The sequence below is a fragment of the Lagenorhynchus albirostris genome, chromosome 8 (assembly GCF_949774975.1).
Source record: "Lagenorhynchus albirostris chromosome 8, mLagAlb1.1, whole genome shotgun sequence".
Taxonomy (NCBI): domain Eukaryota; kingdom Metazoa; phylum Chordata; class Mammalia; order Artiodactyla; family Delphinidae; genus Lagenorhynchus; species Lagenorhynchus albirostris.
The window spans coordinates 48,138,167-48,245,823 of NC_083102.1; the positions used below are offsets into that span (position 1 = coordinate 48,138,167).

At 37.8% G+C, this 107,657-nt stretch overlaps 1 protein-coding gene across 1 annotated transcript; it reads left to right on the plus strand.

Moving 5' to 3' along the window:
- Nucleotides 1–439: 439 nt before the first annotated feature.
- Nucleotides 440–105,448, plus strand: HIBADH (3-hydroxyisobutyrate dehydrogenase). Its single transcript, XM_060156047.1, has 8 exons — nucleotides 440–628; nucleotides 10,249–10,409; nucleotides 21,546–21,655; nucleotides 24,118–24,239; nucleotides 90,792–90,925; nucleotides 92,499–92,575; nucleotides 99,698–99,854; nucleotides 104,507–105,448. Exons 1-8 carry the CDS (start codon nucleotides 538–540, stop codon nucleotides 104,663–104,665), a joined length of 1,011 nt encoding a protein of 336 aa, XP_060012030.1. The 5' UTR covers nucleotides 440–537; the 3' UTR covers nucleotides 104,666–105,448.
- Nucleotides 105,449–107,657: the final 2,209 nt, after the last annotated feature.

Sequence of the window (107,657 nt, forward strand, 5' to 3'; positions counted from 1 at the left end):
GCCCTTGCTTAACTATTGCAGCAGCTGCCGCGAGTCAAAGTTATGCCCTTGACTGCAAGGAAGCAACACATGCAGTTACAACACTCCAAGGGGGCGGTTCTGAGGGTCAGATGCTCCAAGGAGGCGTTCGTGAGTGACAGCCGCCGCCTCCCACAAACCCTTTGTGTTTTGGTAAACAAGGAGACTCCAGCCCTCAGTCTGTAAATGAGGGAGGAACTTGGGGGCGGGGTCAGGGCGCCGGATGTGCTACTCCGAGAAGGCCTCCTATTCGTGGTTCGCAAAGGGCGGAGGATGTGGGAATTCTGATTGGTTTGATTCCCTGTCCGTAAGGGGATTGACGTCCTATGTCCCGCCGGGCCGCGCCTCTCGGGGCCGCGCTCCTCCCCTCGCGGGTAGGTGCCCGCCCCGAGCGGCAGAGCGCGTGCGCATGCGGCCCCACGCCGCAGCCGATCCCGCCCGCCGCACCACGCACCCTAGCAGTCAGTGGGTGAGCTGGGAGCCGCGGAGGTCACCGTGGGGAGGCGGGGCGGGGGCAGCATGGCAGCCTCCTTACGGCTCCGTGGAGCTGCCTCCGGCCTCCGGTACTGGAGCCGCCGGCAGCAACCGGCAGTGGCCAGCCTTGCAGCGGGTAAGGACCTCGCGCCTTCTTCCCCAGTCCCTCCTCCGGCCGCCCGCTTCGCGCTCCCTGATGGCTGAAGAGGTCTTATCACCGGAGGCGCTGCGGTTGGATCGGGGCTTAAAACCCAACATTTTGACTGGTTCCAAGGCCTGGCCTCTTCTGCGGCCCGCGCCACTAGTGCTTCCCCCCATTCTCCCCACCCAGATCTAGATGAATGGGGTTCGGCGTCCTTTTGGGACTTAGGAAGGAATGGGAAGAGCTTGGGGTAGAGAGAGGAGTATTTGGGTCCGAGTCCTGCTTCTTTGGAGTTAGGGCTTTGAGGACAATTGGAGGGCCCAGCCCCAGGGGCTACCCCTTACCCACCCCAGCGACCCCTGGCCTTGCAGCGCTGGCTGGCCTTGCAGCGCCCCGGGTGGGCGCGCTCTCCGGCCGCAGCCCTGATTTTTGTTGTAATCACCTTAATTGTTTCTGATGTTTTTACACAAGTGAAGTCTTACGAATCAGGTGATCAGTCTTTCCAGCAAAGTTTTAAGTCACCCTTGACCAGCCAGGCGGGCTTCCACCGCTTCTCTGTAACTGGGCTACCTGAAGATGACACTTCTGTCAAATTATTAACCAGAATACTTTCAACGTTCTCAAAATTGTGGCCTGAACCTATCCTGCTTCCGTCCCCTCCCACCCCTCATATCATTATAAGTTATGGAAGCTAACCATCGATTTAGGAAGAGGCACTTTTAGACCCACAGAGAACTAATCTTTCATTTTTCAGATGGAAGAACCTAAAGCCCCTTGGATAAGTGAATTAGGATATTACAGCAGGATCTAGAAAGTAGTCCTTGATTCTTTATGATTCCTGCACTTTTCTTCTACAGCAGGATTTCTCTTTAATTGGAAAATAGGTTGATTTGTGGGGAAACTGCCATTGTCTTCCTGTAAAATTTTTAGTTTTGAAAATGCACTATTTAGCACTCTCATACTTGGGAGATTGAAAAAGCCTTGGTATTAATTTTTTCTGATCTTTACTTTAAAAAAAAAGGCTGGGAATTGAGTTCTTAACAGCTTCCCTTCCTCCCCGTCAGTACAAATCTATGCAAAAGAGTGAATTTCCTCTCTGGCTTTAAAAGGGAAAGCTCCATATGATGGGAGAGAACAGATGTCTGATACAGAATCACAGTAATGAGATACAAACTCACAGAAATTGCCAAACTTGAGTGTAACCACTGTTTGAGCTACATGTATTGAACTACAAAAAATGCCTCCTACATTGGAGATACTTAAAAAAAAATCACTCTTCTGCAGTAGTAAACGTAGCACCAGTTTTCACATGAATGCACAGTTCTTTCAGTTTTGATTAGTCAAGGAAGACATACGTGCTGTTTAGTGGTTTTACAAGGTGTTCTAACGGTATTTTAATGAACCCTTGAAGTACCTTTTAGAGTTACAGGAAAGTTCTTAAAATTTATGGAAGAAGAGTCTGAGGCGTGTGACTATAATAAATGCTTCTGTAGACTGGAAAGGCCTACCTTGAAATGCTGGTAGACTACTTTGGCATATAATCTTGTTCTTTGACCCAAATACATTGTAAGAATATAGATTTATGACAAATTAAAAAAATGTTTTTGTGTGTGTGATGATTGTTTAAAATGCCTCAGTAATTGTTTTTACTCTGTGGAATTGTTTTAAACATTTTTGTTAACTTTAATTTACTACAGAAGTGTTAACTTTTTTGATGTTGGAGTCTTAAAAGAAAAATTATGTGCCAGTTTGGAGTCTAGGGACATTAAGAAAAAGAACTGTGTTCAAATGGTAACATTTAGTGATCTGAATTCTGTGGGATGTTTGTCTCCATGGTATGTTTAAGATGTTTATATCATATGGAGGGTAATATTATAAAGATCTATACAGTTATTTACAGTTTGAAAAAAATGACATCTAAAAGTTGCTGGTAATAGCATGTCTTACTTTTAAAATATTTAAAGCATTGAAAAGGAAATAGAAAAATGAGAACTATTAAACTAAACATACATTACTATTTTTTTCATACATTACTATTTCATCACCATTTAATAAAAGTAAGTTTTATGTTTTATCTTAAAAGGTAATTAAATTTAGTTTCAGACTTCTTTGTACAGACAAAAAAAATGACAGATGTTGACCCTCTACAGTCATTTGATTCACTAACAAGTACAAGGAAAAATAATTTGTAACAGATCATCTTAAAGCGACCACCTGACCAAAAGTGGAGTGGGAAAATTAGCCAGCATTATAGACAGAAATGGGAATACAGTTCTTTTTCATTATTGGCTCTTTGTGTGTGTACGAACTCTGCCTTCAAAACAGCATAACTCGTTGTATAAATCAAATATATGCCATTTTTTCCCTCTTTACATTAGCTTCTAGGGTTGCACATGAAACTCTGAAAAGCTGCACATGGTTCTGGGGACCAAAAGTTGACCTTAAACTTGTGAAATTGCATAAGGAGAATACAGTTGACCTTTGAACAAAATGGGTTTGAACTGCATGGGTCAGCTTATGCATGGATTTTTTTCAATAAATTTGTACTACAGTTGGTTTAACTTGCAGATTGGAGCAGGTTGTGCAGGGCCAACTGTAAATTATACTTGGATTTTGTGAGGAGCGTCAGTGCCCCAACCCCACTCATGGTTCAAGGGTCAACTGTATTTCTAAAATAACTTGACCCAAATAATAAAGGCCTTTATAGAGTAAGTCATTACCCTTAGTTTAGTAACTCTTAGCATTAAAGCAAAAAGAATGCTTATGATGTAATATGTGATAAAGTAGGACACAAAGTTGTGTATGCAGTATAGAGTCTCATAATGAAAAAATGCATTCAGAAGACTGGAAGGGCTATACAAAATGCTAACTGATTATTTTTGTGTAGTGAGATTAACTTTTTCCCTTATGACTTTATACTTTTTCGTATTTTTCAGTTTTCTACAATGAATTACTTTGATGAGAGAAAAAAAACTTTTAGAAGTGTAAAATAATTAACCTATTACCAATTTTTGCATTTTGAAACCTAGAGTCGCCTGGTTTTTGGTGGCACTTCATGTTACCAAGATATGGATAACTTTGTCCATGTCCCATTGGAGAAAAGGTCATAATCTGTAAATTTACATCTGTATATTTAGAAACTAACTTTGCCAAATTTTCTGGCTAGTTTCTTCTTCCTCCTGGCTGCCGCTTAAGTAGTGTTACGGAGAGTCACAAGAGTTTGCTGATTAGATACAATCTTTTCTTTAATCTCTAGTTCATTTCCTATTACATACTCTGATTTTTCTAAAAAGATTTTTAAAAAAGATTTTTCTAAATCTTTTACTTAGGGCTGCCAATCTGTGAACAGTCATTTGCAGAGAGATGCAGGTACCATAATTGGTTTAGGTAATTTGGAACTTCACCATAGGTCTGGGAGGAAAGGATATTGGAGAGTCAACCTGCAGCGTTTGCTTAATGGTTGCTGCAATACAAATTACCTTTGATGGATCCACTTTATCACTATCTTTACTCTTGCTTCAGCACTGACTTTTATCCTCATTTGATGAAAGCTCTCTCTAGTTAGTAATTCATTCATACAACACTATTAAACACTCACTGTGTGCCAATTTATTTATTTCATTTATTATAAAAGTAGTCATAAAAGTTATATGCACATGGTAAAAACTCAAAAGATTATAAAATGAAAAGTAAGAGTCTTTTCTCTAACTCTGACCCATCAGTCCAACTTTCTAGCTGGAACTGCTGTTTCTTAAGCATCTTACAGAAACTTAAAAACGTTTAATGCATATGTATTCTTTTTTCTCATATACTGTATGTTATTATATATAATGCTCTGCGTCTTGCTTTTTTTCACTTAATAACATGTCCTGGAGATTTTTTTCCTTATACTTTTAGATAGATATATCACATTCTTTTGAACATTGCATACTATTTCATTGTATTGATTTTCTATGAAATATCAAGTACCTTGTTAATGTATATTTAGTTATTATAAATTAAGTGCCCTGTTAATAATGTGTATTTAGTTATTTATAATGTTTCTGTTGTTACAAACATTCCTATAGTAAACTATATTTTTGTGTTGTTCAGAGTTTATATGTAGTAGAGGTCAGCAAACTGTGGCCCAATAGCTGGGTCCCTGTTTTTGTAAATAAAATTATATTGGAAAACAAGCACAGCCACTTGTTTTTATATTGTATATGGCTGTTTTAAAACTATAGTGGATGAGTTGAATAGTTGTGACAGAGGCCTTGTGGCCCCAAACTGAAATTGTTTACCCCCTCACCCTTTAAGAAAAAGTGTGCTGACCCCTTACGTATAGTATAAATTCCTGCAAATGGAATTACTGGGTCAAAGAGTATGTACATTTTAAATTTAAATTTTATAATAAAATTCAAATGTAGATCCTTTTTTCAAATTGCTCTCTAAAAGGATGACATAAAATACAATTCTACAGTGTATGAGAGTATATGTTTTATCAGTCCTTTTTAACCAGGTGTGAGTTTATCAAAGAAACACATTTGTCCAGCTGATAGGTGAAAATGGTATTACATTGCTTTGTTTTGCATTACTCTAGTTATGACAGAAGTTGAGCAGTTTTTCAAAGTTTTTTTTAATATTTTATGTTAACTGTCATTTTGTGATTTTGGCATACTTTAAAACAATGGATTATTTACATTTTTCTTCCAGATTTTAAAGTTATTTGCATATATAGTAAAGTAGCCCTATTTCTATCGTGTGTTGCAAGTGTTCTTCCTAGTTATTTGTGTTTTGTCATGTTTGTGATTTTTTTTTGACATGTGCTAAGTTTTTCCCCCTTGTTTTATTATGAACAATTTCAAAGTATTGAAAGAATAATGCCATGAACATCTGTGTACTCTTTGCTCAGTGTCAACGGTTGTTAACCAGCCTTTTGCCATATTTGCTTTATTTCTTTCCAAGTATATTCATATCCCACCTGTATCATTTGAAATTAAAATGCAGACACTATGACACTTTAAACCCTAAATGATTCAGTGTGAATCTCCTAAGAAGGACTGTCTCCTACATAACCATATTACCATTACCTAAGACAATTAGCACTTCCCTGGTATCATCCTAATATACAGCTCATATTTAAAATTTCATAATTTTCCTTAGAATGTCATAAGACTTTCACCCCCAACACCCAAATCCAGATCCATTCAAACTTCACACGTTGCATTCGGTTGATATATCACTTTAGTATCTTTAGATTGAGAAATGTTTTCTCTTGTTTGTTTTTTCTGTAAACATGTTGACTCTTTAAAAACAGCTTTATTGTAATATAGTTGACTTACAATAAACTGCACCTGTTTAACATTTACAGTTTGATGAGTTTTGACGTGTATATACCTGTGAAACCATCAAACCATCATCACAATCAAGACAGTGAATGTATGCATTCACCCCTCCCCCATCAGTTTCCTCATGCCTCTCTACCTACTCAAACATCTATAATTGTACAGTTTCACTGGCTAGATAGATTCCTATCTTGACAGTTGTTTTTTGTTTCAGTTCTTTAAAGATGATGCTCTCCTGTTTTCTCACTGGCTTTGTTTCTGACAGGAAATCTGCCTTCATTCTTATCTTTGTTCCTTTGTACATAATGTCTTTTTTCTGCCAGTTGCTTTTGAGCATTTTGATTATGATGTGTCTTGGTATAGTTTTCTTCATGTTTCTTGTGTTGGGGTTCACTGAGCTTGGATGCATGGGGTTTATGGTTTTCATCAAATTTGGAAATTTTTCCCATTAGTTCTTCACATATTTTTCTTGTCCCCACTTTGCTCTCCTCTCATTTGAGGACTCCAATTTCGCTGTGTGTTTGGCTGGTTGAAGCTGTCTCACTGCTCACTAATGTTCTTTTTATTTTTTAAATTCTTTTTTCTGTGTTTTGTTTTGGATAGTTTCTGTTTCTTTGTTTTTAAGGTCACTGTCCTTTTCTTCTGTAATTATATTATAATCCAACCTATTGCTCTGTCCTTTTACTACTGTATTTGAAATATTTTTCATATCTGTCTTTTCTATAGCCACCAGTCTTTATTAACTCTGCCCTTACTGTGAACTGAATGTTTGTAGCCCTCCAAAATTCATGTGTTGAAATCCTAATCCCCAATGTGGTAGTATTAGGAGGTGGGGCCTTTGGGAAGTAATTGGGTTATGAGGGTGGAGCCCTCATGAATGGGATTAGTGTCCTAAAAACAGGAAGGAGAGCTTGTCTTCTCTCTCTGCTCTCCAGAGATACAAGAAAATGGTCATCTGCAAGCCAGGAAGTGAGCGCTCACCAGATACTGGATCTGTTGCCTACTTGATCTTGGTCTTCCCAGCCTCCGGAACTGTAAGAAATAAATGCTTGTTGTTTAAGTCATCATAACAACTATACTATGGTATATTTGTTACAGCAGCTGGAATGGACTAAGACAGACCTAGACAGTCACTTTTATGTTGGTCTTTTTGCCTCCAGGCTCTTCCTTTAGTTCATCCATTGTACACTGCTGCCTCATTTCTGTCCTAAAGCATGGGTTTGGTCAGGTCATTTCTCTTGCCCAAACCTTTCAGTAACTACCTGTCTTAGTCTGTTTGGGCTGCTGTAACAAAATACCATAGACTGGGTGGCTTATAAACAGCAGAGAACTATTTCTCACAGTTCTGGAGGCTGGGAATTCCAAAATAAAGGTGCTGGCATATTTAGTGTCAGGTGAGGGCCCACTTCTTGGTTCAAAGACAGCCACCTTTTCACTGTGTCCTCACATGGTGGAAGGGGATGAGGGAGCTCTCTGCGGCCTCTTTTGTAAAGGCGTTAGTCCCGTTCGTGAGGGTTCTCCCCTCATGATCTAATCACTGCCCAAAGGCCCCACCTCCAAATACCCTCACACTGGGAATTATTTTTTCAACATAGAAATTTTGGGAGGACCAAACAAACATTCAGTCTGGGGTACCACCGCTTGCTTACCAAATACACTCAAATTGTTTACAGCATACTTCCCAGCCTTCCACATTATGGTTGCATTTTTTCTTTCAATCTTAATCTTGCTGTTTTGTTTCTTTGTGCGTCCTGTAGGAAGAGTAGAGGGCACTTAAAAATGAAGAACCTAGAGTCAGATTGGCTGAATATGAATCTTGGCATTACAACCTTATAAAGTCTTAGGCATTTTATTTAAACTAACAAAGTGTCAGGGACCTGAGCTGGAAGATAGGCTTAATGATGGGATGGGATGACAGTGCTATTTATAAAGTACTGAGTATAGTGTCTGGCATGTAGTAAAATTGCCACAAATATTAACTTTTACTGTTATTCATTTTTTTCTTGGCTTTCCTATTTCCTTGCATATACTCATGTGCATACTCATTCCTTTACTATATGGAGCTCCCTTTGTTCCTACTCTGATTCCATTTGAAAGCCTACCCATCCTAGAATACTCAGGTCAAATGCTAGCTTTTTCAAGTTCCCAAACCAGATGAGTTCTTTAGTATCAGCATTATTTTTCATACTTTATCCTTCACTTTCATGTTTTAGTGTCTGTGTACATAGTCGTTCTCTTGTGTTTTAAGCTGGTTGAAAGCAAGGACTGTATGTCATTTGTGTCTTTGATGGCATCTGCCATGGTACATATGATAGTTGCTTCATATTTGTTGAATGTGTGAATGAATTATGGTTCTACCTTGCCATAGTTAAGTGTTTGACTTAGAGTGAGTTGCCTATTAAAATTAACTGCATTTAAATAATATTCCTAGTTTCTAATGTTCTTAAATTATACCTTTTCAAGCTTAACACAGTAGTCAGGCATGCTAGTTGTTAGTATTAGAGTTCTCTTACAAAGTATACTTATCATTCTGCTTAATATCAAAATAAAAATTCAGTGAGGTGTCATTTCACTGTCATTAAACCCCTTGTGAACCAGAAAGTTAGGCACAGGACTCCTATCATACCCAGCATGTGAAACTCAGCACTGGTAAGGTGATGATGCACAGGAATGACACCCTCTTTAACAGAAATGTTAAACAGAGACAGTCATGGAGTTCATAGGAATGAAATGTGCTTCTGACCCAAGAAGGCCTCTATTTCTTAAGCATTAGGGCTTCAAATCATTTGCTTTTAGGAAATCTCATTACATTGAGATTAAGTTGAAGGAGGAGCAGGGATCCATTAGTTGGGAGGATCTGAAAAAATGAAAAAGGGTGACTGTGATTAGTTGGTGCACTACACAGTTTTAAAACTGGAGTCCTTGAAAGAAAAAGGAAAAATAAAGCCGGGAAATGATACGGAAATGGGCAAGTGGAGTTATTTCTCTTTGTTCTCTCACTAGACTGTGAACTTTTGGAGGGCAAGGACCACATCTTGCTTGTGTCATAGTACTTCATGCAGTAAATACTTGAGAGGAGTTCTAAATCTAGAAATAGAGAAATCGTGTCTAATATTATTTTCATGGTGATGCGAAGCCTGTCTGCTCTCTTGCAAAAAGCATTATCTTGAATTGTATGCCCCAGTGTGATTTCAAAAAGCCTTTTGTAAAAAGGAAGAAAATCAAATCAAACAAAATCTGCATACAGCTTTTTTTTTTGCGTGTGTGAATTTATTTTTGGCTGTGTTGGGTCTTTGTTGCTGTGTGCCGGCTTTCTCTAGTTGCGGCAAGCAGGGGCTACTCTTCGTTGCGGTGCGCAGGCTTCTCATTGCGGTAGCTTCTCTTATTGTGGAGCACGGGCTCTAGGCACGTGGGCTTCAGTAGTTGTGGCTTGCGGGTTCTAGATCACAGGCTCAGTAGTTGTGGCTCATGGGCTTAGTTGCTCTGCGGCAGGCATGTGGGATCTTCCCGGACCGGGGCTTGAACCCATGTCCCCTGCATTGGCAGGCGGATTCTTAACCACTGTGCCACCAGGGAAGCCCTGCATATAGCATTTTAAGAACAATTTTCTTTTTCTGTAAATGGAGATGCCTCTTCTCTGAAAGTGCACGGAGTTGTTATCTCAGGGTCCCGAGACTGTTAACCCTGGCCATGGAAAGCTCATGGAAGTGTCCCCCTGCTCTCTCCTAGGACCCCATTTATAAACTGGTGACTTCTGGTTGAAATACATTCTTCTGGGTTTAACATTTTTATTAAGATTGTTTTTTATACCATTGGAGGGGATGGTTTCTATAAATATGGAAATGGGAAGGTAAAACGTTTTCCCATTCTTGGACCTTGTCCAAGATACAGGTTTTATTGAATACTTCCAGTTTTTAATACACATTATTAGAGAAGGTAATATAGATAAGAGAATCTAGGATACTTCACTTAACAGGTAAAGTATATAATAGGTTTAATAAATGATGACATTAAGTTTATTGTTAAAAATAGTAAGGGGATGTTATAGAGATAGAAAGCAGAAGAGAGAATGCTTAAAATTTTATGATTGCTTCCTGGAGAACTATATACTCAGAAGTTAGTCTGCCTATACATTGTTGATATCTTTAAATGATCATTAGTTTAAAACTAATCTTTAAAAAGTTTTTTTTAATAGAAAATATCAAAATCACAATGACTTCTTAATATTGAGTGAATATTTACAATAAAGCATGTTATCTGCTCCTGTTAAAACTAATGTATTGAAATCAGTGTGTTCTAGGTCAATGGCTTCTAAGACTCCAGTTGGATTCATTGGAGTAGGCAACATGGGGAATCCAATGGCAAAAAATCTCATGAAACATGGCTATCCACTCATTATTTATGATGTGTTCCCTGATGCATGCAAAGAGTTTCTAGATGCAGGTGAACAGGTAAGACCTTTTCTTAAGATTTTTAAAAAATTTTTATTTATTTATTATTATTATTTTGGCTGTGTTGGGTCTTTGTTTCTGTGCGAGGGCTTTCTCTAGTTGAGGCGAGCGGGGGCCACCCTTCATCGCGGTGCGCGGGCCTCTCACTATCGCGGCCTCTCTTGTTGCGGAGCACAGGCTCCAGACGCGCAGGCTCAGTAGTTGTGGTTCACGGGCCTGGTTGCTCCGCGGCATGTGGGATCTTCCCAGACCAGGGCTTGAACTTGTGTCCCCTGCATTGGCAGGCAGACTCTCAACCACTGCGCCACCAGGGAAGCCCCCGATTCTTTTAGATTTTGATGTTTAAAAATGTTTTCTAGATTTTGATGTTCCACATTCAAATAAGTGACATCTTCTTAGAAGTATACACAATGGATTTGTAAAGTTAACTTGTTAGTTTTATTTCTCTATATGTAATATTATATATGTGTATATTATATGATATGTAAAATATGTGTACAAACACACACACAAACACACACACACACACATGAGACCGTTTACTAGTAACTGAATTTAGAGTTTTTTTTTCAAGGTATGAAGGAAATTCTTCTTGTACAAGTTGTAGAGTGGTAATTGAGGGCTGAATGTAATCCCAGAACTGGGTGAATACTAAAAAATTCCTGAGAAGTATAGAAAAAGGTTAGAGAACAAATAAATAGTCAACTTCTAGGTAATAGGCTTGAAATAAATACTGAGAAAATGCAATGCATACATAAAGAACAGGTTTAAGCAACTTAGAGGCTACTTGCAGATCTGGATATCCTCCATCTCCTTCTCCATCATGGTTTGTATGCCATCTGGGGGTGGCAGCAGTGTTGTTTGAGGATGTGTGAGTATCATCTTGGAACTTTTCAGGGGAGGGTTGTGGCTGCTTATGCCCATATAGTCTCTGAATATTGACACTGTACCACCAGTGCAGTAGGTTTACTGATGACCTTAAGTAGCTTAGGGACTTAGACTTGTTGGAGAGGTTTGATCAATTCTTTGTTCTAGGAAAGGTGGCTTTACCATCTTCAAGGATGGTAAGGAGTTCCAAGCTGATATTCAGTCTGGGATGGATTGTTTTTCTGAGGAGATGGATATTACTTTTTGGGATAACACATCTATTTGATGTTGGCATTTTACAGTGGTTTATATATTTATTTGTAAGAGTAACAACGGTACTTGGTCTCTAAACAGAGGAAATATCTTCAATTAAATACAGAATTTAATCAAAGTAATAACAGCATATTCTTCTGGCATTTTGGAGAATAATGTTCCCGAAGTTTTCATGTGTGTGTGTGTTTATGAAAGATCACATGAATTTCTCTTCCTCTTTCTACCCCTTCTAGTAATACAGAGGTGGAAATTGAATGGAAACTGATTTACCTTGGACTGGCAAAGCAGAAGCTTAGGGCCTTTCAAATTGTGACCAATGCCATTACTCTTCCCTCTATTCCTGTAGCACTTAACAACTTGCCTATGGAGAACTGAAATGGTCATCATCCCTTTGTGAATCTCTTTTCTGCTGCTTGCCAGATTTCCGGAGCTTTCTGATGCTCTGCCTGAATTGCCTCATATTCTGAAGTTATCCTTTTACCTCCATTTCCTAACAAAATTCTTATTTTTTTAGTGTTGCTAATTTTAGGTAGGTGTGAAGGAAGGCCACCTTAAGAATAAGACTTACACTTGAGTGAAGGAGACATTTACATTTTAAAAGAGAGAGAAAAGAAACTAATATTTAATGAGTACCTCCTACGTGTCAGGTCTTTTACTAAATATTTTGTACATATTATCTAATTTTATCTTTGTAACAGAAGTATTTTCAGGAAACTGATGCTTGGAGAAGTTAAATAACATCCCCAAGGTTGCACAGTGAGTGAATGGCAAGAGCCAGGATCTGAACAAAGGTCTGTCTTTGACTTTGGAGCTTTAGCTCTTTTAATTACATGATGTGTAGTCACTAATTAATGAAATTTATGTATGAGACATTTTTAAGTGTATGTGTGGCATCTTCCTTGATGATTCTGAAATGTAGCTACCTGTTACCTATTTATAAACTAGTCTACTAGAAAATAAAGTGCCTAGATTTCTTTTGGATCAGTTAATGTCAGGCCAGTAATGATTATATACCACACCCTTGTTTAATATGTTGTTTTGCACCAATGAAATTTGTTGGAATTAAATACTAGTTATCTATTATGATGGATTGTATAGTGAGTGGGTATACAGTGGGTTGAATAGTGGCCCCCCCAAAAGATGTCCTACAAAAATCTTAGAAGAAAACATGAAGAAATCTTCATGACCTTGAATTTGGCAAAGGATTCTTAAATATGACACCCAAGATCATGAGCAACAAAATTAAAAATAAAACTTCATCAAAATTGAAAACTTTTGTGCTCCAAAGAAGAAGAGCAAGAAAGTGAAAAGGTAACCCATAGAATGGGATAAAATATTTGCAAATCATATATCTGATAAGGACTTGTATCTAGCATGTATAAAGAAGTCATACAATTCAAACAGAAAGACAAGTGACTCAATTAAATGGACAAAGGATCTGAATAGACATTTCTCCAAAGAAGGTACAAATGACCAATAAACACATGAAAAGATGCCAGTATCATTAGTCATCAGATAAATGCAATCAAAACCACAATGAGATTTCCACACCCACTGGGTTGGCTAGAATTACAAAGGCAGATAACAAGAAGTATGGAGAAATTGAACTATCACACACTGCTGATGAGATTGTAATTCTACTCCTAGGTATATATGAAAGAGAAATGAAAACACATACCCACACAGAAACTTGTATATAAATGGCAGCATTATTCATTACAGCCAAAAGATAGAAACAACCTAAATGTCCCATCAGTGGTAAGCAAAATGTGGTATATCTATACAATGATATATTACTCAGCCATAAAAAGGGATGAAGCACTGACACATGAAAGTCCAGAACAGAGAAATCTGTAGAGACAGAAAGTAAATCAGTGGCTGTTTAGTGCTGGCTGGGAGAAGAGGGTAAAGAGGGAGGCAGGCATAGGGGAGAGATAGCTAATGGATATGGGTTTTTTTTTCTTGAACTGATGAAAAGTTCTAAAATTGTGTTGGTTGCACATATCTGTGAATACACTAAAACCCATCAAATTATATACTTTAGGTGGGCAAATTATATGTTATGTGAATTATATCTCAATAAAGTGATTTTAAAAACAGATAAATGTCCAAGTTCTAACCCCCAGTACTTGTGAAAGTGACCTTATTTGGAAACAGGGTCTTGGCAGATGTAGTTAGGTTTAAGATCTTGAGATGAGGTCATCCTGGATTTCGGGTGGGCCCTAAAGGCAATGATGAGTGTCCTTACAGAGAGCCACAAGGGGAAGGCCGTGGGAAGTCGTAGGCAGTCTTCAGAGTTATACTGTGGCAAGCCAAGGAACACCAGGGTCAGCCAGAAGCTAGTAGAGGCAAAGGAGGATCTTCCTTTGGAGGCAGCATGGTGCTGCCTACACCTCGCTTTCATACTTGTGGCCTCCAGAGCTGTGAGAATACATTTCTGTGTTTTAAGCCACCATGCTTGGGGTAACATTGCGGCAGCCACTGGAAACCAGTACAGCTAGAATCTACAAAATGGGTTTACAACCTGCCCTTTCCACTTAGTATCTGCAATCTCAGGCAAGTTATTTAGTGTCTCTATATCTGTTTCCTCATGTGTAAAATAATAAGGATAATAATAATAACCTTTCTCAGGGAGTTGTTACGAGGATTAAATGAATTCATATATGTAAAGAGCTTAAAATGGTGTTTGGCACAGTAAGGAGTGTGTGTGTTAGCTCTAAGTAAGTTCCCATAAGTCTTGGTTTCACCTCTGCTCTACAGAGCTGTTATTTCCTTTTCTAATGCTTTCTATTCACATGACAATGTCAGAGTCTCTCACTTCTTTGTGAAGAAAAGTTACTTTTTATTGCTTTGATCACTATGGGTTAAGGCTACCTTAGAATCTCTTAGCAAAACGGGATAGGACGTTCATTAATTTACTAATTTGACTGATGTTTCTTGAGTACTTTCTATGTGCTAGGTACTGGGAATATAGCCCAGAACAAAACAGTTACAGTCTTTGCCTTTGGGGACCAACAGGAGGTGTTAGATTATCACAGCACACAAATATGTGATTCCAAATTGTGATGTGGAAAGAAGAAGAGTCTCTTCAGTTTTCAGTAAAATCTGCATTACGTTGGCTGAGAGGGCAGTCAGGGACGTTCTCTGAAGACTAGACATTTAGGTAGATAGCACAAGAATAAGGATTTATCCAGGTGAAGAATGGGGACAAAGGAGCAATTTTCTTTAAAAGTGGAAGCCTCTCCAGGTTTCTAGAGATTTCTACTTTAGGTCGACCGATACAGGTTGAGTACCTTGCATGTGTCTAGCAGTCCACCTAGTGCTGTGGAGAATAAAACAGGTTGAGTTGGATGTGGCAATGTATTAGATGTGTCTCAGGTGGCAAGACTAAATAATAGAAGGGAGTTTTTATTAAAATTGTATTTTGACAGTAATAAAGTGCTGAAGCAGGTTTTGAGGGGAAAAATAATAAGTAACTCTTAAGAGTTGTTTCATTTCTGATAGAGAGCTACATAAATATTGTGCTTAATCTTCGCTCACCTACAAACAGAAATGCTGTAGCCTGAAATGAAAGTCATGGAGACGAGATCTCTTGGATTCCTGGATAGAAATCAGAGGGTTCTAGGAGACAGCCTCAGTTATTAGATTTTCCTGCTTTTCTTCTTCCTTGAGATACATAAGTGGGTGTGGGGAAGGAAGGAGGATGGGTTCTGGGTGGCTGCCTGTCCCAGATTAGTGAAGCGTGAGACTCTCTTAGCTTCTGCCCACAGCTCCCAGCCCTGCCCCGCTCCCAGCACACGGTGGGAAAGTTGCGTGGGCGGTTCACACTGGGGCGGCAAAGCCTGGAAGGCAGAACCCTCTTTTCCCACGTCCCATCTCCCTCACCGCTCTGCTTCCTCTCAGAGTCTTTACTCTAAGAGGTCCTCTGAGTATTGATTACAACAGCAGTGGAGGGCAGGAGAACGTGAAATTGAGATAAATGACAGGAGAAGGGTAAAGGGTATAAAAAAGCTTTGGGCCTGAGGGGAAATATTCTGTCATAATAAAATGAAAACATTTGTTGATAAATGATTTTTATGCCAGCAGCTTAAAAACCGTTTTGGTCATTTGAGCAAGTGTAATTTCCTAAGACCCCTACTTTAAAAGGTAATGTTAATTTGGATGTGTGACTTCTGATGTGTTAAAATGTCAGTAGTACTAATTCATAGCTATATTTAGTTTTAAAATGTTTGATAAAGGAAAAAATGAGTTTCATTTTACTACTAAAAGACAAAGAGAAGACTTGGGATGAAATGGAAAAATATAGGTGAAAACTTTGAAACTTCTTGCCATTGTGCACAATAGTGCAGTGAATGGATTAAGAGTTCAAAAATTCAGAGTATATTTGAGTTGACTCTTACATTTTAAGGACAGGTGTCCCTTCCTTTCCCTGATGTTACTATCTCAAGTGAAGTCGATGAAATGGCAGCCAAAGAAAACAGAATTTTTTTCCCTCAAAGTCTGCAGAAAACATGGCTAGTTGATTTCAAATGTCAACTGTGCTTTCGGTGGGAAATTTGCAGGGAGAGAAAGTACCAAACTAGACATATCTGGATCAAAAAGCAATCAACTAGTTCTAAAGATCTTTGGACATCTCCTTGAAGAAGTGTTTTTTTGTTTTTTTAAAAGCAAAAACTGGGCATTTATTGTTTCATGTAACTGAAGAGTTGGGGAGTGGCCTGAACCCAGGCACAGCCGAATTTTGGGCACAGATGTAATTAGATCCGTTTCTGTCTGCTTCTTGGCTCTGCTTTCCACGGGCTGGCTTCTCCCTCCCCTCAAGGTGCAAGGTCCACCTGCAGCTCCAGGTGAAGTGCTTTAGGGTGTTACCACCCTGGAGGTTTTCCTTCCAGCTGTACCTAGTAGTAAAAAATACTACGTGGGTTATGAAGGAAATAAAAACTTGGACATGTTAAAATGCTTCACGTGCCTGACTGTATTTAATGAACTTATTTATACCTTTACATGTTAACCAATTCTATTAGGGCATTTATAATTGGTTTAATATGTTACCTGTGGTCATTCCCATAAAAAATTTACGGTTTCCTCTCTCCGTATCCCTTTATTATATCTTTATTTCTGTTGGAAACTCGGGTTTAACATACAATGCATCATTTCAACTTCTAGCATCTATTCTAAGAATGTAACCCATGATAATTATCAGGCCTTTGGGTATTAGAAATCATGAATCAATAAATTGTGAATGTAGTGGTTTAAAAGCATAAACCCAGGAGGAACCTGGCTGCCTGAGCTCAGATATCAGCTCCATCATGTGCTGGCCGTGTGACTTTTAGACAGATTATCTAACTTCTTTCTACTTAAATTTTCTCATCTTATAAAATGGCAGTAGTAATAGTACCTTCCTCTTAGCCCTAGAGAACCTGGCACGTAGAAAGTGCTGTTACTACTACCACCACTGTTACTACTGTTATGGTTGTTGCTTTAGTATCTATACCATATTTCTCCCAAATCTTCATTCCCCAACACCACACATATAAATGCACCACTGTGTTGGCTGAGTCACTGAGTCCAGAGTTGTTTGGAATAGAATTGTAGACATATTTTTATTTATTTATTTTTTTTTTTGCGGTACGCGGCCCTCTCACTGCTGTGGCCTCTCCCGTTGCGGAGCACAGGCTCTGGACGCGCAGGCTCAGCGGCCATGGCTCACGGGCCCAGCCGCTCCGCGGCATGTGGGATCCTCCCGGACCGGGGCACGAACCCATGTCCCCTGCATCGGCAGGCGGACTCTCAACCACTGCGCCACCAGGGAAGCCCTAGACATATTTTTAAATGAAAGAATGATGATAAAAATGAAAACCAAATTAGGAGATAAAGTGATTTGACTGCATCCCCGTTTAAGAACATATTCTGCAGAGTCCCTTGTGTCCTCCTCTTATTTTACAGAAGATACCAATTTCTCTTTTTAAGCGGTAGCATCCAGGGCATGTGACTTGTGCTTCGTTTTCATTTTCATTGTGTGGGAATTTCCTTGGAGATGCCTCTGAGTGGTGCCAAAAGTCTTGGGACTTATGCAGCATTTCTGTGTGAGTTTTCTGGTTGAACTAGGCTTAATTGGATTCTCTTGTTTTCTCCCTAAAAACTTGGGAACCATCTTGTTCCTGGGTTATAAGGCTGAACATGTTTGGTTAAGTAATTCTATTGAGATCTAATCTGGCATCCACTCAGGTTTTGTTAGATGAGAACTTTAAAAGTCTCTTGCTGAGTGGGCTTCATCATTGTTGACCACATGTTTCAAGATGTAGGCAAAAACCGTTTTGGTCAGTTTTTTAAGGGTAGTGCAATTTTTTTTTTTTTTTTTTTTTTTGCAGTACGCGGGCCTCTCACTGTTGTGGCCTCTCCCGTTGCGGAGCACAGGCTCCGGACGCGCAGGCTCAGCGACTATGGCTCACGGGCCCAGCCGCTTCGCGGCATGTGGGATCTTCCCGGACCGGGGCATGAACCCGTGTCCCCTGCATCGGCAGGCGGACTCTCATCCACTGCGCCACCAGGGAAGCCCAAGGGTAGTGCAATTTTGAAGCAACAGTATGCATTTCTACTTGGAAAGATTAAAATACACTGAGTGGCAGGTTTAACCAAGGTCATGTTCATCTTGTTTCTTTGCAAGTTTCTCTTACCCATTTGCTTTATGTGGAAGCAATGCTGAGCTTCACTTATGTGACTGTTTCGTCTAGCAGAGACAGCGAGATTTTTCTCTTTATGTAAAACAACTAGGTTAACTGTTGTCTCCTTCCATTGGATATGTAAAAAGGAGGTGCAGTTACTTCAGATTGCTCTGGGCCCTGATGCCCCCATCATTCCTCCCGCCACCCACCCAGCAAAGCAGATTTTGTCTTTAATCTGTCCAGTTGTCTAATCTTTATATTGTACACCTGCCATTGGTGCTTACTAGCATACAGATGAATCTAGTTGCAGAAATTCTTAATGACTGTAGATATTGTGAAGGGAACCAATCTCCTATAAACAAAATTAAAATAATGGAAAAGTAGGGTCACCTTAATTCACAATGGTGTAAGAATGAGGCAGTTGGAATTGTCAAGAGATTTTTCTGGGATGGCCATGACAATCAGAGCAGAGCCATGTTCCAGGGTCAGCCAGGTTAGTGACCGTCCACACATGTGGAGGTGTAGAAGAGTCCTGCTAATGCTTTACATTTGTACTGAGTCATTGCAGATGCTTCCCTGTACCATCAGCCCTTTTTCACAGAGTCTGTGCCTTCCTAGAATTTAAGGTTACTAAATGTGAAAAATTCCCTTGGCTAAGTTTCCTTTCTACTTTGGAGATAGAAACGCTTGAAGATAATCCAAATCACTATTCTTATTTTGTAGTTTCGTAAACTGAAGCCAGAGAGGTTAAGTGATTTGCACAAAAGCACAGATGATTTAGTGGCTGAGCTATAACTAAACCCAGTCTCTGGCTTTCCAAATTAGTGTTCCTTTCCCTGATCCATGCTGTCTTTGCTTATCCATTCAATTAGCAAATGTAACTGAAGGGACTCTAATTAGGTTGGCTCCTAAAGGCTTTTGTGGTGAGTGTCAGACTGGCAATAAGGTTTGTTTTTTTCCTGCCAGCTTTTGAGTCATGGCCAAATTTTGTTAGTCAGTTATTTCAGAGTCTTGAAGTCATCACATGGAAGGCAAGATGATTTGAATAACTGGACACACTTGTCTGTCTAATAAACATGCCTTCTGTAGTGCAAATTAGAGACTGTTATTATAATGTACCAAATTTATATAGTTGTTACGTATGGAGCAGTTGTGGCCAGTACAGTGGTGACATTCCAGCTATCACTATCATTGTGTGTTTTTTTCCAGACCTGTGAGCTTTGACACTACTTTCCTGTATATTTGAGGGGTTAGCAGTACTCTGGCAACCCAGGCATCCCAAGAAGCAGATGCTAGGGATGCAGGGGGCTGATTGGCCACCCCATGCACTTGGCAGTTGCATGAATTGGCACAAGAAGCTTGGAGGTGTGAAGTATTCCTAGATCTGTGAGCTAATTGTTGGTACCCCTGAGGGCATGTCTCAAGGAGCTATCTAGATGGAATTGAATTTCCTTCAGTGGAAGAGACTCTGAATTCCTAAGAGAAAGTCTGAAGTTGACTCTTAGACCTCAGGGCTGGCTTACTACAGTCCCTGAAAGATCAAGAGAGAGGGAGCTGAGATAGAAGGAAAGGCAGCTGAAAGGTATGCCACCATTTTGCATGCCTTTATTACTTCATTTAAATAGGATGAACAGATGGGGCTCTCTATGTAACCCATATTCTTGACACAGTCCAAGAGTAGAGAATTATGACTCCTATAGCTTTTCCTTTTCTTCTCATCTTACTGAGCTGGTTTTTTTCCTAAGGAAACTTGAATTGTTTGCCAGGAAATAGTTGCCTCTTTTCAAATCTCAGTATTTGTTTGAGTGTAAGAAAGGTTTTCGCCTAACTTAAGTATTACTTTGTAATTTGATGGAAAAAAATTTTTTCCAGAATTATTTGTGGCCGATCCCCACTATATATCAAAATATGCATATTGTTGAATGTGCCACTTTGTAGACTCTAAAATGCTGTATTGCCTTTAGATGAGAGAGACTGTCTTTTTTTTTTGTTGTTTTTGGCTTTAGAGTCTGAGGTGTTTAATATTATCACTTAGTACACAAAGTGCCAGGATACTTGATTATCCGAAATTTTAGAATACAACTTATGAAATTATGTTAAAACTGCCTTTATGTAGAATTTGATTTAGAAGCTGATAGTCTCTTACGGAAGAATGAAATGTAATTGCTTCTAGCTCATAATATTTAGATTGCACACTGTGTTTGGTTTCTCATTCTTTCATCAGCTGTACATCAAAGACAGAAAGAAAGTGTTTCGTTTACTTCCACCACATGAAAAGCAGAGGCGTTCCCATTCCTAAGATGCTTATGTGCCAGTTCTCCTATGGAGAAAGTTTTGATTATCCTGATAGTTCCTTGTCTTTTCTTTAAAGAGAGAAAAGGCTTTGGAAAGGAGCTTTCGTGATCATTGGGGTGATAGATTCTTTCTGTTAAAGGAGAGTTTCAGTCAAGAAGTGATCTGGTCTCTTCTGGCCTCTTTGGTTGCTGACCAGCTGGCCAGGTGTATCATGGTGTATATATTCGAGAGAGCAGGGGGTGGGGGAAATGTGAGTGAGGGTATGTACACCCATACTTGTAAACATATGTACAGAGGATGGGCAGAGCAGCTTTCTTGTACAGTATGTTCATGGTCATCATTAAAGCAGAAGTCAGGGTTCTGACTTCTGAGAGAGAGAGCGTACCTTGATGCCTGTTCGTATGTCGTTGTTGTATATATGGTTTCCACAGGAGACCTGACAGCTCATGCTCTCAGACTTCATGGTGGTACTCACATTCAGTGCAGTACATGCTTATGTCCTTGTCTTGACTTTTTATAAAACAGGCTTAATTTTTTTTTTTTCTTGAAAATAGAGGCTGGAAGATAGTGGTAATGGGGGCCTGAGAATTTACTTGTGGATTTTGCTGCCCATGAATTAATTGGTGTATCCTGTAGTTCAGCTACCAAGTCTGATATACGAGAATGTTTTTCTTAGAGCATCTACCAAAAAGTATGCTGTTTAAGAATCCAACTTAGAGGAATCCATGAGAAGTGTGTCCGTTCCCAGGCCTGTTGGGTTTTGCCCTTTTCCCCCTCAACTCACTTCACACTTTTTAAAGTAAACAGTGGATGTGATTCCATAGAAATTGCATCTGTATGTGTGAAGGAATGGACTCTATTTTAGGCAGTAACGGGTTTTTTTGCTCGTTTTTTGTTTTTGTCATTTGAAAACAAGGATTAGTTTTTATTCACTGTCACTATTATGGGCATGCATAAAAAGTGGATCCTACTTGTACTGTAGGAGCTGCTTGCATTTAATTTAAATAATGTGCCGTTGCAATTTTTTTTTTTAAAGGTAGTGTCTTCCCCAGCAGATGTAGCTGAAAAAGCTGACAGAATTATTACAATGTTGCCCACCAGCATCAATGCAATAGAAGCTTATTCTGGAGCAAATGGAATTCTAAAGTATGTATTTCTCAACTGTAGATATGTTCTTGTTATGATAGTTTATGAATTTCACATTTGTTAGAACTATTGTGAAATTACAATTATGTTTGTTAAACCTTCTTGTACTGTATTTTTATGTCTTAAAAGTGAATGGTGTGGTTTCTCTCATTGTAAAGGGTTATTTTTTCACTGAAGTCAAGTATGTGACTTTTGGGAATACATTTTTTTTGCTTTCTGTTTCTTCCCTTTAATCTTGCGTTAAACTTACATTGGTAACCTGTTTAAGAGATTTTTAAAGCTTGCATTTTAAACTGTACAAATGTTACAAGCATAATTTTCTTACGGTTTACAGAAATTCAGGAAGAGATTTCTATGAAAAATGAAACGAAGCATTGGAAAGAACACCATTATTTAAAATTTATTATAAAATAAAAAGTTATTGTATGTCCTTTGGGTTAGTACATCTGTAGTAAGAACTTTGAGAGGGTGGAATTAAAGATTAGCAGTAGCTCTTTAAATAATATATAATTTAGGTCAGAGTTTCCTACCCAGTAACTAGCTTCCCTGGCTTTGAGAACCTTTTGGTTACTTGCTACCTATTGCCAAACCCTTGTGGTTATGTTAGGATGACAGCGGTTGAATTTAGTTTTCTGGTCTTACTGATTCCTGTTCCTAACTTGTTTTGTTGTTGAAGTTCAGCAGAGAGCTAGAGCAAACTGGTAGGCTTTGTAGACACATGAAGGGCTAAAAGAAAGGGTTTAATTTCTTGAAGCTGTAATACATGAAATTTGAGGTTTTGGGAAATTGAATTGCTTTGGAAAACTAGCAAATTTAGAAGCAACAGACACTTGAATATTAGGCAGAAAACTGATAAGATAAATGTTTAGATTTCAGGGAAAGTTGAAAGATTCTCATTTTGGATGGAGCCCTCAGGCCCACAGTGTGTATGTGGTCCTGAGGTGACCTAGCTGTCTCATTACCTAGTCTGTTCCAATTATGGCCCTGTTTTACCTCTGAAGAAAAAGTTACTAAAAACTTTGTGGAGACAAAATCCTACGTTTATTAATATCCTTTACTCGGAATATGGTGGCCAACAACCAGGGCAATTTTGTCTAGGGAGTGCTTTGAAAGATTTTGGCTTTACATTGAAGTGTAATTTGCTTCTCATGGGTAGTTCTTTATTTTCTTTTGGGTCCGGATCATTTCCCCACACCCTGTGCGTGTATAATTTTTGAGACCATTTCCCGTTTGCTTAAAGCTTTAAGATCTTAAAAATATTAATATCACAGAAGACTGGTAAACTTAATTCTTATATTTTAGGGTATGTAAAGTGGAATTCCACATACTGAGGTGATCTATATAACAGAGTGTGCTATTTCTTTTCTATGGAACATACCCAGCCGTTGCATTTGGACCAGATCAATTCATATGTCTAAAATTGTTGTTTAAAGCATTTTGCGTGCTATTTTTTTCTGTAGAAAAAAATTTCTTTTTTATAGTTTTTAGCAATGATTTTCTATTTCCCCTTCAATATTTTTATTTATTCAGTTCTAACTTTCCAATCATGGTTATGATTAAATGTCCTCTGGGTTAGTTTATCTGTAGTAAGAATTTTGGGACGTTTGAATTCAAGGTTAGCCATAGCCCTTTAAATAAATTGTAATTTAGGTCGGTTTCCAAGCCAGTGAAGATAGGCATAGATTATAGACTGTAAGGTATATAGTCTGCACTTATAGTGCAAACAGAACTGTTTTACTTTAAGAATGCCACTTAACTATTGATGTAAAATATGATATATGAAAAGACTGCTTCCCCCTTTTACCAATGTTTGTATATAAATTTACTGTAAAGAACAAAAAGTCTCTGTGAGATTTATAGGTCCATTCCTGTGTTTTCCTTTCTGCCTGTTTGATGTCTTATTTTGTCTTTCCAAAGTTGCAGTTATTAAAGAATATGCCATCCTAAAACAAATGGCTAAATTTTAACTGCTTATGTTTATTCTACCTAGTGGAAATGAAAATGGATATGTGAAATTTGCAATATGGCTTGTTAAAGACAAATAAATTACTTTTTAAAGAGACCCAGCTACTTTACAAACAAAAATTTAAATCCTACTAAATAGCCCTTTTAAAGTTAATAGGTGTTTTAAATTGCTTACATCTTAGCTTACCTATATTATTATGGTTAGTATTTCACCTGAAACCAGAATTTATACCATATAGATTATTAGATTATTTTGGTTTCTTTGAAATAGTTCGAGTTTACTTTGAACTATAATTGATCTGAAAATGAATTTGAGATTTTGAACCAGTTCTAATAATGTTTTTAATATTAAACCAAAGACCTCCTTGATATCTGGTGAATTTTAGCAGATTCTGATATAGGTAGTTGCATGAAATGCTTATTCAGAGTTGTAAACTATATTTTTCAAATTATAAAACTATAGTTTTTAAAAACTATATTTCTGTTCATTTACTTAGAAAAGTGAAGAAAGGCTCACTATTAATAGATTCCAGTACTATTGATCCTATGGTTTCAAAAGAATTGGCCAAAGAAGTTGAGAAAATGGGAGCAGTTTTCATGGATGCCCCTGTTTCTGGTGGTAAGTGGTAGCTAAAATATATGCACATCTATTCTGTTTGTCATAAGTAACAGTTATGATTTTGTGCTACCCAAGATACATCCAGTTATTTTTAGAGCTATTGCAGATTCTCAATTTCCTCATTAAAAATAAAAACAAAGCAAAACTGACTTATGTTATTTAATACTCTTAAAATACAATGCTTTTTCTAAATTCGGATAATAGGATATTACAGCTTTGAGGAGCTATGAATTTTTGGTCCAAATTACTGTGGGTAGGGATAGATTGATTCCTAGAAAATTTTAACTTTTCAGAACAGATTCAAGAAATAATTAGCCTGAATAATCTTGTAACTATTAAAGAAACTGAAGAAGTGGCAAAAAAGAAAAAATAATTTCGTAAGGGAAACATTAGGCCCAGGTGGTTTTACAGGTGAGTGTTACCAGACTTTCAAGGAGCAGATCGTCTCAATTTTTTTTTTTAATTATTTAATTTATTTATTTTTGGCTGCGTGGGGTCTTCGTTGCTGCGTGCGGGCTTTCTCTAGTTGTGGCAAATGGGGGCTACTCTTTGTTGCAGTGTGTGGGCTTCTCATTGCAGTGGCTTGTTGCGGAGCACTGGCTCTAGGCACGCGGGCTTCAGTAGTTGTAGCATGCAGGGTCAGTAGTTGTAGCTCACGGGCTCTAGAGCACAGGCTCAGTAGATGTGGCGCATGGACTTAGTTGCTCCGTGGCATGTGGGATCTCCCCGGACCAGGGCTCGAACCCCATCTCAATTTTATACAAACTTTTCCAGGCAATACAAAAAGAGGAAATGCTTCCCCAACTCACTCTGTAAGATGTGTATAACTCTGATAATTAAACCAGACGGAAACATTATGAAAGAGAAAAACTGTAGGTCTACATCAGTCATGAATATAGAAGTAAAAACTTTATAAAGTATATTAGCAAACTAAATCCAACCGCATATGAAAGAGATCAAACACTACCACCTAGTTTGGTTTATCTCATGTATGTACAGATGGCTTAATATTAGAAGGTCTATAAATAAATAAATTTCACAACATTGACATACTTAGAAATCATCATCATCTCAATCAGAGGACAAGGAGACCCACTAATAAAATTCTAAAAGCTTAATAGTATATAAAATACTAATAGCAGGATCGAATATAATATATATGCACATACACACATATGTATTTGTATACATATACACATACATGCATATGTAATTATAGCAATATAGCAGTATACAATGGAGTAGCAATTTTACTCCTATTATATTAAACTCGATTGTTGGCTTTGGGATTAAAAAATAATAAAATAGGGCTTCCCTGGTAGCTCAGTGGTTGAGAGTCTGCCTGCTGATGCAGGGGACATGGGTTCGTGCCCTGGTCTGGGAGGATCCCACGTGCCGTGGAGCGGCTGGGCCCATGAGCCATGACCGCTGAGCCTGCGCGTCCGGAGCCTGTGCTCCACAATGGGAGAGGCCACAGCAGTGAGAGGCCTGTGTAACCGCAAGAAAAAAAAAAAATATATTATATATATTATATATATTATATATATATAATATATATAATGATTTAAATCAGTTTATTTTTTTCATAAAGAACCTAATGGTCTTGTAAAGGTACCTTATATCCCAAACCACATTTGAGTATAGGTGGAGGTATAAATAATTTTTAGCCCCTATAATGGTTATATTGACTTGGTTAAGTAGGATTTGGGGTGTAAAGGTTTATAATGTGGTATGGATCTTTGATCATAAAATACTAATAAGCAGTTTTAAGCTTGGTGTTGGTATTTTTTTTGTAGAATGGTTTTAATAAAGTGAACAATTCTTCTTTGAGTGGTTCTGTGATTTAATTAAAAAATTGATACATGGTACATATGATCTTGCTGTTGGTTGATCTTTTGCTTCAAGAGTATAGCCTGAAATTATCATTTGATAATGAAGAATACCAACTTGATTTTTTAAGTGTTATTTTAAGTTTTAAAAATAATATAGTCTTCCTTGGGATAAAACTTTGAAATTACTCCTTGTTCTTATCAAGCTGTTTTTAAACCCACTTTTGTAGTTTAAGAATGCAAAAATGTTAATTTGTAATAGTGAATACTTGAATCTGTGCTTATAGACTGGAAGCTTTGTGTAGAGGTGGTTTGTGATAATTTATCGGTTGACACGATCATTATGAGATTAGCCAGTATATAATAGAAGCTTATGTTTGTCTTCTCATAGTTATTATCTTTGTATTTTTAATATGATGGATTAAAAATGTCTCCACTTTTTCAGTTAAAATAAAATAGAGGAAACTTTCTGTAAGTTAGAGTTGACTGGTTTAAAAATCATTATATTTTAACTAAATAAAATTAAGGAAAGGGACCTGGAAAAAGCATAGATACCCAAGTTAGATACCCAAGATGGGACCACAGTTTTATAGAGGTTCTATATTTGTCAGTCTTAAACATGGATTATTTGAGGTAATTTGAATAAAACCTTAAAAAATTTCCCCCATGTTTGTCCATTTTCCCTCACCCCTCATTTGTTCCTTACCTTAGATTTAAAAAAAATGCATTTTTGTGTATTTATATAGAGCTATTACCTACAAATACAGTAGTATTCTAAAAATTAAAATAGGAACATATTATACTCCTTATTCTGTGGTTAGCATTTTAAGGACAAGCTTTTTTTTAACCTAGATGAATTTGAAGTTGCATAGATTTTTGAGATAGTGATTCATTTCTTTAGTCCAGCCCCTTCTTCTGCTTTCTACTAACTTTTATTCTGGGGAATGCAATGAAAAGAATCTTTACTGTATCATTTTACTAGCCCATGGAGTAATACATTGAAGGTTTTCCTCAGGTTTCATTATTGCAGCTTTTTATACATCATCCTTATTACAAATAATATAATTTTATTTAAATTCCATGTGACTTTTTAAAAAAATCAAAAGCAAGTGATGCTTAAACTGCTATCATTATCATCCTGAAACCAATGTGAGTAACTTTTCTACTTGTACAGTTAACACTTTGTAGCATAGATCATGCCTCAGCCCATTTGGTGCTTCCTTTAGAAGCTGTCAAACTGTACATGCTTTTATCAAAGCCCACATTACATTATATTTATAGGCATTGATTCACTTCCTCCTGTAGAATTTAAGCTTTTTGAGTGCAGGGAGTAACACTTTTTTTTTTCCAATTTTTGTTAAATATTGAATTTATATACAAAATATTTATAAAATTATAAAGGTACCAAGTATAAGTATACATCAGGCCCATGTGTACTCTCCTCCCAGTTTAAGAAATAGAGCCTTACTGTTACCTTGTGTGTTTCTTCTGCTCTATTAATACTTAATTTGACTTTTATATTCACCTCTATGGATATTTAAAGAGAGAGAGTAACACCAGATCTGATTTATACAGCCGATTCTAGGGCTAGAGAAGGATTTTTAGTTCTAGAAATGGAAAATTTATGTTGAAGATCAACTAGAAATCTTATAGATGATTCCTGATTATATCCGAGGGGGAACCAGTGGAATTTGGAATTCGATTTGATGGTTCTTTAGTAAATATTCTTTAAGCAAGGAAGAAAGGAAATTGGTTAGTTCCTATAATTCTCCTACCACCTTTAGTTTCATTTTCTGCTGTACTTCTGTTAATAAGTTAAAAGAAGTTTACTTGGATATTAGGGAGAGCCTGGAACTTTAAAAGTAACTCTAAAAATGAAGGTCTTCATTTTTTCTTTAATGAAATGTCTTATACTTAAATTATTGTATTTATATAATTCTTACAAGATTATATCCTGTTTTCTGATTATACATTCTAATCCTATTATGCTGAGAGCACCTTGATTGCTGATTTCATATAATAAACATTTATTGAGTACTTATATACTAGGTATGTTCTAGGTACTAGAGTTAGAGCTTTAAAGATAGTGAACATCTTTTGCCTCATGGAGCTTATGATTTGGTAGGAATAGAGAGAATAAACAAGTAAACAAGAATAATTTCAATGATAAGTACTATGAAGGAAAAAAACAGAGTAAACAGTTAAGGAGACAGAGACTATGGGGAGGGCTCTTTTACATAGAGTGGACAGGATGCCTTCTCTGGGGAAGTGACATTTAAGCAGAGATCTGAATGTGCAGTCAAGGGAAAGTGTTCTCAGTAGATGGAGGTGCTCTGTGAGGGCTCTGAGGCATGGACAAGCTTGGTATGTTTGTGGAACATTTATCTTTGTACCCCTAGGATTTAGCAGGTAGTTTCACTCGGAGTTAGTTAAACTGAATGATCTTTACACTGACTCCCCATATGTCTAATACCGTGCCTTTATTTAACCGTTTGTGGTTCTCAAACTAAAGGTAACCAGGCTCTCTAGTAGCCCATGACACTGGCCTCATAAGTATGATGCCCTAATCTGTTTATCTGTCTTGTGTAAATCACATCTTTATGAAAGTTGTAATCCTTTAATGTGAAATGTTGTTTAGTCACACCAATTTGGACACATGCATTTTTTTTTTAGTATGGAATGGGTCTGCTATCACAATGTTAGTTCCAATTTGATTAGCTCTCTTGTATAATGAATGCTAGACATAAAGCAAATTAAAAACTATTGTTTGAGACTAATGACTACTGTTCAGTCTGCTCCAAGGGCATAACTATAGCACTTAACTGTGCTTGAATAATTGAAGAATAAGCTCACTGATTGCCTAGTATGTCTGTAGGTTTGCATAGAAACCTTGAGTTGAAGAGACTCTGAAGTGGCCCTTGTAGTTAGCCCCAGGCTTTCTGTGCTGGCAAGCCTCATAGATTTGCTAAAATATTGCTCCGGTTAGGGATTAATATCAAAATTAAATAATTGAACTTGTGTGTATGTGTTTGTATAACAGTTCCCTACCAGGAAACCAGATTTAATACTCTACTTACTTGGCTGGGTTAAGTTTTAGTAATTTGTTTGAGATATTCTTAGAATATGGAATAGTAAGCACAAAACCTATTAAGGACTTTCTCTTAGAGAGATAGACTTGCTTGCTAAATTCTTCAATGAAAGTCTCATATAGACTCCATTATTGTTTTTAAAATCAAGTGTGCAAGTCTTGGCCTTGAACTGGAACTGCTCACTGAGCTGGATACCTACTGTTTTTCCACTTGACCTGTACCTAATTTATGGTAAAGGGAGCACGAAAACAAAAATTATTTATATTTTGGCACCTAACACCATTATGGTTAAAGGTCTATTGGTATTTCCATTAAAACATTTTCTTAGAGAGGTTTATAACTTGGCAATTTTACTTGGCTTTGGGCTGAAACATTGCTATTTCTGTCCAAAAGCAGATTCTTTTATCAAATTTCATATAACTGAATTTGCCATAGTTTAGAATGTATGGAGGGGAACGGGCTATCAATAGGTCTTTGATGCTCTCACAAGCTGTTTGATTACACAGTAGTATTGTGTGCAGTATTTATTCTTAGATTTTAGTCTTACATCAGTAACATTTTTTTTTAATGATTTGAAATAAGTTGATTTAACATGATTAAGATAATTCATTTTCATGGGTTCTTCCCTTTAAAGAATTGTACTACTATGATGCTTTTAAAATGATCGATTCTATTATTTATTATAAAATTTAAAAGTACTTTGTGGCATTGACTTCTGTCTCAGAGACTTGGATTATTCTATCTTGAAAAATATTAAAGTGAGCTTCTGCTTGGTCTGATTTGTGGTATTTAAAGCGTTAGTAGCTCAAGTAATTAAAATTTTCTTTAACTTGATTTAATGGACAAATCCATTTCCTCAGAAATGACATAAGATTCATCAGTACCAGTACACCCAGAAATGGGTTAATTATGATATCCACTTACATTTAACCATAATTTTACTTATCACCCTGATCCATTAAGTATCCTTTCTGTCTCTGGAGAATACATTTTGCCTGGGATTTTCTCCAGTTTGCACAAAGTGGTTCAGAAATGTTTGGTAAATAAATTCCAAGGATTTCTTTGAAATTAGTCCCAAAGAAGAGGTGCCCATAAAAACCTCTTTTTACATTCTTTGGCGTGCCTGAGACTCCCTTACAACAGTTGTCAGGGACAAGAGTCCCTGCATAAGGTGTTAATGAGTTCTTAGCATGTTTAGAGAAGACTGCTGACTCACTGCCCAAGATAACATGGTTGAGGCAGCTTTAATAATTTGTCTCCTCAGAAAATAGTAGAAGAGTGGGCTAGAGAAGGCAAAGTGATCACTTCACTCAGTGTTTGTATTATTGCTATCAGTTATTGTTAGTAATATTATTGCTAACAAGAACCTAGTTTATTTCTAAGAATTTACTCTATTGCAGTTTGCGATTCCCTCATCTCCAAATCTGCAGGCCAGATTTTAACTGCATTGCAATTTCCAGTCAAGTAACCGTTACCAGAGTTGCTCTTGCCAGGCTCTGTCCTGTGGTGGAGGGTTCTCCTCACATGGGTCTGTTGGAAAGAGCGTGGATAAGGCAGGGGTCCTGCCTCAAGTAATCCCAGGGTATTTTTAATGTCCTTTAATTGCCATTCAGGATGTAAGTCAGACCAGACACAACTGGGTCTGGTCACATAGTTCAGGACTGCCTAGCAGTATTTATATAAAGGTGAAGTAGATTTAGTAAATAAACCTTCTAAAGCTATTAATTGTATATAATTTATTTTTCATTAACATCTATTGATGCCTAAGCAGTGTGAAATTAGTTCCAGTATCCCTTATGTCTTTATTGTGTTTTGTTTGTGATCCCTGGATAGCTATTGGGGGTGAAGTGGGAGGATGCAGTGGAATTAAGAATTTGACAAGGGCCTTGTCATCGCAATCAAACCATTATCAGACTTACTTGCAGTGTTTTAGATGTCTGATTTTCTTAAAGTTTGATAATGTTAGCAGTTGAAAAGTATGTTAAGTTGAGGTTAGATCCTTCTCTGTATATATTTGCCATACAATTCTGTTTTACTTGGGGTGTTTTAATTGTGAAAAATTTAAGTATACGTGCACACTTCATAGTAGCCATCCTCCCCACGTGGCCAATGAAGGTATGATAGCCGACTCGCCATCTCCCTTCTGCCTTAAGTAATTTAACTTGACCTGAAGGTAGAGGGTTTTTGTTATTGTTTTGTATTTAGCTGAGATTACCTCCAGCGATGGAGAAATGTGGACTTTTTTAGAAGAGTATTAAGAATTTTAAGATTTGTATCTGACATCTTTTTTTATTGAGTTATTGACTATTAGTTGTGGTCATCAGAATGTTTATCCACTGCAGTCTCTAAGGTAACATTGTTCGTAAGGAGTTTTTTTAAAGTGAAATATAATATGAGGCCAGGCATACAAGTGATTTTATCATTAATTATATTTCATTTCCACTAAGTCTTACGTGTGAGGGTAATACTTGGTCTCAAGTAGCCAACATTGTTAATGTACTATGTACATATATTAAAGAGTAGAAAAATAGTCTTGGCAGACACTGAAATAGTTAATTTGCTTTTCCAGCCAAGGTAGGTTTATAAAACTTTCTGAAGATTAAGAAGTGGGAAATAATTTTTCTTTGCATTAATGCCACATTAACCCTTTACCTTAGGCTATAAAAATTTTCTTGCAGCATTTTTTCATTAGATAAGCAGCTAGTGGAAGGATAGTTGATTTATTGTAATTGTCAAATATCTGCAAACACTCAGATAGCTGAAAGAATTATTTTGACATAAAATCCTGAGTAGAGATGAGATTTTTCTCTAAAAGTAAATGATAATTTTGAGAAAGGAATAGGAGCAACAGTATAGTTCTGACTTTGAGATATATCATCTTTAGTAGCAAACTTTTAAAAACAGCATTTAGAAATATTTGATAGTATCTCATGGGCTTTAATTGGGCTGTACTTTTATATTCTTATTAGTACTCGTATAAAATCAACAGCTTTTCATGATTGAGCATTTACATCTTAAATCTTACACACTGCTCTGTTAGGAAACACACCCAGCAACACTGGGTATTTTGAAGTTAATAGGAATAGTCTATATTTTATGCAGAAAAGTTGCTTTATATAATATTCAAGGGCTAGTGGACAAGGGTGAGAGTGGCGGTAGAGGGAGGCAGGGTGGGCGCCTGTCGGGGAGTGAGAAAGCCATTACGCTGTCCTCCATTTTAGCTGGTAGTTTGGATTAAAACTGCAGAATTAAATTTTTTGGAATTGTTACTACCCCAAGTGGGAATATAAACTATATTGAACAAAATTTATTTAGCCTGTTAAAAAGTCAACCTAAAACTCTAGCTAATTAGTTTACATTATGACATCACTTCTAGTTGAGACTCAAACTTCTACTGAGTAAGCGGAGCTCTATCAGGTGAGCTGACTGCTACCCATATGGGGCTTTAAGATAATGATGAGTTTAAATTTCCTCTTAGAGCTAAGTGAGAATAAAACTGGAGGCAGTAAATACTCTGGGCCAAAGCCATTAAATGAAAAAGCTGGGAATTCTCCAGCTCTTGACTTAAATTGTTTGTTTATCAGCTGGCGCCTAGTCTGGAGTCAAGAGCTGGAGATTTCTATCTGTGACAGAACTTTGAAACTCTTGCAGGACACTTTCATTTCAACTTAAGGTAACTTGAGTTTATAGCTTTGGCTTTAAAGATTACTAATGATTTACTCATTTCCTTACCATTTAACCAGAGTGGACTTTTTCCCAGGAAGGGATCTGTGTTTATTTAGGGCCTTTGTCTGCGGAGGGATTAAAAGGCAGCCCACCAGCATTGTGAACTTGATGGTAATAAAAGGTCACCAAAACACACCATAAAAACGTTCTTACCATGGAATTAATTATACAGTGTAATTTTACAAAGCAGTTTGGTTACTCTGTCCCTATACCCCCGATTCTTAAGAATTTCACCTTTTAAAAATTAAAGCTTTCGTACAATTTAGGTTTTTGAAAAAAAATGTTTTGCTTCCTTTATGATATTTAAACACTAAGGAAATTGTCGCATGCAGTTAATTGCTTAAAATTTTTAAAGTTTGAAAATAAAAATTAGCTGTTATTGTTAAACTATGGGATGAATAGCTTGTTTAGGAGGAAGGCAGAGTAGTCAAAAGGGATGGTTGGTGTTTCATAGAACAGCTCAGTTTCTAAAAACCTAAGCCTTGTTAAAAAAATTTTTTTTCTGTGCCACCAGGTGGCATTGCATCCAAACCTGCTTGTGATAAAGGGAGGATTTTAAAATACATTCTTTTTTGTTCAGGAGAGGTCATAATACTTTTTCTAGATTTTGCTTTTAAGTTAGCTTAAAAATACATCTAATATCAAGGTTGATTAAATGTCTCTCTCCAAAGAACTGAAAAAGATTTCTGAAGTCTGCAAGTGTTTGCTTTTAGGTGGTTAATACTGAAATGAAAGTAAATTAAAATGTTGAAACATTTGCAGAGGATTGCCTTTTTTTTTTTTAATTAAATAAAATGAACATTTAACAGTTGGTTACTTTTTTGGTTTTGTTTTACTTGTCTAAACACTCGAGAGAGGATCCTGCCTATAAAACCCTCACAAATGTTGCAGAAACCACCCCAGTGCAGCAAATCACTGCCCTACTCCCCTCAACACCCGCCCCAGCCCTTATAAAAAAAGTGTCAGCAGGTTTCACTGTATGGGAATTTTTAAAAAGAGGGAAAGAGCTCTGAAAGGTGCAAGTTGGTCCTTTTCACAAGCCTAACTATGAGATTCATTAGGCAGTTCATGTTCATGTCTTAAAAGCTGTTTTTGGGAAAGTAAATTCTTGCAGTTTCCTGTACTGGTTTTGAGGAAGTCTTTTGAATCAGCTCATTTTAAGAAAGTGATAATGTAAAAGCAGGAAAAAAAGGCTCATTATAAATTTTAATAAAAAAGATTTTTTCATTAAAATACATATTAATGTTCTATTTTATGAACTCATATATAAGTTAATAAACTCTGTACAGAAAACATTGTTTAATACAAGTATTCAGGTGCTACAGTATTTGTCAGAATAAATAAGGTTCAGTGTACATTCTATTGATTTTTATCCTTTTAAAAAATGTGTTCACTGTACAGAGAGATGTTTAATGCTTAGCTTTGATTAGCTTTGATTATTTATCAAAAAGCTTTATGAAATGTTGCTCATTTTATACTCTCACCTCTTCCTCTGAGGCTTCTTAGTGTGTACAGCCTGATTAAGAAATGTATATGTTTTCAAAGTAAATGTTTGCCCTCCCACCTTGTTGTTCCCGCTTTTGTACACACTCAACCCTCCCCTTCCCTATATTTTGAATAACTCGATTGTAATGTGTGTCGTACTAAAACTAAATACATTCGAACCTTTGGTGTTACAAAGAAAACTTTGTTTTAAAAATCAGGAAAATTTCACATTTGAAAGTAGTCTAGACAAAGGTGCTCGTGACATTTGACACTGAATATTTTACTTTTAAACTTGATACAACAGTCTGCTTCTTAGCTTTGTTGTATGCTGATATTTCTACTTATTTAACATCAAAAAGCTGTAGTGGTTTTTCTTTAAAGATTGTGCCTGTGTTCTGGAATTGCCTCCTGCTGTCCATGAATTGCTTCTTGCCTTTTTTTGTTAGAATTTCTCACCAGGGTTTTTGTGAGCTATGTGGCCAACATTAAGGGGGAAAAAAAGAATTTGATACAGTAGGCTGGATTAGTAAAAATTATACTTACCATTTATAATTATAATTGAGTCAGCTTTTATGTAATAAGAATAAGCACATGCAAATCTCATGTAATAATATGCATATATATTTATAATTGCCTACAGTGACTTTTTCTACTTATTTCTAAAATATTAAATGACTTTTTTTGCTGAAATTCTAGAAATCTACTTTTTTATTAAAAATAATGGGAAAAAATCCTTGCTAGTTAGGGTGTGTGTAATTTAGTAATGAAGCATTAAGATTTTGGCTTCTCTCATTTCAGTTGGAATACTGTTGGTGTAAGTGAGTGTTGCCATGGGAACCTCCACATAGATATAAAAGGCAAGACTGTCTAAGTAGAGGAGGAGGGGCAATGTACTCAGATACCACTGGCCTAAATGATCTATTTTCTGTATGTGCTGGGGGTTTAGGGGGAGCTAGGATAAGAAGGGAAGAGAAAGTAGTGCAGAAAGTAAATATTAAAAGTTAAAATCATGTACTCATACTTTTGGAGTCTCATAGGTGGAAGTATTTTAAAATTTAAATGGATGAAATGTGATTCTTAATTATTTGTATCACTTGCATATGTTGGGGAGTCTTTGCCTACCTTATTTGTAAACTGTGTTGATGGAACATGTTTAACTTACTTGATTTTTAGATAAAATATTTAATTCAGTGAAATTTTTTGGTTGAAAGTTAGGATTTCAGTCTCTGAGATGGCTTTAATTATAAATTTTATTAAAGAGTTTAACATAATTTTTTTCCAGATATCTGAAAAAAAATTTTTTTAAACCATAACTTTGCTGACAAGGAGACAGTTAATGTGGCTTTCAAAGAAAAGCTGGCTTTTAGACTTCATAGTATTTTTAATATTAGATTTTTTTAATTAAAGAAGTTTGTACTTTTCTATAAATATTGGTCAAGGAAACAATGACTTACTGTATTTGCATGTATAATATTGTGTGGTTTTCTAAAATAAAGAATGAAAGTCGCAAAAAGCAAGCATCAAATCCTTTTATATCATTTAGGAGCACATGTGTAGCTGCTGAAAAAGAGGCTGCTGATATTTATGTTATAAAAACCAATGAAATTGTGCCAAACATGAGTTAGTGTGGAAAATGCAACATCATTATCGCAGTTTTATACACTATGGATTCTGGATGTCAGATACATGTGTTAAAAAAAAGAAAAGACATTAACCTGACAAAAACTGTTTAAGCTTTACCTTTTTCGTCTATCCAGAGAAAAAGTAAAGCTGCCAAGGTAATAAAACATCCAGAAGTTTTTAAATTAAAAAGAGTAATTTAAATTTAAAAAAAGGGAGGGGGGAACGGGAGGAGGAAGAGGGGGAAAAGACCGCACACTGCTCCCCAGGCCTGGCTGAATCTGATGTAAATTAACCAGCAGTGGAAGTGTATTGTTTCCAACTCCTCACAAACAATGCTGGCATCTCCTGGGGTGGGTGGGTGTTGGGGTGTTGAGAAATGAACTGGAATGCAAAGAGTTTAGTCATCAGTGGATTCTGTGGCTTAAAAAACAACGGGAATGAGAGTAAAGAAGGAGAAAGTATGTTTCATATAAAATTAATCAAGTGAAACCTTCAAGTGGTGTGAAATAATTCATAACTGAGAGAGAATGCTTAGTCGTCAGTAATCTTCAGTGTGATTTTTTTTTTAAGAGACTGCATGAGGCCCTTACAGTATAAAATATTCAGCAACCAAGATATACCGTGCTCACTTTTAGGTGTACTTTTGACATAGAATGTCAGCCTAGTTGTAGACTTGATTTCTTAACAAAAAGACAAAGAAAAATTTTATTTCTTGAAAAAATAGACGAGAGGGATAAAAAGTCAAGTTTATAAAAAAAATGAGAATGAAAGTAAGGGCAACAGCATCTGTGTTGTTTTTCTGTTTCAGTTTTTGTCTGCTGCTTCCCCTCCCCCCCTTCCTTAGAAAAAACCTGACAATCTTAATGGAGTGGAAAGCATAAAAGTGCACATAGCCTTATCGATAAGTAGATTCAGAATATCTTTAATCACCTTAAAATTCATAATACAGAAATTTTTAGAAGAAGGCAACTAATATTTATTAAGTACCTTTGGTGTGGCAGGCTGTCATGCTAGGTGATTTGTGTATTTTAAACCATTTAATCCTTATAGCAACTTCATGAAATGCAGATTGTCCTCATTTTTTTAGTGTGCAAGTTGAGGCTCATTTAGGAAGGGACGATATGACAACATGGAATTATTATAAGAATTAGCCTGATACATAGCAAAAAAGAAAACATTTTAGGTAGAGGATTTTAAGATATTATGAAAGGAGCAGTACCTTCAAGTTTGGAATTTCTTTGGTTGCTAGAATAACGAAGAAGGCTTTGATTTTTTTTTTTTTTTGTAATTTAAAAACAAAATCAACAGAAATACTTCTTCATGCTCCATTGCTATCACCATTCAGTGACAACCCCGCCCCCCCTCACCTCCCCAGATATAGGAGGAATCATTAACCAACTGAAAGTCAACTTAGGTAATTTAAACCAATTTTGATTTTGGTCTTGTATGCTTGAATCTAGTCAACTACAAGAATAAAAGGGACAAGAAAATGCAAAACCAGAAGTTTTAAACCCTCTAAAATAACCTCCTTGGAATATTAAAAGGAGCCAGAGGGTATCTTTTTAGCTATGGAGTTGAAGTATTGAGTACACAGGACAGTTTCACATGTGTTTACTCTTTTAACTTGTGTTTTAAAATTTTTATTTTCAAAAATAAATTATTTAAATGCACTTTTACAACTTTTTAAATACCCAAAATTGGCCTTTACAAAAATAATGGGTTTCAGTGTTCATGTATACTTTTTTTAGTATGCTTATATTATTCAACATTAAGACTTAACGACTAACAGTGTATCAAAGTTTATTGCTCGATAATAATAAAGTACAGTATTTAGTCTGATTTGACATTATGACTATCATTATGTGTTTTACTGAAAGAATTATAATGTATCGGGAGTTAATGGTTTTTATCTTGTCATATTTTTAACCCCTCTCAATATGCACAGTTCTTCAGTCATATTATTAAAAGAAATCTGTCCCAACAGCTTTTATAGAAGGCCTTTAGGAGTAGTGTTGGGTGTGTGTTTGTCTGTGTCTTTTGATAGTTTTATTCTAAAGTTAACTCTATACCTAATTCAGATTAGTTTAAAAAAAAAAATGAACAAACCCGTACTCCTCATAGCTTAAGTAGAAAACATAGGTTTCATTGAAAGCCATAAGAAAATACGATGTTTATGACATTTTGCTTTGCCATTTTCTCTCTGAATTTTGTAAAGATCAAGTGTGCTGAAGTGCAAAATGCTAGTATATATTTGGAAAACAAACTGAACCTCGCCTAACCTCTTACTTTGCATATGCTAAGAGTGAGAATTTCAAGTGTGATATGTCTGGTTTCATCCTCACAGATTTCTAGCTTCAAGCATGATTGGCAGTAGTTTGGAAAGAAGAGTGATGAGTAGGCCCTTCTTCCCCTTATATTGGTGTGTTAAACAGGGAAAAAAGAAACGACCATTCTTGTTACTATAGCTCAGAACGCTAAAGAAGAGCCTTGTACCAGTTCCCAGGTTATTTTGGAAGCCATATGTGAAGCTTCTTCCTTTTCAGATTGTTCTTATTCTAAGGATTACCCAGTTGTCTCCAGAAATGCATACTAGGTGGATTGCTGTGAAAAGCAAGGATAGAAAAGGCAGAGTAGAGAATACTGGCAAGAAATTTCTGGAAAAAATTTTTTCTTAAGGATATTTTGACTCTGCTCTTTACTGGGCTGAAATTCCAAGGGAATAATGATTATTGCTGGTCAGAAAATTGTCCAACTGGATAGTGATGAAAACTGGAAGTTAGTCAAATGTAACTTTTGTGTGGTTTTTCTCTCTTTTCCTGTTGTTGGTTGTACTGGAAGGGACCTTTAGTGGATCATCTGATTATGGTAAGGTCAAGATTAGCTTTGCCTGACTTCAGTGATGTTATCTTTTCTAACCAAAGCAGCCTGTGATAATGAGATTCTTCATGGAAAAAAAATGAAGAATTCTTGTTGTTTATCTATGCCTCAGTTTTAAGTGGTGATGTGTTTTTTGAAGATAGAGGTTGTGACTTTAAAAGAGTGAACTGTGATATTTCAGGAACTATGCTAATGTGAACATATGACAGTGTTTTCATGAAGGGGAGGTGATACGGAAAAACTGTAGTAATGAGGTAAAGAATAATATGGAACCTAAAGGAACAATACCTATTCTGTTTTGTTGTTGAAGGGAGAGAACTAGGGAATTTGTATATATTATCAATTATATGTAGATGTAAAGTTAACAATAGGAGAAAAACAGCATTGTAATGGTAACTTTGATGTCTACCCCTTATTAAGTATATTTGCAGTACAGTTGAACACCAGAATAAACTTCAAATAAATTCCAAAATAAGGAGTTGTTGACTTTTAATTTGTAGTATGTGTCATGTGGATATGAGAGTCACAACTGGGGAATGAGTTTTGGGAAAACGTACTGTGAAAATGAGCTGTTTGTGGTTTCATGCCCTAACCATTTACTATTTCCCACTTACTTTCCATTGAGAATGATAGATGTGCATCTGTGTGGATGTGCATCTTCATCTGGTTCTTCTCCCCTATCTGGCCAAATAAAGACAATTAAGATATTATTTCCGAATGTCCAAGAAATAAGAGGTTATTTTTCTCTGTTATGTCCTCCACATCTTTTAGTAACTTAAACTCTGAATTTTTTTCCCTTGGCAACAAAAATGAAGGTGATATACCTTCCTTTTACTTATGTCTGAATTTTAAATGTACTTGAATTTTTTTCTATGATGATACCACAATGTACACAATTACAAAGAAAGGAACAAGCATCTATGTATGATTTTTTTTTTTATGTATGATTTTTTCATGCAAACCTTTTTCGAGGAAAAACTTTTCAAAAACCTTCCCAAAAACAAAAAAAAAAAACAAAACCCCTGATCTTTTGAGTCATTGCTATTTAATTTTATTTGCATTATTATCCTTTCTCCTGCTTAATTTTAATCATAATTTAAAAAACTAATTAAAAATGTAAATGATTCAAAATAAAGTTTAGGATGAAAAATTTATCTAATTGCATCTGTTTTTTTCTGTGTTTTCTACTGAAATTTCTTAAACTTCCTTCCTTTTAACCGTGCTTTAAATTAAACCCAAGGAAGGCATTTCGTTAACTTTTTTCCTCTGGACCCCAAACGTTGACTTATTGGTGTATATATACTCATATCTGAACACACATCTTTGATACAGTGTTTGGATTCTGAAGGGCTCCTTAATGATTCCTTCTCAGTAATGATCTAAAATGGATGGGATCAATCTCAGATTCTCTTTAAGGTGTTCTGCATCTAACCTTTGTTTGACAGGGGTGACTATGTTGTATGTCCAGTTTGAGTTGTACCCACTTTGTCTTGGCTATGCTTCTAAGTGGGCATAGTTTTTGCTTTTCTTTTCAATGTTCACTCTACGTAATTATTGAAATGAAATGCTGATAAAGCTTGTGTGGGAAAGAAGTCCTTGTTTCCTGTCTTTGTTGGTGCTTGCGGGTTCCTAATCTCCTAAGAGCCTTGGGATGTAGATTTGTACATCACAACTAGGGGTGGGTAGTTTTTATGGCGAGGAAGAGGGAAAAAGATAGTATTGAAGCAATTCCTGTCTAGGTCTGCAAAGTGCAGATTGCATTTCTCTTTCAGTGGTGTTAGGTTTATGGCCCTTTTTTTGGAAAGTGCTATTAAGTGTTGGGAGACCTTTATCTTTCTCTGTTTTGTTGTAGCAGATGGAGTTGTCCTCTGGTGGTTTTGCTAGGTATGATAAATGTTGTACTAAAACTGCTTGGTGGAAGTTTGATCTGGAAAGATTACTATTTCTTTCAGTTTCCTGAAGAAAATGGAATCAAGAGTATTCAAACCCTTGAGCAAACAAGCCCATCAGCAGATCAACAGTAATAATGTGTACTTCTCATGGATGCTTGTGGCTTTTCCCCCTCCTTTAAAAAAGAAGGTTTAGGAATAAAAGCTAGACATGATGATCAGTTTTGTCTGAAGTAAAATAAGTGGTAAAAATAGTCAAGCCTTTTTTTCTCAGAGCCTACAGGGAGAGATGGCTGTAATGAAGGATTGTTCCTGTTTTATAAAAGAAGAATGAATGCAAAGCAGTTACGCAGTTCTCTTGTGTTCATAGAAAGATTATTCATGGGACAGTGTTGAAGTCTTTATAGCATAGCTATCCTTAGTTTTATGGCTAAAAAGACTTCCTGGTGCTTGTTTCTAATATTGTAAGAGGCATTTATTTCCCTCTTTGGCCACAACTTTTTTAGTTTAATTCTGATTAATTAGACTAGTAGTATTTTTAGATAATTGTGTAGTTCTAGCTTTTATGCAAATCTGTGGTTTATCTACAGTGGAGTTGAAAGATGTTGTCCACCACCTAGCTACTGTATTGAAGTAAATTTTGATTGATTGAATCCTCCTTACGAATAAACTTGTAGCTAAAAACACATAGGAGGTTCTAACCAAATTACCTGGCATTTGAAGACAGTTTCACTGCCAAGGGCACGAGTTAGATCCCTGGTCAGGAACTAAGATCCCGCAAGCTGTGTGGCCCGGCCAAAAAAAAATGAAGACAGTTTATTTCTTTCTTGGGTGATTCGTACTCTAGATTGGCTGTGACACATCTGGGAGTAAAGTTGGAGCCTGAACTGAGTCTGTGGGGGCAATTTGCCAATTTTTATTATCTTCACATTTCAGTTATTTGCATTAATACTTCCTTCCTTACATTAATATAGGAAGTTAAAAATAGATTGTAGTTTTTGATCTGAAACTCCCTCTTCCAGCTCCTTTATCTTTTATGTTCTACCTCTTAACGTATTCATAGCTTCAATAGTCCGGAGCAACATATCAAAGCATAATAGTAAGGGTGTCCACAGTCTTAAGCCCCTCTTCTTGCTGATATTGGGGGAAAGAATAAGAATACTAGGTGGTCTCAGTGGTGTCTGGAGTGCACACAGGTCTCTGACTATGGTTACTGCATCTGAGGTATAGGATGCAAAAGAGTCTGGTTTGGGGGATCCTGGCAGTACTTCCCACCGTGATGTACCTGTTGGAAGATTATTGACTCGCAGCATCATATTTTTCCTTTTACTGAGGTTGCTAGGAGACTCAGAGCTAAGGTACCCAGTAGTAATCATTATTTTCCCCAATGTTCCCTTCTTCCATATGGTTTCCATTCTCACTTGTAGCTTTAGCTTAACACATATTTATTTGGTCCGTACTGTCTGCTGCTAGACACTGGGAATACAATGGTGAACATGAGAGACCTGCTTTCCCTACTCTTAGTGCTTATGATCTATGTGTTTGTGTCATTTTATCAACTATCTCAAAATCTTTTTTGGAAGTAAGGATATGAGTCATAAATATGGACTCAGGGCCATAAGTTTTTCTTATCACTTCTCTCACTCCCTTTTTAAAATCTTCCTCTGTGTACTTTTATTCCTGCCTTTTCTAGTTTTTGCTTATTTTGTTCTTAAGTTATTTATTTATTTTTTAAAGGTAAAATAAAAATGTTTATTTTTCTTATTCTTTTTTTTTACTGAGTTATATAGTTGATGTACAGTATTATATAGGTTACAGGTATACAGTGCAGTGACTCACAATTTTTGAAGGTTATACTCCATTTACAGTTACTATGAAATATTGGCTGTATTTCCTGTGTTGTACAATTTATCCTTATAGTTTATTTTATACATAATAGTTTGTACCTCCTAATCCCCTACCCCTCAGTTTTTTAAAACAAAGTGAAGGCTCTCTCCCGTTTCTTCTCAAAGCTTCTGTATATTGTAATTGAAGACTGTATCTTAATATTTTAAAAATATTTTAGTGCATGTATATGCATATGCACACTTGTTAAAAAAACAAAAATGGGATTCTTTTTTTGCAACTTATTTTTAATTTAATGTAATTTAGTATCTTTTAATATGTAATAGATTTATTTTACACTTTAATTACTACAAAGTATTCTATTATGTGGACAGACTTCTGCTATTACAAAAAAGCTACTCTGAATATTCTTGAACATTGGTCTTTTCCAGTATATGCAAATTTATCAGAGAAATTCTAAGAAATGGAATAGCTAGGTCAAAGAGTATGTGTCTTTTCAGTTTTGCTAGACATTGCCAGTTTTTCCACCAAAGTTTGTACTTCCACCAACAATGTAGGAAAGTATTTATTCACACTCTTGTCAACACTATCTTTACATTTCTTTTTTAATCTGTTTAAAAATGTCATAGTGTGGCCTTGATTTTCTTACTTTCTTCTTTTTTTTAAATTATGAGTTCGTTTGAGCATTTTAAGAATGTTTATTGACCATTTATTTGTTTTTCTTTTTTCCAGTAATTGCTTCTTCCTGTCCTTTAGGCATGTTTTTATTGGATTCATTCCTTCAGCAGCTATTTGTTGAGTACTTAGAGGGTGTGGGGCACTGTGCTAGGCATTGATCTTTTCTAATTGATATGTATGAATGTCAGATGCTCGTTCATTTATTCAGCAAATATTTATTGACCATCTACCATATATTAAGTACTAGTCCAGGCCTGGGAATACATAAATGAGAAAACACACACATGTGTGTGGACACACACATGCTCTTAGGCTATATTTTTAATGAGTGTGAATATGTGTAGGGAGATACATATTCTGCAAATGTCTTCTGCCAGTTTGTCCTTTCTTTATTCATTTTGTTTATAGTACTTTCTGAAATATGGAAGTTTTGAATTTACATGTAGTTGAATTTGTCAGTCTTACCTTTTATGCCTTCTGAGTTTGATGTCCTAGTTCTTTTTCTTTTTCTTTTGTCTTTTCTCTTGGCTGCACTGCACGGCTTGTGGAATCTTAGTTCCCCGACCAGGGATTCAACCCAGGCCCTTGGCAGTGAAAGCGTGGAGTCCTAACCACTTGACCGCCAGGGAATTCCCTATGTCCTATTTAAAAAAGACTTACCCTCTCCAAGATTATAAAAAATTTTTTTTTAATTTCACATTTTTCTTTTAGTTATTTTACGATTTCATTTTTAAAAAATTTAAATCTTTGATTCATTTAGAATTTATTATGGTGGAGGGAATGAGGGTAGAGATCCAAATTACTTTTTTTAATTCACTTAATGAAAAATCCATCTTTCCCTATTAATTTCAAATACTCTTAATTTCATGCACTAAATTCCCATATGTATTTGAGTCTATTCTGAGCTCTCTATACTCTTCTGTTGATACCTTATTGTTGATTCTTTCCTAGGTAGGACATTTTAACTTTCTTTTGCTTTATTTTCCTGTCTAGGAGGTTAGTCTTTCATTAGTCTTTTTTTTCCCCTCTCAGAATTTTCCAGACTACTTTTGCCTGTTTATGGTTCCAGATAGACATGAGAGGCATTTTATCATGTTCCTCCCAAAACATTCTGTTAATATTTTGATTGGGATTGTGCTGAGTTTATGGATGAATTTATGAAAAATTAATATAGTTACGAAACTATTGAAGAGTAAGATTTACACATTATTGATTTCTTCTTTTATGTCTCTTATTAGGATTTTAAAGTTTTCTATTTGTGCACCAAATGTTTCTCATGCAGTTTATTCCAGAGTCGTTTTTTACTTTTCTCCCTGTGTTGTGTCTTCGTCGCTGTGCACGGGCTTTCTCTGGTTGTGGTGAGCGGGGGCTACTCTTCATTGCAGTGTGTGTGCTTCTCGTTGCGGTGGCTTCTCTTGTTGCGGAGCACGGGCTTTAGAGAGCAGTCTCTGTAGTTGTGGCGCACGGGCTTAATTGCTCCACGGCATGTGGGATCTTCCCGGACGGGGGATCAAACCCGTGTCCCCTGCATCGGCAGGTGGATTCTTAACCACTGCACCACCAGGGAAGTCCCTCCAAAGTCTTTTTATCTTTGTTATTGTTGTTGGCAAACATGGAGCCCTTTCTTTTTGTATAATTCTAACTTGTTCATAGATATGAGAAGTATTGATTTCTATATATTAATTTGAATTTCACTTCCCTTTTGAATTCTTTTACTGTTTCTAGTGGTTTTTCAGTTGGTTCTTTTGGGTTTTCCAATTCTAAAATAATAATTTTGCTTCTTTTCCAAATTTCGGATCTCTTATTTCTTTAACTAATTACGGTGGTTAATACTTCCAGAACAGTTTTGAATAACAGTAGTGGTAACAGGTGCCCTTGTCATGTTTCTGACGTTAATGAGAATGCTTTTATGGATTTGATCGTAAATACAGTGGTAGCTTTTGGTTTGAGGGAGATTGAAAAACTTATGTTAGGGAAGTATTCCATCAGTCTTATTTTAATGTGTGCTTTCGTTATTCATTTCCTCAACAGATATTTATTATGTTTCTAGTGTGGGTCAGACACTACCTTGGTACTGGAAAGTAAGCAGTCAGAATAGGCACAGTCCCTGCCCTCACGAAATTTATAATCTAGTTGAGGGGAGTCAGATGTTAGTCATATGATCACAAAAAGCTGTACAGTATTTTTACTCCTGTGGTGCAGTGGGGATACATTGGGCTATAGGAGTATATAAATAGGGAGATTTTCTTGTTGGAGAAAGTAGTCACTGATGTGTGATCTTTGATAAGGGAATGAATTAAGTAGGCACAGGGGAAGAACATTCCAAGCAGAGGGTGGCACATTTGCAGGGAAGCATGGTGTTGGACATTGCTGAAGAGAGAGGAGTTAGGTTGGACTTATCAAGACCTTTTCAGTCATGCTACTCATTTTGTTCTCTATGCTCAGGAGAATGGGAAGCCATTGAAAGTTTTAAGCAGGGAGGCAGCGCGATCGGATTTGGATTTCTAAAGGATCACAATAGCTACAGTGTGGAAAATATTTTAGAGGCAGGGTGAGGGTAAAAGCTGGGAGACTAATTGGGAGGCTATTGCAATAGGCCAGGCACAGGGGGATTGCAGTTTGAACTAGAGTTGTGGTTGTGGAGTTAGAGAAAATGGTAACCTAATTGATTGTTCATTTGGTTGTGTTCCTAAAAGTATCTTAGATTTAGGCATTACAAGAAGTCAGTGTATAAAATTCACCAAGAATAACTCAGGATGGGGGAAGCGAGGCGGAGGTGCAGCTTTTGAATAAAAAATATCCATGTTCATCCCAGTGGTTTGTTTTGTTTCTATCCTTGTCTTCTATTGCTTCTCATCTTTACTCTTTTGTTTCCTGACTTGAAAATCCAGTCTCTTTTCATCAGATTTCTCTCCTTTATTCTTCAGCATTCTTCATCTGGCAAACATTTATTGAGCACCTCATGTGCTGTGTTCTCTGCTGGGTGCTGGGAGAAGAGATGAGTGGGCCCTCAAAGTCATCATAATGTATTAGATGAGGCAGACGCATATTCATAAAACAACACATTGTACTAAATGTAACATAAAACATGCAAAATGAAGTTATTGATCCTTTTTGGCGGGGAGGAGCTCATGGTTGGCTTTTTGGAATAGGTGAGGTCTAAATTACATTTTAAAAGATAAATAGAAATTTGCCAGGGGAGAACAGGCAAAGGGAATATATAGCATGTGCAAGGATACAGAAACTTGAAATAGCACAGTGTTTTTACTGAAATAGGGCAGTTTGATATTTCTGGATTTGGGCGTTTCTGGTTGTAAATGGAGGGGGAATTGGCAAGAGATGAAATGGGCCAGATTGGCAAGACATTCACCGCGAAGGTTCTTCCAGAATCACTGCATTCAGAAAAGCATTTGTGTTGACTGGGGAGTAGAAGAGGCTAGCTGAGAAATTAACATAACAAAATATTTTGTTTTTAGAAGCTCATGATTTCTTTCTTTTTTTTTTTTGCGGTACTCGGTCCTCTCACTGCTGTGGCCTCTCCCGTTTCGGAGCACAGGCTCCGGACGCGCAGGCTCAGCGGCCATGGCTCACGGGCCCAGCCGCTCCGCGGCATGTGGGATCCTCCCGGACCGGGGCACGAACCCATGTCCCCTGCATTGGCAGGCGGACCCCCAACCACTGCGCCACCAGGGAAGCCCCATGATTTCATTTTAAAAAATGTCTTTTTACCTAGTTAACAAGTAAGTTGTTAAACTGAGTTTCAAGAAGGCACATTTCGTTGTATTTTGTAGAAAATATCATCTTTGTAAATGCCTTATGCTGTGTTAACTATAAATGCTTGCAGGTAATAAAACTAAATAATGAGAATGCCTGTGTCGTTGACTGGACGCAGTTAGAACTTGCAGTGGGCTCAGGGATATCTGAGTGAGCTGAGAGGGCTCAGGGCCTGGAGAGACTTGAGGTTTGTGGAGAGTCTTTTTAATGATAATTTTGACTCTACTCAGTTAATCGAATTGCATAATGCCTCTATTCAGAAAAAATGAAAGCTAAGCTTATAAAAAAAATTTAACCTTAGATGAGACCATTTGATACCAAAATATGGTGGTGTTATCATTTAAGTCACTTATGAAAAGGAAAACTAAGGCAGTTCTCTTGCAGTATTAGCACTTTTCCTGAGCTGTTTTCTCCTGTTAACCATTTCTCTATTCCTTGAAAGAGCTCTTCAAGCACTGATACTAGCAGAGTGCTTTACTGAAAGGCTGGAAATATAATTTCACTTAACTGTTTCTCGTAGTATCTTCTAAATGTGATAAGAAAATACTTTTCTAATTCCAGGTGCTAGTATTATGCCCAGACTTTGAAGAAAGTGATATTGCTAGTTTACAGAATTAAGTGAGATCCTTATCTAGGACTCTGAAGGAATTAACAGATACTTTCAGAATGCTCTACAACTGAGGTATAGATAGAGGTAAAGCTCTAAAGGGATCAGATTGGTGGTAGTTAAGTAATAGCAGATGTTCCTTTTAAAATCTTCAAACCAGAGGTCTTTTAAGAATGGTGCTTGTTTTTTGCTGACTTGATTCTGTGGGAAACCTTTATGCTTATGAAAGAATCAAGAAGAAACTATTCAGATGATTGCAGACCAGTATTTTTGCTTTGTAAAGTAGACAGATTTGCATAGAAAGGAAATTCTGATTTACTATAGTGGAGCAGCAGAGTATTTAATAACAGTATGAAAGCGAGTTGGGTATAGTGGAAAGAACACTTATATTAGGAGGAATCTGAAGACAGGTTTAAGTTCCATTGTTTCCACCACCTGTAGTGTAGCTTTGGGAAAATAACTTGACTTCTCTGAGCCTCGGCTTTTCTGGGTATATATAAAAGTGGTGAGAGTATTAATACTGAGTCTATATATGTTATTTATTTTGAGGCTTAAGTGAAATATTGTATGAGATGAAAACACTTATTGGTCCATAAAAATAAAACCAATGAATTTCCAGAGTGAGCACATTCCTTTCTGTAATGACATTTTTAAGGTCTGTGGTTCTTGTGAAAATAAAATAATGGGATTTTTGTCTTTCCCTTTTTTTTTCCTCACCAAAACTCCAACTTCAGGGTCACGTTTACCAGAATGTTCTAATGTAATCAGAGTGGAAGGAAGGATACACGTTACTATTTATTTGGGTATGTTGTATCCCAAATCAGATATCTGACTCCGATTCCCAAAACAGGACTTCTAGAGCTTTGAGAAGAGGGAGCATGGTGTGATGGAAATTTCACGGGATTTGGATTCAGGATTCAAGTTCAGGTTGCTTACTAGATGTCTGGACTTCAAGTTCACACATTTCCAGAAGTGAACCATAAAATCTCTGCCATAGAGAAAACTGCTCAGAGAACATAACTGTTTTCAATTTAATTTATGTGCTGAGGGGTATTTCCCCAGATCACGTTTTTAGGATTGTCTTACACCAGGTGGTTGATTTCTATTTTGCTCTTAGTTTCTACAATAAATTGGAGGTAGTGAAGTTTAGGGTCAGTTTCTCTGCTGCGTACTAGCCATATGACCTTGAGCAAGTTATTTAATATCCCTGTGCCTCGGTTTCTTCGTGTATAAAATGGATGTTATAAATAATACCTACCACATAGGGTTGCTTCTAGAGAAAGGTGCCTGGTCCGTAGTTGCGCTCAATAGTGTTAGTTACTCCTGTTATCATTAAAATCACATTGGAATTATAGATCTTTCACAGATGTTTCTTACATGGAGTTACATCCCGTTAAACCATTGTAAGTTGAAAGTATAATTTGAAATGCATTTAATACAACTAACCTACCCAACATCATGGCTTAGCCTTGCCTACCTTAAATGTCTCCAGAACACTTACATTAGCCTACAATTGGCAAAATCATCTATTTTATAATAAGGTGTTGGATATCTCATGTGATTTATTGAATACTATACCGAAAGTGAAAAACAGTTGTGGTTTGGGTACAGAAGGGTTGTTAGTGTACCTTCGTGATCAAGTGGCTCACTGGGAGCTGTGGCTTGCTGCCCTGCCCAGCACCACAAGAGAGTGTTATACTGCATATCGCTAGCCAGGGAGAAGATAGAAATTCAAAATTTGAAGTATGGTTTCTACTGATTACATATTGCTTTCACACCATCGTAAAGTTGAAAAATATTAAGTCGCACCATACTAAGCTGGGAACTTTCTGTATTAAGGAGAAAAAGGTGAAGTTCTCATTTAGTTAATAAGAATTTGAGCAGAGTAGTTTAAGGGTGAGTCCAAGTTATTGATTTTCTACTTTGTATACAAAGATTTGGGGGAAATGGTTTTATAGAGGAGGAAAAAAATGTCTTTTTTTCTCCTTTTACCCTCCTAGGGTTTCTGGCTGGGGCCCTGTAAATGAGACTGACAAAAGACAGATTAACAAGAGAAAAACATAAGCATTTCTTTATTTATTTGTTTAAAAAAATATTTATTTATTTATTTTGGCCGTGTCGGGTCTTAGTTGTGGCACATGGGATCTGTCATTGAGGTGCGTGGGCTCTTCGTTGCAGTGCGCGGGCTTCTCTCTAGTTGTGGCACACGGGCTTAGTTGCCCCATGGCATGTGGGATCTTGGTTCCCCAGCCAGGGATCGAACCCATGTTCCCTGCATTGGAAGACGGATTCTTAACCACAGGACCACCAGGGAAGTCCCAAACATTTCTTTAATATCAGTTTTGTGAAATAGAGAACCTTCATGAGGAAATGAAGACCTGAAGAAGTGTTTAAACCTGATTGTTTTTATACTAAGTTTGATGAAGAGTGGAAAATCGTAGAGAAACATGATAGGACAAAAGGGTGTGAGTTAAGGATAGTAAACTGGGGTAAATGTAGCAAAGCCTGTTCATTCCGTTTCCTCTGTGTCTCTTTGTCTTTGGAGATAAAGATGCTCCTTTCTTCTGGATGTAGGGAGGGCACCTCTCACGTGAGGGTCTTACAATCTGTTTTAGGGAAAAGGGAAGGTCAGAGAGTCCTTCCTATACCTGCTGTTCTCATATTCCTCCAGTTTAAAATATTCAGTGTATCAGGGTGCCATATTTTGGAATAGTGTGTTCTGAATCCCATCACCACCATAAAAATGAAAACAACTAAAATAAATCTTAGGTTTCTCCTAATCAAAGTATATACATTTTAATGATTTCTAAATGTAACAGAAATATACTTACCCTTTTTTATTAATTTGAATTTATAAGTAGAAATATAGCATGTTGATAAAAACGTTTCATTAGATAAAAATACATTTTCAGTATTACCTTTATTTCCTAATATTGCCATTAACAGTGTTTATTTTTAATGTCATGACTATAGGATAGCTATTTGTTCTTACGAATACAAATGGTTTCTAATTTGCATACATAATATATTTATACTTTTATATACTTCAGTGAAATCATTTGTTTCCCATTTCAATTTTAACTTGTTTAAATTTCTTTTGAAATTTGTCTCTCAGAAGTTAAAAGATAGTTGATTTTTAAAATCATGACAAGTGAAGCATTTGAGAAGCGATTTTTAAGCAATACATTTTTAGGGGTTTAAGGCCAAGCATATAGGCACTGTGCTTTCCCCATTTGATCAAGAACAGGTAAAGCAGTAAAAATAATTAGAGAATATAATATGCTTTTATTTTTTAATATAAATTTTTTTTAAATTTTTTGGCCACGCCACATGGCTTGCGGAATTAGTTTCCCGAGCAGGGATTGAACCCGGGCCCTTGGCAGTGAAAACGAGGAGTCCTAACCACTGGACCACCAGGGAATTCCCTATTATATGCTTTTAGAGTGTTTATTCTTCAGCTATAATTAAGGAAATGTTAGTAATTCCTAGAAGCAAAACTCGAGAATTATGAATTAAATCATCTTATCAGATAACAAGATAGTTTTGAGATATATTTTAAAGTACTATATATTTTATTATATATATTGAAAATAGTGTATATACCGATGTAAAAATACTGTATAACTGATATTAAAAATACTATATCTGTATCAATAGTTACCAAAATATTGCCTTGCATTTATCTTGGACTGTCTTTCCTTATTTCCTTACTAGCTAGAAAATGAAGCAAAAACCCCACCCAAAATCAAAAAAAAAAACCCCAGTAGTAACCCTCCCTCCCTTGTCTTAGGCTTTAAACCTGAAATACGTTTTAAATGTGGCTTGTGCCTGGCCAGCTGTGTCTTCATTCTTTCAGTTTTGCAGTCAACAGTAAATTGTTATTTTCAGAGTAAAGACCCTAAACTTTCTTGTACCAGAAACATTCCTTGGGGACTGAGGTCCAAATATCATTCTGTCACTCTGCAATATCTGTTTTAGCTAAGTTTCTGTTGGTATTTGTACCATTGAATGATTCATAAACAAACATTTACTTAGACCCTCTGCCTCCCAAACTGCTGTACTCAGAGCATAGAAACCACTAGTTTGGAAGTACAACTACTTGATAAACTCATCTTTTTCTCTTACCTTCTCACTTGTTTAAAATGTCTAATTTTATGATGACATTACTTGGGTGAGACTCTCTGAACTATAGCTTTAGCCTGGTGGAATATTTTCTCAGGTGCTTTTTGAAAGGGTTAGAAATAGTTAAATGCCCTTGAATACTCACATCCCAAATAATCTTCAAATTATTGCTTGGTTAAAAAGAGGTGTTAGAAGAGAAAGAAACCCAATTGAAAGGGGAGGTGAAGAGGGTGCAGGCAAAGGAGGGAGGGTGTGCATGTCTCCGGGGTGCCTGGCTGGGGAGGGAGGAATGTAGACAAGGCAGTGAGCCATCAACATGAACTGTACCTGATGAAATTTCTTGTCACTTCTTTCCTTTTTATTTGAAAGTGGATATTAGTAAAAGTACTACTACAGCATTTTTCTCCTAATAATTCTTTTTTTTTTTTTTTGGCCCAGTATAACTTGTTAAACTAGATTTTTCTTTCAGTCATTAAGATTTAAATTTCACATTTCTAGTAGTAAAATCATCCTTGTCAAGTGTAAGGAGGCTATAGCTTTAACACCACTTCATGTCTGATTAGAAGGTTTCCTTTTGTAATTAATTTTCCTCTGAGCTTTTTGTGGAGAACTGTAGCCCACTGCAGAGAGGTTAGAATACCGTGGACTTTGGCTGTTCAGCTTTAATGATACAAGGGAATAGCAAAGCAAGAATAAATGAGGTACTTTCTGGTGAGCAAAAAATGTGAACTGACTGTCAGTGTGAGCTTGGTTCTATGAGCAGTTAGCCAGCAGTAATAGGGCACACTTGAGTAATTGAATTTGCATAATAAGGCTTGCTGAGGAGATCTGACAGGCATAGAGATTTGTCTAGCTAGCGAGCTCCAGATGGACGTGACCACGCAGCAGCTGGGCGGCACGTTGCTCAGCATGGACAGCACCGCCCAGACTGGCAGCTGGACCCTGGCGACTGCAGGGCTGTGGCAGGCCAGCTGGTGGCTTCTGACAGCCAGTGGCCCTGTTAGAGAGCCTTTTCATAATGGCCTGTCAGGGTACGGGACCTGCAGGGACTGGCAGGAGAATGTCACAAGTCACCAGTGAGGGTTGTTAAGCTGAAGAAATCTGTCCCAGGGAAGTAGAGGTGGTCACCGTCGCAGCCGCAAAGCTAACGCCTCCCAGGGCAATTCCCCTCCTTTTCAAAGAGGACAGGCTTTTTTTTTAAACACATTTGCTCTAGACTGCAGTCATTCTGGATTATGTTGTATTCTTAAAACCTTGAAACCAAGGTGGCCACCTTCCTGGGAGCACGTGTTGACTGTCAGTCGAGATGGAAGAGAATATTATTTTTTATGTTTTCCCTCTGTCTTTGCATACTTGCAACAAGGGCATATTTGTTTGGGGGGAAATTGGTGATACTTTAATGATTTATCTTGGATTTATTGCTCATAGGAAAAAACCATATGTTTCAAGAATAAGCTGCAGAGAAAGTGAGTGAACTGGTATGAAGTTAGTTTGTTTAGGCCACCTCCCGCCCATCCCCCCCCCCGCCCCCGGTCCTATGTCCCGGTGGACTGCATTTATGTGGAAGAATTATATAACCACGCATCTTCTCAGATTAGACCAAACATGGAGGAGGGCCAGCTCTGTGCTTGCTATTAATGAAGTTTACATCTGTGTTCTTGAGAATTTTGCCGTCTTATAACACTTCTGCTCTAAAAAATCATGTAACTAGACAATACAACTTTTTTTTAAGGGCAGGAAAACTCTACTTAGAAGCATTTTTCAGTAAAATGAGAAATTTGCTGTTACTAGCCCCAAGTTCATTTACTTTCAGTACAACCGAATTCTAGTGAAACAACACAGTTCATACTGGAGCAACTTGGACTTCATGGCAGTAAAAACAGTCCAGAAGGTTACCATTTTAACCTTCAAATTAGCAAAGATAGAAAAGTCTGTTCTTAGCTAAGACGGGAAATATGTAGCCTCACTGACTGCTATTGGGGATGTAAATTATTTCAGCCAATTCGGAGAACAGTTTGGCTGGATGCATCAAAAGCTTAATAAAAGTATGTAAAGTAATTTATCTAGTTATTCTGCTTTTAAGAATGTATCCCCCTGAATTCAGAATGTATGTAAAGATTTAGCTGTGAGAATGCACGTTTAGTGTTGTTCAGAACACTGGTTCCCGTTGTGCCATCCGTGGACCCCAAGTGGGACCATGAGGTCAAAATTATTTTCGTAGTAATACTAATATTACAGTGCAAAAGGAATGGTGGGTAGAAGTACTGGCCCTCAGCATGAATCGAGACACTGGCATCATGTTCTTCGCTGCCACCTGCATGCAATTTCACATAAGAATGGCCTTGATGAAGCAATACAAATTATTAATTTTGTTAAATCTTGATCTTTGAATACATGTGTTTTTTTAAATATTCCATGTGATAAAATGGAAAGCATACATAAAACGCTTCTGCTATAACAGGTACTGTGATTGTCTTAAGGAAAAGTACTTTTGTGATTGAGTTGCCAGCTGAACTATCTGTTTTTCTGTGGAATATCATTTTTACTTAAAAGAATGACTGATAAGACATTTTACAGAAAAAGAACAAAGTGAGCCTTTTACTTCAAGTATTTGTTGCCAATGATTTTTCAAAGTTTTGGTTTACTATCAAAGAAAAATGTCCACAGTTATCTGAAAAGGTTCTTAAAATACTCCTCCCTTTTTTAACTTCATACCCATATGAAGCCCACTTTTCTTTATATTCATCAACCAAAACAACATATATCTGCTTCTGCATTCAGTCTGGTATGAAAATCCAGCTGTTTTCTAATAAGGCAGATTTAAAGAAATTTGCAAAATTGTAAAACGGTGCTACTCTTCTCACCATTTGCTTTAGAAAGTCTTGTTATTTTTCATAAAAATAGTTAACATGTAATGGCTTTATTGTTGTTTTTAAGTGAATTAAGGAATAAATATTTTAAAATTTTCTCAATTTTAATTTCTAATGTAATAAATACTGATAGATATAATCTACGTAAGCAAAAGCTTTGGGGTCCTCAATAATATTTAAGGCCAGAAAGTTTAAGAATCACTGGTTTAAAATAATGATTACTTGGAAATAACCCAGATGTCCAGTAGGGGAGAATTGATGAGATTACATAATATGAATCAAAGTGTTAAATGTTTGACATGAAAAAATGTTACAGTATTTTGTTAGGTAAGAAAAGCAGGCTATAAAACAATGTATACAATATTCCATTTAAAAATTATTATAAATATATAATATGTTTATTTCGAATGTATTCTGTAACACTCATGTATTAAGCAGTTGAAAGAGGTAGAAAAAGTCTAAAAAAGTTGTAAGAATGTTAGGCTGCATCATGAGATACTGTTTCCTCCTGGCTTTTGATGAAAACATCTTGTTCTTTACTGACCAAGTTACCTAACCTGAAATTTTTTCCCCTTATTATTATTTGTTTTTTACATCTTTATTGGAGTATAATTGCTTTGCAGTGGTGTGTTAGTTTCTGCTTTATAACAAAGTGAATCAGTTACACATATACATATGTTCCCATATCTCTTCCCTCTTGCGTCTCCCTCCCTCCCACCCTCCCTATCCCACCCCTCTAGGTGGACACAAAGCACCGAGCTAATCTCCCTGTGCTATGCGGCTGCTTCCCACTAGTTATCTATTTTACGTTTGGTAGTGTATATATGTCCATGCCACTCTCTCGCTTTGTCCCAGCTTACCCTTCCCCCTCCCCATATACTCAAGTCCATTCTCTAGTAGGTCTGTGTCTTTATTCCTGCATTACCCCTAGGTTCTTCATGACATTTTTTTCCTTAAATTCCATATATATGTGTTAGCATACGGTATTTGTCTTTCTCTTTCTGACTTCACTCTGTATGACAGACTCCAGGTCCATCCACCTCATTACAAATAGCTCAATTTCATTTCTTTTTATGGCTGAGTAATATTCCATTGTATATATGTGCCACATCTTTTTTTCCCTTTATTTTAAAAATCAGGACAATAATAGCTACCTCTCAAGTTTGTTGAAAGAATTAAGTGAGGTAATAATGCCTGGTATATGATAGTTGTCCTATGTATTTACTTCCCTCTAACATTTCTCTCAGCTCTAAAATTCTGTATGCCAGCGGTGTATCGGTGACATTCAGTGGCTAGTAAATCTTCCTTTGAAGTCAAAATAAGGGTCCTTTGAAAACAAGAAGAGCATATCAGGTGACTGTCATTTTTGTGGAAAAAAAATACCTGTGGACCAATAGCTATAATACAAAAAGTAAATAGCATCATACACATGCCTTTTGGTAAAGATGGGTAAGGGAAACTAGTATTTAATGAGCTGCAGTTACGTAAATCCTCAGCCAGGTACTTTTTTGTAAAATAGCCGGGTGCTTTACAGACATTATCACATTTAATCCTCACGACAACTCTGAAGTAAGGACTGTTGTTACCCCCATTTTACTGATGTAGAAATGGTCGAACAAAGAAGTTACAGAACATGTCTTCAGTCGTTTGTGGAGGTGGAGTAAATTCAGACGTATAAGGTTTGTGCTTTGAACCCTATAATATGCTGCCTCTGATAAAAGAGAAATGAAAACCACCGGATGAACACAGCAACAGCTAGCCTAGCTCCTCACTCTGGGAGATTCTGAGGTGGGGAAAACCTGGATTAAGGTTCATAAACTTCAAGATCTCTGGGTCTTAAAGACTTATTCCCCAGTGTTCAATTAAATTAAAATAACATATATAAAACAGTGCCTGGTACGTCATAATCATTCAGTAAATGGAAGTGAATTATTATTGATATAACTCCATGGCCAAGCCAGAATTTGGGTTCCTGGTCATAAAATAGGAAAAGAAAAAAATATCACTTTAAGTTCATAATCCCTTACTTGAAACTCTTGGAACCATGAGTTTTGTTTTAAAATTTTTAGGAAGATAATACTATATACTTAACCATATATTACGTAACATCTCTAGCAGGGCAGGGCCACCCTCTGTAATCAAACATTAATTATTTCTGCAGTGAAATATATGAATATTCACACTAAGCATAATATGTGCCATTAATATGGAGAGATAAATAAAGACTATAAATATATAAATAACCTCACGTCAGTTCAGGTAAAGTTTTGCTGTCAAATGAGTGAAGAAAACACCTTTTGCTTTTAGAGGTTTTGTAGAACAGAGTTGTAGGGATGGGATTGTGGACTCAAAGCATACAATATAATGTTTCAAGGAGAATAAAGAAGCATAGATTTCCTTACCAACTGAGGAACAGTCAAGTGGTTGTTCTGTTCAGAAGAGACCCTACATCTTAAGTCAAAAGCAGTAAGTCTTTTTTGCTCCTAATCTCATATACTAGTTGTATCCAAAGAGAAGAAAACAAACACCACTTCTTTTATCTTCTCTCATATAAATATGCTTCAAGTACAGTATTTCATCTAGAGGATCTGCCTTTATCAAAAAACCACAAGAAACCAAACCCATTTGGATTGGTCTCTTCTTTCCAGATTCTTCTTATAATAGAATCTCGCTCTCACTCTCGCTCTCTCTCTCTCTCTCCCTCTCCCTCTCTCCCTCCGTCTCTCTCTCTCTTTCTCTCCCCCGCTCTCTCCCTCTCTCTCTCCCTCCCCCTCCCCCCTCTCTCCCTCCCCCTCTCCCCCCCATGGTTCCTTGTCTGCACATTCCTTTTGACAGCAGTATAGTATTTCTCTGTATGGATGTACTATAATATATCTTTTTGCTTATTGACTGGCATTTGTTTCCACACTTCTGCTATTCCAAACAGTGCTACAGAGAGTAACTAAGACTTTGTAAGAACAGCATTATTCAAATGTGAAAAGATACCTGCAGAGTGAATTCCTAGCAGAATTGTTCAGCCAAAGGTCAAGTCAAAATTGTCATCTTGAGGAACTTTGACAAATGTCCCTCTGTTGGGGCTCTGCCTGTACTGCCCTTCCCCCCAACCTCCCGCAGGGCATGTGAAGGCTGTTCTCCAGAACACTCACCAATCAGTGAGGTACCAGATTGTTTTATGTTTGCCAAACTGCTAAGTAGAAAATGGTGTCTTGGTGAAGGCTTAATTTGTATTTCTTTTTCTTTCAAAAGAGCTCAAGCATTGTTTCATACGTTTAAGCGCTCTTTGTCTTCTTTTTTGTGAACTGTCCTTGTCTTTGCCCATTTCATTTTTGGTACCTGACTCACATATAAGGAAAAATAGCCTTTCAAGATGTAAATTGTAAGTATTTTCTTTGGTTTATCATTTTAACTTTGCTATGCAGATTTTTTAGTGTAGTAAAATAAATTTTTGTGGCTTCTGGGTTTTGTGTCATAGTTGGAAAGACCTTTTCCACACTGAGATGATTAAAAGGAAGTCTCCCTTAAGAAAATATCTCCCTCTCTTTTTTGGTGAGAATGGAAAAATGATATTCTGTGTCTCAGTCTTTAAGTACTGAAAGACCTGCAAATACTAAATTCTCCTGACCTGTAAAAAAGACTAAGATTATAGGCTATGTTTGGTTATTCCTAAACAGTAGTATTCAAGAAATTTACCTCTTGTAAAAGAAAAAGAATTGAGTAATTTTAAAAGAAGGGAGTTTCAGATGTTGAGAAGACAAGCAATATAGTTACTGGCTGTGCCTGGTGGAACCAAGAACTGAAGCAGAATAGTAAAACAGCCTATTCTTTTTTTTTTTTTTTTTTTTGCCGTACGCGGGCCTCTCACTGTTGTGGCCTCTCCCGTTGCGGAGCACAGGCTCCGGACGTGCAGGCTCAGCGGCCATGGCTCACGGGCCCAGGCGCTTCGCGGCATGTGGGATCTTCCCGGACCAGGGCACGAACCCGTGTCCCCTGCATCGGCAGGTGGACTCTCAACCACTGCGCCACCAGGGAAGCCCCAAACAGCCTATTCTTTATCCCTGTCTTCCTCAAGTCTCACTCCTTTTCCTACTCAGTTTATGTGCCATGATACATGATTTTACGCGATCAGCGCCCTTGCTCCTCTTTCCCTCTGTTGAATTTACCCCATCCCTGGCCAAATCCAACTGTTCTGCCATTCACTTGCCCTTGAGGAGCTGAACATGGTTGGAATAAATGGATACATACCCATGTTGGCCTGGTTTCACTTTTAAATTATTGAGTAATTATCGCTAATCTCAAGTGGGCCCTTAAGGCTGCTTGGCAGGTCTTCATTTCCTTAGTTCATCCACCCTTTCCATTACCTAAACAATTCTTTCATACCTTCTCGTCTCTCTTCAGACTTCTGGGACCCTTCCCCAACGTCAGCTAGTGAGCTTCCTTCTTAACTTTCACTGAGAAAATAGACAATCCTGAAAGAACTTCCACGTGATCCCAGCACCACATCTACTAACCTGCATGCATATTATGCATATATTCTGCCTTCCCTCCTGTCGCAGTGGATGAACCTTGAGGGCTCTATCTAAAGTTTACCTCTGTACTTCTGCTCTGATTTCTACCCCTCTTGCTTTCTCCCCAGTTAAATCAGAATCTCTAGCAGTTGTTCTTTGCAGTTGCAGTTAAGAACTACTCTATTAGAATATAAGCTCCTTGAGAGCAGAGATTTGTTCTGTTCTGTTCAGTGCTTGTAACAGTACATAATCCATAATAGTTACGCACTCAGACTTGTGTTGAATGGATAAATGAGTGAATGAATGAATCTTTCTAGAAAGAAGAAAGATATAAATTATAAGCTCTGAAAAGGACAAAACATACATACCTAATAAATGATCTTTCCCTATGTTTTATAATTAGAAGTTCAGATCTGTTCACCAAAAAATAATTGTTTTAAAGAGTTTTCTACTGAGATCCTACGAATATGCTTATCTGAAATTTTTTCCTAGAATTTTTTTGCAGATAATTCTAGTTATTTGGATATTTTTCGGTTACTGAGAGCTGAGGTTTTTCCGATATCTAAGTGCTCAAGCCTTTTCAAATGGATTTCATTGGTGGCAGTTCCACAAATGAGTGGATCTGTAGAAATCTGCTGCTCAGAAGGCCTGGGTTCAAATGCCTGCTCCATCCTTTTTCTCTCCTGTTGAGGAGGCAGATTCTATTGTGGCCGTAATCTAATTGATTGAATTTCTTTGATTAACATCGGAAGAAGAGTGTTTATTTTCCTGACACCTCTGTTTCATGAAACTCATAGGAAAAACAGCCACACATATTTCAATTTGTTCTATATCTCTTTTCCCTAAATACTAATTTATAGAAATGTGGCTATTCGGACTTCTGTGTATTTTGAAAATGTACATGTGCAATATACATGCGTGTGGTTTAGTACAGAAGTAAGCATTATGGATTTTCATGGCCTGTAACTCAACAGCATGGCACTATGTTACAGAAATAGTCCCTGAGCCCTGTTTACTTACTGATATCAGTCAGATAATATTAGGATAAAGATACTAGCTTGTTTTTTGGCAGTTGAATGTTTATTTGTAAAACAAACATAAAATGGCACTCAGGTAATTTCTATATGTATGCCGTGGTAGATAGCCTAGAACAAATGCCATTAGTGTGGTTAGTCATTTACTTGGGAAGCTATTGCCAGGGTAGACTCAGAGCTACTAGGGACAGAAAGCACATATGTAAACCTGATTGTAAAAATGGAGATACAGAGTAACTCAGCAGTATAATAATGTAAATTAATGAAGAATTACTCCATTTATAGAAATTTGACTCAGATGTTTTAGGAAGGTATCTTTTGTAAATCAAGATGCAAGTATTTACCTCCATTGGTCTTTCCATCAGAATTTTTCCTCCTTCACCTCCTGACTTTTTAAAAGACACAGTAAAAGTAGAATTTGTGAAACATTTCTAAATAATAAGTATACAGATATGCCATTTATATGTGGATCAGTGCTATTTATTTGTTCAGGTTTTTTATTTTATTAGAGTATAGTTGATTTACGACGTTGTGTTTGTTCTGTTTTTCATTTCAATTTGTAGACTCTTCCCTCCATACTTTGTTCTTTTGTTTTGTTTTATTTTGTTTTTTGTGGTACGCGGGCCTCTCACTGTTGTGGCCTCTCCCGTTGCGGAGCACAGGCTCCGGACGCGCAGGCTTAGTGGCCATGGCTCACAGGCCCAGCCACTCCGTGGCATGTGGGATCTTCCCAGACCGGGGCACGAACCTGTGTCCCCTGCATCAGCAGGTGGACTCTCAACCACTGTGCCACCAGGGAAGCCCCCCATACTTTGTTCTTTTTGGTTGAAGCATTCACTCCCATCTAAAAACCATTAGCATAAATCTCCTGAGAACGAGGACATTCTGTATAAATCCAAGACTGCTATCACATCTGAGAAATTTAACAATGATTCAGTGTCATCTAATATATAGCCCATATTCAGATTTTCTCAATTACTCCCGCAAATAACTGGGCTTTTCCTTTTCTGTGATCCACTTTCTAATAAAGGTTCATGTATTACATTTGATTGTCATGTTTTGTCAGCCTTCTTTAATCTAGAACAGTTCCCATATTCTTCCTTTAAAAAAAACTTTCATGATGACATTTTTGGAGTCCAGATAAGTCATCTTATGGAAATTTTTCTCATTCTGGATTTGTCTGATTATTTCCTTATCATTGGTCTCAGGTTAAACCTTTTTAGTTAACCATACAGGGCTTGATTTGAAAAAAAAAAAGTTGACATTCAATTGTAGAGAATCTTGACTTGTTCTGCCTATTCTCAGGTGCTTTCCTTAGCGTCTCAGTCAGGTACAAGGAAGCAACAGTTGAATTTGTTTTTTTGTAGATACTGAAAACCTGGCATATTGTGAAGAAGAAAGTTTTTTTTATTAAGCAAAAATCAGCTGTCCAATTTGTGATCTAATGAGCCTTTCTGAAACCTGATGGTAGGGTGTGTGCTTTTCTGTTACTTCATAGAAATCTTAGAACAGCAGCATTAAATAAATTCTTCTGAAATGCAACCCTTTCAGGTTTACATCCCATCAAAAATGCCCATTGTGTAAAACAGAAACAGGCTGAAATGCAAGCGGATATACTACAATAATACCAAGAAAATGAGTATTTCATACCAGCCCTCTTATACCTTATGCTCATGGGAGCAAATGGCATTCCAAAATCTGTATTTTTAGATTATTCTGGGCTTGTCTCTGGTTAATTTTGAAACTTGTGTATAAGAAGTAAGAGTTTAACAGTGAACTTTAAAACCAAAATGACTTCTTACTCTAACCCTGGTTTAGGATGTTCTCTGTTTAAGAAAATAAAGCAAATATTTTAAATAACATATTGAACTTACAAAAACAGGTATCTCCAAAAAAATAGTTCCCTTAGTTGTAACAAATGTTTATATTTAAGTATTGTCTTCAGCTCTACCTTTTCAGAACTCTTATTAACTTTCACTTAGCGAAATTTGCATACCACATTCTCTAAAAATACTTTTTTCGTCTAAAGATTTGTTTTCTGTATTTTCATACTGAGGAACAGTAGATGTTAATAACAGTGGGGAGTAAGTTTTTTTCCTTTTTTTTTTTTATTGAGGTTAGCAGTGTTTAGATTAATCAGGTTGACATTTCTTGCTGGTGGGTCATGAACTGTTGATAATAGCATTAAATGGTGATTCGGTTGTTGCAGAAGGTACAACTCATTATCCAGCTACTGTATTAAATCATCATGGAAAACAACTGGTATCCCACACCAGTGTGTTCTGTAGAAATAGTAGATGAGGAAGTATGTCTTTCTTTTGTTTATTGATACATCTTAAATTTATTGGAGGCTTAATCATGTTCTCTAAAGAAGCTGCAGCATTGCCACTACTTTAGAGAACCGGGATCAATACTTTGACTGATCTGAAGGGACAAAGGGATGTAGAATTCTTTTAATAACATACCCAAAGTCTTCTCTTCATATTGTGAACCTGTCTGAAGAATGAGTATACCTGCGTAGCAACTAATAAAAGCAAGTATGTTTACAGTCTTGTAAGTTGGGTTTAATTTTAAATTTTAGGCATAGGGATATTTTTAAAAGATGTATTCATTTTAAGGGAGAGATGATACTTGGAAAGTTCACTTATGTACTATGGAAGTAGATTTCTTGAGAAGTGTCATTGTTAGAAAAACCTATTTTTAAAGAAAATTTTAAGAAATGGGCTAGATTTTTAAAGAACAGCTGCTAAGCAACTACCTTTTAAGATAAACTTCAGTAGTTCAGTATGCAGTGAATCTGAAGTTACTAGTCTCTTTGAGTTTTAAATTAAAATGTGTTTTTAGCATGTCCCATGTGTGTATAGGCAATGAATAGTAGTAGCATTACTATTGTATTAATGTTAATTTAGTTTCTGATTGGACAGTGTAGAATGAATGAAGTCAGTTTCCAAGTAGTAATAAAATACCCCAAACACCCAGCTCAGGGTCATCATATATAGATGGGTGCTCAGTAACAATTTGTTAATGAATATGTGACACTTGGGCAGAAGCAGAAAAACTTACTTAGCACTTTGTATTTGTCACACAGAATGTTTTTTAAGGAGGGACGGTAAAAGAAATATTTCCCTTTATAGGGAAAAGGAATATTAACATCTTTAAAGTAACAGCCTTATTTAGAATAAACACGTTCTTGGAATCTATGCTGACTCAAAGAGAAACATAGCGTTAGAAAATTACAGGCCACTAGAGGTCACTGTTTAGTAATCAACGTTTAATGAACCAGAACAGTCAGGAAAGCCAATAAATTACAGTGTGGGTTTTTCTAATTATGAATTCATATTTAATCATTCAATGACAAGTTAACTGTGGCAGTGATTCTATGTATTTTGCATATGTGCTTATGCTAATATACTATTTCTGAGATGCTGGTCCTCCATCATTAGAGTAGTATTGCCAAAGGCTTTGTTATCTAGTCTTAATTACTAATTATGAGACGTAATTAACTTTGTTATCACCTTCACCCCTTTCATGGACCAAAGGTTCTTTTGAACTAAAGTTCCACTGTAAATGAAAGATCCATTTATGTGATCATAGATGTAATGGTTCTGATCCATTCCACCCTCTTTCCCCTGTCTCAAATCTTCATGCTTCATTCTTGGTTTCTCTTGATCCCATCTCTGCTCTCTGTTTTGTCTCACCTGGTTTCTTCTTCCCTCCTTTGGGCTCCTTTTCTACTTTAATGTGAATCAGCTGGTTTATTTACTCAGAGACTGTTTCTCCTCAAGCTTTCCAGCCTTGATTCAGTGAGTAGTAGAATGTGACTCTTACTGCATATATTAAAGGCATCCCAGGGTGGGCGACTTGGACTGAGCCAGCCAGCAAAGGGAAGACTGTATGCGTGTGAGCAAGTGTGCTGTGTTGCTGCTGCCACCGGCACCGCCACCGCCGCTCCAAGCAGATGTCTCTCCTCAGCCTGTCCAGCTCGGAATCCATTAAGGAAAAGGCAGATTTCCCTGCTCATGTGATAAAAATTTGTTTTCTTCCTTAAAGACGAGGCTGGTTGCCCAAGAGGAGGCCTCCTAATCACAGGGAAGAAAAGGGAACACGTGCACACGTGTTTCATTTTCTTGAAAACAATTCTGTGCATTCTGCTTAGAAAGCAGGTACCTCAGCGCTTTGCTGCTCAGACTTCCTCTGCTTCTTGTTGCCTTTACTATCCCTGCTCCTAGGCAACTGCTGAGTGCTTATACAGTCAGCCCTCAGTATCCACAGGGGATTGGTCCCAGGACCCCCTGAGGTTACCAAAATTCACCTGTGCCCAAGTCTCTTATATAAAAGGCATAGAACAGTCGGTCCTCGGTACCCGAGTTTCCGCATTCACAGGTAGGAGGTGCCACCTGTATCCACTCAGTGTTGTCAGGGTTGCTTCTGTCTGCACCTGATACATTGTTCACCCAGGCCAGCCCAGTCTTCTCAGCCTGCCATTCAAGGTCCTCCACAGTCTGGAGCCAACTAACTCTTCTACTCTTGTTTCTTACTACTTCTCTTCACATGCCTTAACTTCTAGCCAAACTGGACCCTTGACTATTTCTTAAATGTATACTTCATTTACTCAAGTCTCCGGTTCTTGTTCATACTTTTCTTTTACTGGGATTTTAATCTCTTCCTCATTTCCTGTCTGTCAAATTCTAAGCCCAACATAGATGCCACCTCCTGTGATACTCTCCTTAGGTAGAGGTCACCCTTCCTGTGAACCACCGTAACATACAGGGCACTTACTATCCCACCTTGCGTTGTAATGGCTTGTGTACCTGTGTTTTCTCCTCAGCTACATTGCAGATCCATTGAGTCCAAGGATTCTTGGCAAGTAAATTGGCAAATAAAAGTACTCAAATACAAACAGTTCTTATTAAGTACAAATAGTTCCTTATTAAGTCACCTAGGGGAGAGGAAAATGTATTTAATTCTTTGAAATGATGTTTCTCATATTTGCGTAGCTCTATTTATACAGAGATTGAGAGTTTAGTTAAAAATAACCTTTTGCGGGCCTCCCTGGTGGTGCAGTGGTTGAGAGTCTGCCTGCCAGTGCAGGGGACGCGGGTTTGTGCCCAGGTCTGGGAGGATCCCACATGCCGCGGAGCGGCTGGGCCCGTGAGCCATGGCTGCTGAGCCTGCGCGTCCGGAGCCTGTGCTCCGCAATGGGAGAGGCCACAGCAGTGAGAGGCCCGCGTAATGCAAAAAAAATAATAATAACCTTTTGCTTATAACAGCTATGAATTTCTTGTGTTTTTATCAAAATTTTAAAAAGTTGGAGGGTATGTGCATTTTGAACTTGAACTGTATTCTCCAGCTCTTTTCAATCATTATTTCCAGTGACTGAATACATATGTAAATTCCATATTATTAGAGGAATAAAGTATGTACTTTATTATGATAGACACTAACTTGCAGAGTGTTTATAAAGAGGTAAAATGTTACCTGTTTGAATTTGGAGTATACTTTTCCTTGGAAACATTTTCTAATATATTTAGGTCCCTATTTTCTACCTCAAATGTAGTCAACACAATATTCCTAAGTTACGATTAGTATCATGTTTCTGTGGGAAGTGATTTCAGAGATCCAGCTTGGAATGCCAGCCAGGATGCCAGCCCTTCCTGTCCTTTGAGAAAATCTACCTACTGCTGCTTCTTCCTCTTTCTAAGCTGTTAGCTCTAACTTTTCCTATGAGCATTTATTTACTCTTCCAAAATTTAAGTAGCTCATCTCTGAAGTGTTTTCCTAATCTGTATTTCCATCACAGGTTTTTTACTTTCTAGACCTGCATTTTAATCTATTGGACTCCTTAAATTAAACTCATTTGCTCAGTCAAGCTCATCTTTTCTATAAAACAAGTTCTTCCTCTTGATTCTCTATTTATAGTGTGCTACAGTATCAAATTTTTTAACTTTTAGGTTTAAACTCTGAGAACAGCACTGTCCAATAGAAATATAATGCAAGCCATATAGGTAATTAAAATTTTTCTAGTACATTAAAAACATGGGAACATAATTTAATAATATTTCATTTAACCCAGTGTACCTAAAATATTATCATTTTAACATGTAATCAATATAAAAATTATGGAAGTATTTTACATCCTTTTTTTCCACACTAAGTCTTTAAAATCTGGTGTTCATTTTACACCTAAAGCACATTAAGAAAACAATCCCATTTAAAATTGTTTTGAAAAGAATAAAATACCTATGAATAAATTTAATCAAGGAGGTGAAAGACCTGTACACTGAAAACTATAACACATTAATGAAAGAAATTGAAGAAGATACAAATAAATGGAACAATATTCCATGTTCATGGATTGCAAGAATTAATATTGTTAAAATATCCATATTACCCAAAGCAATCTATAGATTAAGTTCAATTCCAGTCAAAATTCCAACGGCATTTTCCACAGAAGTAGAACAAATAATCTTAAAACTTGTATGGAACCACAGAAGACCCCAAATAGCAACAGCAATCTTGAGAAGAACAAAGCTGGAGGCATCACACTCCCTGATTTCAAACTGTTAGAAAGCCATAGTAATCGAAACATTATGGTATTGGCATAAAAATAGACATAAATCATTTACTCCTGTATATCATACAGGAGTTCTATTTTTTTTTTCTTTTCTTTTTTTTTTTTTTTTTTTTTTTGCGGTACGCAGGCCTCTCACTGTTGTGGCCTCTCCCGTTGCGGAGCACAGGCTCCGGACGCGCAGGCTCAGCGGCCATGGCTCACGGGCCCAGCCGCTCCATGGCATGTGGGATCTTCCCGGACCGGGGCACGAAGCCGTGTCCCCTGCATCGGCAGGCGGACTCTCAACCACTGCGCCACCAGGGAAGCCCTAGTCCTTTTTAATAGTCTATATTTCTCTGCCAAGAATCTCTACCTTTCTGTTCTGTTGGGTCCATCCCAGAGCCATACAGCATGGATCTCACCCTAAGCAGCATACCAAAAGCTTTAAGAACTTAACTATGGGGTAGACCATCTCCTAAGTATCAGACTGGCCCCTGCTAATGCATATGTAGTATAATTCAAATAGCACCACTGAGACTTTGAAAGCTGAACTGACATTGAAACCACAACCCACAAAAGGTTTGCAGTGTGCAGCTTGACCCTAACCTGGCCAATTGTCTGTTAAAGCAAGCAGACAGACAAAAACCAAAACACAGTATTCTCCATAGAATTTGAGCAAGACCCAAAGTCCCATAGCATATAATATTCCAAATGTCTGTGATATGATGAAAAATTACTTGACATGGAAAGAACCAGGAAAATCTGATAAATTCTCAAGTGAAAAGACAATCAAGATGCCAACCCAGATTACCCAGATGTTTCATATCAAGAGGTGACTTTAAAATAGCTATCATAACCATGTTCCAAGAAGTAAAGAAATAGAAGCTATAAAAAAGAACCAAACTGAAATTTTATAACTGAAAAAAACAGTACCTGGAAATTTGAAAAAAATCACTAAGTGTTCAAAAGCAGAGTGGATATGACAAAGGTAAGAGTCAGTGAATTCAAAGATAGAAATGACACAAATACAAATTATTTGTTCTGAACAGCAGAGAGAAAAAAGACTTTAAAACAATGAACAGAGCCTCAGGATCCTGTGAAATCACATCAAAAGGTCTAATGTTTGTGCCATTGGTGTTCCCAAAGGAGATGAGAGACTGTGGTGCAGAAAAAAATATTTGAAGAAAAAAATGACTGAGAAAATGACTGAAAGGGCCCCCAGTTTGACAAAAGACAAACTTATAAATCCAGTAAGCTCAGTGAGCCTGAAACAGAATAAACTCAGAGATTCATGCCCAGATATATCATAAACAAACTGCCGAAAATCAGAGAAAAAGAAAATTATCTTGAAAGCAGCCAGAGAAAAGTGATGCATTACAGAGGAACAATGATTTGAATGACTTCAGAGAAACCATGAAGCCCAGAAGGCAGTAGAACAACATTTTTAGAGTGCTGAAACCAGAATTCTGTGTATGGCAAAATATCCTTCATGAATGAAGGTGGAATAGAGATATTCTCAGCTAAAGGAAAACTAGAAGAATTTATTTCCAGCAGACCTACTTTAAAAACATTATGTACTGCACGTAATAAAGTAACGTCCAAAATTTGTGAAGCAAAAAAGAATAGAACCACAGGGAGAAATTGGTAAAGGTCCACCATAATAGTGGATTTCAGTATACCTCTCTTAAGCAATTGATCAATTAAAAAAAAAAGATGCAATAGATTTGAGTAACAGAATTAACAAGCTTGATCTGGAGGACGTGTATAGAACCTCATACCCAGAAATTGAAGAAGAAATGTATTTCTCAAGACATATGGAAAAAGTACTAAAAAGTGACCACAAAGTTGGCTATAAAGCAAGTCTCTAACTCCAAAGAATCTATCTTATAGGCTGCATTGTCTAACAGCAATGCAATTTAATTACAATTAAAACCTTCTATACATTTGAAATTTAAAATCACATTTCTAAAGAGTTCATATTCTTTACTCAAAGAAGTCATATGAGAGAAAAAGAATAGTACTCAACAATAATGGAAAAAATATATATTCAACTGCGATGCAGCTAAAGTAAGACTTCTGGGAGAATGCAAATGCAAATTTTGAATAGATTTTGAAAGTATATTATAAGGAAGCAAGCTGAGTATAGGAAAGAGCTCCTAAACTCCTTTTTAATTTTCAAAACACATTTTGAAAAATAAAGTTAACAACAATAATAGAAAACCCAATTTAAAATTGGCCAAAGGACTTGAGTGGACTTCTCCAAAGAAGGTATACAAATGGCCAATAAGCACATGAAAAGATGCTCAACATCACTAATCATTAGGGAAATGCAAATTAAAGTCACAATGAGATACCACTTCACACACATTGTAATGGCTGCTATGGAAAAAACAAAACAAAATGACAAGTGTTAGTGGGAGATTGGGATTGACATATACACACTACTATATATAAAATAGATAACTAATAAGAACCTACTGTATAGCACAGGAAACCCTACTTAATACTCTGTAATAACCTGTATGCGAAAAGAATGTAAAAGAGTGTATATATGTATATATATATATAACTGATTCACTTTGCTGTACAGCAGAAAGTAAAAACAGTGTAAATCAACTATACTCCAATTAAAAAAAAAAAAGAAACAAAAGAGAAAACTGAGTCTTAGGATTAGTGAACTAACTTACTGATGGACATTTCTTCCAATACTGCAGCTTATGGAAGGAGAGTGGACTGTTTTCTCCATTAAATTGAAACTATATATTCTCTAATTTATGGTTATCTTTAATATAAGTTTTATTTTCAGAATACATTTTTGGTGTTAATTTAGTATAGTCCCTGAAGAGGGCAAGGAAAGAAATGCAGTTTACACCTTTGATCATGTGACTCTTGGTTTCACCCTCTAGTCAGGCTTTCAAGACATACAAACACATACACACATGTATTTGACTTGAGAAGATAAACATGAGCTTTGCAAGGATGTATTTATATTTTGGTGAATACTGCTTAAATCTAGTCTCTAGATGTGGGCATAGTGGATACTTCCTGGTATGTAATATTTATTGAATTGCCTTTCAGTTGATGCTCCAGTGTTTTGTTTGTTTGCTTTTGGAAGCTCGATGAGGACTCATGCAATTGATTATTTTATGACATATGGCTTCTTTATCATTTTTCTTCGGTAAAAAATATTTTCCTGAACAGTGTACTTAATTCTTGTTGTATATATTTATATATGTGTGTTTGTGTGTGTGTGTGTAGGTATTTTTAAATTCAGTGGGTAAAATTTTTTTTTCTTTATTTTTTTAATCCTACGATTAACAATTGTTAAAAACAAGACAACAGGCCCAAAATGGAGTCAGTTATGCGAAGCCCCACATCTCCAAACTGAGACTTACCTTCATTACAGTTTCAGCTCTCCCAGAAATGTAAACTTAAACCAGTCCATCAGGAATTGCCTGATCAGCACTAGTTAGGTAATCTGCCCAGTACACCCCTGATAGCACCTAAAGGAAAATGACCTTCCAAAAACCAGTGTGCTGTTTTGTCTAGTATAAGTTCCTTGTTCCCACTCCCTTCCTCCTGTAAAATCTTTCATTTTGTATAGCTCCTTAGAACTCCTTTCTGTCTTTTAGATTGGTTGCTGTCTGATTGATGAAGCATTGGATAAATCCAATAAGTTCTTTAAAATTTATTCAGTTAAATTCTGTTTGTTTGTTGGTTTTTTAACACCAAACCCTCTTTTTTTTTAAACATCTTTATTGGAGTATAATTGCTTTACAATGGTGTGTTAGTTTCTGCTTTATAACAAAGTGAATCAGCTATACATATACATATATCCCCATATCTCCTCCCTTTTGCGCCTCCTTCCCACCCTCCCTATCTCACGCCTCTAGGTGGACACAGCACAGAGCTGATCTCCCTGTGCTACGTGGCTGCTTCTCACTAGCTATCTGTTTTACACTTGGTAGTATATATAAGTCCATGCCACTCTCTCACTTTATCCCAGTTTACCCTTCCCCTCCCTGTGTCCCCAAGTACATTCTCTACATCTTCTCTTTATTCCTGTCCTGCCCCCTAGGTTCTTCATAAACATTTTTTTTTTTAGATTCCATATATATTTGTTAGCATACGGTATTTGTTTTTGTCTTTCTGACTTACTTCACTCTGTATGACAGACTCTAGGTCCATCCACCTCACTACAAATAACTCAGTTTTGTTTCTTTTTATGGCTGAGTAATATTCCATTGTATATATGTGCCACATCTTTATCCATTCATCTGTCGATGGACACTTAGGTTGCTTCCATGTCCTGGCTACTGTAAATAGAGCCGTAGTGAACATTGTGGTACATGATTTTTTTGAATTATCGTTTTCTCAGGGTATATGCCCAGTAGTGGGATTGCTGGGTCGTATGGTAGTTCCATTTTCAGTTTTTTAAGGAACCTCCCTACTGTTCTGCATAGTGGCTGTATCAATTTACATTCCCACGAACAGTGCTAGAGCAAACCCTCTTTTTTTATTCTTTTTAGGTAATGTAATGACTTTCTTTCTGATATTACAGTGACCAGAACTCAATAGTATTTTATACATTGTATCATACAGATTTCCATGGCTTTCCTCACCTTCTGTTTTCATTGACAAATCAAGAAAAAAATTTTTTAATAAAATGCTATTCATTATTTCTCTTAGTCATTATTTTCTACATTATAAGACCTCTTCTACCGCTCTGCTGAAAAATTGTCAGTTTGTTAAACGGCCATTATGTAAAGAGCTCATGGTCTAGGGCAAGCAAACAGGTAAACAAGTATAACAGTGATGTGATTGAGAACAGAGGGATGAATAAAGCACTTGAGGAGGATGCATAGACAGGCTTACTGAGTACTTTAGGGGATGGTGGTTGGATATAGCCCTTGAGCTGAACTTTGAGGAGTAAGTAGAGTTTTGCTGGCTAAGCAGAACCTGAGATGGGTGCTGGAGTAGGGAGTGCATGTGGATACAGCATACCAGGAAGAGGAGATAGCATGAGTGTGGCAGGCAAGAAAGATGTTCATCTTTTCTAGTGGGGAAAAGAAAGAGTCATCTGGTTTGGCTAGAGTGTCAGGCGTTGGGTGTCAGAGGCTGAGAAATTAATCTAGAAAGGTGAGCGAGACCAGACCTTGAAGGACCTAGCATGCCATGCTAAGAAAACTCCAATTTTGAGGTAAATTAGAGAGATTGAAAGATTTCAAGGAGACAAATAAGATGAATGGCTCTCATGGAATTGGTGAGAATTGGATTCAAGGGAGTGTTTGCAGACTGAGGAAGACCACCTAAGTTTTGTGATATTCTAGGTGAGAGATGAACAGAGTCATAGCGTAGTAGATGATAATGGAAAGAAAAGAGCAATTAGAGAAAAATAAAATGTATTTTGTTAAGATGGTAGAATAACTTCATGGTTTTTTTTTGTGTGGGTTTTTTTTTTTGCGGTACACGGGCCTCTCACTGTTGTGGCCTCTCCCGTTGCGGAGCACAGGCTCCGGACGCGCAGGCTCAGCGGCCATGGCTCACGGGCCCAGCCGCTCCGTGGCATGTGGGATCCTCCCGGACCGGGGCATGAACCCGTGTCCCCTGCATCGGCAGGCGGACTCTCAACCACTGCGCCACCAGGGAAGCTCTAACTTCATGTTTTGATGTACCAGTTCCAAGTGCATGAAAATAATAGAATATTGTAATCAAATATATGAGAAAGTCAGTAAGACATAGTTGTGCTTTAAGATAAGATACGTGTCTCCATGGACCAAAAATAGAGTGGAAATAGAGTGCATTGAGTGGCACTACAGCCATCAGCCAGCTAAGCTCTGAGTCCAGAAGCAAGTTCTGAACCTAGGACATGGGAAGACACAATTACAATGGTAAGACCAGGCACTGAACCAAGCTGCGTGCTGACTCCATGCCTGGTTCTGAAATGTCCCTAATAGCCCACAGAGCAGGAGCTCCAACCCCCACCGGTGTAAGAACTGGTCTTAAACTGGGGACCTGGGAGGCCAAAAGAGTCAACTATAAAATATACAGGGAGAAGTGAGCACAGATGGCCAGAGGGAGAGGTGGGAGGGTGGGGAGTAGGGATTAAACAAAAAGCTCTCATTCTTGTGAGCCTGCAAACTGGAATTCTACACATGTAAAGAAAGAAAATAATCATAATAATAACCTTACCTAAGAAATTATTTTTAAATATTCTTCAGTAAGAATTAAAAATGAATCTAAGGAGAAAGTCATAAAATATAAGAAACAACCTTCAGCCATAAAAAGGGACGAAACTGCAATTTGCAGAGACATGTATTGGACCTAGAGACTGTCACACAGAATGAAGTACGTCAGAAAGAGAAAAACAAATATCGTATAATGTCGCTTATATGTGGAATCTAGAAAAATGATACAGATGAACTTATTTACAAAGGAGAAACAGAGACACAGACATAGAGAATGGACGTATGGATACCAGAGATGGAAGGGTCGGGGGTGGGATGAATTGGGAGATTGGGATTGACATGTATACACCACTATCTATAAAATAGATAACTAACAAGAACCTACGGTATAGTACAGGGAACCCTACTCAGTGCTCTGTGGTGACCTAAATGGGAAGGAAATCCAAAAAAGAGGGGATATAAAGATTTATGTATACGTATAGCTGATTCACTTTGCTGTGCAGCAGAAACTAACACAACATTGTAAAGCAACTATAGTCCAATAAAAATTAATTTAAAAAAAAGAAACAACCATGAACACGAAATGATTTTAAAAATCAAATCACAAACTTTAAGAACTGACTTTAAAAAACCTGTTTTTGTGTGTTAAAGATAAAACTAAAACTGGACAACACTAAGATTTGAGGTGTGAGTGTGGTGGGGGAGTAGAGAGGTGTCCTCTGGCTTAAAGCATGCTAAGGTTCACAATTGAGAAGAGAATAGAAACACTGAAAACCTTCAGATATTATTAGAAAATTTTATAGTTAATTTTGTATCTGTAAAATTTTTGAGGACTATCATCAGAAGAATAGAAAAGTGATTCATAGCTTCCAGAGCCCACAGGGGGGAAGAAAAGGATCTTAGAAAACTTTTTTCAATCCAACAGAAGGGGAGAGAAGAGGAAAAAAAAAATTAAGGAAAAATGGAAGTGAATACAAAAAATGTGTTAGGAATAAATCTAATTACAATAAATATAAGCAAATTAAATTCATTTCTCATGAGATTGTAATTTAAAAATTCAGCTGTCTACCCCCATAAGAGACATACCCAAACATCTTTTTTTTTCTTTTAACATCTTTATTGGAGTATAATTGCTTTACAATGGTGTGTTAGTTTCTGCTTTATTACAAAGTGAATCAGTTATACATATACATATGTCCCCATATCTCTTCCCTCTTGCGTCTCCCTCCCTCCCACCCTCCCTATCCCACCCCTCTAGGTGGTCACAAAGCACCGAGCTGATCTCCCTGTGCTATGTGGCTGCTTCCCACTAGCTATCTATTTTACGTTTGGTAGTGTATAAATGTCCATGCCTCTCTCTCACTTTGTCCCAGCTCACCCTTCCCCCTCCCCGTATCCTCAAGTCCATTCTCTCTAGTAGATCTGTGTCTTTATTCCCGTCTTGCCCCTAGGTTCTTCATGACCAGTTGTTTTTTGTTTTTTTTTTAGATTCCATATATATATATTAGCATACGGTATTTGTTTTTCTCTTTCTGACTTCACTCTGTATGACAGACTCTAGGTCCATCCACCTCACTACAAATAACTCAATTTTGTTTCCTTTTATGGCTGAGTAATATTCCATTGTATGTACGTGCCACATCTTCTTTATCCATTCATCTGTTGATGGACACTTACGTTGCTTCCACGTCCTGGCTGTTGTAAATAGAGCTGCAATGAACATTTTGCAAATGAAACAACTGACAAAGGATTAATCTCCAAAATTTACAAGCAGCTCATGCAGCTCAATATCAAAAGAACAAACAACCCAATCCAAAAATGGGCAGAAGACCTTAATAGACATTTCTCCAAAGAAGATATACAGATTGCCAACAAACACATGAAAGAATGCTCAACATCATTAATCATTAGAGAAATGCAAATCAAAACTACAATGACGTATCACCTCACACCAGTCAGAATGGCCATCATCAAAAAATCTACAAACAGTAAATGCTGGATAGGGTGTGGAGAAAAGGAGACCCTCTTGCACTGTCGGTGGGAATGTAAATTGATATAGCCACTATGGAAAACAGTATGGAGGTTCCTTAAAAAACTAAAAATAGAATTACCATATAGCCCAGCAGTCCCACTACTGGGCATATACCCTGAGAAAACCGTAATTCAAAAAGAGTCATGTACCAAACATCTTTTAAAAAAAGAAAACAGGTAATTCCCTGGCATCCAGTGGTTAGGAATCCATGCCCTCACTGCCAAGGGCCCAGGTTCAGTCCCTGGTCTGGGAACTAAGATCCTGTAAGCCGAGCTGCGTGGCCAAAAAAAAAAAAGGAAAGAAAGTAAGAAAAAAAAAACTATACAAAATGATTAAACATTAAGGGGAGAGAAAGCACACTGAGAAAATATTAACCAAAATAGAAATTTCAGATCAGAATCGACGGAAATTAGTAGCTGGATATAGACAGTTAAAAAGAAGCCAGATGACTGAAGTAGCATTTCCTGAGAAAACTAATTCTGAGGAGGTCTCTTTTTTTGTATTCAAATAAATTTGAGAAATGATGCATTCTTTGTCCCCCTTTTGGAACTATTCAAAGTGCATATCTGCATATTAAAGTAAGCCCTTAAATTCTTAGGTATCTGTTTAACTTTGTTTAACCCAGTATGTATTTTACCACAGAGCCTTTAATCAGTTTGACAGACTGGGGGCAGGAGGGTAGGAAATTACTGGGGTAGCTCTCAAATTGAAAGAAGAGCTTCAAGAGCCAGGGTTTTAGTGACTAGAATTGAGCACCTTATGCGGCTAAAATACTCTTTTTTGTCTTTATTATCTGCTAGTTTCTGCTGTGCTTTTGCTTGTCAACCTCATTATCTTTTACTGCAGACACTGTTCACCTGGGCCTTCAGTAACCTTAGCTTAGCAACCCAGGACAGAACTCTTGGTTTTGTTGTATTTCCTTGGCCCCATGGACTAGGTACTGTTTTCCTGAGGATGGAGCACCCTTATTGTCTATGAGCGCAACCCTTTGGCCAGAGAGGCAGGATTTGTTAACAGAAGGAGAATGGGAAACCTTACTGGCCAGTAACAAACAACATAGCTACCACATCACTGTAAACATCCAAAAACATCCTGTAGAAGTAGTGTTCTGAGGAACTGGCCTTGAGAAATGTTGCCGTGGGGTTTCTAATGTATGCGGATAGTAGTGATGTCTTAACTGAGAAAGGACGTGCAGAAGGAAGAACCAGGTTGGGGTCTGTGTGAGCGGAGGGCTGGGAGGATGAAACATGCTGAGCTCGTTAGATTGGACTTTTTTGGATTGGAAGCTTTTGGGGCCAAGGGACTATAACCCTGCCTTGAATTTGCCTAGCCTAGTGCTGTGGATTGTAGTAGGAGTTCAGTAATGCTGAATGGATATGTGGATTACCTGTGATTAACTTGTCATTTTCACAGATTGGTACAGTTGGAGATGAGATTCATTTTATAGGAGAGGGCTCTAAGGCTCAAAGCAATTGATTTACCCAGAATAACCCTGTCCTGTCAGAACTGGAGCTGGAACATAGGTCTGGTGTGCCTTCTCAAGGTGTTACGCTCTGAAGGTCGTGCCCTGCTGAGGAGACCTGAATTGGGGGTGAAATTCAGTGTACTCTCCACGTGCCAAACTTGGTGTTCTCACCTCCTTCTGTCTGTTTAAGGTAAAGCCTTCTTCTGATTTGGCCACCCAAAGGGGCTGCCTTTTTCTGGGTCATCTGCCCTGAAGGGTACCTTTTCACAGTTCACACAAAGGCACCATCATGTCTCATGCCTTTGGGTTAGAAGAAGATTAAATAACCCTAACCCATTGGCCTAAATCTGGCTTCATAATTAGGCAAATCAGACAGCCGTCACTCTGCTTCCAAGTAGTATTATCTTTGGGATTATTGCCTTCTCTTGAATCTTGAAGCCATTTCACTTTGTTTTATATTTTCTCATGTTCCACATGCCTGCCCTTCACCCCAACTAAGTCAAGCCACTAGGTGTTATTTTTATGTATGATGGCATGTGTATATATGCCATGTATAACATACTGGGATTTTTTTCCCTGCTCCCATGTTTGTGGTTTAAATTTAAGTACCAATCTGCATGGACTTAAAATCATTTGCTTCTTTCTTTAGCCTATGCTTTTAGTTTAACCAGTTCTTGATCCTAGACCTTGTGTTTTGATCAGTGTCCTTTTTCACCTTAACTCCTAGCTGACCTCTCATCAGAATTTGTGCATTTTTCTTTGGGGGGGCAACTTGGCCTAGTGGAATGAGCGTAATATTGAAAATTAGAGGATCCTAGTTTTGAGCCATTTGGCTCAACTGTGTACACTTATTTATTTCCCGTTAACTGTTTTGTATTTTTTAAATGGAGGTTATAAGACTCTAGTCTTCAATTTTCTCTACATAACTGCATTAATGATTTGTAAAATTCATTATATTGAAGTTAATAGCATCTCATTGAAATACTCTGATCTTTTGGAGTATGTGAGAATCAGAATGCCACCAATTAAAAAATTTTCTTTGGTATTCTAATTAATTTACTTATTTAATTTAAACGTACAGTGGTTGCAAATACTAAACCATCATCGATCTCCAGAACTCTTTTCATCTTGCAAATCTGTCACTCTGTACCCATTGAACAGTAGCTCCCTATTTCCCTCTTCCCCTCTCCCCTGGAAAGCCCATCTACTTTCTGTCTGTATGAATTTGACTACTCTTGGTACCTCATACAGCATTTGTCTTTTGGGGACTGGCCTATTTCACTTAGCACAATGTCCTCAAGTTTCATCCATGTTGTAGGATGTGTTAGAATTTCTTTCCTTTTTTTTTTTTAATTAATTTATTTTTGCTGTGTTGGGTCTTCGTTTCTGTGCAAGGGCTTTCTCTAGTTGCGGCGAGTGGGGGCCACTCTTCTTCGCGGTGCGCGGGCCTCTCACTATCGCGGCCTCCCTTGTAGCGGAGCACAGGCTCCAGACGCGCAGGCTCAGTAGTTGTGGCTCACGGGCCTAGTTGCTCCGCGGCATGTGGGATCCTCCCAGACCAGGGCTCGAACCCGTGTCCCCTGCATTAGCAGGCAGACTCAACCACTGCGCCACCAGGAAAGCCCCTTTCTTTCCTTTTTAAGGCTGAATAATACTCCATTGTACTTCTGCACCGTTTTACATTCCCACCAACAACGCATAGGGTTTCTAATTTCTCACATTCTCGCCATTGCTTGTTATATTTCTGTTTTGTTTTAGAGTTGCTATCCTAACGGACGTGAGGTTTTCTTTGGTATTCTTACAGAATAGATCCTGGTTCAGGTACACTGAGCCAGACATGGAACTGACAAGTTGACTTTGTATTCAGCATCCTGAACGAAATGAAGCTGCTGGCTGTGAGTGTAGTCAGGAGGTAGTTTGTATTAAGAGGTGAGGAGGGAGAAGGCTGTCGTGTCATCTGTGATAGGATGATGTATAATGGCTTATTCTTTACTTTCAGGGAAAAAAAAGGTAGGGCAAGAAACATTCCTTTCTGCCATGATTCATTCTCATGAAACCAGGTGCAGAGTTCTCATACCACTTACATCGTCAACATTCAGTAGTGGCCTTTACCACATATTTGGTCTCACGGCATTCAGTAACAGTTTTGTTCTGTAGGTTTTAGTACTTGAAGTTGACCACAAATATAATAATTTTTTATTACTTCCTATAGGATTGTTTCTCTACTCAATAAGGAAATAGTAAGTGGGATCTAAACTCTGTACAAACAGTAATGTGTCCTTGATCCTCATGCAGATCTGATCATTACCCTTTCTTAATATGATATCATGCAACATAGAAGTGGTGGCAAAAGGGTACTGAATAACTAAGGGGCTGGAAAGAATGGCAGAGTGGACTACGGCTGGCTTACATTTGGAAGTGCCACCTCTTCAACTATGCCTGCCCCACAATTCCAGAGTCCAGGTTCTCAAGGGACTCCCCAGTGGGTTCTGGAGGCGATAATTCCCAGTTAGCTGAGTGTAGCTTGTTAGCACAGCCTTCATAATCTTTAGTTTCTTGCTATCCTGAGTTTACTCTGATTTGCTGCCGTGTTATCACCTGGCCTTTTGCTTATTCCTCCTTATTGTCTACCCTCCCTTTGTCAGCCATCACTTCTTTTACCTTCCCCCAAAGTTATAGCAGAACTCATGTGAACGATCAGTTCTCTCTAAAATAGAGGGCGGGGGGGCTTCCCTGGTGGTGCAGTGGTTGAGGGTCCGCCTGCCGATGCAGGGGACGCGGGTTCGTGCCCCGGTCCGGGAGGATCCCACATGCCGCGGAGCGGCTGGGCCCGTGAGCCATGGCCGCTGGGCCTGCGCGTCCGGAGCCTGTGCTCCGCAACGGGAGAGGCCACAGCAGTGAGAGGCCCGCGCACCGCAAAAAAAAAAAAAAAAAAAAAAGAGGGCGGATGATCATTATGCTTGTGTTTTTTCTCAAGCAAGCTGGAGATGGAGGGGAACCCCAGAGGTTTGTGGAATATGGCGGTGATTGGATTACTCAATTTGGATTATTAGCCTTTGCTATACTTTGTGACTGTTAATGCTGAATGCAAGGAATGTATAGAAAATGTACAGGGAAGTGTCTGACTCCTATCACAGAAAAATGTTGCAAATTATGCAACTCGTAAAGAAAGTAAAATAAAAGGACGTAAAGGCTGCAGGCTGTTTAATACCAGATTTCTTATTTGGCTTTTAAAAATGATTTTTTTAAAACTGAAAGATACATTATCTGCAAGATGGAGTTTTAAAAATTACATTCTCCCAAGACATCATTAACTTTCTCCTTGGGCTCCAGATATGTAGCTTTTAGGAGGCTAGAGTTTCATAGCAAATCCAATGTTATGTACTATCTTGATCTGGGGTGGATGTCAGAGAATTGGTTTTTAAAGTGATTTTCAAAATAAAAGCAAACCACTTCATTCTCTAATTTACCCCACCCTTTAAAAACCCCACTCTGATGGCTTCTTTTCTGCGTTGGTCCTTCTCAAACCAGCCCAGCTCCATGCGGAACATTCTGTTGCTCTTTCAGCATAAGCAGGTCTATTGTGATATTTATCTGAATTCAAACAAGGCTAATTAAAAGAGCTGCTGACAGTTGTTGTGATCTGACTTTGACTGCAGCTTGATGGTCATTATGGGTAAATAATGAACCAGGTCTGCAAATGTAGCAGCTGCCAACTTGGGATAGAAGAATGGCTATTGCTTCCAATTTAAGGATCTATCGACCACTTCCCTTCTCCCTGCAGATCTTCTGCAGAAAACTAATGTTTTCTGCTGCTGTGTATTGTGGTTTCAGCTGTTTCAGATAGAGCCTATAATTTCCTTCTTTAATATTTAACTTAGGACATTATTAGCTTTCAGAGTTAACAACTTTTCTATTTTGAAGAAGTTCAGCTTTGTCCTTGTGTGTGCTATAACTAGCTGACCAGCTGTAGTTTATTTGTATGCATTTAATTTGTATTATGTGGGAAACAGCTAGCCTGAAAGAGCAAGGTGCAGCTTTATGAAGATGTTTCAAAATCCTATGTAGATGGGTGTTTTGTTTGTTTTGTTTTGTTTTTAAAGAGATAGATGCATGTCCGTTGCTTCTGTTTTCTTATAGATGGACACCTTTTGCCAAACCTCAGATTTGGGTTTTGTTCACTGCATCAATGACTTATGAAATATTTTGATACAAAGCTTTATTTATCAGTTCAGAGGAACTGCAGTGACTTTCATTAAAATGCAGTACTGAATATATTGTCACTGCGTCATGAACTTTTCCTTATGCTATTAGCAAGTAGGAACAGGTGCATTAAAGGTAAGAGAAAAACACATTGCATTCATAGATTAATATACTCCCTTGCAGATTTCCCACACTTATAAAATAGAGCGTCTGGATTTAAAAGTCACATTCTAGAATTTAACACCAGCTAGTACTTAACAACACATCCCTAGCATTTGTTCACCTGCCATGGAAAAGGCTATCTGCCTTTGTAAAGGCTGAGGATACAGTGGTGCTTTGTGCATAATGTAGCAGAGCTTCGAGATCTTGCTGGGAGGAAATGATCCCAAACATGCCCCCAAAAGAAAAGTCTTATTTTGAAAAATAATGATGAAAAATTGATTATTTCTCCATGTATTTGTGTCTATGTTTATTTCAGGAAAAAACGAACTAAACTGTTAAGTGCAGTGAACGTTTTTGCTTTTCCGTTTCCAGCCTGGATAATGCCAGAAATAGTGTTAACAAGGGGTTATGTTATGCTGGCTTATGTTAAACCAGATCACCCCCTAACATGTGCAGAGCCATTCATCTGTGTCACCAAAACCCAAGAGAACATCTGACATGGACTCTGAAACAGAAACAGTGATCACTTACAAATCAAACATGGCACGCTCTAAACTGATTGTGCACGGCAATCTTTTCTAGAAAGGACAACTAATTGAACATGATAAAGTGTAAAGTTAATTAACACCCTTAAATTTGTTGATTACTTTCACGAGATTATATTGTTCGTTGAGTAGCAGCTTTCTGTCCCAGCTGTCGCCTTTTTCAGCGAATGTCGCTGGTAAACAATAGAGACACCATAACAAGTCGTAAATGGTCCCTGTGACAGCAGCCCCTTGTGAGGCTGCATCTGTAGAAAATGATTAGAACAATTGCATTTTAAAGATGGCTCACATTGCAGCCCAAGTCCCATTGGCCCTCTTCTTGATCTCTTTTGATGGCAGACTGGTTAAAACATTTAAGTTCTTTTGAGTAAATTAAGTGATTTACTACGTTTTGCTATATATCAATGAGAGTGCTTTGGTGGCAGGATTTTTACAGTATTAAAGACAAATCTAACTCGATTGTACTTTTTAGATTTCCATCTCTTCCTTCTCTGGATTTGAAGACTTCTTTCAAGAGTCATAGGATCGAAAATGATCTCCTTATTTGTGACTTATAAATGGTTATTCTAAGTTACCTGCACTTGCATAATAGTTTTTCTGTCAAATCCCTTGGTTCAGCTTCTCAGTAAGGCTAAATTCTATATTTCAGCTCTTTGCTACTGCTTGGCTAAGCTCTTCGACGTGTTCAAGCTGAGTAGATCTACTTTTTGTTATATTTAAGTTTTTTATAACACCAGGGTAATAACTGTGTAAAATATCTTTCCAATGTGTTCTTTCATTTGAGCTTCAAATTAAGTATGACAGGTGTTTTTATATCACCATTTGTAGATGGAGCAGCCAAGACTGAGAGGTGTTGTAACTGGTCCAGGTGGTGTGACCTTCACTCCAGGTCACAACTCAGATCACAAGTTCATTTTTTAAGTCTTCATTCTAATGTCTCCATACGTGTGCACTTATGCTCACGCATGTTTATTCAGCAATAAGTGAAAATGCTATTATCACATGTGGAGAATCATGCTGCTCCAAAGTTGAGCTTTTTTGATAAGCTAGAAAACATTGTCTTACTATTCTTGGTCATTTTATTGATCATTGATTTCTTCTCTGCCTACCTCCTAAAAAGACAATGAATGTTTATCAGACACATGCTGGATGCTAAGATTCAAACAGCTCATGCCTATAAGGATCTTATCAAGACACCAGAAGAATCATTGATTAGTATCAGTGCTTTACTAGAGATATCACTAGGAATGTTATAAGAATAGAAGAAGAGGGTCATGGTCATGCACTGCTTCTCAGAGTTGACCTGAGTTGAGTCTTGAAAGATAAGCAGGAGTTAGGCAAAGAAGAAAGGGAAGGGAATTTCTTACGAGGGAACAGCCCAGGAAAGGCATGGATGCATGAAAAGTCATTGCACATGACAGCCACTGTAAATGGTTTCCAGTATGCATTGCATAGTGGGTTTTGTTGCAGGGGGTAGATGAGGAAACCAGAGAAGTGGTTGGAGTTCATTGAGAAGAATATTAAAAATGAAATTATCAGAAACCATTTAAGGAGAAAGAAGAGAAAGTTATTGCTTCCTGCAACTCAAGAAAAGGGGGGAAGATACAGTGAATCACGTAGGTCTCTTTTTTGCCGAAACAGAAACATTTAAATACTTCAGAAAAAATAACTTAATGGAAAAAATAGAAACTGTGAGACTATATAGAAATGGTGAGGAATAATGAATAACGTCTTCAGCTGCCGGTCACGTTCATGTTAATGCATAACTTAAGACTTAAGCCTGTTTTGGTTCTTCTGTCAAATAAAAATGCCAAAGATTAGGATAAACATAAATATTAGAATGAGGTTATTAATACTGACTTATATTACAGGTACAAGGCTAAGATTAGCCAGAAAATGATGTAAAGTGGGAACTGAGTTTTAGCTCAGTTTAACTTGAAAAAATTATCACTGCTTTCGATGTAAAAATATGAAGAACATTGTCCATTACTTCATTTACTGTCACCTGCATAAAGTTCCAAATAATATTTTAAGCATGTAATTTAGTTCAAGGATAAGTTATGTTTTCCTTGAGACTGCTTTATTTCTCTCCCAAATAGGGTTTGCCAAAAAACTGAGATCTGTATTTGAAATTCATTGTGAAATCTTATGGTTTCATTTTGGTATTTGTTCTTAATTCTGATTTTCAGTTTTCTGATTGTTTTGTTCTAGTAAGCAAACTCAAATCTGTTGTAAAGAGAGGTAGGGTATTATGTACATTTAGATAACAGGCAGAACTCAGTGTCTGTATAAACAGACAAAATTATTTGCTCACTTCATGTTATTTGAAACTGCTCTGAACACAATTTACAAGTGGATTCATAATACCTGTATTCTTATCAAAGTTTTCACAAACCTACCGACAGTTAACAGTAAGACCATTACTCTCCGAGAACAATTTCTTATTTGCTTCTTCACCCTTTCTCTTTCTGAGAATCATTATTCTTTTGATGATAGAGGTTGAAAAACAGAAGGAAAGGGGGAATCGGGATATGGTGGAGATTGTCCTCATCCACCTGACACTTGGTATACGACGCTACCTTTTGGCATTTACTTCTGAGTATATGTCTCTTTTTCCTAATTATGTGTTAGACTTTTTGAGGGCAAAGACTGTGTTTTATACCTGTCATGACCTTACATTTTGGACTTTCTGGAATAGTTGTGTTTCAGATAGTCTCCTAATACCAGAAAACGGGTCCTAATTTTTGATTTAGAAAATATGCTTATTCCCTGAATGATTGTACCTAGCACAGAGATCTAGCAAGTTGTTAAAGGCACTGAAGAGATACTTGCTGCTGATATTTTCTTCTTTGAACCTCCTTACAACTATGTGTATACCTCTCCTGTAGCATGCATTAACAGTCTTTTATTTTATTTTATTTATTTATTTTTTTGCGGTACGCGGGCCTCTCACCGTTGTGGCCTCTCCCGTTGCAGAGCACAGGCTCTGGACGCGCAGGCTCAGCGGCCATGGCTCATGGGCACAGCCGCTCCGCGGCATGTGGGATCTTCCCAGACCGGGGCACGAACCCGTGTCCCCTGCATCGGCAGGCGGACTCCCAACCACTGCGCCACCAGGGAAGCCCAACAGTCTTTTATTATTCATCATATTTGTGTGTTTTCCTTATCTCTTTCCCATCTCCATACACACCCACCCACACACTGCCACCACCACAAACACTAGTTGTCAGACTCCTTGAGGGCAAGGACTGTTTCTTTGTCATTCTCAGGGTTGAGAACCACTGAGGAATGGATTTCGAATGGTCACATTTTTTATGTCAACTATTAGTAGGAGTGGCGGGAAAGAAAGAAGGAAGGTAGTTTAGATAATGGAGGCTCCCTGTGATACCTTTTCTATAAAGGGGAGGAGAGACTTAGAGACTTAGATTAGATTTAAAGTGCTTGATTGAAATCAAACTGCTACCAAGAGAAGTGATAGATGTCTATCACTTTAAAAGCAGGGTAGTCCGCCACCCATTTTGAATGGTTTGGGCATTTGCCTTTTCATTTGTCTGTACAAATGAGTTCAGTTTTTCTGATTCTAGGGTCATGAGAGAGAAACACGGGAGGCATCATCACAGGAAAGCGTTAGATAAAGCATTAAAGGCAACCACAAGTCTTTAGGCTTGTCAGATTTAATTACCGTCGTTACATGAGAAAATTCATTTTCTATCTCTTTTCTCTAATCTGGAACTTTTTATATATTATTTGCATAAAATGAAACATACTGCAGTTTTGTGTATTAATATGAGGTGGGAAAGTGTATGTATGTGAACTTGAGAATCCCAAATTACAGAATTTCAAAAGCTTAAAAGTAACTCAGTGATAATCTTGTCTAATCATCTCACCTTATAGGTGAAAAAACTTGCTAGAACGACAAATGCTTTGTTCATGTCTCTAGGAGAGCAGCTCTCGCACATACTGCAGTCACTCATTTCCTTGCTCTTCCCTTCACCGTTGCTTCCTCTTCTCTCTTGGAATACATACTGTATTTACTGAGCATCTCCTGTGTACCAGACACTGGGAATATGGGGTGAATAAGCCAGAGTCGCTGCTCTCATGGAGCTAATTTTCATGTAGGGAATACAGATCAGAAACAAATAGAGGTGTTAATATAAACAGGTGGTAATCAATGCTGTGAATAAAATTAAATCAGGAAAAAGGGATGGAGAGTGGCAGGATGCCATTTTAGATTGTTAGGTTGAGGGGTCAGGGACGGCCTCTCTAAAGAGGTGAATTTTGAGAAGAAACCTGAATGAAATAAAGGAAACAAGTCATAAATATCTAGGAAAAGAACATTCCAGGCAGAAGGAATAGCAAGTGCAAGGCTTTGAGATGGGGACTTACTTGACCTGTTTCAGGAACAGCAAGGAGGCCAGGGTGGCTGGAAAGCAGAGAGCAATGAAGAGAATGGTATGAAATGAGATAGGAGAGGTAGCCAAGGGCCACATCACGTACCACTTTGTAGGACTTTGGATTTTATATGAGAGTGATGGGACACTTTGGAGTCTAGAGAGTAGGGAAGGAACATGAACTAGATTTATACAGTTGACCCTTGAACAACAGGAGATGTACTTACGTGCAGATTTTTTTCAGTAGTAAATATTACTGTACTACACGATCCATGGTTGGTTGAATCTGCAGCTGCAGAGGGCTGACCATAAATAGACTCAGATTTTCACCTGTGCGGGGGGTCAGTGCCCCTCACCCCTGCATTGTTCAAGGGTCAGCTGTACTTTAAAAAGATTCCTCTGGCTGCTGTATGGAGAATAGACTTTGGAGGCAAGAGCTAAAGGGAGATCAGGTAGGAGGCTATTGCAGTAATTCAGGTGAGAGATGGTGATGGCTCAGCCCAGGTGGTAGTGATGGCTAAGGAGAGAAGGGGCTGGATCACGGATGTATAACTTAAGGATCAGGGACATACGTTATGCATCTATAACCCTAGGGCTTACCATGGCTTGATTCTTAGTAGATTAACTTTGCTGAATGAATAAAACCAAACAAATGCAGCATTCTTGTCATTTTCCCATGCTATGAAGCTTTTGAAAGGTTTTACAAGAGGTCTTCACTGCAATCTTAATATCACTGGCTATGGACCACTTTAGTATTTCTCTTTTTTTAAGATTTATTTATTTATTTTTGGCTGCACTGGGTCTTCACTGCTGCGCTCAGGCTTTCTCTAGTTGTGTTGAGCAGAGGCTACTCTTTGTTGCGGTGCCCGGGCTTCTCATTACAGTGGCTTCTCTTGTTTCAGAGCATGGACTCTAGGCACGCGAGCTTAAGTAGTTATGGCATGCAAGCTCAGTAGATGTGGCTTGCGGGCTCTAGAGCGCAGGCTCAGTAGTTGTGGTGCATGGGCTTAGTTGCTCCGTGGCATGTGGGATCCTCCCAGACCAGGGCTAGAACCCACGTCCCCTTCATTGGCAGGCGGATTCTTAACCACTGCACCACCAGGGAAGTCCTGTATTTCTTAATCTGGACCAGCCTGCTTCCATTATTTATAGGATTGGCTCAAGCCAGCCAGCGTTTAGCCAGAGAGGCTAAAATTATCCTGGAAAAGACAGTGGCTTAGGTAATCAAATAGGAAAGGACTCAAGGCATTATATAGGTGAGGATAAAACTCCCACTTTGCAGATTCAGGTTATAAAGTAGTAAGGCCTTACATTTAAATAGCGTTTTATATTTTACAGCATCATATATTCACAGCCACTCTATGAAGAAGTTATTAATGCTTTTCCTATTTTATACACTGAAACTCAGAGAAGTTATGTAATTTGTTTATAATAACAAATAACATAGCCAGCACATCCCAAAACCAGGTATTTCATCTCCAGATCCTTTACTGTTTGTTCCATGCTCATAAATTAATTTACTGAACAACTATTTATTGAATATATCACGTACTGTGACAGTTAAGGGAATGCTGACATAAACATGGCCCAATGCTCACCTTGTGAGTGCTTTATGGTGTCACGGAGGAATTGGGTAAGAAAGTCAAAGATTTTAATTTAATAAGGTGTATAAATGCTGTAATAAAATTAAGCACAGGACATATTTTGGTTTTGTATGTACAATTACTAAAATATAAGGTAAAATAAATACTTCTCCCAATATTCTTTCAGCTGCCTAATTATATATTCTATATTTTCCTATTTTGGGGAGTGGACCTGAATTAAAATGGCATGGCAGTGTAATTTATGGTTTCTGATTCATAGACATCAAAATATTTCTATACAATGTCTTCTGAAGTCCATGAGATGTCTTAACACAGCTTTAGCGTTCTGGCTTTCTATATGTTATTTCAAAGCTCAAAATTGTTGCATTTATTTGGGGATAACTTAGTTCTTAATTTTGCCTTTGCAATGGGACTAGCCTTGATAGTGTCATATGGTTGAATATGCATGGAAAGTTAGAATTTGGTCCCAGGGAATGCCAAAACTTCAGAATTACCCAGTTTAGTCAGACCCTTACATTTGAATGTAGATTATGATAAAGCTGGAAATAATTACACCACCATAATGAGCGGAGGAAGGAGTGGAAATACCACAGACTTCTGAATTAAAAGATGAATTATTCTTTTGTGGTCTTCTCTTAAGTAACTTATTTCTTCTTTTTGAAGTGCATGTTTGAACACGTGAGAAAGTACACCTGTCAAAAGATTAACCAGCTGAGAACCATTGTCGGCATTAATTTTCCTTTAATAAATGACTCTCTGAAGCTATTTAGCAGCCTGTAATCTAGATACAAAGCTCTTGACCTATGATGGATGGTGCTGGATTTGTTTGTAAGCTTTGACTTATATCGTCTACATAATTTCTCCAGGTCGGAGCCACAGGATTTAGAGTGAGGTTGGTTATGTGGTTCAAATTAAAATGGCCATAGAAATTGAGCAAAAATAATTGTAAAACATTAATGATCCCACCATCTTGGTGAAGGAAATTAGAAACTAACGAAATGACAGTCACTTAAACTTCAACATTATCAGAATATTCAAATGACACAGATGAGTTAATTAAAAGCATTTCTTATAATTGGGTTTTTGTACATAACCAGTTCCACAGTGTCTGAAAATATTGTGAAATAATGTAATTTAACCATATATAAGCATCTCAGGCTTTCAAAACATGTGGGCACTTCCTCTACCGACACTGTTTGGCTGACATAATGCTGACTTCTTTTGCTTTTAATAATTAGTTAAAAATAGCATGAACTGTAAAATAGAAAGGCTACTTGGTTTGGCAGTAGCAAAATATTCACAATTTGAATGAAATAAGGATCTCCTCATTTGGCTTTTTATGTATTAAAAACTGTGTATTCATTGAATAAATTAAATTCAAAAGTAGGCCATTACTTGCAGCTGTGTATATTCGAATGGCCAGGTTTGATACATAGTACAATTATGATTTCTTTTTTTAAAATAAATTTATCTATTTATTTTTGGCTGTGTTGGGTCTTAGTTTCTGCATGAGGGCTTTCCCTAGGTGCGGCGAGCGGGGGCCACTCTTCATCGCAGTGTGCGGGCCTCTCACTATCGCGGCCTCTGTTGTTGTGGAGCACAGGCTCCAGACGCGCAGGCTCAGTAGTTGTGGCTCACGGGCCCAGTTGCTCCGTGGCATGTGGGATCTTCCCAGACCAGGGCTCGAACCCGTGTCCCCTGCATTGGCAGGCAGATTCTCAACCACTGCGCCACCAGGGAAGCCCCAGTTATGGTTTCTTTATTCCTAGCTGTACTATAAATAAGTTGTAAAGGCAAAAATTGTACTAGTACAGCTCTTCCACACACTTTCCTGGTTGTGAACAACAAAACCTAACTTGAAAATTATAAATGAAGATTTCTCTAATGCTAAAAGTAGTAATAATGCTCTTGGTTTTATTTTATAGTTAATAAAAATTTAGATGAGTGAAGTTCCCCCCCCACTTCCTTTTTAAGACAAGTTTAGGCCATATTTTCTGTGCTGAAGTAGAAGTTGCTTCTCCAGTCATTTCCATTAGTGAACATACATCAAACCTTTGCTAAGGAGTGACCAAACCAATGTTAAAGTTTATTTCTTCTTCCTGACATATCACTAAGAATGAATTGCCCAAAAGGTGTACAGGCATACCTCATTTTATTGCTCTTCACAAATATTGGGTTTTTCTATTATATTGTATATAGAATGGATAAACAACAAGGAAGGTCCTACTGTATAGCACAGGGAACTATATTCAATATCCTGTGATAAACCATAATGGAAAATAATTTTTAAAAGAATGTATATATGTATAACTCAATCACTTTGCTATACAGCGGAAATTAACATGACATTGTAAATCAACTATACTTCAATAATTTATTTTAAAAAGACATATTGTGGTAACCTTGGTGTCAGATGATGCTTAGCATTTTTAGCAGTAAAGAATTTTTAAATTAAGGTGTGTACATTGTTTTTATAGACATAATGCTATTGCCCATGTAATAGACTACAGTATTCATGTGACTCTCACCTTATTGTAATATTCACCTTATGGGGGTGGTCTGGAACTGACCCCACAAAATCTTCAAGCTATGTGTGCCTGTATAGCAGGAGGGAAAAGAAAAATCAAATAATATTAGAAAGTGCACATCAGAGTAATCAGTCTAGCTAAGCAACTGTTTTCTTTACCTTAAAGAACCTTTTTTTTTTTTTTTTTTTGCGGTACGCGGGCCTCTCACCGCTGTGGCCTCTCCCGTTGCGGAGCACAGGCTCCGGACGCGCAGGCTCAGCGGCCATGGCTCACGGGCCCAGCCGCTCCGCGGCATGTGGGATCTTCCCAGACCGGGGCACGAACCCGTGTCCCCTGCATCGGCAGGCGGACTCTCAACCACTGCGCCAACAGGGAAGCCCTACCTTAAAGAATCTTTACCTACAAAGAATCTTTCCATCTGAAATGCCTACTTGTTTATGGGAGAAAGAGAAAGTTCCTCTCTTTGTAGATCTCATCTGTACATAGTGTGCAGAGAGCGAGCGAGTGAGCCAGAGACCCCAGATCCAGACTCGGGCAGCTGACCCCTCTGGCTGCTCCCGTGCTGGTCAGGGCACAGGTCATCTTTTTAATATACTTTCTATTACTGAATAGGTTTCTCAGGAGAATAAGAGATGCATGGAAATAATAAAATTCACATTTTAAATCCCCATGGTACTCCATGATCGTGCCAAAATATTTGAGATGAATGCAGAGTTTGACTGAATCTGTATGTCCCCTTTGGCTTATAAGTAACCTGCATGATACTTGACAATTAAAATATTCCAAGAGAGGCTTATGCCTGACATAAATATAACTTGGAGGCAAGGTGTTTTCATTTGGTTTGAGGATTTTCTCTAATTTTATAATATACTTAAACACTTGAAGAAATGTAACCCTCTTCTATCCCTTTACCCCCCAAACTATTCAGGTGTGGGAGCTGCTCGGTCTGGGAACCTCACGTTTATGGTGGGAGGAGTGGAAGAAGAATTTGCTGCTGCCCAAGAGCTTCTGGGGTGCATGGGCTCCAATGTGGTGCATTGTGGAGCCGTTGGGACTGGGCAGGTAACGTTTGTACAGCAGTGACACTGACTTGATGATGTAGAATCAGCTAACGTTCATTTTTCTTTCCTGACCACAATTGGATTCCTCCTTACTCTGTTCAATCTGTGGATTCTTTGTTTGCTCAGATTTTCTAAAATTAATTTGGAATGAGTTAGTTTTCCATCATTCCTGTTGGAAGTAAGCAGAGATAAACCAGTAATTTAAAAAGGCATCAAAAGTTCCATCGTTTCAAACTTTGACATACTTATCCCAGGGACCACAGAAATTATCCTTAAAACGGCTTCTATATGAAGTGCTCGTGTTATCTGATTTGCTGTTATCTTCCCTCTAATTTTGTAACTGCTCGCCACAGCTCTATTTGTAGTACTGTCGGGTAGAAGTAACCTATGCACTTTAATCTTTTTCTTAAAAAACCAGATCATTTTCATTAAGAAATGTGTTATATCGATTCTCTGATCAGGTAGAGGTGAATGACTACAATGAACTCTGAAATCAAACTGGTTGTCCCCCTCCAACCCAACACACACACACACTATCACTCACTCCTCTTCCTGCTTTGTCCTGGTCACTGGTACCAGCTTTATCTTATTCAGGACTCTGGTGTGATCTTAGATATATCTGTTGTCTCCATTCCCTGGTCCAGTCAGTCTCCAGGTTCTATTGATTTTTGCTTCAGTGGCTCTCATTGTTGGCTATCTTGTTCATTCCACGCATTACCTGGTTCAATCTTTCATTATCTCACACCTTGTTTACTGTTCACAGGGCCTAATAGATCTCTGGATACCAGGTTTACCACTTTGCCAACATTGTAACCAAAACCAACTCCATCAAGATGCTTGTATCATCATAGGTTTCCCAATTCTGACACTTTGCACAGATCCCTATTTCGTACCACGTCAAATGTGGACACTAGCTTCTGTAGCTCTTGACCTAGTCTTAACTATCAAACTTCTCCTCATTCCTTAAAACCACTGCACATGAGTCCATTTTCTTACTGTTCTCAGGAATATCTCATGCCCTTGCGTATTTATTTTTTCCCCTGCTCTCCTTCTTTCCCTCTCTTGCCTATTTAAATCCTGCCTGGCCTTCTGAGAGATGGTTTCAGGTTCTGCTTCCTCTCTGCACCTGCCCTCAGTGATCTGGTTTCTCTGAACTCCTGTCTCTGTCTTACAGTTTGTACCATACAGTTTACCACTTAGTTGTGTTTGCTTGTTCATTGCCTTTTCATTTGGTGTGTTACTCCTGTTTCCCCAGTTAGAATGTCAGCCTCATTCCTGAAGGAGCAGTTGTGCCACATCAATCAGTATTCCCTGTTGTGCTTGCGCCCATAGGAGTAGCTCAGTCGCCACACTGCAGAGCTCTTCCCTAGGGGAAGAGGACCCCCTCCCAGTCTGCTCTGGGATCTTGTGTTAGGCTCAGAGGGAGGCTTGCAGCACCAAGTGCCTTTCCTCCTTTGAAAGAATCAACAGTTGAATGCTCTTACTTTTAGAAACGTGGAATAGGGTGAAGAAATCTTCCTGTGAGTTATAGCTTGAAAATAAAGATATTTAATATGTACTCAATTTATTTTCAGGCTGCGAAGATCTGCAACAACTTGCTGTTAGCTATTAGTATGATTGGAACCGCTGAAGCTATGAATCTGGGAATCAGGTTTGTTGAATAGTACATTTTCATATACTAACAGTTTTTATGAGCTTTCCGTTTTGATTTTCTGATGTTGAAAACAAATGTTCATGAGAGATAAATCAGTTGATCCAGGAACATTGTGAAAGTATTTCATTATTGAACTTTAATAGACTTTGCTTATTGGACGACCAGTAGGACCCTGGAGAGCATGAATGCTCTCTGCCATAAGCCATAAAATGTATTGTGCTTTATATTTGAAGTTACATTATCCTTTTTATATTGGAGCTCCATTTCTTCTATTATGTCGAAAGGCAAGAGACACTTTTACTATAAAATTTAAACAATCTCTGGCAGTGTAGGACACATTTGTATAAAATACAGTTTTAATGTATAGTGAATTCAGGTGTTATGCTACCATGTGACTGGTTTTATGTATCTATTTTAAATATAGTCCCCAAAATCTACACTAAAAGGGTTCTTGGTTGTTTATTCTCAGGATAAACTGGATGGCATTCATAAAGCCGAAACTCGTATGCATAACTCTTTTCATTTTAACTTCCCTAGGGTTCTGTTACCTTACATTAAGGATATATCTTTTCATTGAAATAAAATGGCATTCATACTTTGCTGAAAGTGATTCAGGAATTCAGTTTTTCCTACGATGGTGATCATCCTTTAGAATGCTTAAGGTTAATGTCTTAATTTTAGCCTTTAATCTTTTGGGTTAGGAATGCTACATATGATTAATCACCTAATTAATTTTTGGGGTGTTTTGCATTTCATGAATATAATAAATATACATTTCTTACTTTAGAAAATGCTTAATGAGAAAGATGCTTTTACTGAGGTGTTTTCTTCACACATACCCAAACTGCTTGCCAAATATATCACAAATCAGAGTAGTGTTTCATACCATAGCTTTTGATGAAAGGAATAAAAAGAGCCAAAGTGCTTGAGATATTTTTTAAAACACAGTAATGGATTCACATTTCCTCTTAATTACCATATCAAGATGCTGTTGTTTTATTGAATTGCCCTTGTCTCAGATGTTAAACTGTCTTGACCTATTAAGTTGTCATGTTGTAATTGAGACAAAAGAGGAATTTGCTTTGCATCAGCGCTAATTGGTTTATCAATATCCTGTACCATTTACATTTTAAAATTGAATGTCTGTAAGATGGTAAGGCATATTTGTACAAAGCCTTAATAAAACTGGTGGTATATAAGAAGCTGTTCAGGGTGTTATGTCTGTATTGTAGCCAGTTTAGGCTATGGGTCACTTACCATAATTGAAAAACCGGTTACTAGTAACTTGTTTTTATGTTCATCCTCTAGATTAATTTTATGGAGGAGGAAAATGTAAATTTCTGGAACCAAAATTGCCTACAAAATTAATTGGTGTTGACAGTAGGATTAGAGCATTAGTATGCATTTGCATCTTTAGACTTTTTTTTCATTTTTCTGGATATAAATTAGTATATAATAAAAAAAGTAAAAGCCTAGGTTATACTATACTGAAGTTTCCCTCTCTTTTTGCCAGTTTATTTTATATTCTGCTGCTTACTTTAAACGTCATTGGATCAGAATGTTCCTTAGGCATCCTCTAGCATTCCTCAAATAATTTTCCTAGCAAAAGTCTTATTAGATGATCATTCTAAAATGAAGTTTTTGTACAGTAAGTGCTTATGGAAGTCTAACTCCAAAAGCCAGCTAATGAAGAGTAGTATGAAAATCAGTTGAATCAAATGAATAAAATGTATACAATGAAATGTATACATTGGCTACTAGAGTAAGTTTATTATCAAAGAGAAAAGAAAGTGATAAAATTCCAAACAGCAATATTAAGAGCAGAAGCAATAAATAGATTTTCTCTTATTGTTGGCCTTGATCCACTATGACAAAAACAATATTTAGAAATATGAAACTTTCAATGTTTAATTTTTCCAAAACTCTATTACTGTTACTGATGTATATGTGTGTAAATGAAATATTTACACACACACACACACACACACACACACACACGTCTGAACACAAAGCAGGAACTCATTGTTTTTACTTAACTGTTACAATAATTTGTAAGTTTATGGTGCTCTACATTGTACTAATGAATTGCTTATTTTCATGACATTAGGATTTTATCGGTTTATCTTACAGAGATTCTCAGTGGTTTGAAAGTCCTAAAAATGATTGCTTCTGCTATTATCTTTTCTCCATGGTTTACAGACATGGTTTAAAATGACAGGAATGCTCTCTAATAGAGTATAGAGAGCGGCCACGATTTATTGAGCATTGCAAGGTGAAAGAGAAAATTGGCATCAGCAAGCATAAATTCCCAAGTAGTAAATTCCCACAAAGTAGTATAGCATCAAAGTGGTTCAGCCACATTATATTCTGTTCACTCTGAAGTAAAAATTTTTTTAGAGAATTAATGTCAACATTTACAAATTGAGTTACCTATTCCCGTGAAGTGATCGTTTCTGATTAATTTCGTTCTCATAAGTCAGTGTCTTTTCTTGAACACTGACGTTTCCCTTTTATAAATAGAAGAATAAAACCTTATAGTTTTAAACTGTTGACCCTATGATCTTTTACAATGAGTGTTTATGGATGTTAGTGAGATTTTTAAATGCTATAAAAAAGTAAAGCATAAAAAATATTGGTATACAACATATTTAGAAATTCTTTTTTACTAGAACTTTCTGCCTTCTAATTGGGATCTATTTAGGACTCAGAACATAGTTTTATGGTACTGAAAGGGCCTTACTTGCGTTAGAGAGGTTTTATTCCCGTGCACCACATAAGAATAACATTGGTAATATAAGTTTTGGTTTTTTGTTTTCAGTTTTGTTCTGCCGGAAATTATGTTTTTTGTTTGGTTTGCTTTTTTTTTCAATATGGGCGGTATAACAAGTTGTTTGCATTGCCAACAGGGCCCAGGCCCCTCTAGCAACAGCCGTATTGTCTCCTTCCACCAAAAGAAGCTTAAAACAGTCAAACTTCTGGAAGGCCGTTCAAGATGAGAACTTTCCCACAAGCATAATTTTAGCTTCCTGGTTACTTCCCTAAGAAGGTGTTGCCGTTTCATTTAGGTGATGACTGAAACCTCTAAGTTGTATACCCTGATAGATATAACATATGGCAAAAGGTTTATAATAAAGGTTTGGCCAAATTTCTTATTAAACGGATAGGATGCCATCATGTTGGCTGATTAAGTGACTACCCATATGACCCAGTAAGACTCAGGGCAGTGAGTGTGGGTGTCTGTTGATGACCACATCCCAGCTCTGCCACAGACTTAAGCTTTTCTCAGCTGTAAAATGACAAAAATAATAGTATCTATCCACAGTAGCAGTAGTATCTGTTGTGAACAGTAAATTAAATCATCCATGTAAACCTTTTAAAACAGTGCCCGATACATAGTAGGTGCTCAATACATGGTAGTTATTGACGTGATGGTGGTGGTGGTTGGTATTTGAATTGAATTGTACGTTAATGTTTTTTTCTTTATAACACTTCTCACTGGCTAGCATTATATATTTATTTGTCTGTTTATTGTCTGTCTTCCCAACTAGAATGCAGGCTCTATGAGCTTTGTCTGCTCACCACTGTATCTTTTTTTTTTTTAAATAAATTTATTTATTTATTTTTGGCTGCATTGGGTCTTCGTTGCTGCACGCGGGCTTTCTCTAGTTGCGGAGAATGGGGGCTACTCTTCGTTGAGGTGTTCAGGCTTCTCACTGTGGTGGCTTCTCATGTTGCGGAGCACAGGCTCTAGGTGTGCGGGCTTTAGTAGTTGTGGCACGTGGGCTCAGTAGTTGTGGCTCGTGGGCTCTAGAGCGCAGGCTCAGTAGTTGTGGTGCATGGGCTTAGTTGCTCCGTGGCATGTGGGATCTTCCCGGACCAGGTCTCGAACCCATGTCTCCTGCATTGGCAGGCGGATTCTTAACCACTGTGCCACCAGGGAAGTCCCTCGCCACTTTATCTTAAGAACATCCCTGGCATGTAATAGGCACTCAATGAAGATTTGTCAGACGAATGATGTGGGGGTCGGGGGGCTCTTCCCCTGCCTCAGGTAAACGTTACTGGGCAGGTGTCTTAACTGGCCCACTCCTGGAGGGCAGGCACAGCCTCTTCTTAGATGGCAGGTCTGCGTAAACATTGGTGAATAACGGAATGATTGATTTAAGTTGACATAGTCTTAGATGTTTCATTTCCAGATCGGTTCCTGTGATACAAACATCTCAGTTTAGGGACATTGTTTGCTTTGTTCTTACATAAAACCAGACAGTATAGATACTTACAGAGACTATAAGGTGAACAAACTTTTTTGGCCCTTAAAAGCCTTGGTTACAGTGAAGGCAAACACTTGGCTTCTCTTTAATTTTTCTTATAGTTTATGCATCATTTTTACTTCTCCCAAAAGTTCATTTAAAATTCTTGTGTTTTAAAGGTGAGTAGATTTGACACAGTGACGTTTATTTGAGTTGCGTTATATATGCGGTCAGAGCAATGAATTCATTCTGTTTATATCAGAGAACATTCCAGCAATTGTAAAGCCACATGCATGCATGTGCACACTCTCGAACCACATCCAGTGGCAAGTTATTATGGGGACTGACAGACTGTCATCCTTTTGATGGCTTGAGCTGTATATCTCCTGAACAGCAATGGGGCTCTTATGCAGAAAGTATCATATGTTCCCAGCCAATTTACAGGGAAACAGCAATAACATTTTATCATGGTTGAGAGCCCAGTAGCTGCTTCCTATTAAACTTGCCCTTTCAGATACCTGTCTTGGATTAATTTGTTGATTTCAAATGAAACTCAGTCTTCTCCAGTGAAGCATGACGTTCTAGGATAGACTCCCTGAATGACAATTACTGTGTATTCTAGCTGGTTTCAGACCATTACAAGCCTTGGGCACAGTGGAAGACAGAGGACTTCAGTAACTGATTTTAATATCATGTCTAATTTTAACTGTCAGTTATATATATGCCAGTGAAAGAATCCTCAGAAAGATGAAATGCAAAACACTTCTAACTTGCACTTTTTAATGATACAGTTTGCTGTTGGGGGGTTGGGGAGGACTGGAGAGGGAGTAGCCATCTCCTAAAGAGAATCAGCATGGTGGGGAAGCATCAGATTTGAAAAGTGAGCACATAACAACTGCCACCTCATTTTTGTGTGTGCCCCTCAGGATGCTTCTAAATAGTAATATGTTCACCAAAAAGGGTTCCATAAATCAGCGCCAGTATTTTTCCCTGAACATTCAAGAAAAATGAAATGTAGCGTTTTACAAAGGATAATAAGCTTTGCTCCCATTTTGGTGAGTATTATAGACAGAGTATGAATTTCTTTAGCAATAAAGAGTGTTGTGAGGCACTGTTGAGTCTAACCTGGTAGGTTATAAGGAGGGGGAGTATCTCTGCTGCTTTGAATGTAATGAGCCATTTTAAAAGAAAATCTAAATTAGGAAGCCTGAATTATATTCCAAATGGAAGGTAAAGACAGTGTTTTGGGGTCTTTAAAAATATCCCCTGCTCATAGAGCACATTAGACATATACATTCTTGCATATTTGTGCTTAGACAATATATTTGCAGTTATAGCAAATTAACTAGTCGTTCATTTGTGATTTTACTTTTCACAATTTTTGCCTAAGTGCATTGGCTTTATCTTTTCCTAAGTCATCTGTTACCATAGCATCCTGATAGCCTAATTATATTTGAAAGGGGAAAGGAAGCATCAGTAGCAAATTATACATGTAACAAACTTGGATCTTTATAAAAGAATGAATGAAACCATCAGGTTTCTTTCCAGCAGTGTACAGTTGAACAGAATGTATGACAGCTGATTTAGATGGAATCTTTATCTGTTATAATCTTTAGTAAAAACCTCTCATTATATATATATAGGGCTACCATGTGAGTTCATCTTCATGGCATGCCATATAGTATTCCTTGAACCACAGCTGCTCCTTGAAAGCCTGATTACATAACAGTTGTATTATGTGGTAAGTCCGTACACATCCTGGCTATTAGCCCTAGACCCTGCTCGAGCATTGGAAAAAGGTTTTACTGGTCATTCTATTCTGATCTGGAAATAGACAGACAATTTTGAACACACAAGTACTAAGCAGCACCCCAAAATGCACAGTTCGTTTAATATTTACATGTGTCTCTGTTTAATCTTTTTTTTTTTTTTTTTTTAATTCTGGAAGGGATTGGTTTTAAGAAAAAGCAGAAAGTTTTATTTGAAACTTGATTCAAAGATACGTAGCAAAACTGTGCTTCCCAGGCTTCACTAAGATACTTGGAATAAAGTAATAGAGCATTTTAATTCTACTTTTTTTCTGGGTCCACATTGAACAGCCGTTTATGCCATCAGCTCAGTGATAGAACAAATGATGTTTCCGCTTGGGCAAGCTTTGTTTTATCAGGATCAGTAACCTTATCAGCAGTTGACCCAGAACTATAATGCATGTCTCTGAATAGATAGCATATGTCACAACTCTGTGCAGACTTGCTTCATAAGCAAGAATGTCTAATGAAGATTTAATAAATAAGGAAAAGTTTCCAGCAAGAAATGTCTTCTTGTATAACGATAACTTCCCTGAAGCTCATTTTACTGCTTGTGGCTCATCTCTTGCATTTATTCTCTCATAAGAGCTAAAGGAATAAACATACATATAAATGCATCCACATGGACTCCCATGATACATAATTTAACTGTCAATATTTCTTTCTGAAATATATCACTTGTGAGTAAAGACAGAATTTAGATGATCATCTTGGCTTAAGGTTCTTACGCGACACATAAATGCAATAATGTCCAAAAGACTAGAAAACCCATGTGTGTGGTAAACCAACAATACTTTTATGCAGTCGTATGTTATTTCTTAAAAGCAGGGTAGTGAAGAAGGTTTTCTCTCAGTGCAAAATGTCCTGGCTCAGAAATGTTTAATCACTAGCTTTTAATACCCTATAATTTAAGATTGGATTCTTCATTCTAGTCAGTCTGCTTAGATATTTGAAGACATATCATAAATGGAGAGAGAAGATGGAGCATCCTCACACATAAATAATCACACGTGACTTGTATATTTTGACATTTAACACTTCTTTTCTTTGACCTTCTTTGACAGGTTAGGGCTTGACCCAAAACTCTTGGCTAAAATTCTAAATATGAGCTCAGGACGATGTTGGTCAAGTGACACCTATAATCCTGTACCTGGGGTGATGGATGGAGTTCCCTCGGCTAATAACTATCAGGGTGGATTCGGAACAACACTCATGGCTAAGGTATGGTAAATGCAGAGACTACCCAAGAGAGCGGGGAAATGTTTAGTGGTTTCGTTCTCCTTCCCTCCTTTCTCTCTCTTCCCACCTCAGCCTACCCCCACTTCTCCCCTCTTGTAACAAATCATATGTCTATCCTAGAAGGCAAGATTACTAAACTAGTGACCCAGTCACTGGAAATTATTTAAAATTTAGCATGGATAAAAACCTTTTATCTTGTTCATTTTTAATCCTGGCCTTTCAGATGAGAAGAATAGGCTGGGATTTTTCTTTTGTGCTTGGGTTTGTTTGTAATGTGAGCCGGTAAAATGCTGTTCTTCATCATAAATTTACATTAATTTACCAAGTCCTTAGAACGGAAGCAGTAATAAGCATTTTCCGACGGTTAATAATATAATGACATTGGATATACATATCACAAAAGAAGAGAGGACCTTTCGCATGATGCTAGATATCTAAATACATCTTCCTACTTTAAGAATATATACATTTATGTATAAAGTCATTTGAAAAGCAAATTGTTGGCCTCCTCTCATTTGTGATCTCAACGTTAGAAAATACTTCTTAGACAAACGACTTGCAGGTTTTGTGTAGAGCTTATTCCCTACCCCACTCCCCACACCCCTGCCATTTACTTTTTGCCAGAAGTAATAATATGTACAGTTGTATACCGTATTCAGCTTACTCTCCTTCATTTCCCAGGATGTTTCATCCATTCTACTTCTCGGCTGTGCCCTGAATTCACCCACTTGCCCTCTCTACCACTACCAGTACCCTGGCTGAACCTTGTGTAGATTCTACAACATCTGCCCTTAACTGGTCTCCTGGCCTTTCATTCTCATCATCTTCTCCAGTTCATTTTCTGTGGTAAAGAGTGGACTTCCTAAAATGTAAAACCCTGGTTATGTCATCTCTCCTGTTAAGTCTCTTTCATGGTTTCCAGTTACTTGTAGATTAAAGTCCATCTCTGCACGTTGTCTTAAAGGCCTTTGCTCTCCTCACCAGCTCATTTCTGCCTTCCCACCCGCCTCTGCTTCAGCCACACCGAACTCGTTTGGCCTCTTGTCCCCTCTCCCTGGCAGCCCTCGACGCCTGCTCTTCCCTCAGCCTGCCTCTTCCTTCCTTGCCCCTCCAGCCAGACCCCTGGCGCATTGTTGGCTCACTTTAAATATTTATTGGATGAAGCAATGTTTGAAACTACGTTTCTTATTTTGTAGTTTTATTTCTCCTTGTGTTTCATTTAAGAAAATATTTATTTTTATGCCGATCTGTACCTTGTATTTAGGTTTGCGTATCCTCCACACAGGCTTTTGTAAGTTGTGCTGTGTTGCTCTTGTTGCAAACAGAAAGTAGCTCCTTAAGTGGATTGTTTTCGCAAAGCTGCAGGGTCGTTTATTAGGGCACACAGAAGAGTGAAAGAATCGCATTTATGCCCAGTTTGCTTTATGTACACGTATGAAGTGGGTTGTGACCTGTTAGCTTATTTGGTTCCTAAAATACTGCTAATGGCTCCAACAGAGGAAGCAGCTAACAAGTAACCTGTAAGCAGTGCTGGCTTTATTTGGGGACTCTCCTCTACGTCACACCTTTACTTCCATCATTTTCTCCAGTGTCCCTGCCCAGGAAGAATCTGCTCTTGTTGAGGTCCTTTAAAATTATTTTCTTGATAATAAAAGATAGCATAAGACAGTACAGTAGTAAAACATATGGACATTCCTGTTCTCTTTCGCTCTTTATAAGTTGTCATTTCGCTTATAAAGAGCAAGATTTCTGAATTTTGCTTAAAATGAAAGCATTTAGAAAGGAACTTAAAAAATGCTTTCATCACCTCAGATAGCTGTTAGCAAAACATACCGTAACTAATTAGACCTGTGCACAGAAATTGATAGAGATTAAAGAAGTCCCCATCAGTGCTACATTGATTAAAGCAATCATACGTGCTTGGGCAGATCAGGCCTTTACTTACTAGGAGATATTTTGCTCAACTACCATTAGATCTCATTGTGTTGGGGGAGATAATGTTAATGTGTCCTTGAAGTAGAGGCTTGTACATTTATTTCTAGGTCTTTTTTTTTTTTTTTTGGTGGTACGCAGGCCTCTCACTGTTGTGGCCTCTCCCATCGCGGAGCACACGCTCCGGACGCGCAGGCTCAGCGGCCATGGCTCACGGGCCCAGCCGCTCCGCGGCATGTGGGATCCTCCTGGACCGGGGCACGAACCCGTGTCCCCTGCATCGGCAGGCGGACTCTCAACCACTGCGCCACCAGGGAAGCCCTATTTCTGTGTCTTAACGTCATAAAATTCCAATATATAGTGTGTATATAATCAGAACATAATCAATACAAAAACTAGATCTTTCTTCTAAACCCCACAACCTAGAAGTCTGTTTCTGATGGCCACTAAGGAACAAATTATGGAAAATTATGACCACTCTCATTACTCACCCAGTGTACCTGTGTCCTTGTAATACGTAACGATTTGGTCCTCCATTAATTTGTTGAAACCTTTTGCAATTGTTTCGTATTTTTTTCCTGTACCACCCACTGAGCTCAGAATTCATAAATATTTTTATTTGATTAGTGAAGTGGGGTGTTTGTTTATTTTAAATTATATGTTACAAGCTTCAAAGGATACCTTCTTTTCTAACATTTCAGGATTGACAAGCCACTTAGGATTTTATAGACTAAATCACCTTTCTCTTTTTAGAATGTCCACCCTTTAAGGTAGCAGCCACCAAAGCTATTTTAGCTTCCCCTTTTTGGTTTTATTAGCTCTTATTTGGGATATTTACTTGCCCCTTTGAAAACCTCTAATAGCCTTTTCTTCTCAATAGCATTGTCTCCTCGATATGTTGTGTTTACTCTAAGTTCTTATGTTCTAGTTATACTACTAGGTTAAAAATGATAGGCAGTCTTGCTATGTAGATTTTCTGTCGTTTTTAAATAAATGCATCTTGCAGATGTGCAGCAAAATGATGTTGACAGAAGAGGCTTATCTGCTTGTCTGGGTATAAGCAATAATGTAGCTGTCCACATTTGTGAAGTGTGTGGGTAGTAATTAAACTTGCTTTTTAGTGGAAGCTGTAGAAGACTTTAAGGTTAAGTAGATTTTCCAAATCTGTGGGTTTACATGTGAAAATTCTACAAGTAAGCACAAAATACTGTTAACACCTATAGCATCATAGATATCCAAGAGGCTAGAGATTTAATCCATTCTTTAAACTTTGCTTATTTTTCCCTTGAATCATTTCGTCCTTTGAGTGGATGGTATCAGTAACTACTCCGTTATCAAGGGTGTTCCTCAAAGAATACAAATAGGCCTCATCTTGCTTCTTGTCTTCCTCTTTCATTGCTTGTTGGCTTTTCCATTGGTGGAGGAAATGAAGATGGTAATGGTAAGAAGGAAGTCTTGGTTTTGCCACTTGTTTGCAGCACTTATTTAATCACAAATGAAATGTGGGGAATATTGTTTCAGTTAACCATGCCTCCATTGTCTTCCATCTACCCCCAGATATTTCAAGGTTGGACAAGATTCCATTCTTATAGTAGAGGATACCATTAACTACAGTTTAACTATAAAAGATTCATTATGTTAAATTTTGTCTGTTTTTAAACAATAGACAATAATAAGTTTTCCAAAACTCTCTGAATGCAACATTAGCGCTCAGAGATGTTGAAGTGTTGTTGTGAAGCTGATTGTCTGTTGCACTTGAAAGAAAATCCAGCTTCGTCTCCAGACATCATAAAGCTTCCATGTTGCACCTCTGCCATCCCCAGTGTCAATTCCCTCCCCGGCCCCTTGCTTATTCTAGTTCAGCCTCATTGGCCTTCTTACTGTTTCTTGAGCATCCAAGCCATGCCCCCCCCCAGGGGGCCTTTCCCTTGCTCTTCCACCCACCTGAAACTCTCTTCCCCCAGCTCTCCAAAGAACTCACTGCTCCCTCACATTCAGATCTTAGGTCAAGTGTCTTTGCCTCGGGAGGTCTTCCCTAAACATCTCATCAATCAGAACTCTCTTCCTTCCACCCCACCCCTTGCTATATATGACTTTCTGACCCCTTACCCTGCTTTATTTCTCTTCAGAGCACTTGTCATTGTCTGGAAGTTTAGTATTTGTTTTACTGTCTATCTTCCACGCTGGATAGTACGTTCCTGAGAACAGAGACTTGGTTTTATTATCATGACTGCATATCACCAGGACTTAGAACAGTGCCCAGCACACAGCAGTTGTTAAATATGTGTTGACTTAAGACATTGAATGGATATTTTCATCATTGATAATTTCATCATGCTTAATTTCATAATGGGGTTTGTCTTAGGCTTACAGGCTTCTGTAGATTTGAAAAAGCATTTCTCTGTGTGATCTCACCTGGATAGGAACACCTGGCCGAAGTCAAAACAAAACAGATAGGTTGTGTGGAGGGTGGAGGAGTGGAGAGGCCACTCAGAAATCAAGGTTTCTCTCTGGAGCAGTTTTGCAGCTATAAGAAAGGGCATATAAAAAATATATATATAACTTAACATCGTGCTTGTAAGTATCTTATTTTTTCAGGCTTCATTTTTTCTTCTTTGAAACCCAAGCATTAGGAGCCACAGTTCTGAAGTGAGCCTTAACTACCAACCTCAATGTATTCCCTCCGCCCTTGTTTGACTTAGGATCTGGGATTAGCACAAGACTCTGCTACCAGCACGAAGAGCCCAATCCTTCTGGGCAGTCAGGCCCATCAGATCTACAGGATGATGTGTGCGAAGGGCTACTCCAAAAAAGACTTCTCATCCGTGTTCCAGTTTCTACGAGAGGAGGAGACGTTCTGAGTTTGCCCTTTGGCTGTGGACACTGTTGGGAGCCAAACTCTATCTTGGAGCCTCTCATAGCTCACTCCACAAGTAAATGGACTTAATCAAAGGTCACCTGTCTGCTTTTGTTTGTCTAGTTCACAATAAACCCTGGGATTTTTCACCCATTTTTAACTGCTTATTCTTTTTACCTATTTAGCAAACACATACTATCTGAATTTTTTTTTTTCTGCGAGCCGCTGATGGGCTCTGCTAGCTCGCTGATTGACCTTTTTCAGAAGTCTGATTTCTCAGCATCATTAGCTAAAACATTGCCTACTTCAATCAGGATATTGTTTACTCCACTTTACAAATAAAACCAATTTTTTTTTCCACAGGATAAAACCTCTCCTGGAGGAAAGAAAAGAAATGGGTGTGAGGAAAGAAGTTAGAGAAAGGGGACACCCTGTGTCCCTCAGAAAGTTTGCCCTGTTAACCCAGCGGTGGTATTCTTGCATTCTGAGGTTACTGGTTTATTTTCCAGGACTTGATAAAGCAAGAGAACTGCTTGCCGCATGCTGTGTAATTTGGACTCTGTTACATTACCGTGGTGTGCCGCTCTTGTAACAACTCCCAATACTCAGCAAACTTATTTTTTATATTTTTGCTTCCTTGTACATTCTTACTACATATTTTTTGACTTCAAAAGAATGGCATCTTTAGAACTGTTTCAGAGCCTACGATGATATGTGCTGTAGATAATTATTATCCTAAATATAACCATATTATTTTGAATTCAAATAAATTTCTATGCTGATAATACTTTCTTGGAGTTTTTGTGTCTTCCTAACCATTTGGTGAACAATCAAATGATCTGACAAACTGGTGTTGCAGACTAATGGGGAAAGGATGAGAAGGAAGGGAAGGGAGCGGGGAGGTCGAGAGGAACCGAGTGTGAACTGACCGGTGGCCAGCCCTCATCCTACTGCTCTGCCTGCATCCTTAACGAGAATTTGTTTCAGTGTTTTCTGGGTTGTGGGTGCTGTAGGAATTTGCAATAAATGAAATATGTCCCAGTAGGGAGCATAGTCGCCGCTTTCCCCACCACAGCCCCTAGAAATACTTAAGGCGATAGGCCTAGATGCCAGATTTAGCAGAAGGACTGCTATGTCCATCATTTTCCTGGTGATCAAAAATTCCAGGCATTAGTATAAGTGCTGGGGCTGCAGTGATAAGCAAAACAGATAAAATCCTGTCCTTGTAGACCATAAATTCTGGTGTCTCGCATGTGTGTGTGTGAGGAGGTGTGACAGACAAGAAATAAATGTTTAATGTGTATGTCAGGTAATAATCGGGACTAAAAGGAGAAATAAAGCAGGGTAAGGGGGATGGATGGGGAGTCCTGGGGTATTTTATTAGGGTGGTAAGGGAAGTTATCTTTGTAAGGTGGCATTTGAGCAGAGATAGGAAGGAAGTGAGGGAACAAGCCATGTAGATATCTGGGGAAAGAACACTGTAGGCATAGGGAACAGAAAGTACAAAGGCACTGAGGTAGGATAACACCAGATATGAGGACCAACGAGGCTGTTAGTGAAGTGTCATAAAATGAGGGAGGCCAGATCGTGTAGGACCTTGGAGGCCATGTTAGGATGTTGGCTTTTATTCTGAGTGAAACAGGCAGTGTGTCAGTTACCAAAAGCAAAAGCTAACTGATACACTGCCACACCCCAAGTTTGGTGGTTTAAAATGACAAACATTTATTATTTTTCAATATTCTCAAGGTGGGCCGTGTTATTCATCTGACTAGGCTAACTCATGTGGAGCTGAAGGGTCTAGTTTGGCCTCACTCAGCAGGGACAGCTGGAATGCTTGGGGCTTCTGTCCACATGGTCACCCATCCTTCAGGAAGCTAACCCAAGTTTGCTGACCTGGTGGCAGAAGGTTCCCAGCAGCAACACAGGACAAGACCAAATGAACAAGCGCTTTTTAAGCCTCTGCTTGCTTTATGGCTCTATTGTCCCATTGGTCAAAGTAAGTCACCTAGCCAAGTCCAGAGTTAGCATGGGACAGGGACTACGTAAGAGTGTGGACACAGAGGGGGCAGTAGGGGGGCGATTTTGCAAACACCGTAATATCACAGTCAGCCCATGGAAGATTTTGTTCAGAGGATTGATGTGCCCTGAGCTACTTTTTAGAGGGATCACTCTGGCTGTGGTGTGGAGAATAGACCCTGGGGCAAGGTGGAAGCCAGGAGGCCAGGTAGGAGGCAGTTATAATAATCTAGACGTGATGGTGGCTGGGACCAGAATGATAAAGATGGGAGGTGAGAAGTCGTCAGATTCTGAACATAAAAGATAGAGCCACTAACTGATGGATGAGGAGAGAGAGAAAAGGAGGAGTCAAGGACGACTCCAAGGTTGGTGGAGAAGGTGGAAGAAAGGAGACCATCTTCTGTGAGAGCAAGATTGTAGGAGAAGAATTGAGGGAGGATCGGGGGAGGTATAGGAGAAAAAAATCGGGTTTATTTGAGGTGCCTAATAGACGTCCTAATAGATTAGGCACCTAATAGAGGTGCCTAATAAACAGGTCCAAGGACCAAGCCCTGTGTTACTCTAGCTTTTAATGGTTGGGAACATGAGGCAGAACCAGCGGATGAGACTCAGTGACCAGTAAGGTAGGTAAAAAACAGTTCTAGGAACAGTGTCCTAGAAGCCAAATGAAGACAGGCTTTAAGGAGGGAATGCAAGTTTGTATCAAAAGCTACTGATAAGTTGAGTAATATAAGGGCTGAGAATCAGTCATTTGGATTTGGTGAAATAGAAGTCGTTGACTCTGACAGGTGCTTTGGTGGAGTGTTAGAAACGAGATTGGGAATGGGAGGAGAGAAACTGGAAGAAGTGAGAGAGACAAATTTCAAGTTTTGCTGTAAAAAGAAAACAGACAAATGGGATAGATACTGGTAGGGAACATGGGGTCAAGGGAAGTTTAATTATATTTTTAGGATGGGAGATGTTATGGGGTTATGCTGATG

Coding starts and splice junctions, on each gene's coding strand:
- HIBADH (XM_060156047.1), top strand. CDS start 538: ATGGCAGCCTCCTTACGGCTCCGTGGAGCTGCCTCCGGCCTCCGGTAC. Junction 21,656..24,117: donor GGAGCAAATGGAATTCTAAA/GTATGTATTTCT, acceptor TCATTTACTTAG/AAAAGTGAAGAAAGGCTCAC. Junction 24,240..90,791: donor GGATGCCCCTGTTTCTGGTG/GTAAGTGGTAGC, acceptor CAAACTATTCAG/GTGTGGGAGCTGCTCGGTCT.